At 39.5% G+C, this 115,032-nt stretch overlaps 5 protein-coding genes across 15 annotated transcripts in view; 3 read left to right on the top strand and 2 right to left on the bottom strand.

The window, feature by feature from the left end:
• The window catches only part of arhgef5 (Rho guanine nucleotide exchange factor (GEF) 5), a 17,838-nt gene extending 3,110 nt beyond the window's left edge, over positions 1–14,728 (bottom strand). Inside the window, exons 1-12 of one of the 2 annotated variants that reach the window (XM_057339416.1) lie at positions 14,092–14,728; positions 9,969–13,000; positions 8,503–8,551; positions 7,782–7,834; positions 6,825–7,189; positions 5,127–5,287; positions 3,267–3,419; positions 3,050–3,179; positions 2,720–2,794; positions 2,550–2,639; positions 2,325–2,467; positions 2,059–2,202 (exon numbers count right to left, since the gene is read on the bottom strand). In XM_057339416.1, coding sequence (XP_057195399.1) covers positions 2,059–2,202; positions 2,325–2,467; positions 2,550–2,639; positions 2,720–2,794; positions 3,050–3,179; positions 3,267–3,419; positions 5,127–5,287; positions 6,825–7,189; positions 7,782–7,834; positions 8,503–8,551; positions 9,969–12,825 — 4,220 coding nt within the window. In that variant the 5' untranslated portion in view covers positions 12,826–13,000; positions 14,092–14,728. The remainder of the gene's footprint in view (positions 1–2,058; positions 2,203–2,324; positions 2,468–2,549; positions 2,640–2,719; positions 2,795–3,049; positions 3,180–3,266; positions 3,420–5,126; positions 5,288–6,824; positions 7,190–7,781; positions 7,835–8,502; positions 8,552–9,968; positions 13,001–14,091) is intronic. The other variant, XM_057339417.1, reaches the window with a different exon arrangement.
• Positions 14,729–17,131: 2,403 nt separating this feature from the next.
• On the top strand, positions 17,132–20,735 carry m6pr (mannose-6-phosphate receptor (cation dependent)). The gene is made up of 7 exons (XM_057339420.1): positions 17,132–17,454; positions 17,759–17,912; positions 18,010–18,170; positions 18,367–18,473; positions 18,607–18,737; positions 18,841–18,967; positions 19,073–20,735. The coding sequence occupies exons 2-7, from the start codon at positions 17,764–17,766 to the stop codon at positions 19,196–19,198; spliced, it is 801 nt and encodes a 266-aa protein (XP_057195403.1). The 5' UTR covers positions 17,132–17,454; positions 17,759–17,763; the 3' UTR covers positions 19,199–20,735.
• A 347-nt stretch (positions 20,736–21,082) lies between these two features.
• casp2 (caspase 2, apoptosis-related cysteine peptidase) lies at positions 21,083–32,233 on the top strand. Of its 3 annotated transcripts, none has more exons than XM_057340764.1 (11): positions 21,083–21,369; positions 21,742–21,901; positions 22,435–22,584; positions 23,233–23,308; positions 23,757–23,848; positions 23,940–24,122; positions 24,216–24,344; positions 24,426–24,516; positions 29,253–29,447; positions 29,552–29,661; positions 29,820–32,233. In XM_057340764.1, exons 2-11 carry the CDS (start codon positions 21,749–21,751, stop codon positions 29,952–29,954), a joined length of 1,314 nt encoding a protein of 437 aa, XP_057196747.1. In that variant the 5' UTR covers positions 21,083–21,369; positions 21,742–21,748; the 3' UTR covers positions 29,955–32,233. The 3 variants fall into 3 exon arrangements, with proteins under 3 accessions (XP_057196747.1, XP_057196748.1, XP_057196749.1); XM_057340765.1 differs by having other exon boundaries at positions 29,253–29,441; XM_057340766.1 differs by having other exon boundaries at positions 29,253–29,451; positions 29,820–29,934.
• Positions 32,234–37,667: 5,434 nt separating this feature from the next.
• Positions 37,668–63,555, top strand: clcn1b (chloride channel, voltage-sensitive 1b). 3 transcript variants are annotated; one of them, XM_057340572.1, is made up of 24 exons: positions 37,668–38,297; positions 47,848–48,067; positions 48,245–48,376; positions 50,050–50,178; positions 51,459–51,592; positions 51,969–52,046; positions 52,994–53,072; positions 54,180–54,305; positions 54,394–54,478; positions 55,638–55,739; positions 55,856–55,940; positions 56,038–56,193; positions 56,362–56,431; positions 56,523–56,633; positions 56,739–56,952; positions 57,168–57,301; positions 57,391–57,572; positions 57,670–57,708; positions 57,780–57,861; positions 58,067–58,143; positions 60,974–61,018; positions 61,159–61,263; positions 61,610–61,696; positions 62,015–63,555. In XM_057340572.1, exons 1-24 carry the CDS (start codon positions 38,247–38,249, stop codon positions 62,384–62,386), a joined length of 2,895 nt encoding a protein of 964 aa, XP_057196555.1. In that variant the 5' UTR covers positions 37,668–38,246; the 3' UTR covers positions 62,387–63,555. The 3 variants fall into 3 exon arrangements, with proteins under 3 accessions (XP_057196555.1, XP_057196557.1, XP_057196556.1); XM_057340574.1 differs by lacking the exon at positions 57,670–57,708 and having other exon boundaries at positions 37,670–38,297; XM_057340573.1 differs by lacking the exons at positions 37,668–38,297; positions 57,670–57,708 and adding an exon at positions 47,645–47,778.
• A 736-nt stretch (positions 63,556–64,291) lies between these two features.
• Positions 64,292–107,422, bottom strand: fam131bb (family with sequence similarity 131 member Bb). Of its 6 annotated transcripts, none has more exons than XM_057339733.1 (9): positions 107,270–107,422; positions 79,915–79,949; positions 77,372–77,407; positions 76,885–76,990; positions 75,669–75,893; positions 73,773–73,913; positions 71,653–71,957; positions 69,798–70,052; positions 64,292–69,577 (listed from the first exon to the last, which is right to left on the bottom strand). In XM_057339733.1, the coding sequence occupies exons 1-9, from the start codon at positions 107,295–107,297 to the stop codon at positions 69,350–69,352; spliced, it is 1,359 nt and encodes a 452-aa protein (XP_057195716.1). In that variant the 5' UTR covers positions 107,298–107,422; the 3' UTR covers positions 64,292–69,349. The 6 variants fall into 6 exon arrangements, with proteins under 6 accessions (XP_057195716.1, XP_057195717.1, XP_057195714.1 ...); XM_057339734.1 differs by having other exon boundaries at positions 76,894–76,990; positions 79,915–79,952; XM_057339731.1 differs by having other exon boundaries at positions 79,915–79,952; positions 107,270–107,421.
• Positions 107,423–115,032: the final 7,610 nt, after the last annotated feature.

Here is a 115,032-nt window from a genome sequence, read left to right on the forward strand (position 1 = left end):
CTAAATTCACGAATATCGAAAGTTTAATGTCAAACCAACTTTATGTCAGTGAAACGCAGCATTGAACGCATGCTTTATATGCGCCACGCGCTCGTGTGTAAACACATTAAGACAATTTATAATATAATCTAAAATAAAACAGTATACAATATTCATTAATGTTCCTGTAGGAGCTTGTTCTGTTGACAGACAGAGGCTTCAATTCCGCAAAACTGTTTGCAAAACTGTGCGATCGGATTGTGAAAGCGTGGGCACAGATTATGAATTTGTGGGTACAGATTTCAAAAATTGAGGGGACGGTTTACAAAACCGAGAGCACAGATTGTAAACTCGTGGGTACAGTTTATTAATCCGAGAGCACGGATTTGTAAACCGTGGGAACAGTTTTAGAATCTGTGAGTACGGATTTTTAAACTGAGGGAACGAATTACAAAACTGTGGCCACGGATTTGGGGATCTTGTTTTTTTTTTTTCTCCGAGGGGTGACCAGACGGGCTCCGTAGAAATGTAAACACCAAACCAAACAATTTTGTGAATATTTGTGACTCGGTCTGTGAAAACTCTGTTAAAAATACTGTTTTCGACATTAAATCATCCTACAAATTGCGAAAAACATTCTTTGAAAATGTAACCCTGATATCTATCTAAATTGGTATATTCAAGAGAAGTAGTAAAAAGCAACATCTTCACATGACATCTTCGTTTTTACTTCCATATTTGACGCATTTTCAAATGAAAAGGAATGTCGAATAATAAATATAATGGGAATGGCTTGCGTTTTTCACTGCGATTTGATTGGATGTATAAAAACAGCCGTTGCAATTTAAAATGGAACTGGCAACCGTTGAAGGGGAGGAGTTAACGGATGCTCTGCCCAAGCTGTCTAACTTGTGTCACTTGAGATGGATAGCTAGTAGTCACTAGGGGGCGGAAGTGCATTTTCAGATTTTAATTGAACATTATGAGTGCACATGAATTTTAAAAAGAGAATGACCCACATTGATAAACTATTTACAATAAACACTGCAATATTTAAAGGAAAACATTAATTTCACTAGGACTTTAAGGGTCATCTTTGTTAGTTTGTTAATTTTTCACTGCCTCAGCTATAATAAGACATCCATTTCCATGTGTGTTTGTTATTTTTAGGGCGGAGCCATTGAGTATCGACTTCAAATATCAACAGTGTTTCTCAGAAATCACATATTGCACCGTTACCTCTCTAGTGCATTTGCATAGCATCACTGTCCTTCCAAAATCTAAATTTACTGTTTTTCATGAAAATGTAAAAAAAAAAAAAACACTGTCAAACATTGTCAAAGTTGACAAGCACTTTTTAATACTTTTTATTGGTTAGATTTTTACAAAACCCAGTGAGAAACATAAAGGGTGACTAATGCCAAAGATATAAATATTAACAAGATTCACCACTGCCGTTACAATGAATGGCGAGGAATGCAACGCTCAATATGGCTGCTTTAGCCAAGAAAGTCCCATCTTCCAGTAAAACGAGCCACTCGTCAATCAATAAAGACTGACGATTCTCTGGGGCGGGGCTCCCGTGAGGCGCTTGCCAGCCTGTACGCAGGCGCAGTAGATGAGGCGACATCGAAAAAGGAAATTTTTAGAGCAATTTAAGCTGAGCAAACCAAAGTTATGATACAGTTCATGTAAAGGTGTATTATTGATTTGTTGATTGTGATTTCTGCCAGCGATTTTAGAAATATATGCCTTCCCCCATTCAAGTAGATATGACTGTGGACTTGCTATAACGCAAATCGCTGCCCAGAGGGGAGGCAAATTCAAACATGACTGCGGAGTGGCATGACTTCCGTAAATGGACTTTGCTAAAAATAAAAAAATTTGGCACAAAATAAAAATGACAAAATATGGAGATACACGGTTTCAGAAGGACAGCAGGGATTTACTTCAAATAAAAGTGCTGTGCATTTTAGTTTGTGCTGTGCACTTTTCTGACAGCACTGACCATCACAAGGTTACTGCAGTTGACAACACTGCTTTCTCCTCACAAAGCAACATACACACCAGCACACTTACTGTGTATCAGTACGCAACAGCAGAGCCTGGTTCACCATGTGCAGCCGGAACAGGTTTTTCTGTAAGGAATGCAGTTTGAACCTGCAGTTCTCAACCCGCAGCTCTGAGACGGGAGCATGATCTATAACTGTAAACCTTCCCCCTCTACAAACCAAGAAAGAAACAGAGCACAACAGACCTTTTATGTTACACCAAACATGAGAAACTCACAGTATTAAACGTGAAAGTAGATTTGTAATGTCAATTCAAAGGATAAACAAACATACTCTTTCCTCAACGAAACCAGGAGGTAGTCATTAAAAAGGTGCAAATAAACACTTCTCTCATTTTGCTTCAGAGAGAAGTCCCTCAGTTCAATCGTGGGCCCCTCTCGTACCAGCCTGCGAGACTGGCTGATCAACGGCAGAGTCTACACACAAAGGCAAAAATTACATGTTGCATTATTCATAGTATTTACGATTTTCCTAAAGTTTAATGCGATTTACGCTCACCCTGCACTCAAAATCGACTCTTGCATTGAGGGACACGAGTGACTCAATGTTCTTCATTTGAGAGATGCTGTCATTACTGTCTTGAATCATCTGTAAAGCAACATGAGACAATTGTAGATATGTGGGTGACATCATAACTGCATCACCAGAACATCAGAAAGAGGTCTCACCTTCTCTAACAGTTTCATAACCTTAATGGCCAGAGCCTCGTCTTTAGTTTTAGAAGCCGTTCTCTTGACAATATTCTACAAACATAGAAAAAAGGTCTTGAATGACAGCATCCCATATTATTTCTAGCACAGACAAGATATACAGTAATGGGTCATCTTTGGAAAACATTGTGGACACAAGACTGCATTGTCATGCTCTCTCAATATTACAGATTAAATATTTACAAGAAAGAATTACATAATTTGAGGAAGGGTTGGTATTTCCTTCAATGGTACGATAAATAATATGAAAAATGTGAGAGGCAAATTTCAACATGACTGGGGGGTTACCTGTACTAGCAGTTTGAGGCGTGTGATTCTTTGGAACGGTAGGATGAGGAAAGAGCGTAAAGGCAGTCGCTGACACACAGGGTTACGCTCTAACTTTTCCACAACTCGCCGGAATTCATGATTCCCATCCCTGAGAGACACGAGCAAATGACAATAAGCAAATCATACAGAAACAAACAAGAGAAAATGCACAATTCAGGTGGGCACATATACTCACATTAGCCTTTGATACGTTTTGTCCTGATAGGATTGGTTGGTAAGGTACGGCACGTAAACCTTTCGGAATCGTGGGCAGTGTTTGATGATGATGTCACAGAGGGTAAAGTGCAATACGTCACTCTCCACTCGTTCTTCCAGCTGAGACAGAAAGCTACATATCAAAAAGAAATATATTAGTGGACAGGTAAAGATTCCAGATTTCGAATACACTTTTATTACTGTACATCCAGCTAGAGGTGTAGGACCTGATACACTCAGTTCACAATTCACTACAATACACAATAGGTTCACGATACAATAATAATACATTATTTTGAACAAAATAAAAAACTATACTAAAAATTAAAATAACTTCTTTCCAAAACAATAAAAAATTCATAACATTTAGAGTTTAATGGAACTCTAACGTCGTGAAGATGATAGACAAGGGAACTGGGGTGTAAAGTGGAGATTTAATATAAAAAGGTGAAACAAACAAGGGTCAAAAATTCACAAAAAACAGGTAAATCCAAAAAACAGGGGCAAAAACGGGGAAAACAGGCAAGGGACCGACGGAAGTGTCAGAGGAACCTTCTGTATATAAACTGGTTCAATTAATTAAGAGACATTCAATTACTTGGATTAAATGAATATAATAAAATGTCATTTGATTAAATAGATCAAACACATGTTAACTTAAATAAAAAATCAATTGGGAGAGGTAAATTCTTCTAACATGCACAGGGCCCATATGGGAAGGGTTTATGTTTAGATTTGACTTTTTTTTTGAAGCTGCTAGCATCTGTTTTACATTACAATCCTATGTAGTAAACCGTGTTTTCAAAAAAACTTTTTTAAACGCCGGCATACTTTTCTGCATTGGAGCGTCTTTTTTGAAGTTGAAAAAGGTTTTCAACATTTCTGAAAAAACGTAGTAAGTAGTAAGATCTGTCGTTTCCATAACAACATGCGAGGAAGGTGATTGATCGAGCAGAATCAAGCTCGGAAAAAAAGGCTGAATAAATGTAAGTTTAATTTTCACTTTCAATAACTTTTGATTGCATTTCTAGCGAGAAATGAGTATTGTAGTTTTTAAATATGTGATTGGTTATTGCAAAGACGCTCTCTGTTTATAATTCAAATAGACTTCCGTTATGTTGCCTATGAAGCCTGTCTAAATCTGTTTCTCTGAGCTGCCTTCGTGCACAAACGCTGCCTCCGAAGTCATTGCCAGCTGCTTTTGTAACCACAACGCTGCAAGCTTTTCTTTACTAAAAAATTGCCATTGTCAACTTTTTCTTGTCAAAAAAGAAGTCAAATGTGAACACAGCCTAACACCGTGTCTACACCGGACACAGCGCGAGGCGACGGGACAATAGAACGCATTAGAACCTAATATAATTTGAAATTTTGTCCATACTGGATGTGGCGCACCTGTCGCGTAGACACGGCATTAGCATGTCTGCATTTTTTATTACCTTTGTTTTACATTAATATTCAATCAACTGTCAAAAACTATGCATCATTTGAAAGCTAATACACTCAACATTCATGTTCTGAACTTGTTTTGCAATCAATACAATGCTCAAAAATAGGGCTGCTTGTTAAGAGGCAGTAAAAGTACAAAAACATTACATATATTGAGGCAGGTCACATGTAGGCAGCATAACCAATGGGATTAAACAAACAGTATATTGTAAAATTAAAAAACAGCTCTACAAAAAATATTGTAACTTCTTTTATATTGATATGTTATATTACAATATACACCTTGAATGTGGAGAACTAGAATGAAAAAAATATTTTAACCATCCTTCATCGTCTTCAATCAATATTTGTCAACTAATATGATTCTGTAATGTAAAGATGTGATTCTAACCTGTGACTGATGTCTACAACATCAGTTAGTCTGGAGAAGAGCCAGTTTTTGTCTTGGGAAGACAGGAGGACATTGAGCTGTTTGGACATCACAAAGTTCTCCACGACGATGTCTAAACTATGGCAGTATGATGCCTCAGAGGTCACGACCTCAAACCTCACCTGAAAGAAAATGACAATCATGATGCTCTCCTCACCAAAACAACAACAAAATATTACTTACAAAAAAAAAATGTTTTTAAACAAAAAACACGTGTGTATTTCCCAAGACACATACTGCAGTGATATCTGTTAAGCAGAAACAAATTGTATGTGTCAATAGGGCTGTCACGATTGTGAAATTTGGCTGACGATTAATTGTCTGTTTAGAGCTTTGACTTTTAATTCTCATACATTTTTTTATTCAGCTTTAAAACAACCATATTGTTCTGAATATAAAAACGATGTTCTTTTTCTTGGAAATACATAGGAAACAATTGGGTCATCATACTTAAGGTTTAGGCTTTTCCCTCTCAATAATACAACCGCCAAATACTTGTAAATTAAGTAAATTGATCAGGAGTGAATTTAAGCCAGCTAGAAAAGCTTCTAGTCTGTTTTTCTCACTTGCAAGACTACAATAAAAGTTTACTTCTATGTTAATGAGATTTTGGTAGACTGGTTTTCACACTGAATTAATATTAAATTGTACTACAGGTTATTTTTATGGTATATGCTTTTGTTTTTTTGTGGTGGTACATTTGACAAGTATTACCATGCTTTAGTTACAATATATACAATAAAATATGCAACTGCACTACAGCTCCCCCTAGTGTCTTCTATAGAGATGTGCAATAATTGCGATGATCTGAAACCATCACGATGAGGTCAAACAATCGCGATGAGACGATTATTTAATAATGGTGACAGCCCTATAACGTGTCAATCCATCATCTATGGACAAGTTACATCTCGTTTGACAACCAGAACATGTCTGAATACTTTCACTGTTACTCAGTGTAGATGATACTGTATTTTTACATTATATAACTTTCATAGGATTTAACTTGTATTTTCAGATCTGTATGCTGTTTGCCTTTTTTAAAGCAATTTGAAGAAATTAAATTGTAACAATGTTGCATTTTGGTCATGATGAGGAAGGGATAATGTACAGGTAGCCGGTTGTTATCGCAGAAATAAGCCCTGAAAGTGTGATCAGGACCTGACGTGAGGCCGGGGGGTCTTGTATCACTGTCGGGGCTTATTTCGAGATAACAGCCGGCTGCTTGTTAAACGGCTACTTGCCACATGAGAAAAAAACTGGACATGAAATGTGAATTTGAAATATTTTCTTAGCTCATTCTTACCGAATTCAGACCTTCCGTGAGGACAAGCCGTTTACTTTTTTAAGGTTTTAAGGTAAGAAACAACTTTGGCAATTTGGTTTAATCATTTATAAATATAATGTCAAATGTTATTAAAAGACACCTTGTATCTCCATATTTCGTGATTATTTTGCTATAAATCATTATTATTAGTCACCCTTGATGTTTTTCACTGGGTTTTGCAAATATCTAACCAATAAAAAGTATTAAAAAGTCCTTGTCAACACAGTATTTAATCATTTAAAAACTACAATGTTTTTTCCATTTCCTGAAAAACTGTGAATTTGGACATCCGAGGATTCAGAAGGAGAGCGACGATATAACTGTAATTCTACCTCCTGCAGTCGTCTCTCATCTTCAGCGAGTTTGCTGAACTCCGTGCTGGTCCTCACTCCTGGGAGGTCTTGCCACAGGGTGGGCGAGGAAGGAGAGATGGACAGTCGAGGAGACGGAGGTCTGTTTATGGATTGCTGAGGCACAACGAGACTTTTAAAGGAGTTCTCCTGGGACAGAGTGTATGGGTGTAGGGGGGCTGGCGGCCGAGGTGGGGGTGGCCTACGCGGAAGCTTTGGAGAATGATTGGGAGAGGAAGATGATCGGATAGGGGAAGGATCTCTGCTTCTGGCTATGGAGTCAGAATGAGACAGTTGAATCTCTCTGTTCAGGACCACCTCGCTGTACTCTTGATATAACTGCGAGTCTGCAATGGAGAGAGATTGTAGATGTGATTCACAGTAAGTCACAGAGGCAGAGTACAGAGGTCAAATTAGAATGAACCAAGTAAACAGAGCAGTTAGCAAACAAGTACAACGGGCCAGCAGATCAACAGAAGAAAAAATATCAAAAGAGAGAAATGTGATTCTCCCCATAAATGCTTTTTTGATTACTAAGTGAGCGTTTGCAGCTGTTTATCTGCATGTCTGGGTGATATGCAGGCACAAACTTGCTCTTAGCCTGAAGGAACGACAATGTAGCATAGTTAGGAATGACAAACTTTTTCCTTGGAAAAAAAACTCTTTTGCCTGCTCTGAACTGCAATTACTTATGTATCTGTAACCATGTATTTCGAAGATTTTTCACAATACAGGCAATGCATGTAACCCTTTACAGAATGACATGTGTCAGGGTTTTTGCTGTATCAGCACAGTATCGGTCATGGATACTGAATATGCAACTGTTATTGTAATGAACTTTGAGGCATTCAAATATTTAAGATTTTTATATTTGTAGCTTGTTACAGTTATGCACATAGTGGTCACGTACATGTAAAGATATGCAACACAAAAACTTACTGAAGAATTTGGAATTCCTCTTTCTTGTCCTGCTAAGTGATTCGGTCACTTTTCTGAAAGAAAGAGACAGATAGATGACAACTGTGTTATGACGGACACTTCAAAGGCAAAACAGAACAGCTTCTTAAATATGTCAGTAGTGTTGAAAAACATGGAGTGGAAGATTATACACTCTTTAAAAAAAATTGGTGCTTGACATGGTTCATGGCGATGCCATAAAAGAACCATTTTTGGTTCCCCAAATTTACTCAAAGGTTCTTATTAGAACCATTTCTTTCTTATCTATACTTAGAATCTAAAGAACCCTTTTCCACTACAAAGACACTCTTCTTTATGGAACCCTTCAGTCAAAAATGGTTCTTCTACTGTATGGCATCTTTTTTAAGGCCATACCAATAAAATGTATTGTTATCTGTTATATACAGTATATAGATTTATTCAAATCATTCACTAAAAATGTTGTTTTTTTAACCCAGGGTTGGGTCATAAAGGGACAAACCCAGCTATTGGGTTGTAAATTAACCTTTGCTGGGTTGTTTTAACCCGATGTTGGGTCAAATCCAAATATCCAAATACTCAACGGTATACAAAACAAATATCCAAATACCCTTTTTGACTCAACGCTGGATTGAAAATAACCCAGGAACATTTTCAGGTTGATTGTCATATTTTGGAACAATGGAGAATTTAATGCAGTATTTTGTGTATTCTCCTACTGTACCTCATATCCAGTTCACTCCAGGTGAAGCAAAGTTCATCATCATCCTCATCTATACAACCAAAACACAGAGATGTCAGCTCATGAGACGCAATACACATGCATCACAAGAGTGTGATGCTCAAAATAACGACCTAACCAGGAAATCAACAGGAAATGAAAGCAAAACAGATGGCTTAGAGAACTGCTGTCCTGGCATTGAAAAACAAAAAAAATAGCCTAGACCACAAACCCTCTGGGCAATGAAGCAATGTAGCACCTCTGAAGAAAACATGGCAATAAACTATAACTATAAATAAGCCTAAAACAAGCGCAACAGGAAAAAGTCTTGGGGGAGGACTTCTTAGTAAATGAAGGCGAATGACTTGGTTTGTGAAAAAAGGAATTCTGGCTCTTCCAAGAAATGTTGCTATTTAAGGAGTTGTCAGAGGTCATGACTCCGGCCCCCTCAAGGACCCCGAGGAGCCCACTGGAGCTTCCAGTCTATTAAAATGAGACTACTGAAAAATAACCCAGGGAACATTATTACTTTACATTATTATGAGAACTCAAAATCTTCTGTTTTTGTGTGGTTCCAGATTCTCCTGAGAAGTTTTATTACAAAAATATATAATACAGCATTTCAAAGTGTAAACTACAGTATCAGTTGTCCTATTCAGTTGGCATTAAATCAGTTATTGACTTGAAGGCATAATTCGCCAAAAAAGTTCTATCATCATTTATTCACCCTCGTGTCACATGTATATGTTTCTTTTGTGGAACACAAAAGATCTCAGTGGTTTTGTGTCCATACAATGTAAGTCAATGGGGGTCAATGTTGTTCGGTTACCAACGTTCTTCAAAATATCTTGTTTTGTGTTCTGCTGAAGAAAAAAGTCATGAGCAAGGATGAAGGATTTTTCATTATTGGGTAAACATCTATATCTCTTTAACATTTATTATGGCAGGTCTTATTAATGTGTATCTGAAACGGCAGAAATGAACAACCTCATGAACGTTTTGGTCAAATGTATGCATGTCATGTTTCCCAATGTTCATGCTTATTTTAACAATCTATTTTTACTTGACATCACTGCTTTAGATGTCATTGTATTGAAGTACTACATTTAAGCATTAAACTACTAAGAAATCTTAGACTGCTTCGTTGACACACTAGCCAAAAACATTGAGTACAATTTAAATAAAAGATTACCAAAACAAGCTTTTTTTTAAAGAAAAATCCCTGACAATAAAACCAGGAACACGTTCTGTATAATGGTACTAAAAACAGGTGAATTTTAATTTGGTGTTGTCTTATTAATAGCCATCATTTCATGTTATGCATATTAAAGAACTAAAAGTTTTAGTTTCTCTGCTTGACATTATTAAACAGAAACACTGACAGAAGATCTTCAAAACAAGACCTCTCCTCTAACATCACTGAAGCGAAGAGGTCCGATGCGTCATACTGCTTTTATCTCTCCTCTCACCTGATTCATTGAATATTCTCGTCCTGCGATCCCTTCCAACTCCTTCATCCTCTTCACCTTCTTTGTGTTTCTCTGCTGTCTTTCGGATCCCTCGCCTTCTAATCCGTGCCTCATTCCCCAAATCTCGAAAACTGCTCGAGCTCAGAACCACTTCCTTCATCCTATCTGTCTTCTCAGCCCCAAGTTTCCCTCTCTCACTCTCCGCCTCTCCTTCTGAAGACACTGTGTTTCGGACAGAACTAGGATCTAGCAAATCGTCTTCAGACTCCTCATTCGACTCAGTCTCCATCCCTCCCTGTAGTTCTACTTCTGCCTCTAACAGTTCTTTCTCCTCCCTCCAATCGTCCGTGTCTCCCTTACTCTCTGTTCGTGTGATGGTTTGCGTGTCTACGTGCATCACACTACCTCTCGTGTGCTCTTTCTCTGCCGTTACACCTGGATCCAGGATCTCTTTCACCACGCTCTTGGCCCATGTCAGATGAGGAGCAGTAGAGCATCGCTTTCTTTCCTCTGATGTCTCCCAGGGGTCATCGGAAATATACATCTCCACTGGGTCTCCGGTAGCTTCTTTTTCTCCTTGTAAAGTCTCTGAAGCGTCGGTACCGTTCTCGTCGCATGCCGCTTCTGGTTGTTGGGTGTCTTTTTCTAAACTCTCACTGGGAGGAATCATTTGGTCTTCAAGTGATCTTACATCAAGCGTTGGCTGCTCATTACTTCTCCCTCCCTCCCTTTTGGTGTCACAATCGTCTTTGTCTTGCTTATGGGAAAGAGTGAGATCACCCATGGCTCTTTCGACGTCCTGTTCAGTGTATCCATCCTTCTCTGGTGGTTCCTTAACATGTGTAACATTTGCTTCAACCTGCAAGTCCTGATCTGAATGTTGACCCGTTGCCTCCTCATCCACGTGGTCTGTCAGTTTAGACCTTGGAAGGGTTTGACCAATCACGCAAAAAACTTTCAAAGGTCCTTTTTTCTCCTTATGGTCCTCATTCTCGTTCTCTGTTTGGTTTTTTATTTCGTCCTGCATGCATTTTGACTGTCCACTGAGATCGTCGCCAACTCTACCGTCCCAGAACTCTTTGCAGTCTTCGAAATTGTCTTCCTCCGCATCGTCCCCTCCACTTGAAACGGTTACAAACCCATCATCGGCTGACGTCACTCTGTCTCTCTCTCCCTCCAATTCTCCCTCACTTCCTTCTTCATTCTCTCCGCTGCAATATTTACCCTTCCCTCTCTCTTCCTCTCTGTCAATCTCCTCTGTGTTATCTTTCACATTTTCTCTCTCCATCTGTTCCTCTTTTCCTCGAGTCTCTCTCTCACAAGTTTTTCTTTCCTCCTCGTGTCCCCTCATGAACTCCCCAGCCTTCTCTAATTCTCTATACCTGTCCTCACGACTCATTTTCTCTCTCTCAGGATCTTCTACTTCTTCAGTTGTCTTGCCCGCTCCGTATCTTTGGACATACCTCTCTTTTGCTCTCTCTCTCTCTATATACTCCTCTTCTAAAGAGTTACCTTTTCTCTCGCCTCCCGTTCGTGGTTCCAGCCACATTTTCCTAAATTTGGGTTTAGTCTTTACTGCATTTGTTTCCTTAACCGCAACACTTTCACCGTTCTCTTCTTCTCTCTGTACACTCTTTCCCTCCTGTTCTTTCTCTTTTCTTTCTTCAACTTTCTGTTTGTCAATGTTAGATGTGACTTCTGTCTCTCTGTCTTCGACGTTCTCTTGTATTACCCTGTTTTGTTCATCCTCGACATCACATCCTGTAGTTATTTCTGCACGCGGTCTGTGCTTGCTTCTGTCTGTCTCTCTGTTTTCTCTCCTTCTCCTCTTCTCTCTCTCTTCGATTTCTACTTGCTCTAAACATCTAGTCCTTTCTTTCTCTTTATACCTCCTCTCAGTTGGGTACAAGTATGCATCTCTATCCGAGTAATCTCTTTTATCTCTGGAGTCTCTCATTCTATCTCTCTCGGGATCTCTGTATTGATTTTGATAAACTGTCTCTCGCTCTCTCTGCCGCGGCGTTTCTCGCCATCTCACCACTTCTCTCTCCCTACGCCTGTCTCTCTCTCTCATTCGGTCCATCATTTGTTGTGTGTCACTGTCTCCTTCACTCCTGTAGAGCTTGTGTTTCGAATCGTCTTTTCTCCTCCTTTCCTTTCCCGCATCTCCATCACTGTCTCCTTCGCTTTTCGTGTCTCTTTTTTTATTTCTTTCCACATCTCTGTGTCTCTCAACCCTACATTCCCTATCCGAAAAGCTCTCTGCCTCTCGAGAGTTATACCTGCCCTCTCTGTCTCTTTGTCTGTATCTGTCTCCCTCTCGGCCACTTCTATCTCTCTCTCTGTCCCTGACGGCCAAATGATCATAGATGCCTGGGTAGCTCTCTCTCTTGCTGTCCTTCATTTCTGAGTCAAACTCTTTCTCTTTTCCCCTCTGTGTCTCCCCCTCATGCTTCCCAAGCCTTCTCATGTCCTTTTTTCTCAAGTCTTCCTTGTATCTTGCTCTTTCTCTTTCACTCTGCGTGTCCATGTCCCTGTATCTCCTTCTGTCTTTTTCTCTTTCGGTTTCATACGATAGTTCTTTTGGTGTTCCCATATGGCACCCCCCTTCGTGGATCGGAAGCGGTATCCGTCCTTCTAGATCTTTGCTTGGCCTTGTCATCCTAGGAAAGGTGTCCCCTTTTCTCCTCTCGTACTCTTGGTCTCCATAATCAGCCTGCTCAGACATGGATGCTCTTCCATTTGGACGTCTATCTCCATATCTCCTTTTCTCTCTTTCTCTCCAGTCCACCTCATGGTATGAATCCGGCCCTGCTTCTCTTACTCTGTCTCTTGGTTTTTCCCGAACTCTGTCCATCTCTAAGTCACTTTCGACCAGGTCACGTTTGCAGAATGGTCTTAGGGGTAGGGTGACAATTTATTAATACAGTTGATTGATACAACCTCCCTGGTGCACCTTAAGAGAATGGCATTTTTACAGTGTCCTGAGTGGTCTGATTACTTTGATTGGTTTCCATGGTAACACAGAGAAGCTGTAAAGGATAAAAGATAAGGTATTTATAAAAAAAAGATAAGGTAGTATTTGAGTTAGAATTTTTTTACTTTGGCGTATGCCCTGTTGTAACAAGTCAAGTATATAACTTGGCAGCTAACATGGTAGCCCTTAACTTCAACATGAAAATTTACTTCTTGAGAGTAAAAAGTAAACTTTTAAAAGTAAACCTTTTTAAGGTGAATGTCTATTGTACTAAATAAAAATATTTGGGTAGTTGACAAATAAACCATGTCTTGTGGTGTGACAGCAAAAATTTTGAAAACAAACTTTTATCATATTAAACGTTTTTTTTAAATCATAAAATAGCATAAGGGCGATTTATCTTCATTGTTAGTTTTTTCAATTTTTTTGCTGTGTGACACCAAAGGACACATGTGAGGTTTATTTGTCAACTATCCATTTACATAACATGAATGCATTTGGCCGTTTATCCTGTTGAAATTTGTAAAAAATACAGATAAATTAATGTATATTTTATTTTGTGTTTTTTTTTAGAACTGATACTTTACTTTTGCTAACACTATGCAAGGAACACTGTGTTGCTGTCAAAACACACACACAAAATAGTTTATTCTGTCCAATGTTGCTATTCTATTCTTATTATATCTATATAAAAACACTGTTCATAGTCAACATTTCAACTAATCGAAACTGTCACATGTCTTTCTAATATAAATACGGTTGATACATAAAACACAGTATATCAGCATGGCAGAATTATAATGTGTCAGCGCTTTACAAGGAATGCAGATAAACCAACCACTGCCCTTATTGCTATTCGTATACCTTGTTCAGAAACATTGCAACTAATTCACTCTTAAGTAAGAGCTAAAGGACTATTAAGAAAATTGCAGGAACTTAACATGAACATGGCTGACTCACTCAAAATATGGTGAATCATAAAACGCAAGAAACATTAGCAAATCCAGAAAAAAAATGGCTGTGTCATGACAATGTTTGCTTGCGACGTGGACATATTCGCAAACAAGTACGAGCTCTGTTTGTTATGTCGAAAGCAAACAAAAAAGTAAAGATGGAACAGTTTTGTGAATAATGCAGAGGACTCACCTGAGAGTGTCTTGCGGGACGCTCCTCTCCGTTTCTCTCTCTCTCTCTGTCTCTACCCCCGTTTTCTTCTCTTTCTACACGCTGTGAAGCTTGAAGAAGTTGCACAACTCACAGTCATTCCACATATCAGTGTTTTCCCACCGAGTGAACCAAAGTTGAGTGAGATAAGCTCTATACATGAAACACTGATTTAATTATCTGGCCTCCCTTTTTCTACTTAATCTCATCATCCAAGTTAAAAGAAGTTTTTAACACAGCCAAAAGATTTTTACAGCGATCTCTCACTCCTCTGCTCCCCTCCTCCCTCCCTTCTCAAATTCCCAAACAAGTCTGAACAGATTGACACTTATCTTCCTGCTCTTATTTTTCTCTTTTTCCCTCCTCAACTTTTTTGAGAGAAGTCCTCATGTAAATGTCTGTTTGATCCTGCGTGTCTTCTCATGAAGTCAGTGGAGGCACAGTGATTGCGTTACAGCTTGTTCCAGTAATTCAGCCGTTCATTCACCTCACCCTCACTGGCACTGCATGCTTTTGCCTCATAGAAACAGGAAGTACGCAGCCTGGCCGTCTCTTTGCTGCAATTGGATTGGTGGGTTTGGATATGCGGGTGTGTCTGTTTTCTCAGGTAGGTTAAAAGACATGAGAAAGTGTGAGAACAGAGGGGGAAGGGTGGATAAGTATTACTGGGTCCATACAAAGTAATGTTGTAAGCAGCTTGTAAAATGTAACTGTTATCAAAAGAAGTTGTAAACAGAGCAGGAAGCACAGATACCATGTTTATGTATTATGATGTAATAAGAAGAGACATAAGCAGCAGTGTTGCACATTTTGGAAACAAAGTTTATAATTTGAGTATGTTTAAATTGTGTTTTTGGTAAAACTATGGACTGTTTCGGTAGCAACAACATAAAAAAACGTTATGTGGCCCATGCTTAACTCCCGCTAGACCTCTGCAAAGAATCAATAACTGTTGAGTAGTTTTAATTGAATACAATTAATATACAATAAAGTATTCATATAAATTAAATACAAAATTTATTGTGATATTGTAAGTTAACTTCAGGCCGTGCGTCCGATGAAACCGTCGACAGTTTAAGATAAATATTACAAAATGAGCAAGAGAAACTGGTAAAAAAGCTTTCCAAAATGTGAAGGTGATGGTAAATGCAATGTCAGTAACATTGTACCTGAACATTTACATTAAGTCATTTAGCAGATGCTTTTATCCAAAGCGAGTTCCTTAAAGGAAAATACACACAAATGATTATCGAAATGTCTAGGACAAAGGTTAAAAGAAATAAAATAAAAATAGTAAGTGGCCTGGTTGGTTACATTGGTCTAAAATGTCTGTGCCTGGTTACTTATGCACAAGAATGTAAATTAATTAATAGCAAATTAATTAATAACAAGCCCTCATTTACAAGAATACGCAGAACAAACAAGAAAGCAGATAAAAAACACATGTTTTTCCCTGGATGAGATGTTTATACGCTTAAAGGGATATTTCAGAGGCAAAACAAAATTTCCCCGTGTTTTATTCACCCTCAAGGCATCCTGGTTGAATATGGTTTTCTTCTTGAAGAATAATGCAGTCGAAGTTATAATACCACGTATCATTTTACTTCCAAAAGGTAGAATGGTAGTGAATGGGTGTTGTTATCCCTCTGCTGCACGTGAACCTGAGACTTGTTATTCCGGCAAATGACGCAGACGTGTCTGCGTGTAATTTTCGGGTGCCAAACGCGGCATTTTTCTTTTTATTCCAATATGATTCCGTCTCCTCTTGCTGGAAAAACAAGCCTCAGATTCACGTGCAGCAGAGGGATAACGGAAACTAGACATCAACTTTAACAGCGCTGTCAATATGGATATTTCTCTTAAACAAACGCATTGATTCGCTTCAGAAGACCTTTGTTAAGACCATGATCTTTGGATGCACTTTTAGGAGCTTCAAAAAATCGATGCCCATTCACTCCCATTCTACCGCTTGGAAGTAAAATGATACGTGGTATTATAAATCAGACTGCATTATTTTTCAAGAATGAAACCATATTCAGTTATGATGCCTTGAGGGTGAGTAAAACATGGGGAAATTTGCCTCTGAAATATCCCTTTAAGTTATATGCAAATTCTAATGGCCCTGCTGGAGAAAAACAATAGAAACCCAATAGAAACCATCACAGAAATTTGAATGGTTTCTATTTAAATATCACTATGAACCATGAGCTTTTCCATTGAAACCATTACAAAATTCCTTTTTGCAGTGTATTTTGGGCATTATTCCAGAAGGATTTATTTGCCAGATAATAAAACCATCAGATGTTCACCATCAAAACCAATAAAACTTGTGTCTTGTATTTATGATCTTATTCTTGTATATTTAATGGTGTTCAACTGGTTTTCATCTGATAGATAACTAATGTCCCACCAACAGAATCGAACACATTACCACTAGAGGCACACATTAAAAGCAATACAATTTTCATTATGATCATTAAATCCATTAGAATTTTGTCTTAAGGGTTTTGTTCATCTTTGATACCATATATCCATGTTCAGTCTAGACGTTAAACCAAAGAGCAAACTATGAACCATTACGAAAATAAAAGACAGCCAATTAAGCCATGACAACCATAACAACACATTAACCATGGCTTTGCTAGTTTACCTTTGGTAGCCTACTGTGGTTATACAAAGGGCAAACCACGGTTACTACACTTTTACTACCATAAAACCAGGGTTAACTGTAAAATGTTGAATACTGACCTGGCCATGCTGAAATTTAAATGATCAATATCCCAAGGGGATACAGGAGAGATGATCCCCGTCGCATTCAAACACGGGCCAAAAGAGCACTCTTTTCAAGAGTTGCATGGCATTTAAACTTAAAAATAATTGACATACATGCCCCTTTTCAGATATCAGATTTAGAGACAGTTGTATAAAACTGACTTGCTCATCCATCCTGTAACTGGTTCAAAATCGCCGTCCGTGTGATCGCGCACTCAATCTCCCATAATCCCGTGCAGCAGACCAGCTTCCGTCCGACGCTCAGTCACATGCGGCGCCTGTTTAGTTTCACTTCCGCGTTTGAACAGAAACCATCGAATCCTTTAATTAATGCGATCCGTTTAACGCGAACATACTCAGAATTTTATTTTTTCAACGTCTCAAAGTCGACACCCTGCAGATCTGTTGACGAGATGTTGTTTAGCGTTGTTTAAGGACGCTGGTGTGACAGTTTGACAGGCAGAAACTGACATCCCAAGACTCCGCGGGCACAACTAGGCAACTAGTTTACACGCATTCACTTTTATTTATTTACGGTGAACGCAGTTGTACGGTTTCTGAGCACTTTGAAAGGTATGTCTGTGCTCAACTTTTTGCATTGATTCAATTCCATGCACATTGAGGGATGGCAACTTATGCTAATTAACTAAAGTTAACGTTACTCATTATCTTTTGGCTCATTACTTACACGAACTACGTTAAAACAATTAAAAAAGTGTAGTTGTAATAAGTCATGCTAATATATTTTTAGGCATCCAGAAGTGACCTCAATATTAAGTGGCTTTAAATAAGATCAGGCCTCTGTGTTTTTATGTCTCTCTCTGTGAACATATTGGTTGCTGGTCAGGTTACTTAATGCATTGCCTTTATCCATCAGGTGTCATGTGGCTGTCAATGAGAATAATCACCCCCCTGTTCCTACTACTCGGAGGAGTGCGAGGGAAAGACAACATAGAGAAGTGCAAGCTGGTTTCAGAAAGTGAATCAGCGAAAAAAGCGCTCCGTCTACTAGAGCCTCTCACCCAAGAAAAGTACACCACATTTCTGAGTCATTCTGTCTCATGTGGATGCTGTGCTGATCTTGTTAATGTTGCAGATTGCATAACTCTCTTTATTCACCCTAAACAGCTTTACCGTGGCTGTTGAAGATGAAAAAGAAAAATATTCCTACACTTTCCGGGTGTGTGGTGATGTGGATGGACTGACAAACGCAGGCCTTGTGCAGTTGAAAGACAGTGGAACGAAGGTTCGAATTGGAAACTACAATCAAACACGAGTTATTGGAGGAAGTATGTTACATTGGAGCTTTTTTGGACACTTGGTGTATTTTTCATGTTTGATGTTTGAGTTGGGCTTTTTTCAAGCATTGTGCAACAAAATGTATTTATTAGTCATTCGCAACGGTCTTGCACATCTTACAAAACTACAGAACTTTTTCCAAGTGACAGCTTTCATAACTTATTTTTTATCCTTGGTTCTCCTTAGGTGACTGGATTCTGCTTATCTATGAAGGAGGAGAGAAATATGAGAGTCATTGCTCTAAAGAGGCCAGAAAAGCCATGATTATGATTTCCTGCAACAAAGATACTAAGGTACTAGTGCTAAAGCATTAGCGCTGTGTCAACAAAACATCTTGACCTGTCAACATCACTATAAAACAATACCTTATCATTTCAACTCGCTAACTATTTTCAGCATTGATTCCTTTGTATGTCTGTCTGTTAGGGTAAATTCTCAGTGGTATTGGAAGACAGGGAAAAGCAAGAGGACTGTTATTACTTATTTGAGCTGGACACCAGTGCAGTGTGTCCTGTAATCCCATCCAAACTCAGCGCTGGATCCATATTCCTCATTGTGTGAGTGTCTGAAAACAAAGTTACAGCAGCGTGTTCATCACATTGGTTGACCTTAGACCATTTGAGCATTTAATCACCTTCAATCTTATTTCATTGTTCATAGTGTATTCTGCTGCCTGTCTGTATATATTCTTGGTGGATTCCTCTATCAGCGACTGGTGGTTGGAGCCAAGGGAGTGGACCAGTTCCCCAACTATGCCTTTTGGTCAGAGTTCGGCAACTTGTCTGCTGTAGGTGTAATTACAAATGCACTATACAATCCCTGTTTCGTTCCCTTTGTGAAGTTTTACTGAAGTTTTTCCTGATGTTTACTTAAACTTTGTGTATCCCAACAGGATGGATGTGATTTTGTTTGTCGTTCTCGTGGTAACAGAGAAGAACCACCTACGTATAGAGGTGTGGCGACTGAACCTATTGAAGAGGAGCCGGAGGAAAGGGATGACCATTTACTCCCCATGTGACCAAATTGTAACAACCAATGAAAAATAGCTGGACAGTTATTAAGTCGTGAAACCCAAAGAGGGATGTTCATTTCAGGCGTGTTCGTTTGTGCTTCTGTTTGTTTTCGCTTTTTTTCTTTTTTTTAACCTTCCATTAGCACTTATTCTGTATTTATCCCTCAAATTGCTGATTGTCTAAAGTTGGAAATTAGTTTTCAAAAGTCCAAAGACCAGATATATTTGATGTTTATAACAGAATATCATCACCACGCAACACGGGCCCTGTTTTCATTACAAGCAAGTACTTTTTTTTAGTTTAATTAAAGCCCTTAAGTCCAGTTTTACATATGAACATGAGTTTGACAAAACTGAAAATAAGTTTTTAAGCTTTTGCTCCACCAGCCACTAGAAAAAAACTGAGATATTTGAAAACTTGTTGCTTTGATTTCTAGGTGTTTAGAAAAGTAATTGAAATTTGGTGAAAAATTATTGAACGCTATACATTCACATATGTTTTACTCCGCACATTTTTGCTTTACCATTCCAAAATTCCTGATTGTTGTTTGTTGTGAAATTTTGTGTTTTGTGAAGATACAGTGCGGTCCTCACCAGAGCACAAAACACAAAACACACCTTTCATTCTTTCAGTCTGTTACGCCCTTATTTTGAAATATTATCAGTTAAGTGGTATAAAACATTTAACTAAAATAGCAGCTTTACAGATTATTAAAACGTATGTCCTGACCAGAGAGAATCTATTATGGCACACACTGTTATTTGACAACAGTTAAGAGTTTGCAGTGAAACTAAATGTGACTGTACTTTACATTATAAATGTTATGTTAATATGATTTTTTTGCTGGTGTCAGCTTTTATACAGTATATTTACACTGTAAATCCTTACTGGAAACCACAGGACAAAATTTCAAACTGATAGAGCCGCAGTATATTTTTCTGTTAAAGCTTCATCATTTTTTGTGTGTTTTACTGCACTGAATCTTGGAGCTTGATTGTGATTTTAGTGAAGTTACTTATACACTACACTCTTAAACAAAGGTGTTTCATGATGCCATATAGAAGAACCTACATTTTCCAGAATTGTTCTGTTTTAAGTTACATTAGACTATAAAAAAGTAAGAACCTGAGTGAATGATTCTTCTATGGCATCGCTGTGAAGAACCATTTGTAGCACCTTCCTTTTAAGCATGTATACTGTGAGACTTCATTGTTTATACCTAAACAGCCCTGATTTTAAGGCATAGATTATAGCCTTATTTAAGAAATCAGAAGGATCAGAGCTGAAACGGTTATACATCTAAGCCATACAGGATGCTGTATTTTTGTGTATCATTGGAGAGTTGGTCTACTGTAATGCAAGCACTTCTCAGAGTGGCAATGTTCTGGAATTATGACACCCTGATGACTCCAAACTACTTCATTTTATGAGAGACAGGCCTGTGCAGAAGAATGACTTTCCTGTTTTTACTGCTTGTTCTTTTAAACTTAAGTGTAAAAATAACACTGTAAGTACATATAAATAAAGTTTGGTTACTAATACGTCTTTGAAAACATTTCCAGCACAACGTTTACTAGAGTTGCAAGAGGTAATGCTAATAGAACTCTGGTGAAATAGACACCAGATACATGATTATCACATGAGATAAATGTGTTATCATGTGCACAAATAACAATAATTATATAAATATTTAAATATGATTAAATTATGTCAAATGCAGGGGTTTAATTTTAATATTTTAAGTATAAACGATGTGTGTGTTACAAGTTTCAAATTTCAAATGAAATGGGATGAACATAGATACGCCCCTATTCGTGGGCGGACAATCGTGCGATAGGCTATACATCACGTCAATCATCTTCACACGCGTGTCCATTGGCTGCTGAACTCCACGATCGCCCGCGGAAGTTTGTACAGAGACAGTCGTTGTAGTGTCAGTTATTAAAATACTCTCCATTTTCCAAACGATTTCTCCAGAAGTCCGCGTGTATCCTCACCCACGACGACGACCGAGAATATTTTAAAAGGATAAATTCTGCGATAATGATAACAAAGCTCGCATGAACTGCTAACACATGACAGCTAACAGTGTCGTGTAGCTCGATATTGTTTTTAATTTCTATATTCTTATCGGTTGTCAGCCTCATAACCAGTCTCGGGAAGGAACGAAAACTAGGTATGAGTTGAAGTGTAGTAGCTGACCTGCTTTTAATCATGAATTTGGTTTCGTGAGTGTAAATTATTGACAGGTGTCTCTTTTGTTGTGATTAGCATGCTAAGCTAACAGCAGCGCGAGTTGATGTCACACAGCCCCTCACCTGTAGTTCGCTGTAGTATTGAGGACGATAAGAATGAATAGTCTAAAAACAATTTTATATATAAAACGAATATTAAGTATACTAATAATTGTTGTAATATACCTGTTATATTTTTAATAGTTGATAACTGTCATGTTTTTGAAAAATAATATGCATACAGGGACCTAGTAGGTTTGGTGACTAATATGGCTGTCTTTTCTTTCGTCTTGAACCTGCATGCAAACTCAAAGGTTGATCATGTTGGGAGAGTGTGGAATGAAAGAGAGGGAGAGACTGGCCCTCAGGAGAAACTCGGTCACTCTCTGTAAAGAGATGGTGGTGGATGATCTGCTGGTTCAGTGTCTGCAGAGAGATGAAGTTCTTACAGACAACATGGCAGAGACCATTATGGTATGCAAACCTGTATTATCGAGTTATTTTATAGCACTATGATATATTTATAGTGCAATAATGTTGCTAAATATTAGTAGTTGTTCATTTGTAATGATCCATATTGATTTTGCACATTTGCTGCACTCATTTAAAGTGATAGCTCACCCAAAAATGAAAATCCTGTCATTATTTGCTTACCCTCATGTTGTTCCAAACGTGTATAAATTAGTTTGTTCTGCTGACCACAAAGAAATATATTTAGAAGAATGTAACGAAACAGATCTCCCCCTTCCCATTTACTGTAATCGTAGGGAAAATAAATGCTATGGGAGTCAATGGGGGATGAGATCTGTTTAGTTACTGACATTCTTCCAAATATCTTCCTTTGTGTTAAGCAGAACAAAGAAATTTTAGCAGCCAGCTTACATTAAAGTAAATTAGTACACTTTTAAACGTATTCCAGGTGAATAAAGTGTAAAGTTCTTTGAGGGTGTGTTGTTGGCTACTTTGATGTAACGCAATTATCTATTACTTCCGTTTGTGTCATTCAGGCTCAGACAACATCCCAGAGCAAGAGCTGTCATCTGTTGGCTCTTTTGCCTAAACGTGGCCCTCGGGCATTTCACAGCTTCTGCGCCGCTCTTAGTGAAACAGAGCAACATCACCTCAGCCGATTGCTCATGCAGTTCGCAGAGAAAGATGTGAGTTGGCACTTATACTTAAATCACGATCACACCCAGTTACACTGACTCGACAGGTTTCTTTATGTACAGATTTGTAGGAATCACCTGCCTGGAAGAGGCCAGCTAACGTGTCCTATCACAGTTAAGCACATCTCATGAGAGCAGGAGAACCAGGGCAGAGATACATATAGGCTTTACTGAATCGAGACACTTTGTAGATTCCTTTTCTAAATCTTTATCTTCTAATGCAGCTGTTTATGCTTTATGCACTTACTATAAAAAGAATACATTTGGCTGAAATCAGGCATGTAAGGTAAGTTATTTCTGATGAAACACGCGGGACCTTTAGACAATAAGAGATGAATGGAGGTGTGGGGTGATATGTATGAGCACACAGGACACATGAAATCGACCCACCCACCGAGATCAGAGATGGGTCTGTGAAATAGAGACATAGAGTGGTACTAAAGAGGGAGTTAAAGACCTGTTACGTCCATATAGTGCACCAGATCACCACACCCAAACAGCAGTGATTCTTTTCACCAAAACCAAACAGACAAGTACAGACTCTCCCCTTAAACAATAGAAAACAAACAGACTTCAGCTTTCAGTATGGTGCACATGCAGTAATTTTGTGTATGTGTTTTAATTTTTTTGTTTGCATAGAAAAGGTATTCTGAGCCTTCGCTAAGTCTTCCAACCCAGGAATGTGTGACACCTCCGAAAAGAGCCCGAACTCATGGTGAGGTGTCATTTGTGTACATGTGCAGAAGACTTTTAAAAGGGACATTTCACACAAAAAAGATAATTCTGTCATAATTTACTCATGCTCAAGTTGTTCCAAACCTGTATTAATTTGTTTGTTGTGATGAACACAGAAAGATATTTGGAAGAATGCTTAACCAAACCGTTCTTGGCCACCATTGACTAGCTTAGTAGGCAAAATTACAATGGTAGTCAAAATGGCCCCAGATCGGTTTGCTTTCCTACATTCTTCAAAATGTCTTCTTTTGTGTTCATCATAACAAAGAAATTTAAACAGATTTGGAACAAGTAAATGAAGACAGAATTTTCTTTTTATGGTGAACTGTCCCTTTAATGCCACCTCGAATTACTAAAGTAAAAAAAAACATTGTTAAGCTGTAAATCATTGCAGATCTCAGCAAAATGTGGTTGATTTTGTGTTTCAGAATCCATGGAGATGTGTTTGGATGCAGATTGCCCCATCACCACAGCTGTACTCCCTTGCACACCTGAATTCTATGAATCTCGCAAATCACAGGTACAGGCACACAAACCCTCTTTAAATCGTGTACTTACTTGAATACACACACACTGCGAAACATCTATGCAAATGTATCCTGTTTTCCCAGGCTTACCCGATGCGCTCCAGTCCCCGAGGTCTGGCCCTGGTTCTGAGCAACGTGAGGTTTGACTCACGTTTAAACCCAGATCTGGATGTCCGTAGGGGAGGAGAGGTGGATGAGGAGGTTCTAAGAAGGCTTTTTACAGAGCTGGACTTCACAGTCAGTCTGCGCAAGGACCTCACAGCAGAGGTGAGAAAGATGCATGGAAGCATCAGGTTGTTTCATGAAGCAAATTATATATTTGCTAGGTTAAGAATTTGTTGATTTTCGGTGTTTTTTCAGGCAATGCGCCTGTGCATAGAGCAGTTCGCCCAGCGTCAGGAACATGCAGAGTACGACTGCTGCGTTGTGTGTCTGCTGTCTCACGGTATTGAAGGATCAATCTACGGCACTGACGGACAGCTTCTGATGGTACGCACAGTCTGAGTTTTGAATTCAATCTGTAACGTCTGCTCACTATGAGAGTTTCAACACTTTCTCTGTGTTTCTCAGTTGGACTGGGTGTTTGAGGTATTTGATAACGCCCGGTGCCCTCTGCTACAGAACAAGCCAAAGATGTTTTTCATTCAGGCCTGTCGAGGAGGTGAGAGAAGTTAAATATTTATTAAATGGCTCTCTTGAGTATTTGATTCAGAAGTTTTTTTTCTCCAGGAGCAGATCATAAGTGGTGACTGGTGACACGCATGAATAGAATAATTGATGGTGGACTGTTGAATTCTTGAAAAATAATGAACACCCCGGGGTTATACATTGATGTCTATGAACTCAGTGGTCCAGAGTCAATTCTTCTGCTTATATCTTGGTTGCAAGTATCGCATACTATACAGTGCACATTAAAATAGTAATGCTGGCTTGTGCATTTTACATATTAAGTAACAAGATATTGTTAACAACAAGGCGTCTGTGTGCATGGGTCACTCTCTGCTTTCAAAAGATATTAAACTTAAAGGGCTAGTTCACTCAAAAATGAAATTTCTGTCATCATTTACTCACCCTCAGGTTGTTTCAAACCTATATAAACGTCTTTCTTCTGTTAAACACAAAGAAAGATATTTGTAAGTATGTTAGCCATTTTCAGTTCTGTGACATCATCCACCACCACAGTAGGGAAAAAAATGGTATCTTTTTTGTTCTGTTGAACACAAAGTGAGATATTTTGAAGAATTTAGGAAAACAAACAGTTCTGGGGCACCTTTGACTACCATTTCATTTTTTCCTACTATGGTAGTCAATGATGTCACAGAATTGAAAATTGCTAACATTCTTCCAAATATATTTCGCTGTGTTCATCAGAACAAAGTAATTCATACAGGTATGAAATGACATGAGGCTGAGTGAATGATGACAGAAATTTCATTTTTGGGTGAACTATCCCTTTAATTTAGGATAACATAGAAATATTTGCTTTGGTTGATTATTTTGTTGCTGTGGTTCATTTGTAATATCAGGACGTATGGTTAGGCTAAATAACTAAAGTAATTTGGAAAATAATGTAACATTTTAGCACAACTATCAGTCAACAATTAGAATCAAACATTTAACAGCTAAATAACACCTTTTTCATAAAGATAAAATCTGTGTTATTTAACCCTTATGCGGTCTTCGTTTGGGGTGTACACTCATGGTCTTTGGGGTCGCTAGAGACCCCAGGCAACAAAGTGTAATTTTGTAACAAAATAATTGTTTTTCTTTGAACAAATGTAATTTTACTCTGTTTATTAATGTTTTTACTCCACATTTGTGCAGTAAAAAATACATCTACATACATGTAGAGCAACTTAAAGTGCTTTATAATATATGTAAAAACAGAAATAGAGTATAGTTTAAACAAAGATTTACAAAAGCAAAATATACATGCAAGTAGCAGAATAAAGGGATATAATAATATAATGTTATGTACATATAGAGGTGGGTGGAATGGCCAAAAATCTATTTCATGGAATGAGTAATTTTATTTCACGGTAACGATATATTTCATGAAACAATCTCCCATTATAATTCTATATTTTATACCTCATTTTTCTTAGATTGATTTAACAAATTTATTTATTACAGTTCATTTAAATGCTCACCATAGTTAAAATGTAGGCAAGTTATGAAAATGTACTAAAGATATCAAATTAAGTTCTGATAATCAGATGTATTATTTATTCATATTTATCTTCTGGCTATATCATATGTATACAGTAGGAAGATAGACAACATATATAACAATAAAGTATGAATATGCACAAACAATGAGAGTACAGTATATGACTAGTGTTATAAACTGGTGTTCATGGGGTCTGTACTGTAGGTCTTTATCGCTCTTCACTCTCTATTAGATGAGCAATTTTAGTGTGTTGCGACTCGTCTTTAGGTTTGTTTATTCTCGGGCTTGTTTTTGCACTGCGAGTCTCTGGTGACTCCTCACGCGTCTCCCAAAACGAGGTAGAAGCGCGTCACATCAAAGCGCTCATGCGCTCGCTAGCATCATCGCGCATTTCAACGTAAGTTTCACCTTGGCTCGCCTGAAGTTAAACTTTATAAAACTATTAACAGCTTTTCAAAACAACCTTACTTCTGAAATACGTGTTGAGAATGAACTTTTTTAAATGCTGGTGCAGATCCCTGCACGAGCACTGCGGGTGAGAGAAGCGCCGGACTGGAGCGGATCACTAAACTACAGACTGAAAGAAGGTCAAAAGAATGTTTGATATGTTCATTTGTTACGGGTGGATTAATTCATTAGTTTTTTCCAGAATAGCGCCTAATTTGCAGAGCGCCGAGTTAACCACGCCTACTTATTTACATTCCGCGGAATACACGGAATAGAAAAATCTCTTACGGTTGACATTTTGTTTCGCGGTAACAGAATATTCTGTCATTCCGCCCAGCCCTATGTACATATATTGGAAACATCAGGTCAGGGCAGATTCATTGTTTTCTCTTTTGTTATGACAGGCAGACACATATTGTGCAGCTAACCAGTGTTAATTTTGACAGCAAATTTTGATTTAGTTTTAGTCATAGTCTTTTGATGAAAATGCAATTTAGTTTTAGTCACATTTTAGTCATCCCCATCATTTTAGTTTTAGTCTAGTTTTAGTCGACGAAATATGAAAAACATTTTAGTCGAATAAATATACATTATATTTAGTCTACTAAAATCTAAATGGTTTAAATCATTTACTTGGTGTAATTAAATGTTCCATACAAAGATTCAACTGTTTTGACATAATTTACTTCACCTTAGAATGAAATTAAACCAGGTCATTACCTTTATTTTTCAGAAAAGTTCAGTAACTAGATTTGCATTGTTGGAACACAGAATATTAGACCATTAACGACATGTTCCAGTTCATTCAATCCCATTTGACTCAATTGACTTGTTAAGTAGGGCGTGTTCATTCAACCAATGAAACGCTCTGACAGGGCTCACACTCAAAGGCTATTGGCTCATGGCATGTCTCTTTGAAGAAAGAGCTGCACTGTCTTTGCCTGATACAGCAATGAATGAGAAATAGCTTTCATATAAATTGTATTACATTTCTTTAGTCATGCAAACATGTTACATACTTGGTTCGAATGTACAGTTTGACTCACTTCATCACTTCTATAATCAGTAGAGGACAGCGCTGGTTTCTTTTTGCTGACTTCATGTTGCATTTCACGTTATGCAGCAGCTCGTGTTAAGTTAACATAGGCATATAAAAACACTTGAGCTTCCTTTGTAATGTGTTTTGGGGTAACTCGCCTGCAGTCGCGCTTCAAGTTTGCGGCGTTTTACCGGCGATCGTGAAGGAAAATAAGACGCTTTGTAACCCGCGTGGAGACACAGAATACATGTGTGTGCTTCCCCTTCTCCCAGAGACTTCTCTATACCGTTTATATGAGATAAGCACATGCGCGCAAACTGATGTCCGCCAGGTGGGACAAGAATATTTTCGTCTCGTTTTTATTAGTTGACGAAAATGTCAGTATATTTTTATTACAAATTTAGTTATCATGCATTCATTTTTATTTAGTTATCGTCTCGTTTTCGTCAGTGAAAACATGTCGTTAACGAATACTTTTCATCGTAGTTTTCATCAACGAAATTAACACTGCAGCTAACACACAGCAGTCCTTGTGTTCTCCTAACAGATGCGCCAGTTTCTCATCATTTGACAGACTTTCAAACGTCTGGTGTATGGACTTGATTTTTCCATAAAACATTGTCCGTATGTCCGTGTATTTTGTGCATTCTGTTAGGAAGTGTCCGTATCAATGTTGTTGAGATCACAGTGTGGACACAGTCTCTGGTCATTGTCACTGTGTACAGATAGTCTGCCGTACTGTATTCTCTTTTAAGGGCCAAATAACATTGCTTTTTACTTTGTTGTTTTGTTTGGGTTTCCCAATGAGTGATATAGTTTTGTATCATTTGTGTTGTAATTTGGTTGAGTCTGATTTTGTCAGTATTGTTGTGGTTGAGAGCATCAGTAGATGTTAGGAATGAAACATCAGGACTGAAGCTCTGGACCAGCTGACAGAGAGGATACATTTCTTTGCTCATCTCGTGGTCTTTCAGGGCTTTAGAATGATACGAGTGAGGGTCACTGTGTTTGAGATGCTTCCAGAATTTGATTGCCCTTTTTTCTATCTTTAGGATTAGTGTATATTTGCCTAATTCTGCCCTGCATGCATTGTTTGTTGTGTGCCGGTGCACTTCTAAGAGATTTGTACAGAATTCTGTATGCAGGCTCTCAATTGGATGTTTTTCCAATTTAGTAAAATCTTGATTTGGATTTGTCAGCGGACCCCACTTCACTTCCATAGAGGGCAATCGGTTCAATTATTGATTCTAATATTTTCAGCCAAATTCTAATTGGGATTTGGCTCTCTCTCTTATTGGGATCTCTCTCTCTCTGTGTGCATTTTTTTTGCATTGTTGGAAGTGTGCCACTTAATTTCGGTCTGTGTGTTATGCTTTGTTTCTGATTTTGAGAATGAATTTTGTCCATTTTCTAAGTGGGGTGTCCAGAGACCCCCAAGACCATGAGTGTGACATAAAATCAAGATGATGTTCCATGTTTTTTATTTGTAGATCTTGAAAGTGTTGACCGCTGTACAAAGTCTCATGCCATTCGGACAAAGATAAAACATTTTTTTTTTAACAAACGTCATTTGCGGGTCGAAAAGACCCCGAAGACCACATAAGGGTTAAGAAAAATAATGCATAATACAGTTTGTTGGCAAATAAATTTTAACTTATTTGCTATTAGCTTCCTTATGTTGGTTAAGTGATGGTTATGTAGGTGTCAAATATATAGGTGTGTTATTTTCTTCCTGCTTCAGATGAGATGGACAACGGTGTGGATCAGTTGGATGGCCACGAAAGGACTCAATCGCCAGGCTGTGAACAGAGGGATGCTGGGAGAGAGGAGGAGAGAGATGCCAAAGAGAGAGAGGCGAAAGACAGAGAGAGACTGAGAGTCAAACTGCCCCAGAGATCAGATATGGTCTGCGGCTTTGCCACCCTCAAAGGTTTCAGTGTGTAAATTTTGATGTTTATTCTTCTAAGGAATTTCATTATCAGTCCATCATACGTGACTTGATGAACAGTACAGATTAATGATGATGTGTGTGTGTTTCAGGCACCGCTGCAATGAGAAACACCAAGAAAGGATCCTGGTTCATTCAGGAACTCAACAAAGCCATCAGACAAAGAGCCAATGAGACACACATGTCTGACATACTCGTGCAGGTAAGACACTTTGGTGTTATTAGGGTCAACTGATTACAACTGCTTTGTCTCGAATTTTATTGATGTGCATTCACATGATGCCAGTGGCTCGTCCAATCAGATTTTAGAGCTGGAACTGCGCACATATAACGGGTTAATATGTCTGTTCTTTTCTGTAGGTGAATGGTGAGATTAAATGCAGAGAGGGATACGCACCTGGTTCAGCTCATCACCGCTGTAAAGAGATGTCGGAGTTCACCAGCTCCCTCTGTAAAGACCTCTACCTCTTCCCTAAGTACTGCCCCAACAACTAACACACACACGTACTCCACAAGGAGTCGTCACTTCTGCCTATACAACTGATTATTATGCAGTGGCAGGGAGCCCAGCGGCCACACTTGCACATCCGTCACCCGCCCTGCGCAAACACATAGTGATGTCAATCGAATCAGATTCCATATGGCATTCATGTGCCTCAGCACAATAACAGGCGCATTAGAAGGCCTGTGTTCAGGATGCATTCAGACCGTGCATAAATGCACACGCTCTCCAAATTGGTATTTCTTTGAATGAAATTAGTCGGCAAGTATGTGTGAAAAAATATATCCGTTTTTATTTTTTTATGATTTTAAACTGGGGTTTGGGGTTCATAAGAAATCTTACAACTTTTGTATTCAAGGCATTTTTAAATTCAGCCGCCATAAGCCGACGAGATTTTTATTGATATTCCTTAATTACATAGATTTATTTTTGTCTACTTGTCTGTTTTCTTTGTACAGTTTGTTTTATAAGTGTTCATGTGTTTAGTTATTGTGGAGCCTTTACAGCCAAACCACAACCGTCATAAAGACACCATTTAACAAACACACACATACAGGTCTATGCATTCATGTGCATACTGTCATTGTGCCAGTACCTTACTGAACCCTTCCTCATTTTGTCAGCCATGTGATTTGCCTAGATAATAGGTGCTATCTGAAAGCGTTTGCTTTTTAAACTGAAGCTCACTCACCTTTTTGCCTGGTGTTTTTACTGCAACAGTGACATTACATTTGTAGTATAACAATATTTAGCTCTTATGTTCGTCGTGGCAGCTGTTTTTGACTACTAAGGTTTTCTGAAGCCTTAGTGGAACTATGCTTAACCTTTAACATTCCTTGCTCATCCTCATTGCTTTGCTTGGCTCAAAATAGGTCATTCAGATTGCTATTCATACATGAATACTTTTATTTTGCATAGCAACATATTTAATCATTCTAAAAATATTTGTGCAATTCCAAAAACTTCCAGATTTGCATTCCAAATGCAGTTTCCACTTGGGGACCTTATTCACTCTACTTTCAAAATGTATATATTCTCGTCAGTTTTTGTAGTTATTCCATGTATATATGCAGCAGTTTTTTTTGCATATTTTCTTGCACATTTCTTTTTCACTTTACAGTGAAGTCCCGTTAATGGAGGCTGAAATTATGCTTTGTCTTAAAACACCATCGGGTGGCAGTAGAAAGCTACTCGTCAGTTACCATTTGCCACATAAAGGTTCAAATGTTTGGACATACACAGTCTTCCTGTTCTGCACCGCATTATTCCTCTTGGGCATGCAGACTGTACATTTGTGTATGCTGGTTTTCCTCTGAGTGTTTCTTCCTTATCCAGTTGGCATTTGTTTTAGATCAAAGGTCACAGCCTTTGACCTTTTGACACGGCTATGGCATCTCTCCAGCTCTCTTCTACATTTCACACTTGACACCTTTAACATGAGTTATCGTTCAATGATTGATTTGCTTTGTTGAGGGTGAAATGCTTTCACGTGTTGCTTTTTGATGTTTAAACTAATGTTTTTTGGAAGAATAATACGGGCATGAATTGAATGTTGTTTTGGTCTAACCTTAACATCTTAAGTATGAAAATATGAAGCTGGTGAAAAACCACTTTTAATTGTAAATGTACCTTCTTAACCCAAACTCTGTGCCATGATGATTCCAGATGGTATTTAAAAAGGTATCTAAGGTATTTCAAGAAGGTATTTAAACGAATGACCTGAATATGTTATTTTTTAAATAACCATATTATTTTAAAAGCATAAATGTGGGAAATTAAAATTTGTATACCAGAGAAGTTTATAATTTTAGCCATAGTGTTTTTTATGAGCAGTATTTCTCTTTCCATTTGCGCCAGAGTATATTCTCCAAATCAATAGATTAACACCAGTAAAACAAAGCTGAAATCATAAAACAAAAACAAACTGTATTTATGGATATGTATTTCTCAGGCTATGTGTATCTAGTGTTGAATATGTGTGGTAATGGTAATAAAAATGTAATAATTCTATAAATTCCCTACTTAGTGTTTAAACGCACAATGCACAGAGAAGCATGTTCACCTATGTATTGTACTGTATATAAAAGCTGTACGTCTGGTTTAATGTCTCCAGCCTAATTGTACCCAACTGTAAATGGATTGAGTTGTTATTCACTGCCCAGTCATCTGTACTACTAATCAGCTATGAAGGTGCTTCAATCAACTATAGGGAAACTGCCATTTTTGTATTTTTCTATTTCAAAAGCAGCCATGTAATAAAAAATACTGTTCTGAAGAACTAGTGATTTTGAGTTTTTTTATTATTTTAGTGTTTTTACTGTTAGTATGTTTAAAAAAAAAGTTTAACCAAAGAAATGAAAATCAACTTTAGATATAATTTACACAAATTGAAATATTATTCTTCATCGACGGCCATTATGTATCTCTTTAGTGTAACTAAACAAAATTGACTTTGCTTAGTTATCCTTATTGGTATTTACTAGTGATGCACCGATACTAGATTTCTCCACCGACAGCCGATTATTACAGTTTATACAGATGCTGAAGATTAAATGAATATTTCTTAACTTTCTGAATGTTATTAATTCATATAAGGACTATTAACATTGAACATCAAACTGGTGATGTTTCTTAACATTTTATACATGCATACAGTAGCAAGACAAATTATGTGAAACTTTTGGAATTTCATTGTTTTCTGAATATTTTTGTCATAAAATGTGATCTGATCTTCATCTAAGTCAAGGGTATTGACAAACATAATGTGTCTAAAAATAATAACACAAAAAATCTGATCTTTCATGTCTTTATTGAACACACTCATTCAACATGGCAGTGGAAAAAGTAAGTGAACCCTTAGAATTAATAACTGGTTGACCCCCTTGGCAACAATAACCTCAACCAGGTGCTTCCTGTAGCTGTGGATCAGACCTGCACATCGTTGAGGAGGAATTTTAGCCCATTCTTTCTGGCAGAACTGCTTTAGCTGTCATATTCTTTGGGCGTCTCATGTGTATGGCCTCTTCAAGTCAATCCATAGCATCTCTATTGGGTTGAGGTCTGGGCTCTGACTTGGCCACTCCAAAAGGTGGATTTTGTTTTTCCTGAAGCCATTCTGTTGTGGACTTGCTCCGGTGTTTTGGGTCGTTGTCCTGTTGCATCACCCACAGTTTCAGCTGACGTACAGACATTCTCACATTATCCTGAAGAATTGTCTGATATACTTGGGAATTTATCTTCCCCTCAATGATTCCAAGCTGGCCAGGCCCTGATGCAGCAAAGCAGGCCCAAATCATGATGTTTCCTCCACCATACTTTACAGTTGGGATGATGTTTTCATGATGATATGCCGTGCCCTTTCTACGCCAGATGTAGTGCTGTGTGTTTTTCCAAATAGTTCAATCTTAGCTTCATCAGTCCACCAAACATTTTGCCAATACCGCTGTGGAGTGTCAATGTGCTCTTTTGCAAACTTCAGGCGTGCAGCAATGTTCTTTTTAGTAAGCAGTGGCTTCCTTCGTGGTATCCTGCCGTGGATACCCTGCTTGTTCAGTGTTTTACGTATTGTAGACTCATGAACAGAGATGTTAGCAAGTTCCAATGATGCCTTCAAATCTTTGGCTGTCATTTGGGGTTGTTTCTTTACCTCATTGATGGGTCTTTGTTGTGCTCTTGGTGTCATTTGACTGGGCGCCCACTTCTTGGTAGAGTAGCAACAGTCCCAAAGTGTCTCCATTTGTAGATTGTTTGCCTAACTGTAGACTGGTGAATTTCTAAAGTCTTTGAAATAACTTTGTAACCCTTGAATGTTATGTTCTGTATCCTAGTATTGAGATGTTTAGTATTAGATGTCTGTCACCCTCTCTCTCCCTCTGTTTCTCAGAGTTGTCCTCGGCCTCCGTGGTGATGCATTTTTATCCGAGCGCTCGGGTTTCTCTTTCCCACTGTTGCTCCAGGAACGACTGTCATTGTGGTGATCCCATAACACCTGGCTGCCAACCTGTTAGCGGTTTGTGTTGTAGTCCCCGGTTGTTGCAAATATAAATCTGGGATGATTGCTAGAATCACATTATTTATTTTTATGCTTTTGGTTTCCCATCGAGATTCTCCGAGGATGTTGAGAGAACAATTCATTTTCAGTCCTAGTTGTGGTATAAAAAGAGACCACCTCCACAATCCTTTCCAGAGCCCATATCTCCACGCTAAGCCGTGAGGGATCATATTTATCATATGCGCTCAGTCTCGGTTCTGCAGAGCTTTTGCCCATCCAGCATGTCACATCAGTGACCTCCCTGTGGGTTAATGTCTGTAAACATTTCAGGCAGCACAAGTCATTTAAGATGGAGAGAAAGTTGGCAGAGGCTTTACATATTCATCTGCCTGTTAATCAGACTTGTGGTTGAATTGCAGCAGGAATGTGTTGTATTTTAAGACCGGGGCATCTAGGTTTCCTCGCCGCCGAAGTAAATGCTGTTGTATTGAGTCACGTTGCTCCCATCTACCTCCTTCCAGAACTCCTCTTCGCTCATGTTACAGGGGCGCCCCCCGGGGGTGGGGGGGGTGGGGGGGGTTGTTGCCCTGTCAAAAAAACACCCACGCTGGCCAGAAGGAACAAAAACAAGAAGAGGTGGAAGCAAAACGGAAATCGGGTTGGGAGGGGCTCTGGCTCGGGGAGGCGTGTTGCCGCTAGTGATGGCTGCTAGTGTGGATGTTGCTAATGTGAGATGAGGTGGTATTAGCCGGGTGTCATGGCTAAGAAAAAGCCAACAGATCTGGTCTTGCATTATCTTTTAACACAAAACAGACTTTGCTTGCTTACTCTCATCTGTTTCAGTCAATCTCTTTTGCTTTTTTGTATTTGTGCTCTCCATCAATGGAAAGGTATTACTCCATTTTTATGTGGTTCATGGATTACTCAACACGTATTTGTAGTGATTTTACTACTATTACTTCCCCGCATATCTTGATAGTGTGTGTGTATGTTTTATGTTTAATTTACACGTTTCTGTGGAGACATAACAATGTTGTCTTTATGGGAATGGTAACCGTGCACTATAAAAAATGCAGCGTTATTTTTTTCCCATCGTTGGGTCCAAAATGAATCCAGAAAATGTTCATATTTGACCCAACAAAGTGTGAAAACAACCCAGCATGTTGGACTCAAACTTTTTTCAAGTGTAATCTCGTTTTACATGGACTTTTAAAAATAATTTTCCATTAATAAATGATTGGAAATGTTATAGAAAATGATTGTTCAAAATTGTCAGGAAGCCTTTTTTTGTCTTTTTTTCAGTTACTAATATAACTTATGCCAAGTTCTATTAGTTATGGGGTGGTCGCACTACACCTTTCATCCCATTAACTTCCATTCATACGCATGTGAATACTAAACAATGCAAGCTTGTGTGAAGAAGCATTCCAATTTATTTTCATGTAGAATCAATGATTTAGTGTATATTTAAAATTTTAAATATAGTGTAAATTTTGAGCTTATATCATTAATTACGCTATATCGGTATATTGCAAATGAACAAAAACTGTAGAAATTTTCACACTTTTAAAAATGATTTTCCAATTGTGACTAGAAATTTCTGTAGCACAGGGAAGGTGGGATGAAGCGATGATGGGTGACTACGCCTGGAACTTGTGATTTCTGCGTACGAGTAATAAATACCGAAATGTGTGAAAATATATATATCTTTTTTTGTGAGTACATGTAAAAAAAAATTATGTGATTTTCGTATTCAGCGTGTTAAACTTAATAAAGAAACAGTAAAAATTAAAGCGAAAAAAAAGTTAAAAAGTTTTATTGTGTAATAGCCGTATCACACAATCCCGTTTCGCACAATAGTAACAAAAGCAACAAAGCGAGCATGATGGAATCCGTGACGTGTGGATAAAAACCTTAAAGCCTTGGTACGTGATGTCCCATCCAGTTGCCGCCCATATGAACAGGGGTCTCTGTAAAAATTTTGCATGCTGAAATTCATTCTGTGGCGCCAAGTTTCCACATTTTTTTTGTAGTATTCAGCTATCAAAACTATGATATTTTGATGAGAACCATAGTTACCATTGCCATTTTTCATTAAGGTTATGAATACCGTGCCCGTTTGATCGGCCTGTACGTTTGCGGTGTGTTTTGCACTGTGTACATTCAATTCAATTCAATTTTATTTATATAGCGCTTTTCACAATGTGCATTGTTCCAAAGCAGCTTTACAGGAGCAAATAAGAAAAACACAGAAAGGTAAAACACAGCACAGTGCATGGTGTTTATAGACCAAGCAAGATCATTATAATAAATAATATCTAATAAATAAATGAATAAATAAATAAATAAATGCAGTCTCCCGGTGAGCAAGCCAACACTGCACTGCTCTGCTGTGGCGAGGAACCCAAACTCCAATGATGAATAATGGAGAGAAAAAAAACTCGGGAGAAACCAGGCTCAGCCGGGAGGGCCAGATCTCCTCTGACGTGTCATAGCTGCACTCAGTGACCCCGACCAAAGCCACCGAGCAACGTCCACGAAGAACAGGGAGAGCCCACGAGCCGCGACCCAGGAAGCCCCACCCGCCGAAACCGTGCAGGTCCAACCCGGTCCCATTCCGTGGTCAACAACAGACAACAGAGGGACAACCAGGGAAAAGTAGTAATGGCATAATTAACTTTATTCCTCTGTTGTCCGACATCGACCACAAAACAAGACCAACCAGACCAGACCCACACAGTCCCAACAAATGAAACGCCCCGAACCACAACCAACAAGCCCCCCCACTCCCTACAACACCCACCCAGCTACCTCCAATCAAAGTCACTGAGTGCAGCCATAACTTCAAACTGCTGTCGTGTGATGTAAGTTTAGCATTAAATACCAAGTATTGTAAATTTAGCATTTATGTGACAGGTAGTCCGTCTTTGCTCTCGGTTGGGGATGGAATTGTCTGAGCTGGGCCGGCCAGATGGTCGCCTTTTTCTTGGGTGGTGATGGAATTGCCTTGGATGGAGCTGGATGGTCAGTCAGTCCGCAGGCTCTCGCAGGAGGATGGCACGGGATTTTCAGATGTAGCTGGCGTAATCTCTAGTTGTGGATGGGCATATGACGTTCATCTGGGCCTGGCGGAATCTCTCCCTACCTCGGGATGGGCATCCCGAGGCGAGGGCAGAAACAGAAAGAGAATAATTAGCGTAGCTGCTGTTCATTAGCTATGTATTAGTGAATGCTTGGCTGAAAAGATGTGTCTTTAATCTAGATTTAAATTGGGAGAGTGTGTCTGACCCTCGAATAGTATCGGGGAGGCTATTCCAGAGTTTAGGTGCTACGTATGAGAAAGCTCTACCCCCTTTGGTGGATTTAGTTATTCTAGGTGTTATCAAAAGTCTGGAGTTTTGAGATCTTAGAGAGCGTGATGGGTTGTAGTGTGGTAGAAGCTCTGTTATGTAGGTAGGGGCTAAACCGTTTAAGGCTTTATAAGTAATTAAAAGAACTTTAAAGTCAATACGATACTTAATGGGTAACCAGTGAAGGGTTGATAACATTGGGGTTATGTGATCGTATTTTCTGGACCTGGTTAGAACTCTGGCAGCTGCATTCTGAACTAACTGTAGTTTGTTTATTGATGATGCAGGACAACCACTAAGCAGTGCATTACAGTAGTCAAGTCTTAAGGTCACAAATGCATGAATAAGCTTCTCTGCGTCAGCCACACATAAAATATTTTGTAATTTGGCAATATTTCTAAGGTGGAAGAAGGCTGTTTTTGTGACATTTGAGATGTGATTTTTAAATGACAGGTTGCTGTCTAATATAATGCCTAGGTCTTTAACTATATTTGTTGGAGTAACAGTGCAGCCTTCAATTTGCAGGTCATAATCCGAAATATTCTGCTCACGTGTCTTCGGTCCGATAAGTAATATTTCTGTTTTATTAGAATTTAAAAGAAGGAAATTACAAGTCATCCAATGCTTTATATCGTCGTACATGTTAGTGTAGTCGGTGAACTCTAGTGTATTACAGGTAGGCCGCACATTGAGAGAGTTTGTCTATCGGTGTGCATGTTGCGCATATCTAATTGAAGAATCACGCGTGTCAGCGCTTTGCCTGCATGCGTGTTGCGGGTACTGTAACGTAAGAGAGACACCGTGTGCGTCGCTCGGCTTTAGCGGGTGGTGTGTGTAACTGAATAAACGGGTAAGAGTCTGTGGAGAGTGTATGTGTTTCATATGCTGTAACACAGGAGAGAGACACCGTGTGTGTTTATTTTTGGTTCAGTGCGAGCGTGTCGATGGCTGCCGATGCGTCGCAAAGGAAAGCTCTGAGATATCAGCAGACCCTGGTCAGTCACTGCCTTTATATGCCTCTCTTTCTCTCTCCCGTTGTTTTGTGGTCTTATCTGAGGCGCTCTGCCGTCTGCCTGTTCGTGGCTGGCTTGCTGAGGTGTGTCGTGGTCAATCTGCTCTGTTCTAACCTAGAAACGTTTGTCTTGGCCAAAATACGTCTCTTTAAATAACGGAGTCTTTAACGTCAGTGGCCTTTAATTGATTTTCCGTTCTATTCTTGGTGGCGACACGCATGGAGCATGCAGGGGTGGTGTAGTACGATTCTAGGTATGAGAATTGCAATCTGTGTGAGCGTCCAGCCGATTGGAGACAGTCTGTCTTGTAGTATGTCTTGAAGTAAAGTTTAAACTCAATACTGGAGATTTCGTGGTTGCTTAACACGCGTTTATATTGAGTTTTGCAGTTGTTGAGTTGAGTAATTGAGTTGTGTACTTGGGCGCCTTTGCTTTATTGGTTCTCAGTGATTTTATGATCGCCATAGCTTTTTGCAAAATCTCGAAAGCCTTCAACGCAGTTTTGTGTTTCTGAAAATCTCAAATGCCCTCGAGATCATTTGCAATGTCACAGACGCGCTGAGCTAAGCAGATCCTGAGATCAAACCTCATCGTTTCCGTCAGCTGTAATGAACCTGCAGTTTTTTTTCCGAGGGTGTGCGTATTTGTGCTAACCTACGCTCCACGTCTCTGCTGCTACATTCTCGCAGAAACCTGAGCATGCAGGTTAAATATACGCCTAAACCTCTCCCTGTGCTCTGCTGCTGGTGGTCGCCGCTGCTGTATGGCTGCTATACGGCCTTGAGTCAGCGGATCGGGTACATGAAGTTATTTGTCAGAGTTGCGTCCATTGCGCAGAAGATTATATTATTGCTGAAAGAAATGGATTGTGTGAGAGAAAAAGAAAAGGTCAAGTGTCAGTCGAAAGGAAATGAGAGAATACAGAACGGGTGAAAATGCATGTGTGCGGACGGGGTGAAAAGGTGTCAATTATTTAGCTGTCACAAGTCATTAAGCCTTCACACATAACCTCTCAACCTTCCATTTCTTCACCTGGCCTCTTCTTGCTTTGACTCTTGCCATCCTGAGCTCCACATCGATTTTCCACTCTTGCTGCAAAACATGGGAAGATGCCCAAGGTGCTTTTTTAACCTTTGTAATTTGCATTACTGCGTCTCCTGTTCCATTTCGGCTTGTTTTACACACACGGGAGGTTTCTGAGGAGAAAAGGGTCCAGTCAGAGAAAAACAAAGGTCAAAATGTGAACATCTCTATTATCAGAGGCAAAACTATAGTGGTATATTTGTGCTCACAAAGCAATGTTTTAGTATTGTTTATAAAACGGTCAGTTCTGGTCCTTGATTCTGATTGGCTGGGCGGAGTTCGAAGCCCCGCGAAGCAGTGGGTTACAGTGCATTTTATAGCAGCTACGGGGTTTTAGGCACTCCGCTTCGTGCCACAACGCCCTTAGCTGTTATAAAATGCACTGTAACCCACTGCTTAGCGGGGCTTATTGCTTTAATATGTGATCAGCTCGACAGCTGAAACAAGAGTGTGTGAATAAGATTGCCATGACAAAAATGGTCAATTAACATACAGTATACAGCCACGGGTGAAAAATTAAAGGGGTCATATGACACGGCTAAAACGAATATTATGGTTTCTTTTAGATGTAATGCAATGTGTAAACATGATTTAAGGTTCAAAAACGCTGCATTTTCCACATACCGTGCATGTTTGTATCTCCTCTTCGCCCCGCCTCTCTGAAATGAGCAGATTTTTTACAAAACTCATCGCTCTGAAAAGCGAGGTGTGCTGTGATTGGCCAGTTAAACAGTGCGTATTGATCGAATACTGCAAGCGTGTGACGTAAACGTAACGCCTCTTAACATATTTGGAACATCAGGTTCCAAAGCAATTGTGCTGACAGGTACGCCCACCTTACTTGCGTATACATTTGGGCGGTCTTAGTCAAATCATACCACAATCTGTGGGGGTGTGGTTACACGAGGCGTTTCAGGCAGGTCTGAGCATTCGTTTTTAGATAGAATCATATAGAATCAATTATTACGACACTTTAATTTTTGCAATTTTACGTGTCTAATACATGCATGGGCAACTTATAACACACCAAAGACACAGAAAAATACGTATTGACCCCTTTAAGAGACCATTTTAAAATTATTTGTAGTTTTTCTGAATTTATTATTTATAGGTATGTGTTTAGGCCACATTATTATTTTTATTTTATTCTGTGAACTACAATGTTTATCTCAAATTTCAAATAAAAATATTGTTTCTGTTTGCATTTATTTGCAGAAAATGAAAACAGGAGAAACAGGGTAAAATAACAGAAAAGATGCTCCTTATTTTTTCAGACCTCAAATACTGCAAAGAAAACAAGTTCATATTCACTTTTAAGCAATACAACAGTCATATTTGTACATGTATTTAGGAAAAGTTCAAAAAGTATTTTTACCTGGATTATTATCACAGTTTTCATGTGTCTTGTCATGCTGTCAGTCTTTCACATTGCTGTTGAATGACACTCCTGAGGTTTGATTTTGTTGAAATTCAAGAGACAGGAATGGCCACAATACATTTAGAAATGCTGATTAAATGAAAATTTGGAATGACCTATAATTTTATCAGCAGCTTTATACAGTAGTGTCTTTATTAAAATGTGAAATGCAGAAAGTTGTGTTAGATTTAGGTGAACGATTAGGGGATATAATGTATAATATGCTTGTTGTAAAAACAGTAGAAGTTAATAGGAAGAACCAACATGTTGGTGTGTGTTTGTTCACCGCAGTGTTCACTTAGACATGTTGAACAGCACTGTGTGTTGTTTTAACGGTCACAGTTAAGTGATTTCACTTCCAGGTCACACAGCTGTGAATGACCTCGTCTTTAACAGAGAGACCTCTGGGAATCTGACTGTTGACTGACAGCAATGAACAGACATTGAGACAGAAGGACAGTGAGTGTAGAGGAAGTGTGGAGCACATAAAAGTGAGTTGGATTCAGTGCTTCAGTTCATTATCGTGCAGAAATGCAGATAAAGTTTGGATCACACTTTTTATTTAACATGTTCTTGAGGACCGTTTACACTGCAATATTTAAATCTAAACAGATCTAAAAACATTCTGGGTTATTTTCAACACATTTCCAAGTCATCATTTGCCCTTTTAAATACCGCAATAAATATCGAACAGTGGATTTTATACCTAGGTATTATCGTACAGTGAGATTTTGATATCCCTAGTACAGTAATTTACAAATTCTAGTCAAAATATGCCAAAATATAATATAGTGTTGATTCATTTTAGTCATATAGTTACAGTTGTGTTATTCCATAGTTTAGATGAGTTAACTCTTATTCTAAAATGTGTAAAAACGTAAATAAAGCTAAACCTTTTGATCTGTATGATGACTATGATGTGGGCAGGTTTTGACATCAAATGTGACTATGCGACTACGTGACACTGCACAATTGAGTTGCATATAACAGGAGACATCAATCAAAAACATGGAGGTTTACTTCATAGACAACAACAAATGAATTGACCAAAAAAACTCATTTAACATCAGTTGAAGAAGTTTGCAGGAACCATTCAGAGACCTGCAGTGGACGTCGGTCCAGACAGGATTAGGAAAGACAGCTCTGTGAATTAACAGCTGCTGACAGCCCACACAATCTTTGAATGACGTCCAGTGCATTGTGGGTAATGTGGTTTGCTTCTGTGTTCACCAGCAGGACATCCCCTATAAGGCAGATACAGTTACTAATATTTCAGTATTTTCTGAAGGTGAGAAGGACGAGGAAAGAAAGAAGGAACGTAGATACACAGCATAGGAAAGATAATCATGATAAAGGGACCCATCAACACTTTTGAGACTGTTCTGAATTTTGATCAAATTCTGGTGAGATAAAATCATTGTTATTATTTTCTCAGCAGTGGCTTTGAAAATATGTGCGAGTTGAAATTGCTCAAATATTTTATGGTAATGCTTACAGTTGCCGACAGAAATGAGGAGGGGTTGACCGGTTTGGTGTTGATATTATTTTTATAACCACATTTTTTTCTGCAGGAAGTGAGTTTATGTTCTTTTTGGTTCAGCTTAAATTTATTTGTTCAGAAATTTTCACATATTGTCATGTCACATAATACTATACAGAGTAGCACAACTATAACAACTTTACAGAGTGGTACAGTTTTTCCACACTGAGCCTCTGCATACATTGCTATTAATTTTTGTCCTTTTTTTGTAGATAAATCAATATAAATAAATCAACAATTGATGGAATACTCTGCTACGTATTGTTAATGCAAATCCTATTCAAAATGTTATGTTTTGTTGGGAATTGCCGATTCCAAACTCCTGTCATTCAATGTACAGCTCAGATTTTATTACATTTGCACACACATAGATGTAGACGTTCTGAATGCCATATTTGTGTTTTTAATTAACTTTCAAAGTCACTATGCCCTTCACTGCTTGTGTCTGTTAGCAACATCCACTCTTTTCTTCTCTTTCTTGCTCTCTCTCTCTCACCCTCTTCCTCCCTCTCTGTCTCTCTGACTTTTCACCTTTTGGGGCTTTCTTGCCTCTAATCCCGTAAGGGTCAGCTGATTTTTGCCATGCTAATATCTTGAAATACTCTAGTTTTTCTTGACACTTCTATTTAAAAAGATGAGGTGCGAGATGTGTAAGTGCTACTGTGGAATTATTACCTTCAGAATGTTTCTACACAATCTAATCCTTACAAAGTACCTCTAGTAGAAATACCAAATGTGAGTTGGTTCAGTCAGAGCAAAGAATGTTAAAGAAATGATTTTAATGTTACTTCATGAAACACATTTGTTAAGTGTTGTGATAATTCATTTTGACACACCAGACGTGATGTCACAGTGACAGGGGTCTGTTTGGGTGCATGTCTGGTCTGAGGTAAATGTGATTGTACACTGATCTGAGCTGTGAGCTTCAATACATTTTAAAGTTAGAGTTTTCAAGTTTCATAGGTGTCATAAAATGTGGAACTGTTTGGAACTGGCCCTCTGTGAAAGCACACTGATGAATCAGTTAGAGGAATGAGAAAAACAGGTGCACATGAAGAGCAAAGCGAAAGAGTGTGTTTGAAAGACAGCAAGAGTGATAAAGAGAGAGAGTGAATGTGTTGTTGTTAAGTAAATGTTTCCCTGTCCCGTGTCTCACGCTGTCACTCTAAATCAGTGTCTCGTGTTTAGAAAATTAAAGAGGCAATGATAGACACAGCCTTGGATCCCTGTTACTCTCACACAAACTCTAGTCTTTAACTTGTCATGATAGTGTGTTGGGTGAGAAGAATTCCAAACAGATTTGTCTTGTTCAATACATTTCATTCTTTGTTCTGTGAAATCTCCTTTCACGCGTCTGTGTAAGTGTGCATACAGGTGTGGTGTATAAATAAATGTTGTTGAATACCAGGTTAGCGTTAGATGTTCAGTGGACGAATGTGCATAAGGAAGTCCATAACACAGTATGTCTAAGACCACAGCTGCACATGAGGTAAGTTTGCTTTTGTCTCTATTACGGATGTTATGAATGTAAAGAATACATTGATAAGAAATTCCTTTTATAGGAGTCCAGCTTTTTTGTTGTTTCATTTAATATGGTAGTATACAGTAGTGGTTCTCAAACTGGGGGGGCCCCAAGATGGATCCAGGGGGGCACAGATTTTGTGCCATTTTATGAAATTTAGAAATTTATCATAAATTTTTGACAATCAAACATCGGAAAAATAAGACCACCAACCAAAAGATTTGATGTTCTAGCATTGTATAATGTAACATGTTTTTGGTTTAAGTTTAGGATTATAAGTCTTTATTTGGGGGGGGGGGGCGCAGAGCGATGGACTGTACACAAAGGGGACCTATATTTGTAGCAATAGCCAACATTTTATGATTTTTCTTTTATGACTAAAATCATTAGGATATTAAGTAAGATCATGTTCCATAAGGAAAATTTTGTAAATTTCATACCGTAAATATATCAAAACTTTATTTCTGTGAGTGGATGAGGCAAAATCGTGCTGCCCAGAAACACGCTTACAAACTTCACTCGCTGCTGCCTGCTCTTTGGGAATTACCCACTCAAGTTTGCTATCGATGTAAAGCTTAGATCTTCTTTCACTACTCTTCACAACGTCAATACAGCAATAAGCCAATAAAGAGCGTTAAAACAAACTTGTTTCTTCTTAGCAACGACCTGCTATAGTGCCTCTGATGGACAACTTCAAAGGAGATTTTCTCAATATTAGGATTTTTTGCACCATCAGACTCCAGAGTTTTAAATAGTTGTATTTTCTCTGCCAAATATCGTTCTATCCTAACAAATCATACATCATATTTATTCAGCGTTCAGATGATAGTGATAGTTTATAAATCTTAATAATAAAAAATTATCCTTATGACTGGTTTTGTGGTCCAGGGTCATATATTGAAATATGGTAAGTAATTAATCACCAATTTAAAGTTTTGCCTTAACAGCCGTAATGGTTAAATGAAGTATAGTAAGACTTTCCAAACACGTATTAAATTGTTATAGGTGATTTGTTCTCGTTACTATGATAAATCTGTCTGACCTGTTACAGTGCCCTCCACTAATATTGGCACCCTTGGTAAATATGAGCAAAGAAGGCTGTAAAAATAAACCTGCATTGTTTCTCCTTTTGATCTTTTATACAAACAAATCTACAAAATTCCAACATTTCATTTAAGTAAAACAATTTGAAGTGGGGGGAATACGTTATAAAAAAATGTTTTTCTCTAATACACCCTGGTCAAAATTATTGGCACCCTTCTATTCTAAACTTTTCTAAAGAATACGTTTTTCTGTGTCTTTGGTGTGTTATAAGTTGCCCATGCATGTATTAGACACGTAAAATTGCATAAATTAAAGTGTCGGAACAAAAGATGCATTCTATCTAAAAGCATACAATTGCTTTGGAACCTGATGTTCCAAATATGGTAAGAGGCGTTACATTTCCGTCACATGCTTGCAGTATTCGACCAATCACTACACACTGGTTAACTGGCCAATCATAGCACACCTCGCTTTTCAGAGCGATGAGTTTTGTTAAAAATCTGCACGTTTCAGAGAGGCGGGGAAAAGAGGAGATACAAACATGCACGATATGTGGAAAATACAGCGTTTTTGAACCTTAAATCATGTTTACACATTGCATTACATCTAAAACAAACGATAATATTTGTTTTAGCCGTGTCATATGACCCCTTTAAGATCCTTCAAATGTTGGTGCTCTCTTATCTTCAGTTCATCCCACTCATTTTCTATATGGTTCAGGTCAGGGAACTGGGATGGCTATGGCAGGATCTTGATTTTGCGTCCAGTGATACATTTTTTGTTGATTTTGATGTTTATTTTGAACCAGTGTGCGGATGGAAGGTCTATCTACGACCCATTATAATGTTTCTAGCAGAGCAAGTCAGGTTTTGATTTTTTTATTTGTTGGTATTTGATATAATACATGATGCCATGTATCTAATGATCAAGATGTCCAGAACCTCTGGTATAAAAGTAGGTCCACAACAATGAAGATCTGGTGGTATTTTCATCTGTGGACATGAGGCACTTTTTTATCCCTGTGTGCACCAAACCTATCTTGTGTTATTTCTGCCAAAAAAAAATTCATTTCATATGGCCATAGACCCCAGTCCTGTTTGAAGTTTCAGTATGGCAGATTAATATAGTGGAGTTTATTTTTGGATGAGAGCAGAAGATTTGTTTCTTGAACAGTGTCCCAAACAAATTGTGGTGATGGAGGTGCACAAATGCTTTCTGACCCCAAAATTCAACTGATTACTGCAATTTTCCATCTGTGCTCTTTGAAGAGTCTTTGGCCACTCAAATTCTTCTACTCGCTGTGCATTGAGACAATATACACACACATCCTGTTTCAAGCTGATTTTCAACATCTCCAGTCCATTACAACTTCTTGATCATTGCCCTGATGTTGGAAATTAGATTTTTTTATTGTTTTTACTATTTCCTTAAAGCCATTTTGTATTTTGTGTATAGCTCAACAGAACTATATTGCACATCAGAACTATATTCTTTGGTTTTACCCATTGTGATGAATGATTAAGGGGATTTTGGCTTTGTGTTACTAATATTTATTCTCCTGTGCAACAAGAAGTTCTACTCACCTTGGTGTCCTAAGAAAATGTAAATATCAATGGGATATTTGCCCATATTTACCAAGGGTACCAATATTAGTGGAGGGCACTCTAAATTGTTATAATCTACTAATACAAAGCAACACTGTAAAAAATGTAATTTTACAGAATTTTACTTTTTTCTACGTATTTTTGAATTATGGTTAAAAAATCTAATTACAGAAAAAGACTGCCAATGAGAAGAAAAACATGTCATTTTACGTGACAAAAACAGTTATTTTATGGTATTTTACTGGTGCTCCAGCTGCCGGAAAATTACAGTTTTACAGTTTTCAGGATTTTTTTACAACGGGAATGAAAATGGCAAAGACTTTTTATTAAATCTGTTGCTTTGTTTTGTTTGTCAATCTCCTTCCTTGTTTCTTTTAAAAGCTTTTATGGAAATGAGAATACAAAGCAAATCCAAATATTTATTTACATCCATCTTGTATTTGTTCATTTTTATATCATCTTTATATATTAAAAAAAATCCGAACATTGAAATGAACGAGTGATTATTGTTTTTGAGTGCATGAGCATGCTGAATCTGATCTCCGCAGCACCATGTGGGATCTGTGCCGCTCATGAATGTGTGTGCATGTAGTCGTGTGTATTGCGTGTAATGGAAGGAAGGTGAAGAATGTCCATCTTGGTGGATCACTTCCTCCTCTACTGGCCAATATCCAGAGTGTGATCCGTCCAGGGCTCATGGTGTTTGTGTGTGAAGCTGGACATGAATGGGTTTGGCCTTTTTGTGGTTTGGGCACTATTGCTTTTTAAAATAGTTTTAGGTGTAAATTTAGGGTCGAACCTTGTGTGTGTGTGTGTGTGTGTGTGTGTGTGTGTGTGTGTGTGTGTGTGTGAGAAAAAGCATATGTGTGGTTTGGGAGGTGCTCGGGGGAGATCTTTTTCCATTCTGCCCTGTTACGCATAGCCTGACTATTTCTGTCTGACACATACAAATGACTCAACGTCCCACCACACACACACACACACACACACACACACACACACACACGCACAGTGTTATTGATTCACTGCACATTCTGACTTTCACAAGCACCTACACGCATACAATCGAAGCAATCTTTAGAGTGCTCAAAACACACTGATAAATGTGTTTATCAGCTGTTACGTGTTAGTGAGAATCTGTTTTTTTGTGATATTCCCGCACTGAATCATCGGCAATGATTTTTTGGAGGTTGTTTGCATTGATCGTACTCAGTGCAGATGTCATTAGGTCCTGGTGTTTTTTGCTAAGCATTGTGGGTAATATAATGATGTCAGGGTCTTGTGGATAATTCCTAGTTTCCTGATAATCGTGTCTTTTTCAGCTGTATGGAGAATATAGGGAGCAGGTGGGTAATGTTGCCAGACGGGAGGCTACGCGTCTGCTAACCGAAAGGCAATGGAGGAGACATGCTGGAAATGCCAAAGCAACCCGGAGAAGCCGCGGCCGTGCACATCATGCCGGTCCGGAGGCGGGGGCCATGACTCAAGGATTAAGCCAGTCCTCCTCTATAAAAAAGCCCCGCCCATATTCCAAATGTCAAGGTAAGTGACTACACATTAAGGGGAAAATTTATTCATACACTTATACAAATCGGTATAAACACAATACAAATCGGTTAATCCAACATTTTTAACATCAGTGGTGTTTTTAAACCTGAAGCCTTATATTTATCTGATATATTATAATAGCCTGGAATGGTCGTTGCATTTATATTGCAGATTGCCTGGCCAGAATTCAGAGGTGTATTGTGACAAAGCTCGGGGAGGACTGGATCTTTCTGGTTCTCCTGGGTCTCACTATGGCTCTGGTTAGCTGGAGTATGGACTATGCCAGTGCCAAGAGCCTGCAGGGTATTAAACAACTTTCTCCGTACTCTCATATACTGCAAGACACTCATATACTATCCGAATATAGATCTGCGTGTGTCAATCTGTGTAGCTTTCTCATATTTTATGACCCTAACACTTGAAGCATGTATATAAGCAGAAACGTCTGAGAGGCCTTCAGTGTCATATTTACTATAATAAAAGGTTACTACATAAAATATACGCATTTGCCAGATGCTGCCAATGCAAAGTGACCTGCAGTGCATTTAAGATTTCACCCCAGTTCCTGAGCTTCATGAACACTAAATAAGACATAATAATAAGTCAAATGTTGTCTTTAACAGGATAGTTCATCCAAAAATGAAAATTCTGTCATCATTTACTCACGCTCATGTAATTTCATACCTGTATAAATTACTTTGTTCCGATGAACACAAAGAAAGATATTTGGAAGAATGTTAGTAATTTTCAGTTCCGGGCAGTGGTGTTGTCTAGTTTTTTGTAGTGAGTATACTCTGATTCCCCTCCCTCAGCCTACTCATCCATCCCAGATCGACAACCCATGAGCACCACCACAGTCACGAATGCATAGATTATGTATCTATATGTAATCAAGAGCATTCTGAAAGATTTTTGCAAGCAAGATTTCAATAGCCAATGGTAGCTGGGGGGACTTGCTGGTTTTGTTAATCACTGTCTAAATCAGTCAGTTAAGAGTTACATTTAGCCTTATTTGGTATATGTATACAACCCCCAAAGCACAGGTTTGATCAGCTGGCAATTTTCAATGCACATTTGTGATCCATGTGAAAACCCAGCTACAACGTCATTTATTTGTGATATACTGTTTCTACATAAACCCACCCTACTAAAAAATAGTATTACATAAATTCTGGTGGTTTCCATTAAAATACCATTATGTACTACTATTTTTTCTATTACAAAATGTGAAAAAATGGCATTAATGGGTGTTCTATTGATCCCCACCTGCATCTCTTGATCTTTTCTAGTGGGTATACGGCGTATACCTGCGTATCACGTAGACACACCACTGGTTCCGGGCCACCATTGACTGAAGAATGAAATGGTAGTCAGAGGTGCCTGAGAACTATTTGTTTTCCTAAATTCTTCAAAATATCTCATTATGTGTTCAACAGAACAAAAAATACAATATTTTCCTACTATGGTAGTGGATGATGTCCCAGAAATGAAAATGGCTAACATTTTTCCAAATACCTTTCTCCGTGTTCATTGGAAGAAAGAAATTTATACAGGTTTGAAACAACCTGAGGGTGAGTAAATAATGACAGATTTTTCATTTTTGGATGAACTATCCCTTTAATGTTTTTCTTAAAGTGCCATCTTTCTTCTGAATCTTTCCTGGCCTGTATAGCCTACTAAGGTTAATAGTTTAATAGTTGACCTCTGTGGGTGTTGTGAAATTTACAGTAGGTTTTGCATCATCGCTGTGATTATATTGTATATTTTAACATGTTTTAAACGTTTTAACCGGCTGGAACTATTTATTTTTGTAAAATGCACTTTAAAAGTATTTTAAAATGTTTGTGGCTGTGTATTATGCCTTAACCTAATCAGTTATAATACATGACTGCTCTTGCTATAGTATGTGTGCATTATGAAATACAATAAAAACACACCATCAACATTGTATGATAACCAAGTTCTCTGTCTCTTAGCATATAAGTGGATGTATGGAGAGCTGAAGGGAAATGTGGCTCTGCAGTATCTGGCCTGGATCTCATATCCCATCATCCTTGTTGTATTTGCATCCCTCTTCTGTCATCTGGTATCTCCACAAGCTATAGGTGTGAACATCTTATCTCCATTCATTCTTGCTTTGAATTCGCTGTATTTTGTTCCCTCAACACATATACAACCGCTGAAAAATAAGAGACCACTGTAAAATTATTTTCAGTTTTTTTAATTTATTATTTATAGGTGTGTGTTTACTGTAAGCAAATCGTTTTGTTTCAGTTTGTGAACTAGTGACAGCATTTCTCCCAAATTACAAATGAAAATATTGGTTTTGTTATTTGCATTTAGTTACAGTAAATTGAAGCTTACCAAACTGGTCAAAATAAAAAAAGAGATGCAATGTTTGCAGAGCCTGAATACTGCACACTGTAAAAAAAAAACGTAATTTTACCATTTTATTTTACAGAATGTTAATGTACACTGTAAAAAATCCCGTAAAAAACGGACATTTGTAAAATAACAGTTTTTCATGTAAAATTACATGGTTTCCCCTCTGTTCTTTTGTAAATTTGCGGCCGCCTTCTGCAATTTGACAGTTTTGGACTGCATTTCAAAAATAGACAAAAAAAAAACCTGGTAAAAAATGAAATTTTCCAGCAGCTGGGACACCAGAAGTATACAGCAAAATATGTTTTTCCCGCAAAATTACACGCTTTTCCTGTTTTCTTGTACATTTGGAGTCTTTTTCTGTAATTTGACAGTTTTTGAATTTCAATTTCATCAAAGTAAAATTTAATTATAAAATAAACTGCAAATTTACAAGTGTAAAATGACATAAAAAATGTGTACATTTTTACAGGTATAATGTTACAAGTTAATGTTGATTTTAAACAACACAATACTAATGTTTTTACATGTATTCTAGTATCAGTTCAAAAATGAACATTTGATGGAATAAGCCTGATTTTTTTACAACTTTCAGGCATCTTTGCATTGTCTCAGTCGTTCGCATTGTTGTTCTTAATTTTTCTATGGCTGTAGTATCAATGTCCACATTTGAAAGAGTCCAACAGTTATTTATTTCTGTATTCTGTCATTTTTTATCTTTTGTTATTCCTGCATTTTAATCTTTGAGTGTTTTTTGTCCTCAATCAACCTCAACCACCCACAGCATATTAAATCTCTCATTTCTCTCTCCTCTTTATGTCACAATTGTTTCAATAGTTGTTCTGTGAGTCCTTATCGCACATCAGGATATACGGCAATCTTTTTCTCATCTTCTCTAATCACTGTGACAAGATCTTCAGTGTGTGTAAAATTGTGTTTGTCTTTTTCCGGATTCATTGCTCGCTCATGGTGCTTCTCTCAATCTCATGTCTGTGTGTCTCAGGCTCTGGGATCCCTGAACTCAAGACTATTCTGAGAGGCGTGGTGTTAAAGGAATATCTCACTCTCAAAGCGTTTGTGGCTAAAGTCATTGGTCTTACGGCTGGTCTGGGCAGTGGGATGCCCATCGGAAAGGAGGTGGACCTCTATTGTTTCTTTAATAAACAGTATATTATTGTACCAAATACATAATTTAATATATCATAATATTACTGTATATACAATTTTTTTTGTGTTATTTTATCTATCTATCTATCTATCTATCTATCTATCTATCTATCTATCCATCCATCCATCCATCCATCCATCCATCCATCCATCCATCCATCCATCCATCCATCCATCCATCCATCCATCCATCCATCCATCTATCTATCTATCTATCTATCTATCTATCTATCTATCTATCTATCTATCTATATCTACCTACCTACCTACCTATCCTGTCCATCTGTCTGTCTGTCTGTCTGTCTGTTTGATAACATCACCTGTTTAATGACATCCCAATCCTCAGGGTCCGTTTGTACACATTGCCAGTATCTGTGCGGCAGTGCTGAGCAAGATCATGTCCATCTTCACCGGTGTGTACGAGGTAAAAATCAGCCCCTGTGAGTGAATGTGTATGCGTGTGCGCGCAGGTGGCATGAGTGCTCTCGTGTACTCTTCAGAAGCTGCAGACCTTAATGTCTGATCTAGGATCAGGTTACTCATTGGCACATCATTTCCCACTCTGCAATAGCCATTAGGAGGCTTGTTTTACAGACAGATGCCTGGTCTCAGATCAGCGGTTAAGGGTTACCGCTCTTGAATGTCATACTCAGTTTAATATGCCGCGCTGTGTGTCTATATGTCTTTTTGTTGTGATTAGATTTTGGACTAATTTCATATTTCTCTCCTCCCGTTCCCCATCCCTTCTCATCCTTGCCCTATTGTTTCTTCTCTAACATGATCATTTGTATTAATAGTGATGGTCTGGCATATGTGCATTAACTGCAAACCCATTGAATGCGTGTGTCCTGATGCTTTTATTTGAAACCCACCCAAACCACCCAGAATAGCGCCCATGTTCAGGATCTACTGGTCTGTGCCTGTGCGGTGGGAGTGGCCACCTGTTTCGCCGCCCCAGTGGGAGGCAAGTCACGCCCACTTTTCCCCATGTACATATACACTGGAAAGAAAAACAACACATGGCTGATGTATTTTATGAGCTTTTCTCTTTGCCCCTTGAGTTTCTGCTTTGTTTAAAGCTTTGGTTTGCATTTGGATGAATTCACACTCACAGCTGGCTCTTCTCTAAAGTCACACATTCCCATCACCCTTTTGTTTCTTCTTTGCTTTATCAATCATTCCCTTGATGGTTTCTTTGAGCTCCATCCTTCTCTTTCTTTTCTCTTTCCCACACAACGTACTCACTGACAATGTTAATACTACGCTTCTCCTGACATGCCAACATGTTCCCACTAACATCGTCATCCTCCTCTTTCTCTTCACCTCAATCTCCCTCTCTCTGTCTCTCTCTCTTGTGTCTGGTGTCAGTAGAACCCCTATGGTTACACAGACATTCTGACGGTAGGATGTGCCGTTGGGGTGGGCTGCTGCTTTGGGACTCCCCTTGGAGGTAAACATTTCCTTTTTCTCTCTCTCTGATTAAAGTCGCTCATATCTTTCTCGACGTTTTCAGCTCTATGCCTGTTGAATAATTAACTTCATCAACACTTCACAGTTAAAAGCACCCGAGTGTTATAAATTCATATGCTGTGCGTGTTTTACGTTTATTAAACAGTGTATATACTCGGAGGAGTGTGATAAAGCATCTTTAAAGTATGTGTGTTTGTGTGGATTTTTAAAAATCGTTGGTGCGTGAAAAGTAATTCTCATAAGCATGAATAACTCCGATGTTTCTTTCTCATTCAATTCTGAAAGGCAGTGTGTTTTTAGTTTTTTATGTTTACATGCATAATTTCTTTATCGTAGCTTAAAGGGACAGTTCACCCAAAATCAAAAATGACAATTCATTCATCATTTACTCATCCTCATTCCAAACCTGTATGACTTTCTTCTGCAAAACGCAGAAGATATCTTGAACAACATTTGCCCCCATTGACTTCCATTGTACTGTGTGAACACAAACCCACTTAGACATTTCTCAAAATATCTTCTTTTGAGTTTCATAGAATCATATATATGTTTTGGACAACATTAGGGTGAATAAATGATGAATTTTGGATGAACTATCCCTTTATGCAGAGGAAAATGTAATTAAGCCATTCATACAAGAAGTAAAGTATAAACATTGTGACTTTGTGGCACTATTATAAACAGTCTGTCCTAATCTGTTCATTAGTTTACTAGTTAGTACACTACCCAGGGAGTGCCAGTGTTTGGTGGATGATGACATACTAATTGAGTTAGGACAGTTCGGAGTGGAATGTGACCCATGGATTGCTCCGGTTGTCAGAGTTCCTCGGGTGACACAATACTGGCTCTGTGTTCAGGAAACCTGCTTGAATTTATTATTTTTTTAAATGTGTTTGGTGCTGCTTGTGGCTGAGAAATGAAACCCTTTAACTTCACCAGGAGAGACATTATTCTTTTTTATTCCCGTTTTTGTCTCTATCGCTCATGTTCTCTCGCTCCCTCTGAAGTCTCTCTCTTGTACCCTCATGTGCTTTCGCTAGTGTTATTTAACTCTATTTTTTCTATTTTTGTGCTGGCTCTCTCTCAGGTGTGTTGTTTAGTATTGAGGTCACGTCGACATATTTTGCAGTGAGGAATTACTGGAGAGGATATTTTGCTGCCACGTTCAGTGCCTTCATATTCAGAGTACTTTCAGTGTGGAACAAAGATTCTGGTGGGCCTGAGACACAAACACACAAGCTGATATGATAAATAAAAATAAAAGAAATTATTGCTGAAATGCTCTCATTTGTTTTTCACAGTCACGATAACAGCACTCTTTCGAACAAATTTTCGTATGGACTTCCCCTTTGACCTGCAGGAACTGCCAGCTTTTGCGATTATCGGGTGTGTGAGATTCTCTGAGTATACAGCAGTGGCCAAAAGTGATATCCAGAGGGCAAATTTGTACAACATTTGCTTCTAATGCCCCCCCAGATTGGATAAAACCTTCAAAATATGAGGTGTATGGTATCAAATGGACAAAATGTTTTTGGCAAAAAGGCACACTAGGCACATCAGGGAAAATGTGTTTTATTTGAATATATACAAAAATGCATAGATTATAAAAATAGGAAATAAAGCATACACTGAGCACAGTTTTATCATTTATTCATATTTTGTTGATCCTCTCTTTTAGCAATTTTTTGCAGTCATTCTTCTTGGCCATGACTCAATAAACTTTGTTTATTTGTTGTGTGAGGAACAAATGGCCTAGCCTTCTTACATTTCTTCAAAACTGAGCTTAAGTTTTCACCAAGGCCAACTATGAAACATGCATACAACATTTTAATCTATATTTAATAATACATTTCATATTATATAAATGAAGACCAATCTCTTTTATGCTATTACATTACATTATAAATACAAATTTTTCGAATTAATTTTTTTTTTTAACAGTCTTCTAAATGTTTGCTGTCACACCATAGGACACATGTACGGTACATTTAAGGCAGTGGTTCTCACTTCAGTGGTTCTACAACTTTTTTGTTGTAAGGCCCCCTTTGTGTAGAGTACATTGCTTTGTGGCCCCCCAAATAAAGACTTATAATCTTAAACTTTAATTTTAATTAAACCAAGAAAATATTCAGTTAAACAATGCTAAAACATCAATTCTTTTGGTTGGTGGCATTGTTTTTCTGATGTTTGATTGCACAAAATTTATGATAAATATCTATATTTCTAAAATGCCACAAAATCTGTGGCCCCCCTGGAACCATATTGGGGCCCCCGAGGAGGCCACGGCCCCCAGTTTGAGAACGACTGATTTAAGGTAACTACGCATTTATATATTTCAATTTTCCAAGGCTGGACATCACTTTTAGCCACTACTTTGTGTGTATATCCATTATATCTGTACATTAACATTAACAATATGAATCTTTTCATGTAAAACAGAAGTGGTCAACTAAAATGTTTTATCTAATGTTTGTATATTTTACTAGATCTCTGGCTAAAGATAAAATGTTTCTTAATGTCTGTGTGTATGTTTGTGTGATTGCAGGATTTCATGTGGGTTTTTAGGAGCGTTCTTTGTTTATCTGAACAGACAGGTTGTTCTGATAATGCGGAGACAGACGGCTCTTACGCGATTCCTAACAAAACAGCAAGTCACCAAATACACATTAATAACTAGTTTATAACTAATTTATAGCTCTATTATTACGCCTTATTTTGCAAGGCGTTTAATAATTGCTTGTTTGTGTGTTTGTTTTACTTTAGCCGGTTGCTTTACCCCGGTGTCGTGACACTGATTATAGCCTCTTTTACGTTTCCTCCGGGTTTTGGACAGTTTATGGCAGGAGAGGTGTGTATTTACACAGATGCCAATATAAATAGAGGTCCAGAGGCCATATGTGTACTCAATGTGGAGTTATTTTGAAGGTTTCTCTTTTGTCACACAGCTGATGCCCAGAGAGTGCATTAATTCACTGTTTGATAACTTCACCTGGACAAAGATTTCAGGATCCACCATGCCACCTGGACTGGGCCGATCTGCCGCCTGGCTCCACCCCCAAGTCAGCGTTTTTGTCATCCTTCTCCTTTTCTTCATCATGAAGGTGTCTTTTTATTTTGTGTTCATCTTATTTATAGACTGCTAAACTAATATAATGTATTTATATATATTTTTTGTTGTTGTTAATAAATAATAATTATAGTATTATAATATAAAGGATAATATTTGTAATGAATTAAAGTGTACATTTTGATCTTTCTCTATGACGCAGTTCTGGATGTCTGCGGTCTCTACAACAATGCCTGTCCCGTCTGGAGCTTTCATGCCTGTTTTTATCTTGGGTCAGACATTTTTTGTTAGGAACTTTCATCATAATGATTCATTCATGTGATTTGTAATGTGAGCATAATCATATGTTTCTGAAACAAGCAGGCGCAGCATTCGGACGTTTGGTGGGTGAGATCATGGCCACGCTCTTTCCAAACGGTATTCTGTTCGATGGGATCGTATACCAAATCCTTCCTGGAGGCTACGCAGTAATCGGTCTGAAAACGTTTTCCTCCCTGCCAAACCCTTGACATCCATTAAAGTTCTTCATCTTTTTCCACTCATCTCAAAATTTTCCTCCTTCCGCCTTTTGACCTCTAGGGGCAGCAGCAATGACCGGGGCAGTCACACACACGGTTTCCACAGCGGTGATTTGTTTTGAGCTAACAGGGCAAATTTCACACATCCTGCCCATGATGGTGGCCGTGATCCTCGCCAACATGGTGGCTCAGGGTCTGCAGCCTTCTCTTTATGACTCCATCATTCAGGTGAAGAAACTACCCTATCTCCCTGAGCTTGGGATCGGACACATCAGGTACTACTCCCGGAATGCTTGGATAGGATATTGAAGTTGATAATTGTATCTTCGACCTCATTTTCTTTCAAACAATATCATTTTTTGAGAGTTTTCTCTGATGATTTTGCTCTTTAACGCACCGCACGAAGAAAATGAAGAAATGATGGACAGAAACTACGTTGGTTCTTGACATAAAACATATGTTTCCCTGTCTCTCTTTCTTTGCATGGCAGTAAGTATAATATCTTTGTGGAGGACATCATGGTGAAGAAAATAAAGTTTCTATCACCTCAGTCCACATACCGAGAACTGAACGAGCTCCTCGACTCCACGTCCCTCAAAACCATCCCACTCGTCGACTCCAAAGGTCTGTAATGCGGATTAAAAAATATTCAATGGCCACACTCAGAGGGTGTTTACTGAATTTACTGAATTCAAGAAATCCTTTTCTCGCAGAGTCGATGATTCTGTTGGGCTCCATCGAGAGATGTGAACTTCAGGCTTCCTTTGATTGGTGGCTGTCAGCAGAGAGGCGGGTTTATAACCAGAGCGAGGGCGTGCCCAGCCCCGGGTCACAGGTCAGCTGGGAGTCCTTCCCTTTTGTGGATGAGGAGGTTGGAGAGGAAAATGGAGAGAAGGTGAGAGGGGAAGTATTCTCACACACTGTAGTTCCTGGAAGACCCCCAACGCAATGCTTTTGTTCTCTGTTTGTTTTGCTCTGAGGCGGATCTTCAGTTCTCTGATCTGACATCAATAAGCAACATTTTATGCAAAGTAAATGTTCTTTTCTGAAAACACATTATCATGGTATACTAAGCGTACACTGTAACTGAAATGATTAACAGGCTAACACAGTCTCGGAAGAGCGCAACGGCCCACTTGGGTCCACTAAAATCACAGACATCTCCCCTAATCACACCACAACTGGTGAGTTTACACTGTTGCACGGCAACAAGCTTGTTTTAAACATTCATGCTGATTGGCATCCAACTCTGCATCCAAACATTTCTTTTTATTGTTTATAATACCAATTCAGGCTCAATTATAAGATATTGTAATATGTTTGTTTGTGATTTCAGGACTGACCTCTATAGGAGCTCATTGATAGTAACGTAGTGTTCTTTAAATACAGGTGCCCTACAGGTCATGAGGAGAACTTTGCATCGCCTTTTCTCATCCTCTTCCTCATCGCCACAAAGTGAGCCAGAGGTGTGTATTGTCATATATAAAATCTTCTCTTAGGACAGCACCCGATGAGTCTAATTCTCAAGACTAGAGAAGAATTACCAGTGAATGCTTTAAATAAGAGATTTAGTTTAAGTTTAAAGTGGATGTAATGGTGGATTCACACGGTACGCGGCAGTCACGATTGTCTAGTTCATTTTCAAAGGGAAACATGCGGTAAGGGGCAAAACGCCGGCCGTTTTGTTGGCAAAGCGGAGGCATATGGCGTTATTTTAATGACAAATGTTGCGAGCGCATTATTACAAGGCAAGAGCGCATTCTTATAATACGAGCACACGAATCTGCTCCGCTCGCACACCGATTTCCTTTGCTCATGCACAAAACTGGATGCGCGGTTTCAATTATACGCTGCTCTCTTATGAATTTTCTCTCCTCTCGCTCAGTGAGCGTGTGCGCACTCAAAATGCGTGCCGTGCGTCCACGAATCCTTTGGTACTCTTGCTCTCGAGAGGTCCTCATGTGTGTTCCGGGCATTATATGCTGTCAAAAGTAGTCAACCAATCAGGGATAGGCTTCCACGGCGGGCCAATGAAAACGTGACCTCTTACATGTGGCATCTTATTGGTTGAAAGTGACTTGACGTATTCAACGAAGCAAGATGGATCCACCACGTTCTCAGGTAACAATATTAATATATTTGATGCAACATTATTAATCAAATGTATATTAAAAATGAACGGGGCATTAGGATGCTTTGTAGACTACATATAAACATCCTAGTCAGTTTAACTACCATGTTATTCAGACAAAACAGGCCAACACCCTCAAGTTCATGTGGTCCTCATGCATGTCGTACACTAAACATAGTATTGTCAAAATACTACTAAATTGATTACCGAACAATTTAGATTGGTGTCTTAAGTTAGCTTTATTCTAAAATAATATTTACTACAAGTAACGGTACATATCAAAACAATAATAGCAGTGGAGTGATCCTCCCAAGATGGCAGCGCAACATGCAACATAGGGCATGACGTCAGCTTCACACTCTTTAATTATCATGGTGACGATTTTAGATTATTTAGCATTTTATTTTATAGTAACAGATTTGGAATGCATTTGGAAATATCATATAATATTCTATACCTATTAGGTTATGCATTTAATGCATTTGCAGACAGACACTGTAAATGTTCTGCATTCAGTGTTCCAGAAGTTCAGGGCATAAAACTGAACTTCTATGCAATATACCAAACGCTCCCTTACCGTTCATTTCTAATATACATTTGATTAATAATGTTGCATCAAATATATTAAAATTGTTACGTGCTGGATCCAGAGGCATATTACGACCTCATGGTGCCCCTGGGCAACAGCCCCAGAGGTGCCCCCCATCCACCCACCTACCCACACGCAAGAATCCACTCATTAAAAGATTTATATATTAAAAGATTTTATAAGAATGAAACTCAGCAATTTACAATATACTATTTTACAAGAATTACACATTAACATGACACTTTTGTAGAAAAGAACACAAAAAACAACTCTTTTCATCAAGCATTTTTAACAATTAGGCCTACTGTAGTTATGAGGTCGCATTTTCATTGGCCCGCTGTGGAAGCCTATCCCTGATTGGTTGACTACTTTTGACAGCCTCTAATGCCTAGAACACACAGGAGGACCTCTCGAGAGCAAGAGTACCAAAGGATTCGTGGAGGAGAGAAAATTCATAAGAGAGCAGCGTATAATTGAAACCGCGCGTCCAGTTTTGTGCATGAGCAAAGGAAATCGGCGTGATTCGCGTGTTCGTATTAGATTTACATTTAGATTCAATTTATTGTCATTGCACATGTACAAGTACAAGGCAACGAAATGTGACCTCTGCTTTTAACCCATCCAGAGAGTAGTGAACACACGCACAGCAAGTGGTGAACCCCCGGAGCAGTGGGCAGCTATCACTGCAGCGCCCGGGGAGCAAGTAGGGGTAAGGTGCCTTGCTCAAGGGCACCTCAGTTGTTACCCGCCGGCCCTGGGAATCGAACCGGCAACCTTCTGGTCATGAGTCCGACTCTCTAATAATGCGCTCGCGACATTTGTCATTAAAATAACGCCATAGCGGTGCTCGTGCATCCAAAATCCTGCAACTTCCACGGGCACGGCTCTTTTCTGCAGGCGAATTACAGCACGAGTATACATCATTGCATTATCCCTGCATAACTGTTGATTCACTTTTCACAGTTTGTGTTGTTTACATAATGCACGTACCAACAAAACACAGACGTTTGAAGCAGTTTCACTTACCGTGTGCGGTTCATGACCGGCACCGCTCCATCTATCAGTTTCAAACGATATCCAAATCCAGCGCTATATCCACCGTTTATATAACGTTCCTCACCGAAATGCAGTGACCTAACAAACACAGATGAACTGCAGTACAACGAACAAAGCGCATTGATGGGCGTGCTCTATTTTCAAAATTAGATGTAGAAGTGATTTACGCAGTGGCTTGCCTTTGTTTATTACCACCCCATCACAAATTATCTGTTTCATGTAGCTGGCATAATTCATCTGTAGATGGAGACAAATCTCCCATTTAATATCTGTCATTTTGAAAGCGGTTTGAGCTACATTTTGTCCTTTCATGCGAGCACAGTTTCCCAGAGTTAGCAGCTCTCATCAGCAGATGGCTTCAAGCGTGCTGTGTGGAGTGTTTAGAGTTCAAAAACAGGATGAAAAATGTAAAGGGTTATTTTAGTGTGAATTAAGATGCTATTCTCCAAACGTTCGCGCACTTCACCCTCTATTGGTCTGCCTCTCATTGCTCCGTATTTCCTCTATATTCTCTCTCTAGAGCCCGCCGGCCCCTCCTGTAGCCGAAAACATGACTCCTGAAGAGGTACTGTGTTGAATTGATTTATTTCCACTGCCGTTCAGACAGGCGACAGCAATTAGCACGGCAATTCCCGGGCTATCTGTGTGCTGTCAGTCACACTCTGTTGCATCACGACTCAGATTTTGTGTGATTGGGTTGTTCAGATCAAAGCCTGGGAGGAGGAAGAGCAGGATAAGCCGATCGACATCGATCAGATCCGTGTTGACCCCTCACCTTTTCAGCTGGTGGAGAGAACATCTTTGCATAAGGTCATCGGCAATCCGATTTAAATCACATCCAAAATACTGTTATATTGGGCTTTTTTATGCATAATAAGCGAATTGCGAATTAGGCTTTTATCTGTGAAGGACTGTCAGTCTAAAACTCTCATTATTTCATGCCCTCTGGGAAGTACACACTTTCTCCATAGGAAACAACAGCATTGTATTCTGCGTCTCAAGCTTTATACATACAGTGACTCCGAAAAGTATTTGGAAACTTAAGCCGCTTAAAAATGTTGAAATGTAATTGCATTGGATGCTAAAATGGCATTTATTTTTAAGAAAATGACCAATGTGACACACATGCATATAATTATTTGATTGTTTTTTTCAGACTCACACTTTGTTTTCTCTGCTGGGTCTCAGTTATGCCTATGTAACCAGTATTGGTAGACTGGTTGGGGTGGTGGCACTAAAAGAGGTAAGGATGACTACTTAGTCCGATTCTACTCCCCTTTTATCAAGTTTTCCAAATTGGCACAAACATTTTATCAGTAAAAGTAAAAATACAAACTAAAGATTTTTATTTAAATTTTTGCATTTTTACAACATTTTTTGAACATAAATATATGTTCAAAAAAATATATGAAATGATTCTCAAAAGAAAAGAAAGGTAAAGAAAAAGAGAGGAGGTGAGGGTTCAATTATTGCTGTTATTAAAATAATTAATAAAAGGTTCCTTTTTTTACCGTATTCCATCGTGTTTGAGTAAATGATGCTCCTCACTTTCCACTTCCAGCTCCAGAAAGCGATCGAAGGTTCGACCCGCAGCGGAGTGCGACTACGTCCCCCTCTGGCCAGTTTCAGAGACGCAAGGCGCAAGGCCAAAAGACCCTCCCATTCCCCCTCCATCCCGTCCTCTCCCACACGAGACAGAGAGTTATGGAGCGAAGGAGTGATACGAGAAACTAAAGACGAGTCCGTTAACAGTTGTGTCCAGACGACAGGGACAGAGTGTAATATCGCCATAGGCAACAGCAGCAGAAGTTCCACCAATACATCTCATGAGGAACTGTCTTCACCTTCATCCACGATCCCTCTCTCTTCTCTTCATTCCGTGCCTGAAGGAAAACCGAATGGTGATAGAGAGAGCGACGAGGAACCTTTATAGTCTATTGTTTTTAATTTTCCTCTAATTCAGCCTTCCAGGGGGAGATAAACCTTATTATGGTGCCGCCTTCAGGCCCAGGATGGGCCGCACAAGAGATGCACCATGGGACACATTGTTTTTTTAAAGGGTTTCTTCGCTCTCCAGACCGGACTCTCTTAGAGGTTCTTATTTAGTTATGTGCATCTATAAATTTGTACATATGGACACGTCTCACTGAATCTCATTGCTACGGCTCCTCGTGTTTGTCATTTTTCACAGTCAATCACTTTTTAAATGCTTTAACCTTAAAGTTCACCAAAAAAATAAAAATTCTGTCATTATTTACTCACTTCCTTGCATGGAAATCTATAGGAGATTTTAGGTAGAAATCACATTTATAGTGACCAAAAGAAACAGAAAACATCAAAAAGCCACCATGATTTTGGCATTAAATGAATATATGTGATTTTTACGTTGTGTTTCAAGACCTACTGTAAAAACCCTCGTAATTTTACAGAATTTTACTGTTATTTTTGAAATACGGTCAAAAACCCTCAAATTACAAAAAGACTGCAAATTTACAAAAAAACAGAGAAAGTCATGTCATTTTACAGAGGAAAAACTTATTTTACGTAATATTCCTGGCGCCCCAGCTGCCAGAAAATTTCCATTTTTTTACAGATTTTCTTTACAGTGATATGCTTTGTGCAAGAAACAGTCAAAAGTATATTGATTTATTAGACTTATTGGGATTATTTCAAACGGTGATAGTGTGAATTTAAGAGCTTTTTGTTTTAAGGATTTTTTTTTATTTTTGAAGCTTGATGGCCACTGTTCAATATTATTATTGCTACTATTTAAAAGAACATGAGGGTAAATAATTACAGAATCTTGTGACCCTAAAACATGACTTGTGTTGGTTAAACATAATTTAGTCAGGTTAATTTAGCCATTTTCTTATATTTTTGATGAAACTAGTTCATTTAGATTTTAGCACATGAAGCACATTTTTAGACAGATCATTTTTTACAGCGAGCGAAATAGGTGTGTAATTTAATCGCTTAAAAAGCTGATTTTTCAAAATTTTCATCATTTTAAATCATTATCATTAAATATTTGTTTGTTATAACAATTGATGCATATCATGTGTCTATACTTACAGTATGTCGTTTTATTGGTCTCATTAGCATGCAGACGTTTTGTTGAATAAAGGGCACCGAAAGAAATACATTTCGACATACATGTCTTAAAGGTCCAGTGTATGAAATTTAGCTACATCTAGCGGTGAGTAGGGCTGTGCAATTAATCGAAAATGAATCGTAATCGGCAATTTTGGCCTTCAACAATTACAAAAACAAAATAATCGAGGTAAACGATTATTGTGCCGCATTCCATTTTGCAAGGATCCTCTCCTTTCTTGTGGTATAAAACCACAGCGCACAGTTTTAGTTTATAGTGGTTCAACTGTGCTATTTTCTTTACATTTATTTTTCAGTTGATTTCACATATTAAAAGGCAAGCTTTTACATTTTTCCATGTTGTTTCAAACGTTAAGGAGTAATCGTGTTAAATAATCGGGATCTCAATATTGGGCAAAATAATCGTGATTATGATTTTTGTCATAATCGAGCAGCCCTAGCGGTGAGGTTGTGAATTTCAACCAACGACTCACGCCACTGCTCCCCCCTCCCTTTCAAAGCACTACAGCTGACACAGGACTAACACATCACTTTTTCGCTTCTTTGCCGAAGGAGATAACGTATTTACGAAACGCGTACTGTAGAGCAGTTTGTCTGTTTAGGGCTACTGTAGAAACAACATTGCGACATGGCTACAACATTCCATGCAATGGGACCCGCGGTGTACGTATAGAAATAGCTCGTTCTAAGGTAATAAAAACACAACGCTTGATTATGTAAGGTCTTTATACACCTATAGACATTTCTGTCAATAGATCCTCCAAGCAATGACACACAGCACCTTTAAGAATACACAAAGTGCGCAGTTATGCTTTGTTTGTCTCATTTATTTCGTTATTCTTCATAATTGGTTGGGAAAATGAGGAATATCAATATTCTTGAGGATCAGGAAGGTGTTTTCTGCGTGCAGGAAAAAGAAAATTGATAAAAACGAGAGAAAGTGATAGAGAGAGAGAGAATTAAATGGAGTAAGAGGAAGAACGGATTGGAAGAACCATTGTAACCTTCAGTAAAGCATGCATAGATATACAGTACGTATCACAGAGCCTTTCTTATTTCACATCTCGATAAACTCAGTCAGTCATTTCTTGACTAGATATAGCTCACATTTGTAACATGTAAAAACAGTCTGAACCCTTTACAAGTAATTCTAAACAAATTGACAGCTTTTCTTTTCCAAAGTATTACTTTATCTGAATGCGATTCTTCCACCAAGAGGAGACAACACTGGGTTAGAGTTACAGACAGATTACATTGGAAGGGATGAGAGAGGAAGAGAGAAAGTCAAGTACACTAGTTCACAGAAAGAGAGAGAGGTAGAACAATGGAGCGTTTCAGTGTCATGCTAACAGACAGTTTTGTAGTGAAAGACGGCAGTAGAATCGTACAAAAAATCATCTGTCAACACAAATGATAAGCCACTACATCCAAAGAAATACATTTGGCTTTTTCGTATTATTTATTCATTCTTATATTTCTTATCTTACATAAAAAGCAATAAAACAGGAAATGACATCACTCCTTTGGTTGCAGTAGTATGACCTGGCAACTTGTTATTGGCATGTAGGTTTGATAAGACAGTTGAAATCTTTGAGGCATTTTTATGGCTGAATATCTTTATATATTTCATAATGAATATTGATAGAATGAAATGATTACAGTCACACTGTGTAAAAATAAGAAAAGTGGTACTTTAAAAATGCACTTTCCACTTCAAACAGATGCACGTGTGAGAAAATGTGTCTTTTAATGATCATCTTATTTTGCCTTTCAGAATTGTAGCTTTACTAAATGCGCCATTAGGGAAACGTTGACCAAAATACAGCACAAACATCGATCCGTTCCTCAGAATGTTTGAAGTATGCTTTCATCCAGAGCAGCAGTGTTCGAGCATCTCTGGGTTAAGTGCTTTTGCTCGGAAACACATTCATGATCTTGTTAACTCTAGTTTGGCGTGTATTTGTGATTGCCGTGACAAACTTAAGAGGTCAAGAACCTCAACCATCAGTCCACAACCTCTATAGAGAACACCATGTCAGCTCATTCATTAACATACTGTAAATCTCTTACTATGAAAGGAAAGCTTTTATGTTTGACTATCATTTCGCTTTATGAGTAAAAAATAAAAACCCTGAGGATGGATGACTGTTGGCATGACATATACTCACCGAAACCGGAGAGAGTGCGTGAGTGACACCATTACAACCAAAGGGTTTTATATCGCGATATAACAAATAGGTTTTATACAGGCTGCAAAGGTAAATGCCTCCGCTATATAATTCTTAATAAATAAATGGGTACATATTATGTACTGTGAGCAACCAAGATTAGTAAATGGACGCCATCTTTAAACTTTACGTGATGACATTGACCTCCATATGAATAATGAAGTAGTTGCTACATGTAATGATAATGTATGGTAATATAAAACATTGTAATTACAGAACGCAATGTTCAAATCATTTTTTCATGAGAAAAAGACTTTCCACAATCCACCCTTATCAGAAGCTCAGCAGTAAATTAATATGTACCCCAACATATATACTAGGAGGGAGTGCTCACGATTCTGTAGAAAAATAAACATTGTCCCAACATTGCATAAATAATTAGTCAATAAATAAATTCATTCAAGTCAACACTTCATATCAACGCTATTTCATTTCGCCCTCGAGTTTTTCTTCCGCACACAATCGTCAAGGTGAACTGCGTCCTCCACGAAAACGGTTTAGTAGACGCCGTTGTCTTTTTTAAATCCGTAGTGAATCATGCATGACAATCATAATGCAGAATGATGTAATCACTGTACATCCGTTTTTCTGAACCGGACGTCTGCTCCTGCTTCAGGATGCATATGTTTCACATCTGTTCACGCACAAACACTCAGTCAACACAGAGTTTGTATCGTCACGGCAACCGTAATAATCAGCGACCGTGACAAACAGGAAGACGCTGTGCAGTTTCGAAATTCCAAACGGCCTGAGTTGTTCATGAGGTCACTTTCAAGTCACACGGATCAAAGTTCATTCCCGTTCTCATTGCGTAGGGACAAATGTTCTTGATTCTTTGATGAAGGATATTTACAGGGTGTGGGTTCTTATTCTCCACTTTATACAACGAAAAGAACTGTAGGCAATGGAATACATATTTTTTTTCTAAAGAAAAACAGTGACATGCTTTATTTATAAAAATAAAAAATAACCAGAGGTTTTCCTGCAGATGTGACAAATGGGAGTGAATTTGGTTGAGACAAAATTTTGCATGGTATACTGCTTTACTGCTTATTTCTTATCAATTTCATGTCATGAGGCTTGCCGTGTAATGACGCTAAAGAGACAGTTCACCCAAAAATGAAAATTCTGTCATCATTTACTCACCCTTGAGTTCCAAATCTGTATAAATGTCTTTGTTCTGATGAACACAGAGAAAGATATTTGGTAGAATGCTTGTAACCAAACAGTTCTTGGTCACCATTGACTATCATAGCAGGAAAAATGACAATGGTGGTCAAAAGTGCCGCAGAACTGTTTGCTTTCCTACATTCTTGGAAATATCTTCTTTTGTGTTTAACAGAACAAAGACATTTATGAAGCAATTTTTCCTACTATGGTAGTCAATGGTGGCCAAGAACTGTTTGGTTACAAGCATTCTTCCAAATATCTTTCTGTGTTTATCTGAACAAAGAAATGTATACAGATTTGGAACAACTTGAGGGTGAGTAAATGAAGACAGAATTTTAATTTTGGGCGAACTGTTTCTTTAAGTAATCTGTGTAATTTGATCATTTGCTCAAGTGTTTCTAAAAATGTTGTTTTCAATGCACAGGTCATGGGTTCAAACCCAGAAAACACATTTATTCACGTGTTTCTTGAATGCACAAGTTGAGTTGAATCTGCCAAGATTTGGCCTTGTAAAATAACATTTCCTGATTTTTCCAGAATATTATAAATACATGATGTCCATATTTATGAACATTTGGCTAATATGGTTGAACAGAACAATGGGAAGTGTAGCTTTTCTCTCATATTCTTCTTATGATTTCCATCTCCAAAAGACATCTGTTCTTCACCCAGCTAACCGTTGCAAGTGCAATAAGTTTTTTTTCCAATGGTGCAATTGTGGCCCCTTACCACAACCAACTCAAACCGTTAAACACACACAGTTCACAGAATCAGCCTGAGGCTCAGCTCAGAGTACTGAGGCCCAGTGCAAATAACTATACAGTGTTGTATAGGACACCAGAGTACACATACAAACCACATGCATGCCAAAGGACACACAGAGAAGCACACTATGAACCAATCCAGGGGCCTCATTTATAAATGGTGCGGACGCACAGATTTGATCGTAAAGTGTGCAGAAGTCCACGGCAACGTTCATATTTATAAAAACGGTCTTTGACGTGGAAAAGTGCGTAGCGCCACGTCAGCATCTGAGCAGACGTACGCACTTTTGCTTGTCCGAGTGCTGCAGGTTTTTGGAAATATAAGTCATTCTTGCCGCTCGTAAAGGATTTGGATGGTGACAGGTGCTCTTTCATATACTGTATCAATGACATTAATTAGACATCATTAAAAAGCGTAGATCTGAAACTGTATGCTGCGCTTAATTTCACGATCGTTTGCTATTTATAGACTTCACATCCGATAGAATACCTTCGTTCTTTGAATCACACGTATGCACTTTGAGAAATGATCTTAAAATCAAATTTAGGACGATTTCTACGCAACACTATAAATGAGGCCCCTGGACAGTACAGGGCTATGTGCGACTGTGTCAATATGCTTGTTTCCCTATAGTTGGGAGGGGCAAAACATCAACCAACCAAACAAAACTCTTAAATGTGCATGTCTGTGTGTGTATTCCGTTGTACAGGTCTGTGGGGTATTAAATACCGTATATATGAAATACACCGTATTTTGCAGTGGATTGTTTCAATTGACCGACTTCCCACAAACACTACACAGTAACCTGTGTGTCTAATAGCAGCGTAATAAAACTGCAATTTTCTGTTTTTTCAAGATGTTGTTATCGGCTAATTTTACTCTGCTTTTAGGTCACTGTTGTCCTGTACTGACTTTATAGAAGAGTTTCCGGGTCGCTTTTTCGCCCTCATCTGCAACGTGATTTAATTTAGTTATAGAGGACAACACCAAATCTGAACGTGCTCTATTGCAGATAGAGAAGTGTGTGTGTATGTGTGGTGAAGCACTGAAGAGTAAGAGAGAGAGAATCGATATAGTCAAATCACACTGGGCACGTTTGTTTCTTCCGGTAAGTGTTTTCTATGGAAAGTTGCAGACACAAAATATGTGCAGGTCTGAGGGGTGTGGGTTGAAAATGCTTGTTTCACTGGCTATTTTACAACGATATATTTTGTTTTTGTTGTTTTATTGGAAAATAACCGTATTTGTATCATTATGTTGTTTTATTACTATAGTTCACTGTCTTTATTTTGAGTTTAGCACTCCTTGTAAAAGCATGCACACATTTAACTGAATGTTCTTCATATACCATCTCTATCACTCCATTCCTTCCAGATCTTCTAATATTTCCATCTCCCTTTCACGAATTTCCCAAATCCCGTTCTCTGCCTTCCTCTTTCAAACATCCAGAATATAAGGCTTACAAAACATAACAGTGTTCACGTAAGCTGTGCGGTAACCTTTTCTTCTGCGTCTCCATTTTGAGTTCGAGCAGTCCCTTAAAATCCATCCAATAGTGTTTGATTCCTCAGCAAAGAACTGATCCTGCTTCATTATGCTGATCTAAATGTCACTCCTGCCATTTAGTTGGTTGCCGCCACGTCCGCCGGTGACGATTCTGACTCTTTCTTCTCTTCCAGCTCTTCAATGAAAGACGGTGAGACATCAGAAGGCTTTCGCTCTGTGATTGGTTCTCCGGGAGCTTGGCCCGGACTGCTTCCTCCTGTCGAGGTCACTTCCTCTTTCTGCATTACAGGTAATGGAATTAATGTCACTGGTTCTGGTTTCATATATAACGTTACATCTTCCTCCTGGAAAAGAGAGGCTGGGTGTTATTTTGAGTACATATGCAGATGCCACATGGTTTGACATTTTGTCATTCATTGCAATGTTCTATATAAATCCTTTAAGTGATCCTATAATCCTTCTGTCATCATTAACATCATTCACATTCCTTTTTGGGTAACTATCACTTTAAGTTTCCAAACATTTGGGGGTCATTGTACCATTGCACATGACCTTTTACCTCACCTTGATCTCATCCTCCTGGGCTTCCAGTAAAGGTGAGTGGTCTGTCGTCACCTCCTCTGTAGGGGGAATAGTTACAAATCCGTCTGCTACCGGCATCCCCATGTAGCCAACCATGTCTGCCTGATAGGTCTCTGTCTGCCCCGCCCCCCACAGATCCACCAATGGGGGATGAATAATGGGAGGCAGACTGTGGATGGTGCTGTTGGGTGTAGCTTGTAAAGAATGACTGGTACTCTCTAGTCTTTGCTCCAAAAGCTGCATAGGAAGAGAAAATACAGCTTTCGATTGCAGTACTTTTGCAATGGCTGATGGGATTTGTTGAGTCCTCATTTGCACTGGTGAGACCTCAATTACAGTGGCGATCAATGGCTTCTGGTTAACGACTAGATGATGAAACGGGATTAATTAAGTTTTTAATGCTCTTGTAGCTGATACCGAGGACGTTGCTGGAATGACCGCAGGGAATTGTAGTATTTCAAGTCTAACCTGATGCTGTAGCTATGAGCTGTTGCCAGGTATGCGAAGGGGCTTCTGGAGAGATGTTAATTGGAATGGTGGTTTTGTTGCTCACCTGTTTTTGATATTAATATGAGATCTGTTGTAGCAGGGCTTTATGGGAGTCTTATGGTGATGGATCAAGAGCTGTTGTTGCAAAAGTACATGGAGGATGCGGTTTTACATTAGTAATACAACTGGCGATGCGTGAGCGGCACTGCAGTGGCAGTATTTCTGTTGCGTATACACAAAATAAAGATTACTACATTGAGTCCTTTAATAAAAGGAATACGTATAAAAAATGTCTGCTGGGTGACTCAACCATGTAATTTTTTTTTGCCGCCCATTAATTCTGTATACACAACTAACTTGATCGCAATGAAATCTAATTTACACGAGGATGGAAAATCACATTTACATCCAAATGGCAATTAAGGAAAAGAAACCCCAAAGTGTAGCTATAAAGTATGGAAGCATATTGGTAGCTATTTTCAATTTGAAATGCATGACAATACGCAAAATGTACAAAAATATACATTTTACATAACATATGTGCAACATAGCTGTACACACAGCGCGTTGGGTGTTGCAAAATTCATTGTGGTTGACGCTGTATGTGGGGATTGGCTTAGCGTGGCCAGCTCAAAATGCATTTTCAAGTCCACATTGAATTTTGCAACACCCAACGTGTGTAAATGAAAATGCAATCCCAAATGTTCAACCTGTTAATGTGAATGCATTTAGGGAAAATAACATTTGAATTTTCATTTTGCTACCGTTTTGCTTGACTATCTTAAACATATATAATCAATCCGGGGAATGCATTTTAATTTTGCAACTTAAAGAGAGTTATAAATATCCATTTAAATAACATATTAAAACTAGTGTAGGAACTGACAAATGTAATTGATGTAATTGACATTTTATTTTCATTTTGCACTTAATGTTGCATATATGTTATTTAAAATGTATATTTAAATACACAATTGCATTGTCATTTTACATACTGCATTGACATTTTGCGTATTGCTTTTCAATTTAAAAATAGCAACCAATATGCTTCCATAATAAAGTGCTTAAACCGTCTGGTTTATTGAATAGAAAGTGCTGTTTGTGTAGCTGTCATGCTCGTGGAGCCCGCGCCAAACCCTCACTCCAGCCTACATTGCAAAAGATTTAGCTGATAAGAAGGTTTACGATGCATTTTAAGACGTTTTCTTCTGAATGCTGCATGGTACACATGGCACAACCGACTCTGCCAGAATGCCGTATTACTACTGATGCAGAAAAAACATGCACCACTCACGCACTATTGCAATCGTAGTTTTATGACTAGATACAGCTGGTGCGTGTCTCTCACCTGTTGTTGCTGTTGATACTGCAGCATCTGTTGCTGCTGGTATTGCTGGATCTGCTGCAGGTGCTGGATCTGGCTCTGATACTGCTGCTGTTGCTGCTGCTGGGACAAGAAGTGAGCCGCCGCACTGGCATCGTATCCGCCCTCGCTGCCCACCGCCATGACGTATGAGCCTGTGACGGGAGAGGCCACGCCCGACTGCTCATTGCTGATTGGCTCCCAAGCATCAGAGGAGGAAAGGCAGTACATACCCTGGGAGATGTAACTGTGGGGCCACACCTCGGCAGAGGAATGATGCACCATTTGGTCTGTGTGTGAAGGATAAGAGACACATTAGAAAATTGTTTAAATAAAAAATGAACAATTGTAGATTACAGACGCAATACAGATGCTTATTTATAATCATTATTGCAAAAATCGAATTGACCAATAAAAGTATTCTCAGAGGCATACTCTGAGAATAAAAATCATTATTATTAATCCAAATCTTAGCTAATGAAGGCAAATAGATTAGTCATTAAAACCTCTTTAACTAAAAATTCTCTGCTTGCAAAGCTGCAGACATTCGTGAATATAGATCTTACCACACAACAACAAAGAGAAAATACAACAGACATGCTATAAACTTTAAATGCTTCATTAGTTATGGTTATTCTGTAGTTAAAGCTCTTTATAATACCTTTGTGCCCAGACTAAAAGCACTTTTTAGGACTAAAAGGGAGCAGATGTTTAATATATTCTGCCCAAATTCATAACAAAGTAGCTGGAAATTCAATTTGGTTATTTTCTTTTAGGCACATTGTGTGACTTCAACGTTTTTATTCAAACGCAAGATATTTTCTAAATTACAGCGATTATGAGAAACTGTTGAATAATAACTGCACAATCTATTTCTGATATTCAAATCCCCTTCTTCAGCATCCCCAGCGGCCATCATTGTGAAATTAAAATGCGTGGTCTCTCATTGCACCCGAACTCAGGCGGGGCAGAAATGAAATTCTTTATTTACTGAGGTAAATGGCTTCTGTAATGTAGCATAGCAACACTCACAGACTGCCCACTGAGCTGAGTATTTCTCCTCATCTGTTGCTGTCTTTATCACATAATGATGTACTGGAATTTAGTTGTGGCACATACACTGTAGATGTTAGCAAATTTTAATATATTTTATAGGTGCTATGTGTAATTTTTTGGAGGATCTATTGACAGAAATGCAATATAATATACCTAACTATGTCTTCAGAGGTGTATAAAGAGCTTACATAATGAAGCGTTATGTTTTTATTACCTTAGAATGAGCTACTTCAATCTACATACACAGCAGGTCCCTTTGCATGGAATTTACCATGCAAACTGTTAGGGCTACTGTTTAGGGCTACTGTTTCTACAGTAGCCCTAAACGGACAAACTGCTCTAAATAGCGCGTTTCATAAATAAATAATCTCTTTCAGCAAAGAAGCGAAAACGTGACGACATCTTAGTTCTGTGTCAGCCACCGTAGTGCTTTGGGAGAGGTAGAGTGAGCCGTTGGTTGCAATTTGAAACCTCACCACTAGCTGCTAAATTTCATACACTGGAGCTTTTAAATAGCAGTATATTTAGTATATTTTTTCCACTGTAAAATACTCTCTCTCCAAGACTAATTTGCATAATTATCATGTTTTCATGTCTGTAACATGTTGTCACTTGGCATGCAGATGGTTTTTGTTGTCCTGAGCTCTCATCCGAGTCTGTAAGGCTGTAGTGAACTGTTCAGTGGATTAGTTTTCATTCTCCCGAGAATCACGGGTCCCTGACCTTTACTTATTCATTTATTCAAAACCCAATGTGCGCTGAATTCAAAATCAACTGGATATAGCAATTTCAGCCTCACCGCAGGGGGCTTTCAATGAACAGGGATATTTAAGAAACCGTTTGGCTTAATACAACAAAAATACAAGAATTCTTATTTTGTTTCCTGTCAATGAATTAGTCAAGGATATAAATACTTTTAATTAACACTCAACAGGGTTCACACAGCTGGCTGGAAGATCAGATGCTTTGTTATTTCATTGCTTTTATTTGTTATTTGGGTAGTGCTGCTGTGCTTTAGATCTTGCAGTGCATGCTGGGAAATGTATTACCTCGGCTGGTGATGCTCTCCTGGTTAGTCTCGCTTAGGTGGGCTACGCTCCCTTGGTTAGACCCGACGCTTGTGCTCTCTCCATCCATTGAGCTCCAGGCCAGCAGCGTTGCTTCAGAAATCGCAAACTGCTGAAGCACACCTGAGAGGATTTAAGATGATTGCAGGCTGTTATTAGTAGATATTAAAGTTACCAGCATTTTATTAAATGAGGTGGAACAGGATTGTCAAATATATAAATACATGAATTAGATAATGTTATTACTAATAATGACTGTTATTTGTGACCCAGTCTGCAAATCCAGGCTAAAGTCTTATAATCTCATTAGGAGCATTAAAGTTTGATTTCAACCATTTCGTTTCAATTTTCGACATGAGCAAACTTAGACAATGTTAAAGATGATATTGTTACAGAATGTTCTTTACGTTATGTAGGATAAATAATTACAAAACATGACTTTAAGGGACAGATTTACTAAACAGATTTACTAAATAGCACAAGAGCGCTATTTCTCATTCCGGTAAGGCCCAACGCAATCTACCAAGAGCAGCGAAGGGTTTGAGACATGCTTTTTTACCAGTACAATGACGCAAACCTTAGTAAATCCCGTTGCGGGATTCTTTTAAATACTCTACTCCCATAAAGTTTGCGTCTGAAGAGGAAACTCCAACAAATGCAGTTGCAATAAGGTCAGTCGCAAAAACTGCTGTCCACGCCTTTCCAGCGCTATTTTCACTGCGTGTCTTTAGTAAATACAGACAGTAGTTTTTTTACGCCAAAAGAGGCATTTGTGCTGCCGCAAACTGTTAGTAAATTTGCGTCACATTTATTTAATTTCTCTGTTTGCATGCATTGTGTTTCCAACTGCTTCTCTCTCACTGACATATCCACAACTTTACCAGCCATTCATTTAGAAAACATCAACATTTATTTGCTGAATTTGTTAAAGCCCCCATGAAATAAAGATTCAAATGTTTTTGGCTTATAGTATGAATATGTAAGCCTTAAGAAAATATATATACTACTGTGATCGAAAACACTGACAAAACACACATTTGGAAGATAAATGCATTCAAAACGTTAAGTTTCTGGCTTTAGCCAAAACAGATGAATGATTTTTACTGCATCATTCTGCATCTCAGTTTCTCATCAAATACCCTTTTTTAAGTAGACTCTTAAGTACATTAAACGCGTTTGGCTAGTTTTAAAGGGGGTGGGGCCATGCAATATGTACCGCCCTAACTTCCTGTGTCAGTGAAAATTGTCAATGCATCGAAACAAAGTTGCGCATTTCAAGGCACTTTAGTGGGTCTTTAACATTTATAATAATTTGACAGACTTCCTTTATCTAAAAATTTAGCTTGTTTTGTCCCAGTACTCAATAATGAGTGCTCTGCTCTAAACAGATATCAAGGATTTTACGTCACCATTAGTCAGTTTCTCAAAGCCAGACATTTTGAACACCTTAGAGGATTAATGTCTTTAATTCAAGGACACAAAACGTTTTCACTTAAATTCAATCAATTTTTCTAGTATATGAACCTTAATCTCTGTCACCATGTTGTGGAAATGCTATAAGGAAGACTCATCATTTCAAATAGGCTATCATGAACAAGAGATGGCCGCAAACATCCCAGACACATTCGCACCACCCCCACAGTCATAAATAAGATATGATGATGCATTCAGGCTGATTTACTGCCTTCAGACGGGAGTGTGGTAAGTGAAATTTTTCGCACCGGATGCCACACAATGAACTGCCTGTGAAATGCTGCATGCTAATATTGCAATGTCAAACAAAACATGTAACCTCACAACAGAACATTAACTTATTTATCAACTAAAGGTACAGATATAAATTCCTTTAAAAAATTTAAAACATAAGTTACGACTCACCTGCAGCAAAGCGGGCCTCTTTCTCTCCATCGCTGAGGTCGCTGTAAGCATCGTTCTCCAGCTTGCGCTCCTGTTGGAGGTGCAGGCTGGAGGTGCGTCCTGCTACCCTGCCCCCCGCGCCCACCGTCTGCATCCCCCAGTTCTGCCACTCAATCATGTGAGCCACTCGCCCCTGAGCCATCGCTGTCGGCTTCGTCACCTTGTCCTTCATAGACCGACTCACTCCTGCAGAGGATGGACAGTCAGAGGGGTGGATGGAAAGGACATTAATGGAGGAAAGGGAGTTTTTAAGAGAGGAAATTAGGGGAGGTAGCTTTGCAGTGTGAGATCAGGTGGATGCAACATAAGTAAATGAAAAGAAACAGGTGTAACCTGCTCATGTGTAGGATTTTGTCTGAGGTCAGGAAATGTTTGCGACTATAAATGGGAATAAATACAGTATATGTAGATGATGATGTTAAAAGACAAATCTGATTGGAGAATGGAATGAGGTTTGGCTCGCTGGAAAGATATTTCTCCACACAAATGAATATCTACACAGAAAACCAGACCGTCTCCAACATTAAAGTGCTTTTCTCTTATATTCAGCCGTACTCAGTGCATCAACTGCGGGTCTCTGTAACTGGCTGAATGCCGGCTGTAATGTTCTGTTTGATAACCATAGTCAATTCTGTTTGGAGCCCTTATAAGATACTGAGGAAAAAAATCAATGCTACTCAAGTAAGGTCTATATATTTCATACCATAGCATTAGTGCAAACACACAGTGCTAATCTCGCAAGATTTCACATCATATCTAATGAAATGATGAACATGAATTATTAAAGTTCATAAAGAGGCTCTTTAGATTACAGAGAAAGCTACACGCTGACTGGACTTCACTGCGCTCCACCGCACATTACAGTAATACAAAAACACAGATACAGGAGTCTCAGAAACAACAATATAACAAGACGTCACACTGACTGATCTCCACACTTCACTCCACAAACCTACATCTCCCCTCAACCACCACTTAGGATAAAATGATACTGCACGGTAGGAAGTGTTTCGCTTTTAGGGATCTATTCCTATCGGGATCTTTCACCAATGGCGTGAGCCATTGGAGAGTAAATGGAAACGGGTGGTGAAAAGGGAAACCCACAAGGGTCCATGTTGGCTCCATCTCAATCTGGAGCCAACATGTCAATTTACCATTTCACAGGACAGACACACACCTGACACACCTGTCAGAGACGACTTAGCCAGAGCACCGATTCCATAGGCGTCGGAGTTCCGCTTCTTCAGTCGAGGAAGGATGGAGGTTGTGTCCTCCATGGACAGCTGAAATGAAGGACAAGAATGGGGCAGAAAAAAGGAAAGAAGATAAAGAAAGAAGGTTTTGATGGAGCAGAAGGCGCCTCAGAGCAGAGGTGAAATGCAATGGTGATGAAAGAAATTAGACAGAACGTTAGCACAGTGGAGCAGAGGTTGTGAAACACTACACTTCCCAGCAGACCGCCTGGTAATATCTGTGCAATTGCATGATGGGAAGTGTAGTTCTTTTTTGTCATGAACAGATGCAATAGTATCTAACTACTATGGCAAATCAACGAATCATTGCAAGAGAGACAGATCCAAAGAAGGAATGGGATGTGAGATAGGAGACATCTACTGTGAATCGAAAGTAAAGTAAAATGGAGGAATGATATTCACAACACTTACATTGATTCCATCCCATGAAAAGTCTGTTCGGCCATGCTGAGAGAAAGAGAGGAAGGAGGGATGGGCAAGAGAGACGGCCACAGAGAAAGGAGGAGAGAGAGGGATTGTGACAGAACAAGGTATTTTAAAAAACATGTGACGTAGAAGGAGAAATAGAGAAATAAAAAAACAGAGAGAAAATCAAATTCTGAAAAGCAGAATTATTGGCCAGACTAAGTGGGAGGTGGAATAGAGGATGATTCATTTTGTTTGTTTGGTTGTTTGTTTGTTGTTATATATTGCAGGGGTGAAAGCAAAGCAAAGCTTTAAGGAAGAAGCTTTAACTGGGTGAGTTAAATAAGATATTCTGCTCCCTAGATATAAGCCCCTTCCCTCATGGAAATTAATGAAATTTATTGTCTGTTTTGTAGTCTAAATATGAAATTCAAATCATTTGAAACATACATAGGGGACACCTACTTCTTCCCATTCTTTTAAGGATTTTAAAAAATGAATAGAGTACCAACTGTGAACCAAATCAACCATCAAATAAATGACAATAAAGTAAATCGAATTAAAATAAAATGTGATCAAAATGAATGAGAAATGAATGGGCAACAGGAAAAAAATATTGTCTATTGATTTGAAAAGTCTATAGTCCTAAAAAAGTCAAAATTTTAATCTGCCATAGAAAATTATAATGGGAATAAGAAAATATTATATTATACTAATATTATATTCAATGGAAAAAGCATCGAAAAATGTTGCATAAATATTACATAAAAACATACACTTCCTTACAATCTGGATTCTGAAATATTAAAGATGGATTTAATTGATTTCACTGAAAAAATTAGATTGTAGGTATTCTGTCACTTTTTACTAAGAGTGAGTGTGTCCTCTAAACATAGCAAAAACATAAATAAAGCTTTGGAGAAACGTGTTTGAAAATTGGAGAAAAAAATATGTTTTTAAGAGTCAAAGAACTATTTATTTCATGAAACGTTGTGAACATAATCAAAGAAAAATTACATATTTTAGACTTTTAGCATGAAGCACAATAAATTTTAAGGTTCATGCAAAATCTTGAAATATATAATATATATATATATATATATATATATATATAAAACTTACATAAATAAGTTTTTGCGAGTGTAAAGAACTGATTACATCATTCACAATGCTTTATGAAAGCATAAGAGTTTACTGCTGAGCTGATCTCATTTCTGGCTAAACATATCATTGCAGAGGAGTGGTTAAAGTATTGAATTTGATGGTTGAAGTTTGTGTTGTCACAGTTGGAAGAGGATGTAGTGTACGCAATAGAAACAGTGTTTTTCCGCAGCAGGAGCCACTAATGAAAAGCCTTTAAGGTTTTGGCAGACAGACACAGAAACCCTCTAGGAAGCTATTTCTATATCTACTGTAAAACTATGCCTTCACACCCATGGCACACACAGTCTAATGGATATATACGTAAAAGCTGTGAGGAAAGCTCGTGTTATTTCTACTTATAAAAAGAGATTGTGTGTGGTTGTTATACAATCTGATATAACAACAACACTGAGTCATAAATCAAACAAATGCAGTCTGCAGACATGATCTATGCAGAGAGTGAATGTATTAATGTGACTATCCATGGTATACACTGGAGTTCAAGGAAAGCCGTCAGAGAGACGTGTTTACTTGCCATTACAGAGATGTTTTGTAGTGAAAAGGCATGTGGTTGTTTTGTCTGAAGCATATTTAGGGTTGGTTGAGGGGTTTGGGTTGCCGGGGGTGATTAGCTCTCAGTGCTGTCATGGCAATTGTGGCTTGAATCGGATGCTGACTACTATTGTCAAAACAACATTAAAGTTTTTTTTCTGAAGAGCCACAATCTTTGAAAATAGGGACACATTTCTTGGTGTTTATGGGGAGCTTTGGATAAATATTTGAATTTTGAATATTTGAATTATTTTCAGTGCTTGATGCTTTTGTACATCACAGAGGGTTATTATCCATTATATCCATAAATAGAGAAAAATAAATGCGCTTGCTCATTCTAGATTAGTAACGGTATGTATAATGGCAGAAAAAAGAACAGAAGGAGAAATAGAAGCCGATTGTGTGATGTATCAATGGTAATGCTAATTCCATTTTGAGCTACAGTGCTAGCAAAATCACCATCTTAAGCACAGACCCGGAATCAGTCACCAATGTCACTGTATGTAAGTCTGTTTTCTGTGTCTATTCTTAATAGGCATCGGCACTGCACAATCTTAAATAATAAAACAAAATGAAATGCTAATGACTATAACAGCAAAATCACAAGCCATTTCTGAGAAGCACTAAACCGCATGCTGTTCGCTAGGTTAATGTGCTAACTGCGTCTTTCTGGGGGAGAGCTAGAGCGTTTGCCTGAAACGGAAATAATCTCTTGTTTTAGACATCTTGGCCTGTGTCTTGCTGTTCTGTTTTAACAAGAGTTTGGGGTGGAGTGTCAGAGAGCTTAGTTTGCGGCTCTGTTGAGAGATGTGGCTAGTTTACCTTGGATGTTGGTGTCATAGGGGGTTTCTTACCTGTTCCCCATCCTTCTGCACGGGAACTCCATCTGCTGCTGGAAAGTGAGGAAAAGGAGGAAATTCTAACAGCATGCTTTGAGACTTAAATAACACAACAATAGATGAATAGAAAATAACGTTTCAGCATTGTACAAGATTAAACAGCTAATAGAGTGATTTTACACTCTAAAACGTTGGGTTCTTTTTGTAACCCAATAGTTGGGTCTTCCTTATTGCGGAAAGCAGGATGCTGGAGGAAGATCTGTTGATACCTGTTGTTTATTTACATTTTGGAGTATGCCAAGCGTGGTGGTGCTGCTGTTTGGTAGCTTTTGCTTAGGTAGTTTATAATTGTATAAACTAGACTAGCCTCTGTTCTGTTTATTTATTTATTTGATTCTTGTAAATTGATACTTAATTGCTAGTAACTTTATGATAAAGTACATTAATAAAACAACTGCAACCAAAACTTATTGTATTGTAAATAATTAATTATAAAGGTATTTCTATGTTGTGCATTATTTGTTTACACGGCAATAAAATAATAATAAATAGGATGGCCAAAAATAATAAACAACAAATATAGCAATAGTAATAAAATAATAAATAACATGTTGGCAAAAATAACCCAACAAATTAGGTATTTCATAACCCAACAGTTGGGTTAAACTTGTAACCCAATTTATTGGGTTAAAACAACCCAACAATGGGTCGGTGCTATAGTAACCCAGCATTGGGTTATTTGTTGGATCAATTTTAACCCAACTGTTTTTAGTAAGTAGTTTAATGGTGCAAAGCAATTGTTTTCTGGTGATGTCAATGACGTGTGCTTTGAAATCAACACAATTATTCTACAACCCTATTCTCCACTCTAGGAGCACCCTTTAAGGTTAGCAAAACAAAGCGTAACGCATTGATACACTGGCAATCACACAAGAGATATTTTTGTCAATAGAGTTGATGCTTCAATATGTAAAAAAAATATTTTTGTATGAAAGTTTATTACTTACTTACTTAAAATTGAATCTCTTTTTCATACCAAATATCTCTTCAGATTAAATCTCAATGGAGATTATGACAAAAAGTAGATGTTAATAAGGCTTTCCTGTGGCTCAGTGGTTAGAGCATGGCGCTAGCAATGCCAAGGTCATGGGTTCGATCCCAGGGGATTGCTCAGAATCAGAAACAAATGTATAGTACAATGCAACATAAATCGCTTTGGATAAAAACGTCTGCCAAATGTGAAATGTAAAAAGAGTAATCACCAGGGTTGCCAAGTCTGCATTTTCCATCGGTGTTGGCTACTTATATAGCCGTGAGTTGTTTATGTTCATCATTATTCAACTTTATTACTTAACGAATTTAATCTATTTTTCATACCAAATATCTCTTTAGATTATATCTCAATGGAGATTACGACAAAAAGTACATGTTAATAAGAAGAGTCACCAGGGTTGCCAAGACTGCATTTTCCATCGGCGTTGGCTACTTATATAGCCGTGAGTTGCTTATGTTCATCATTACTCATTTTGTTATGAAATTATGGAGGGAACTGTTTGTTGATGAAATTATGGAGGGACCGTCGAACAGCGTCTCTTAGGGACGTAATGACGTATGCCATTAATCGAACTATGTAGTGTAACATGTAAAACGGGAACATGAAAGGTACATTCTTAAATCAACTCATGTAAACACCTTAATCGTAATCAGTGTTGGGTGTAACTAGTTACTAAGTAATTAGTTACTGTAATTTAATTACTTTTCCCTTGAAAAAGTAAAGTAAAGGATTACTCTTATTTTTCCTGTAATTTAATTACAGTTACTTCTGATGTAATTAAACTAAATACTTTGTGTAATATGTGTGTGTGCAGAAGAGGAATTTACATCAAAATTCAAAGTCTAACTTTAAAATCCATGCTTTAATGTATAATTCTCACATTTGTAATTAATAATAATACTTTATGTAGTTTAAAATAATTTATTTGAATGAATTAAAAGAGCCGTTTCATGTCTATCCATGAATCACTAAACTAATCAAGGTTGATATAGGATATAGAAAGTAATTAGTAATAAGTAATTAAATACTTTTTGAAGAGAGTAACTTGTACAGTAATCTAATTACATTATCGAATGTGTAATTAGTAACTAGTAATTTATTACTTTTTCAGAGTAACTTACCCAACACTGATCGTAATATTAGCTTACTCAGAATAAGGCAAATAATTCGATCACTGACGTCCATGTAAATGTGGTCACTTTTATTTCATAATAATAGGAAGTTATTCTTACCTTACTTCTTGACTGACTCTCAAATTATTCGTTACATGATTCATCTGTCTTATCCCCTCCTTTCCGCTAGCCTAATCTGATGTGATTGGTCAGATAGTCTAGTTTGCTATGATTGGTCTACCGTGAATGAAGCTCACGAGCTACAGTGTTTGGGGGAGAAGAGTGAAGTTTTCGCGGTCAGTCCCAGCAAAACGTAGGCGAGGACTATATGTAGTGACGTAAATCCGTGGCGGTTCGCGACTAGGGACGACTCGTTTGCGTGATTCAGAGTCGACTCCCTCCCCGACAACTTGGCAGACTGCTTACTTTCAAACACGGCAACATTACACACATGAAATGTAATTTTCATGATCTCATGTTATGCACTCTTTAATATTTATTATGGAATCCAAAGGTACAAGCTTAATGTGTGCAGTTAGAGGTTGCCATAATAGCCGGTACAAACACAAAAAATGTCTACAAAAAAATTGTTTTTACCTTAATCCACGCACCAGAGCTAAATCTGGATGTCCTGCATCCTATGATCTGCATCCATTATTCATTATTTTAGCCTACTGAATGCCCTTTCTCCTGGACAATTCACCTTCTTGACTACAATAGCTAATGAACATCTTTCAAAGGCAGGCATTTATGGTGAAAGTGACACTAAATGTAGAAAAATATCATTATTATATATCATAGATTATATATAAACAAAACATATTTAGCACAACTAAATAAACAGTATGCAAATAGTGGTATAATAATATTAGCAGCAGTTCAAATTTAGCTGTTAGCATTTTTTTATGTATTTAGCAGTCATACATAGACATAGACATAAAAACAGACAGTTATTGGTTAGTGTGTTTTGAGTTGTTCTTAGAAAGTTGTGATGGAAGCTGCAGCTCAGTGGAGACCTGCGATACAAGAGCAACCAGCCGTCTCCATTCTTCCATTATTAGTTGTAAGGATCCAGGAATGTTTGCTACACTTTGACTGGGATTCACATCTGCTTTTAAAAACACAAATTCGTGGACTATGTCATATACAAATTTCGACCGACTTTCCCACTGTGCATGTAAGTTACTGGTAACTTAACGTTACGTCTCTGTACTTTTATAGTTGCGCACCGAAGACCCGTCAACTCCGAGAGAAAATACGAAATAATTGAATATATCTTCATATGATACAGTATATCATCCCACTTGATCCCCCCACTGTGTAATACATCGTGGGTGTGAAAAATATTCTTTGAATGGTGTTTTGAGCGTGCTCCTGCGACACCACTTCCATTGTTTTCCACCGGCCGGCTAATAAAACGGAAGTCTCAAGACAAAAATGAAGTACGTCACATCGTTTACTTCCGCATTCAAAAATAAGGTAGATAAGAGAAGCAAATTTTGAGTTTTGGTATTTCGTTTAGGGCCACTGGCTTAGTTTTGGGCTAGTGTAGATTGGCCATCGTGCTGGTTCCCTATCAATACTTCACTCGTACTGCGTAGCAGGACGCTATGGGGAAAACTCCTTTTTCTCCGATGACTGAAGCTTTACAATAACGCAGTGAATACTGCACGGCCATTGGTGCTTGCAAAGTAAAACTTTGAGCCAATGGCAGCGAAGCTGCACGGACCTATGGCGATGGTGCCCGCCAAAATGGGCGGGGCTTATGGCTATATAAGCAGACACATCACCGTAGGGTCCTCAGATTTCTTCTCCTTCAGCGACGACTTCTACCTCGCTACTCGGACTGATAGCTTCGCCGTCGGAAAAAGCACTGCAGCGGACTGGACCTCTCTGCTCAGCGATTCGCTGGTCTCAGCAGCGCCGGTTCCTGTTCTCTGCCGCCATCCGGCGAACTCTAAAAGAGCAATTTTTCTATGAGCAAATTTCCTGCGGCGTTGTTGCAAATGCCGCGCCGTCACTGTCATTCGTGTGGGATATCCCTGCACGCCGCTGATGGTCACGGCGAGTGCGTCTCATGCTTGGGAGTTTCCCATGCTCAAGACGCACTCAGAGAGACGGAATGCCCTCATTGCGAGAACATGAGTCTCTCCTCTCTGCGCTCGCGGATAGCTTTCTTCTCAGAGAGCGAATCCGCTTCTCGATCCCTCCCGCTTCACTCTACGGAGACGAAGCAGCGGGGTAGAGGAACTAAGCGCTCGGGGAAGCGCGAGCTCACGTCCCCTCGGCGTGCCTCGCCTTCTCCACAGAGAGAAAATTCGCCGGTTCGTTTCTCCCAAGCCGACCAGCGTCCGCCGGCATCTGCCGGCGGCATGGTCTCGTTTGGCGGAAGCGAATTCGAAGAAGACGACAGCATGTCGTTAGCGGCTTCAGACGGGGAGGAGCTGTCGGGCTCGGCTTTCGACCCCGCCCCCCTGCCGTCTATAGAGCACAGCGAACCCGCGCCGGGTCTGGATTCCGAGCTTTTCCAGGTCCTTACTAAGGCTGTGGAGGAGCTGGGCTTAGAGTGGTCCTCTCCGGAGGAACCCGCTCGCAGCCGCCTGGACGAATGGTTCCTGCCGGGGCGCCGCCAAGCCCCTCGTCAACGAACTTCACCGTTCTTCCCGGAGGTTCATGATGAACTCACCAGGTCATGGCGCGCTCCCTACTCAGCCCGTCTACGACCCTCTTCTTCCTCCGCTCTCACCTCGGTTGACGGCGCGGAAGAAAAAGGATATCAGAAGCTACCTCCCCTGGATGAGTCGGTGGCCGCACATCTGTGTCCGCCCTCGGCCATCGGTTGGACGGCAAAAGCGACCCATCCCTCCAAGCCATGCAAAACCACCTCGGCCCTCGCTGGACGCGCATTCTCGTCCGCCGGCCAGGCGGCTTCAGCACTACATTCCATGGCAGTGCTTCAAGTGTACCAGGCCAAACTCCTCCAGGGCATGGACGGGTCCGGTACAGATATCGCGCCCTTCAAAGAGCTGCGGAGCGCGACGGATCTCGCCCTACGCGCCACCAAGGCCACGGCCCAGGCGATAGGCAGATCGATGGCCAGTCTCGTGGTGCTCGAGCGCCATCTGTGGCTGACGCTTACAGAGATCAAGGAAGCAGACAAGGTCCCCTTCCTCGATGCTCCAATATCCGCTGCCGGCCTCTTCGGACCAGCAGTGGAGGGTTTTGCGGAACGCTTCACCGCAGCGCAGAAATCTTCGCAGGCCATGAAGCACTTCCTGCCCAAGAGACCCGGGTCCAGACCTGCGTCGGCTCGCCCCAAGCCAGCACCAACTCAGCAGCCGGTGAAGGCCACGCCCCCCGCTGCCCAGAAGGTAACAGGAGCTGAGACGCGTCAACGATCTCGCTCCGGGAGACGTTTCCCCCACCCTCAGCGTCAGGGACCCCGGCCAAAGATCACGCTGGACCCTGCGCCTCAGGCACCATCCTGAGACCGAGGAAAGGAAGAGGAAGGGACCGTGTCTCGCTGCGGCTGGACCTCCTTCAAAGAAGGCTCTTTTGTTCGCCCAAACACCCCGTTCTGTTCCAGGTGCCGGCGAAAATGTGTTTTTGTTTCAAAATGTGAATACCGGGTCTGTTCTAACGCCCGCACAACCCACCGCTGTTATAGCGGGCACTTATATAAAACACAAACATTGTCAGAAAAAGAGCAACCTTCCTCTTCCACTCTCCACAGGAGTCAAGCCCCCGAAAGGCGGCATACCTCCCCAATGCATTCAACCCCTTGCCATACGGGCCGAGGCCTGGCGGGCCATCCCCGGGATATCGGATTGGGTAATGGGAATAATATCTCAAGGATATTCACTCCAGTTCGCTCGCAGACCCCCGCGTTTCCGCGGGATGATCACCACCCGAGTCCAGAGCGCGAGTTCACACGTTCTGCGCACGGAGTTGGTGAACTTACTGGACAAAGGAGCCATAGAACCGGTTCCTCCAGACCAAACCGAGTCGGGCTTTTACAGCCGCTACTTCCTCGTACCCAAAAAGGATGGCGGTCTCCGCCCCATCCTCGATCTCAGACATCTGAACCGCGCCCTTATGAAACGGCGTTTCAGAATGATTACACTGAAACAGATCCTCTCGCAGATATACCCAGGGGACTGGTTCTTCTCCCTGGATCTGAAAGACGCATACTTCCACATCCAGATAGCCCCCCATCACAGACGATTCTTGAGATTCGCCTACGAAGGGGTTGCATATCAATACATGGTCCTTCCATTTGGACTGTCTCTAGCTCCCCGCACTTTCACGAAGTGCATGGACGCGGCTCTATCCCCTCTCAGGCAGACGGGAATCCGCATTCTGAACTACCTCGACGACTGGCTTGTTCTAGCACAGTCAGAGGAAGAGCTAAGGTCCCACAGGTCCCTCCTCCTCAGTCACCTGGAATGCCTGGGACTCAGAATCAACCTCGCCAAAAGCGCTCTGTCCCCCAGCCAACGGATTTCGTTCCTGGGGGCGGTTTTCGATTCGAACCGTCTGACGGCCAGAATCACGCCAGACCGTGCCCTAGCCATTCAGCAGCTCGCGGCCTCTTTTACGCCCGGAGCGTCACGCCCCCTCAAGGCGTTTCAGAAGATGCTGGGTCTCATGGCCTCCGCATCTCAAGTACTGCAGTTGGGTGTTCTTCGGATGCGTCCTCTGCAGTACTGGCTGAAACCGAGAGTTCCGCCTCACGCTTGGCGTCTCGGACGCCTACGCATCTGGGTGGATCAGGTCTGTGTAACAGCTCTAGCCCCATGGAGGGATCCTCTTTGGTTGGAGCAGGGTGTGCCCCTGGGCACCACATGCAGACGAAAGGTGGTCACAACAGACGCCTCCAAAACGGGTTGGGGGGCTCTGTGCGATGGCACACCGGCCTTCGGCCACTGGTCGATTCAGGAAAGGGGCCTGCACATCAACTGCCTAGAAATGCAGGCAGTATGGCTGGCTCTTCGCCACTTCCTGCCGGTCTTACGGGACCGCCACGTCTTAGTCCGATCAGACAGCATGACAGTGGTGTCCTACATAAATCACCAGGGAGGCCTCTCCTCAAGACGCCTTTTCTCCCTGGTACTTTGCCTCTTGGAATGGGCTCAGTGCAATCTGCGCTCACTAAGGGCAACTCATGTGCCAGGCAGACTGAACCAGGGAGCAGATATGCTATCTCGGAACAACGTCCCTTCAGAGGAATGGACGCTCCACCCCAAGTCGGTTCAGAAAATTTGGGAAGTCTTCGGCAAGGCAGAAATCGACCTTTTTGCCTCCAAAGACAACACTCATTGCCCAACCTATTTTTCGAAGGACAGGGATGCCTTGGCCCACAACTGGCCCAACCGGCTCCTCTATGCCTTCCCCCCGATCGCTCTCATACCACAGACGATCAGGAGGATCAGAGAACAGGCGCACAAGGTGCTGTTCGTAGCCCCACTCTGGAAGAACCAGCCCTGGGTTGCGCAACTGTCTCAGCTGCTCGTAGCAGCCCCGTGGCCTATTCCCCTGAGACGGGACCTCCTCTCTCAGGCAGGCAACACGATTTGGCACCCCCAGCCAGAGCTGTGGGCTCTGCACCTTTGGCCTCTCGACGGGAGCCTACGGTCCTCCCCGAGAGTGTCATGAACACAATATCACAGGCTAGAGCTCCGTCTACTAGACGACTCTATAACCTCAAGTGGTCTGTCTTCTCCACCTGGTGTACAACCCGCGGCGCAGACCCAGAATCCTGTGACATATCACTAATTCTGTCCTTCCTGCAAGAGCTGTTGGATAAGGGCCGCTCCCCTTCCACGCTCAAGGTCTATGTGGCAGCAATTGCAGCCTCTCATGCCCCCATAGCGGGCCAAGGAGTGGGAAAGAATGACTTGGTCATTCGTTTCTTGAAGGGTTCCAGGCGGCTACGCCCCCCTCGCCCCCTCACCGTTCCCATATGGGATCTGCCCACGGTGTTGAGAGCTCTGAAGGGCCCTTCCTTCGAGCCTCTACAGTCTGCGGACCTCCGTCCCTTAACACTTAAAACCGCTCTGCTGCTAGCATTAGCATCGGTAAAACGTGTGGGCGATCTACAGGCGCTCTCTGTGAGCCCCTCCTGTCTTGAGTTTGGGCCTGACAACTCTAAGGTAGTCCTCAAACCTAGACATGGTTACGTACCTAAGGTGCTCTCTACTCCATTTAGAGCACAGGTAGTGACACTTTCCGCGCTCCCCTCCTCCGAGCAGGACCCGGAGCTGAATCTGCTCTGTCCAGTCAGAGCGCTTAAGATCTACATTGAGCGTTCCGCCCCATTCAGGCAGTCGGAACAGCTTTTTGTCTGCTTTGGCAACCGCACCAGAGGGTCTCCGGTCACGAAGCATAGACTATCTAAATGGATAATTGAGGCTATCGCGCTGGCATACTCTTCCTTGGGCCTTCTATGCCCCACGGGAGTTAGAGCCCATTCTACTAGAGGTGTCGCCTCTTCCTGGGCATGGTCTAGCGGAGTCTCCATAGCGGATATTTGTGCGGCGGCCTGCTGGGCTTCGCCTTCCACATTTACCAGATTCTACAGTCTGGACGTTCCGGCCTTACAGGCCCGGGTCCTTTCTGCTTAAGACTACTGCTGGGCTGGGGTTGCCCTCAACCACACCAGCACCTAGCACACTACTGGGACGATTAACCGGATTAGGCCACCTATTAGCTTGGCTTTTCCGCCTTCCACAGGATTCCCTGCCTCATACCTATCCTCGAGCCACGGCTTCGGGATTATATGATGTTTTCGTTCCACTTGTAGCACGGCGGGATTATACTGGTTCCCCATAGCGTCCTGCTACGCAGTACGAGTGAAGTATCGATAGGGAACGTACTCGGTTACTAACGTAACCTCGGTTCCCTGAGATACGGGAACGAGTACTGCGTTCCTGGCCGTGCTTACAAGCTGCATATGGTCGTCGCTTCAGTCGAAGTAACCTGAGGACCCTACGGTGATGTGTCTGCTTATATAGCCATAAGCCCCGCCCATTTTGGCGGGCACCATCGCCATAGGTCCGTGCAGCTTCGCTGCCATTGGCTCAAAGTTTTACTTTGCAAGCACCAATGGCCGTGCAGTATTCACTGCGTTATTGTAAAGCTTCAGTCATCGGAGAAAAAGGAGTTTTCCCCATAGCGTCCTGCTACGTAGTACTCGTTCCCGTATCTCAGGGAACCGAGGTTACGTTAGTAACCGAGTACGTTTTCTGGCAACACACAGGTTTGCAGCAGGTACATTCATTTTATGCTCAATTATGTCCAGTCATTATATAGCTTATGCTTGTGATCCAAGTTAATGGTTATGCTTTCCCCAATGATACAGATACAGAGGTCTCTTCATATAAAATGACACTGCTACAATACAAAAACACAATTCCCTTTCTACAGTGAAATACAGAATCCCTTTGCAATGAGAGTTAAGGGTTAGACAGGTTAACAACACTAATGACTGTGTTTCCAAAGTGTGATTGAATCAGATACCAACAACTTTCACCTGCCCACATGCATGCTGTTCTTTCATTATAAGCACAGCGTGTCCTACTGATAAAAACTGCAACAATAGAGAAATAGAGCGAGAGAGAAAGAGAGAGGAGTACACAGGGAGGTGGCAAGAGGGAGTGCTAAGAATTCGAGCGCAGTGACAAACTCATTTTTCTATCGCCCAACCAGTGTAGCAGAACAATGTTATAGACTCCATTAGTCCTCATTCACTGGCCCACTTCATAAGCACCCTTATAACGTAATTAAATAATTATGCAGTCCATCACCTGAAAAATGGACGTGATAAAACAGATACATGGAAAAAAAACAGGTCACCTGTACTTAGGTCTATCCCTAAGTGATTAACGAATGATATCCTTTAATTTATTTATTTCCTCTTTCTTCTCTACAGAGTCTGGTCCTGCTTTTGTGAAAATGTAATTACAGAAGGCCCTGTGCTAATGAAGCTTAAATACAGCTGTGCTCTCAGGGTGATACATTCTAACATTATTAAATGAGTTGTTTCTTTCAGAGTCAACCACAACATGTGTTCGCGTCTTTGACCTTACACTGCTAATTAAGTGCAATTAAATCCCAATGCATATCAAAGATGGAAATAAATGGATTTTAGTCCATGTCCTGTATTAAGGCCTCAGGTATCACTAAGACTCATGCACTGACAGAATATTTATTCAACTGATGGATGTATTTTATAAATATCAGTGCAGTTATATATCTAAATTTGTAGTTTATTTATGTGCTCGAGTGACGGCTGCTCTCTGTCTCTGGAGTGATGGCTAATGTTTTGACACACTGACCTACTGATACACTAACATCAGCCATTTTGTTCTTCTGCTTTAGAGACCACTCACTGCCTATGTCAAGATCAGAAGAAAGACAAACAAAAGACAGTATCTAATAGGGATGCACCGATACCATTTTTTAAAGACAGAGTACGAGTACCGATATTTTTTCTGGTACTCGCCGATACCGATACCTATAACTGATGCCTGTATAATGTACAATAATGTTAATAAACCAGTATTTTACTGGTACATTTTCTTTTTTAGGGCCCGAGCACGGAGGAGCAAGCCACTGGCTTGCACCGCAGTGCAGAGCCCTATTGTTTTTGTGTTCTTCTCCCTCTTTGATCGCTAATTTGAAGGCCTAAACATGCTCAAAAACTCACAATAACTTGCACACGCATCAGACGTGGCGAAAATTTACGTCTGATAGGGGTTTAAAAATTAGGCGTGGCAAAATGGCTCGCTAGCGCCACCTAGAACTGCCCAGACCGCTACGCAAAACCAAATACACATGCACCAAATTTGGTGGGCTCATAGAACACCCCGAATCATTAAGAAAAGTCTCTTGGAGCATATCTCTAAACCCAACAGGAAGTCCGTTATTTTTGATTTCCTGTGCAATTTTGTAATTTGTTTCAATTTCCAGTCGTCGTACTTTAACGAACTCCTCCTAGAGTTTTAATCCGATCAACATGATCTTCATGTCATTCTCATCTTAAGGCCTTTGCGAAGCTAAATTGCGGAGATCCTGACTTTTCGTGGCGGAACGTGACCCTGGCGGCCTGCCAAAGTTTGGCGTTTCGCCATGAACAGGAAGTTGTTGTAACTCAGGCATACAATGTCCAACAGGCCCCAGACTTCACCCAGACTTCACACATTTGATAAAAGTCATGGCCTGAAGACATCTACATGGTAATTTTCAGATACAGTTATAGCGCCACCTGCAGGAAACAGGAAGTGACATGTTTTAAACTGTGATTAACTCCTCGTAGAGATTTGAACAGATCAGCATCATATTTGAAGAGTACAGCCAGTATGATCTTCAGACCTATGTGAGGATACATTGCAAGATCCTAACTTTTCGTTGAGAGGCGTGTCCGTGGCGGCCTGACAAAGTATGATGTTTCGCCATGAAACAGGAACCTATAGTAACTCAGGTACACAATGTCTGACCAGCCCCAAACTTCACATGTTTGATAAGAGACCTGGCCTGAAGACATCTACATGGTAATTTTCAGATACAGTTATAGCACCACCTGCAGGAAACCGGAAGTGACATGTTTCAAACTGTGATTGACTCCTCATAGAGATTCGAACAAGTCAGCATCATATTTGGCCAGTATGATCTTCAGACCTTTGTGATGATACATTGAAAGATCCTAACTTTTCGCCGAGGGGCGTGTCCGTGGCGGCCTGACACAGTTTGATGTTTCGCCATGAAACAGGAAGCTATAGTAACTCAGGCACACAATGTCTGACCGGCCTCACACTTCACATGTTTGATAAGAGTCCTGGCCTGAACACATATCCATGTCAGTGTTCACTTATAGCAATAGCGCCACCAGCTGGCAAAAGGGAATGTGACGCATTTAAATAAATAACAAATCGTACTATAATTCGCCTGCATTAATTTTATCGCCTATGATTACACATATCGATGTCAGTGTTCACTTATAGCAATAGCGCCACCAGCTGGCAAAAGGGAATGTGTCACATTTAAATAAATAACAGGAAACCTGGTAAATGTAAATAAATTAAAGTCTTTCTATAATATAACTTCCTATATGCTCATTGTCCACTGTTCGCTCTTCCTGAGGCCGACGGCTGGTGGTTGCACCGGGTTGCGGTGGCACTTTCCGCCAGGGCCCAATCATCGCTGCTTGCAGCTTTAATTTCTTTTGTTTTTAGGTCTACTTAAATTTAAGTACTATTTTTTTAATCAAGTTCTATTTTTTATGATAAGTAGCACAATTTTACTAGCACATTTAGATTTAGATTTTAGAATAAACTTTATTGTCATTGCACATGTACAAGTACAAGGCAACGAAATGTGACCTCTGCATTTAACCCATCCAGAGAGTAGTGAACACAGCAAGTGGTGAACACACGTACCCCCGGAGCAGTGGGCAGCTATCACTGCACCGCCCGGGGAGCAAGTAGGGGTAAGGTGCCTTGCTCAAGTCACCTCACCTCAGTTGTTACCCGCCGGCCCTGGGAATCGAACCGGCAACCTTCTGGTCACGAGTCCGACTCTCTAACCATTAGGCCACAACTGCCCCACAACTATAATAACTATTATAACTTGTTCAAGTCAACCAGACTTTTATTTTGACGATCGCCACAAATGGTGTTTGTTTATGTGTTCGTGTCCTCGTGCAGTGAAACGCTGGCATTGGAAGCTCCACAAGCACAGTGCGTTCAGTACACACAACCGCACCACTCTTTCACACACGGTAACGCAAAACAAGCAGAATACATATTTAAACAGTATCTGAATATTTCGTTAACTGTTACGTTAGCTGTTCAGCGCTAATTTCTTGTTAGGAAATGCTTGGATTCCTCGATTCCGTCCGCGTTTTCCGCATTGCGGAAATCATAGGGCTCTATGTATGTCCGGTCTTTGGTATCGGTGTGTCATTACGAGTACGAGTACACGAGCTTGGTATCGTATCGGTGCATCCCTAGTACCTAACTCACTATTTGACCCAATTAAAGATGCTGTTTAAAGGGGTCATGTGGCGCGAATACGTGTTTTTATGTATCTTTGGTGTGTTAAGTTGCCCATGCACGGTATTAGACACGTAAAATTGCATAAATTAAAGTGTCAGAACAAAAGATGCATTCTATCTAAAAGCGAATGCTCACCCAGACCTGCCTGAAACGCCTCGTGTAACCACACCCCCACAGATCTACGTCAGTTCGTGGTATGATTTGACTAAGTTCACCCAAATGTATACGCAAGTAAGGTGGGCGTACCTGTCAGTACAATTGCTTTGGAACCTGATGTTCCAAATATATTAAGAGGCATTACATTTACGTCACACGCTTGCAGTATTTGACCAATCACTAAGCACTGGTTAGTGGCCAATCATAGCACACCTGGCTTTTCAGAGCGATGAGCTTTGTAAAAAATCTGCACGTTTCAGAGAGGCGGGGCAAAGAGGAGATACAAACATGCACGGTATGTGGAAAATACAGCACTTTTAAACCTTAAATGGTTTATACACATTGCATTACATCTAAAACAAACGATAATATTTGTTTTAGCCGTGTCATATGACCCCTTTAAAGAAGGAAAGTTTAAATGAAAATGTAATATGCTGTATACTGTGGCATTAAAATATACAACTCAATTACAATGAGAAGCATGCATCATATCATTGAAGGTTTGAATCAATGATATCAATATTGATATTAATGAATGCTACTCGAAAATAAAATGCTGAACATTCTCTGCATCATTTGTCTGTAATCTGTTCCACTCTCTAATTTTAGTTTTCGAATACAATGCTACTAAAGATTCAGAAATGATGCTGCAGCAGCTATAGTCTCCATGCTTTAAGCATCTGCTCACAACCTTAAAAACACTTCGCGGAAATACATCCCAGCGTACAGCAGCCAATTTCATTAAAGCTGTGAATGTCGCACTCATCAGTTTATGGCGTAGCCCATCCAGCTGGCAGATGCCCTTATTGACCTTGAACAAAGTAGCTGCAGTCAACCACAATCCAGTATCTCTTTGTTGTGTTGTTTTAATACCTGGTTGTCTCATGGAAAATAAATCCAATTGTACAGACGATCTTATAAACCATTTGCAATTCACTAAAACCAGAAAGACTGTGTACAGGGCTAAAGTAGCTCTCTTCCATCATCATTCATCTCTTGCTCTGTACAGACGGTTTCTCTATGGCTTTTGACATTTGACCTTTAGACCTGTCGATTGAATAACTCGCCTCCTCCACATGAAACATTTTCTTGATGTAAAACCTAAGTTGCTCAAGGCAACGTGTGCCCTAGATAACAATACAAACACACACACATACACACATAACACCTTGGGGATTCATTTAACCAGGATTAACACTTTATACACACACGTCTCTCTCTCTCTCTCTCTCTCTCTCTCTCTCTCTCTCTCTCTCTCTCTCTCTCTCTCTCTCTCTCTCCACCTAATGGATCTAAAGCTTAGCTAACTAGATAAAAACTAAACAAAAGTGACTGCACACCTCATAGTGTCGCCCAGCATCCATTCTGTTTTTTGTATTCGTGAACATTGCTTACAGGGATTTAAATTTCTCATAATAATGCCAATCGTGTGTCACTTACTTGTGGTTTCAAATTGCTGCAGGATCACATTCATGTGTTGGAGAAAACACTCTTTTATGTATTCACGGTGAGATTTTGTAACTCTTTCTAAGCTTCAGTGTTAGATTTTTGAATCAGGTAGAACGCTGTTGGAACAGTGTTGGAACATTCAGATTTCCTGGCATAAAACGTTTTTCAGTAAAGCTGCTTTATGAATGTCAGAGCTGAACATGAAGCGCAGGCAGAGGATAACAATGGTCAAATTCATACAAGTCAAATAAACAGTACTGCAGAGAGAAACATCTCAATGCTATTTTATTTATATGTATACAAATGACTAACATCAACAGTTGACATCATCCAACTGTTTACGGAAATTAACCCTCCAGTGGTAAAGACTATTGAACAAATTCATTGATCTATGATGGACTAAAGCTGTCTGTCACCAACATCAACACTGAATAAGAGTTTTATGCTTTAAATGTGTGGTGCTTTCTTGAACAAAAGTTGCAACAATCATTGCCACCATGGTGCTATTTTTTTACTAAGGCATTATATTTTAAGCCGTGACTCCTCTTCCGAGGAAGCAGTAATGAGGCGCGTCATGTCAAAATACGTGCCTGATGCAGACGCATTGAAAGGGTTTTTAATAAAAGAGACGCTCGCGTTTGCTAGATACTCGCTTAGTCTCGTGTGTAATCAGAGTTAAGTGTTAACGCAGTGTCTTCTGAACGCGAGCGTCATAAACCCTTTCCACATGTCTGCACCAGGCACGTATTTTGACATGATGCGTGATGCACATAGGTTCACTTGAAGCGCTGAACACGTATTTTGAATTCCTGCTTCCCCGGCACCGATCGCCACTGATTTTAAGTAATCTATATATCTATCATAGGTGTAATTTATACATTTATTATAAGTGTTCTGAGCACCTGCTTAAGGTTACAGACCCAAGTCAAACAATTGATATACAGCCACAGAATAAAATTATATACCACCTTCCGTTTTTCGGAATTTAAACACTTTAAGGTAAAATTATGATTTTTGTTTAATTCTGTGAACTAGTAACAACCTTTCTCCTAAATTCCAAATAAAGATATTTATAAGATTGGTATTTTTTCGCAGAAAATTCAAACAGGACAAACTGGTAAAAATAAAAATGTTTGCACAACTTGAATACTGCAAAGAAAACAAGCTCGTATTCATGTGTAAACAACACAATACATTAAAAGGAGTATACATTTAAAGAAGTAGTTCACTATCAAATTAAAATTTCTATAAAATTAAAATAAACCTCGTGGACGGGGATCCTGGAGGACCTCAGAGGCAGAGCAAGCCATATATTTATGTTTAAAAAGTATATAATTTTTCGTTTTCTTGAAAATACCCAATTGTTTCGCTACACAACACCCTTATTCGTTGGCTGGTGTCGTTTAGAGCCTTTTGAAGCTGTGATGACAAACAGCACCCAGGTTAAATTCTGTTATATGGAAAAGAACCCTGGAAAACTTTCCTCAAAAGCCTCAATTTGTTTTCGACAGAAGAAATAAACACACGGTATGACATGTGGGTGAGTGAATTATCAGGAAATTCAATTTTATAGTAAACTACTCTTTTAAAGTGAAGTGGAATACAGTGAGAAATAATTAATAAAATGGATAAATTATATAAAATTGAACAAAAGTTCAATAATTATCAATAAGACTGAACTTGAAACTGCAATCTGCTCTTTATATTCTCAATAAGCTTTCTCCAGTGGTATTTCCTGTACATTAATAAAACCCTTGCTTGAGGATTTGCTAATACTATTCCTAAAACATTCCCCTGAATCTACTTCAACAATTTCCCAGCTAATGACATGCCAAAACGTTCTTTTCCTTTATGTATTTCTTTCCCTTTGCTTTTGGTGCACTTTAATCCTTGCCTAAACTAAATTTGGAATTACTTGTTTAAATCTTTATGTGAAAATCGGACAATGAACGGTCTACGATATTCAGTAGCTGTTGCAGTAATAACAGGCTCAGCACATGATCAAGCGCTGAACATGCTCGATTCCCCCAGCGCTTCTCTGCTCTCTGATATCCCATGCGGCCAAGCCACGGCGCAGCTCTGCTAGTAACGACGCAAAGCTGAGAAGAGGATGAGAGAAAAAAGAAGGGGGGAGAGAGAGAGAGAGAGAGAGAGAGAGAGAGAGAGAGAGAGAAGCGCGGCCGTGCGGAACGAAGGACCCGCATCAGCCACATCGCGGTTTCTGCAGCAGCAGTTATGATGACAACCGCCGCAAAACTAGGACGCGCGAAAAGACGCTGTCCCTCTCTTCCTATCTAAGCATATCCGTTAACGCAACACTGACTTGGAGATCCACAGAGTGGGATCCGTTTGAACGAAACAGTGGGACGATATGCGTGCCTAAAGAGAGATGAGAGAGGAGTGACGGGTCTGCGGTCGAGCACGGGACGCCGCTCACGATACGCAACACGCCTCCTCTCTCAGCTCGCAGGGTGTGATCCTGTCTAATTAATGGCCATCCGTATCTCTGCAGAACACTCCCTCAACCATTAATCTATCTCTTATACAACATATTGCGATCATTCACGCGATGTATGGGATCTAATGAATGCAGAAGAGCACTGCAGTGTTGAGTGATGTGCGTGTGTGTGTGCGTTCACGGTTTTTCTTTCTGAAACTTTTGAGTTCATTCTTGTGATCGCATCATTTTTCACAGAGGATCAGAGTTTTAGTCCAATCTCTTTTGCAAGGGCATTGTTATTCAGCGCTGCCAACAATAGAGCAGATGGGTTTGTGTGTGTGTGTGTGTGTGTGCGTGTGTGTGTGTGTGTGTGTGTGTGTGTGTGTGTCCTGTGCGTGCGTGTGTGTGTGTGCGTGTTTGCGCGTGTGAGAGAGAGGTCTTAGTAATCAAGTATCATTAAGTGAGTGTCTCTTAGTAACATAATATTATAGATGCAATACAATCATACAAAACAGAAGTGAGTGACGTGTTAAAGCGTTCACAGCCATTTATTACTAGTTTGCTCAGCCCAGCTTTATTTCAAACAGGTGTAAAATGGTGAAAATTAAATATTGCGTAAATATTTTCAAAAGAAATGTTAGAATCTAAAAATAAATAAAAAATATATGATAAGATATTATATTGTGCCCGAACCATGTTATCCATCTCTTGCTATACTGTATACTATAATCAAGCATCAAGTGTCATGTTACAGTTCATTACTTGATTTTATATGACAGTGAGGGCATTTACATGCACAAAATAAGCGGTTATCTATCAAAAACCAGAAACAAACCTGGTTTGAGGTGTTTACACAGGCAGTGAAATCATCACCATCTACAGTCTGTCTATAATTTAAAATGCCAGTGGGAAACCTGTCAGACTTTTCTTTCTCTTCTCACATCTGCAGTATCGGTGCAGATGCAATTAAAGTTTTTTATTTTAGAAGTTTCAACATAAACGACATACGCCAAGAGCAGACTTACGCAGTGCCTTACTTTTACAAGCATTTGTGACATTAACACGGTTGGACATGCGCACATGAACAAAACTGTGAGCCAGTTAAGGTGTTGACTTGCAATGCAAAATCGGGGTAATGGGCTAAAATACCGGTGCCAATTAAATGTTACTTAAGTTGTTTATGGCCTTTCCCTGATTAAAGAAAAGCATTTACATGCCCTTACATGTCAGGGCTCTAGAGTGCGACCAATTTAGTCGCACATGCGACCTTATTTCTCAATGGTGCGACTAAGAAAAATCTGAGGTCGCACCGGTGCGACCAGCCGTTCGAGGGAGAAAAAAAGTCTCCGCGACTCTTAAAGTCTCCCTGTGATTCAACAACAGACACACATTATGCCCATATCGTGGTCTAAACCAATCAGAGATAGTGAATGGCGGACCCCCACTGATTGGCCGTGGTCCAGATTTTCCTGTACGTGTGTGTACAAGAGGTCCCGTTAACCGAAAATTCTCTGTCATTGACAAAAAATGTTTACCAATGACGGAAAAACCTGAAGGCCGTCCGTCCGTCATTTTAACGGATTACAATGAGGACCATTTGTAACTCCCCGTTTCCCTTCATTAGAGCGTGATAGGCTCACGAAGGGACGTGCGTCACATGTCATTGTTACTGACTAGACATATATGTGATGCGATCTGGGAAAACCAGTCGGATGTCGCGCTGGGACGCGGGAAAGACAGTTCACCTATCAAAGTAAACCACATAACATGAAGAATGAAGGAGTATCAATGCACATTTCCCGCCAGTCCTGTGTAAACTACGGCATGCAAAGTTTTTTCATACAATATTTTCGTGAGATGACAGAGCTCCCCGTCTGCAGCACCGGGAGTTATCCGATCGCAAAGCATACAAGGGATGATAAAAAGTCCAGACACTATGCACATGATAAACAACGTAAAACTTGCTTGCTTATTAGTTGTTGTCCATAATGTTTGCTAGTTTCCTTGTGTAGTGATAATGGCAGAGCTCTCGTTCTTTAAGTGTGCCCGCACCATTTTCCTTACTTTCGTTTTATTCAAACGGTTTTGTAGCCTACAGTATTTTTATAGACTTAACACTGGGAAATGTTTTTTTATTAAATTGTTATTAGAGTAAGTCTTTTACCACTGTAAAGTGACTTTTACTTGTGATACTGGACTGTTGTGCTTTTATTTTCATCACTTAACTTTAAACCCGTTTTCCTCCAAATTCCGTTCCTGAAAATCATAGCGCTTCAGCCGACCTTGGAAAGGGCTTGAATATGGTATCAAAAACTGTAATATATAAATTTGCACCATGTGTTGGGTTTTCCCAGATCGAATCACATATGAACATAAACATTAAATATATAGATGAATATAAACAACAACGGCTTTATTGGGCATTCAGTTGTATTAAAATACAACAAGTTCCGAGACGCAAGTACAGTGTGATGACGTCACGAACATACTAATTACCACGTAAAGCCACCTTGCACCATAGAGATTATGGCGGATTTTTTACGAGCCTGTCAGTCAAAATGACGGACAATAAAAAAAGTGTAGTGCAACCTCTGGTGTGTACGTGTGAAGATGCGTGTGCTGCAGTCAGACAGAGAGGGGAGGAGCCTATAGGCCCATCAGTTAAACAGAGTGGATGTAGCCGCGGATGATGAGAGAAGATGAAAAGAACGATTGACAACTTTTTCGTGAGTAATGTTAAGTTAAGGCCTGATCGGTCCGAAAATCATAAGCAATGCTCTGACACGGAGCCATCAACCTCCCAGGTTATGTCCGTTTATCTTGAGATGTTTTAAGTTTAAGTTTCAGTTCAGTGAAGCACTTTAAGCACCAACACTTCTTCAGTAAGTTACCTTTATTGTAGAATTGTGCTTCAAATAAAGAACTCTATGTTGAGCAGATTGTTAGTTAATCATTTACAAGTCAATTTTGCCTATATGGACAGCAATTTAAAAAAAAGTGAACTTGTAAAACTGCGGTGTTAAATGCGATGCGGTTGAAAATTTGGGTGCACCTAACTTTTGTGCTGGTGCACCTAAGAAAAAAAGTTAGGCGCACCAGTGCAAAAAGTTAGTCTAGAGCCCTGCATGTTATCAGCTTACCAAACATAATCGGAGTAAGACTGTGTCTGTAGAGATGCAAAGTAAAACTGCAAAAGTGTCCAATCTTGGTTATAAAAGGCACCTGTCCGGAGTTTAGCATGAACTCAAGATGCACAGGTACTTAAAAAGAAATAAGTGACACAACATGTTGCATTTATTGACAATTAAGCAATTAAGTGCTTGTTTACAATGCCTGCTATTGTATATCAGTGAATAGCTCTAAAGACTTGCTTTGTGAACAGCCAAATGACAAAAATGGGAGCCTCAAAGTGTTCAGACCTTGACCCACAGTCACATTTTTGTTTGCAGTTTACAGAATAACACAGAGGCAAGTGTTCCTGATAAAGAGTCATATCTTATTTAAGCAATGTTAATGTTAATATGAGGGTTGAGCCAGTGGTGTTGTCTAGTTTTTTGTAGTGAGTATACTCTGATCCCCCCAGCCTACTTACCCATGACAGGTCGACAACCCATACATAAGCACCACCACACTCACCAATGCATAGAGTATGCATCTATATGTAATCAAGAGAATTTTGAAAGATTTTTCAAGCAAGATTTCAATAGCCAATGATAGCTGGGGGGACTTGCTGGTTTTGTTAATCACTGTCTAAATCAGTCAGTTAAGAGTTACATTTAGCCTTATTTGGTATATGTATACAACCCCCAAAGCACAGGTTTGATCAGCTGGCAATTTTCAATGCACATTTGTGATCCATGTGAAAACCCAGCTACAACGTCATTTATTTGTGATATACTGTTTCTACATAAACCCACCCTGCTAAAAAATAATATTACATAAATTCTATTGGTTTACTATTACTATTATGAACCACAATTTTTTCTTTTAAAAATTTTGAAAAAATGTCTTTAATAAATGGCGTTAATGGGTGTTCTATTGATCCCCACCTGCATCTCTTGTGTTTTGGGCAGGGTTCTATTATTTTTTCAGCAGGGCAACCAACATAATGTAAAGGATATCCTGTGAAAGCATAATCTTTAGATTTTGATATAGTTTTGACTGACTAAGGCCATGTCAAAGACTTAAAGTAAATCATATTGAAATAAAACGGCTGATGCTTGTCACTAATAACTAGATTTTTAGCCTAGTTTTTCACACACTGGGTCACACTTAGGAGTGCAAGTTACGCCTGTTATTGACATCGATAGTTAACTATAATAATCAACAATGAACATTTATGCAGTTTTATCAAGCACCCGTTGCACTTATGGATTGCTGGCAGTGTCTATAGCCTGACTTTCACAAGGCTGGCCAGGAGTTCTCATCTCTTATCATCTAAAACAATTATGAACATTGTAGTATAAGTTATCTCTACCTTTCTCCCTCATGTATTGATTCACCACACAAACTAACGTTTGTGAAGTTGGCAAGTTAGATACAATTTAATATGCCAACAATCCCCTTACAGTTAAGTTAATGATAACAAATTTCCTCATTTGGTTCGCAATTTAAAAGTGGTGAGTTATATAGTATAAAAAAAAGTAATATAGTATAATACACCGGTGAACAGAGTACGCGATTGCGACACCGGGACGCTATCGTGATGAAGGGGGACCCCACATACAGCACAGCATGAGCCTCGTTGGGCACATTTTCTGTAACACCTGCTGCCGTGTCACCCAACCACCAGCTTCAGGGGCAAGCTTACGAAAACACTGAAATATTGTAGTTTAAATGCTTGCCTTTCATTATCTCATTTTGTTTCATGTCTCCTGGTTGCACCGATGGTCAAAAGTGAGTGCGTCATACTTTTCTGACTCAAAACGATGTTGTTACGCATCCTCGCGCATTTTTAAGCGGAAATTCTTGATCTTTTCTAGTGGGTATACGGCGTATACCTGCGTATCACGTAGACTACACCACTGGGTTGAGCTGAGGTAATTTACTGATGTGTCTGCATTCCTTTTATTTTTGAATAACCCTTTTCACTCTGAAACATAATATATCAGAGTACAAAAGTAAAATGGGCTGTGAACATTTCAGCGTTAAATTGCTGCATCAGGCCATGACAAGGAATGCTTTGAGCTCTCCCTCAATTATCACAGCAGTTTGAAAGGTGAAAGTCTCTTCTAGCAAGTACACGGGGTGCAATCACCAAGAGAAAGCATTTCAAGCTAAAGAGCGGAAGGAACCTAGCAGTCACAAAAACTCAACACAAAAAATGTCATTACTGGCTCAGTAAGCTCCCATAACTTGATACACATAACAAACACATAAATAGAAACCCAGTCAGGAGTTAAAACACAGTATTGGAATCCCTGAGAAATAATAACACTCATGCAAACAGTTTCGTTCCTGGGAATGGACAACATTCTGCGTGTCAAGTGAAATAACATTAATATATGACCAGTAGCACTTTGCCCCAGCCTCATTCACTTACTATAGTGGGCATGATAATAAAAAGCATATTCCCCATCTGGGATGTGTCTATGTATGTGTGTTATTTGCTTTAATATTTGCTGAGTCAGGCAGCGGGAGACGTGGCACCGTAGGGATCATTACAAAAGTCTCACTGCGGACTCATGCTAAAGCCAACAGCATGCGTAACGGAGTATACAGAAACTGCTGAGCGTATGAGCCAGATCCACAGCATGACTAACCTGCAGCCCCATTCATCCATACATTAAAGTCTCTAGAATTTTGTAAACCTTTGTAGTCTAGTCCTGTGTACACTGTGTATTATTAAACTACACAAAATGCTGTGTTATTTTCAACCCACGATGGGGCAAAAAGGGGACAAACCCAGCTGTTGGGTTATAAATTAACCCACACTGGGTTGTTTCAACCCAACATGCTGGGTTGTGTTTTACCCGTTGTCGGGTCAAAAATGAAGATTTTCTTGGTTAATTTAACCCAGCGGGTGGGTTTTGTGCCAACGCATTTTTTTGTATGTAGCTTATACAGTGGCACTCCATCCCATTTAGAAATGTATGAATTAGATTGCATTAGACAATAAAATATTAAAGGGATACTTCACCCAAAAATGAAAATTGTGTGATCATTTACTCACCTTCGAGTTGTTCCAAATCTGTATAAATCTGTTTGTTCTGATGAACACAAAGAAAGAAATTGGGAAGAATGCTTATAACCAAACAGATCTTGCCCCTAATTGACTCCCGTAGTAGAACACAAAAGAAGACATTTTGAAGAATGTATAGGACAGCAAACAGTTCTGGGGCACTTTTGACTACCGTTGAATTTTTTCCTACTATGGTAGTCAGGGGGGGCAGAAGTCTGGTTATAAAGCATTCTTCCAAATCTTCCACATCTTTCTCTGTTTTCATCAGAACAAAGACATTTATACAGATTTGGAACAACTCGAAGGTGAGTAAATGATGACAGAATTTTCATTTTTGGGTGAAGTATCCCTTTAAATTAAAGAGCATTTCAAAAAAGCATTTCATATTTTACTTCTTGGGTCTTTTTTAAATTTTAAGTTTTGGCCACTGGATGTGTAGAGCTTTGTGTTAAAAGCGAACAGAGACCAAGGAAAGAATTCTCAAGCTTTTGAATCAAGATGAAGTGAGACGCACGTTTGGCATGCAATGTGATAGCATTGTGTCTGTGTATCTGTCTGGCTTTACTTAAAATGGTCTCACAAAGGTTTTTTTCAACTTGATTTGGTTGTTTTGTAAAGCACCTTTCCTGTCTGATGCCAGCCTGACATATGGATGAGAACTGAATGTGTGAAGAATGCTTTAGCAGATACTATCAGAGAAAGTAAAAGCAAGCACAAAAAGGAACTAACTCTAAAGTGCCGTTCACATTATAACGATAACTATAAAGATAAATGTAACTATAACTATATTTGCGTCCACACCAGCGGACGATAACAATAATGTTATGTTTATTTTAAGCCTGCGCGCTGCAGTGTTCTCAATCACTAAAATGAATGTAGATGACCTGCTCATGCTTTCGTTTTCATTCCCGAAGTCTTTTCTCCAAAATATGCCAGCAAAGGCTGGATGCTCTGACTGAAGGCTGTGCACTCATGTCCGGGATGTAAAGCATATATTTTGCCAGCTTGCTGACTCATAAGCGTTACATATATAATATCCCGCCGTAAACACACCGCTTTCTGACCACTAGTCTTTAATTCTGACATAAAAGAAGCGTTGCGATCACCAATAGTCAAACATTATCTGCCAGACAGTATGTTTTATCGTTCATCAGCTGGAAAAAAATCGTTCTGAAAGTGATCCCAACAATATCGTTCTCTGTATCTTTATTGTTATAGTTATGGTGTGGACCCCGCTATTCTCCTGAATTAGAAACGATTTTTAAAACGTTATTTTAGTTATCGTTACAGTTATCGTTATAATGTTAACGGCCCTTAAAAATGAGACATTTTACTAGAGCTAGAGATCAAGAAAATACAGAATGCAACAAAAAGAAACACTGAATACGTTTTTAAAGCAATGAAAACTTTAAACTCTCCTTGCAAGCATAAGAACATGTTTGACATGCCGCTATATATTTAAATGACAGAATCAATAATTTGTGCAATGAAAAGTAAAGATTGTTGCTCTCGAGACTTTGCTGTGACACTCAAAAATCCATTTCTGTTCAAGGATATTTGTAAGCACAAACATGTTTGTACTGCATCTGGTACTGTAATGTGCGTGTTTGCATTATTGCAGTGCTAAGCTGTATTTGCTTGTTTGTTTTGAATCTGTTACTACTGTGAGCTAGGCCGCATAAAAGCGCGTCCAGTCTTTGTGACGTCCACTGGCTTCACATCACAAGGCTTCACTTTACAAATCGATATTAGACTAGAGAGCAGAGCAGAGTGAGAGAGGTACCCAAACACACACGCACGCACAGATACTATGTCTGTAATGCTTTACTTTACAACACACAGTACGTGCAGATATACATCATCCCTTACTTTGTTTAATCTTATTCTTGTCATATCTGGACTGGAGTCTAAATACATTTGCTTGAAGGTCCTATCTTGTGCTAAAGGACATAGCTAAGAAATATTATATCAATAACTCAAATATTGCATATAGTCATGTTATACAGTTTTCAGTATTTTGATGCATTTTATTTGAAAATGTAGCATTAAATGGCATATTTATAAATGTCTTCAAAACACAAAAATATAAGTGTGATTGGATATTAGTGACGGACCAGCAAGTAACACTGAATCTTGACCTCAAAGTGAAGCAATAACCATCAGAAATCTTATTGCTTTAGTTAATACACCGGTTAGTACATAAACTATAAGATTGTTAAAGCGTTCATTTCCCTAGTAAAATTAACCCCTTATTTGCTTTCAATCATTTGATTAAATGTAGTGTGTTTTCCTATAGATTATATTTCTTATCTTTTACTTATAAAGCTCTGAAGCAGTGATGGTTGGAAGGTTAAAGTATTGCTCTCAAATACTGATTCATGTTCTCAGTAAAATCTAGAAATGCTACTTGCGCATATATTTATTTACGATGAGTAGGCGAGCGTGGTAATGAAAACCACCATACTTGACACATCAGGTGACTTACAAGGAAGGCTCACCGTTTATGCTTGTGGAAATGTGCCAGAGAATTTTTATCTCATACAGACACATATTGGAATGAGGGTCACAGTGTGTCATAAGTAGTTCAACAAAACTGATCGCAGCTCTCCGTTATATTCCTTGAAACGGAACGTCTACCAATCCTGCACAGCGTGTTGACCTCCATTTTAGTGCAGCGCTATGTTATAAACACTATTTATCAAACCCTCCTCCTTATTCCTCCTCTCTCCATTACATTCTGCCTCTCTCTCTCTATCTGTTCCCTCCTTTTAATGTGGATGTGTGGCAGGTGGCCCAGCAAGAGAAGTTTGACACAGTTTCTTGGTCTGATGTTTATGTGCTGTATATGATGATGTTGAACGGTGTGTGAATGATGAGAGTCGGTTATTTATGCACCGCTTCTGGTGGTACAATGGCTGACAAATCATAAATATGTAGAAAAACCCATTCAAAGATTAAACTTTGGAACAAATTACAGACTAACTTAGCATACCAATATGAATACATTACAGGAACAGAAGCATATTAAATGGACGTCATAAGCATTGCTGTTGACATACACTTTGTCTGCTACCACAACGTTTTAAGTCAAGACAACAAATCAATTCTTTAAAAAATAGTTTACTGCAGGTTGTACTACTTTGTGGAAAATAAATACACATTAATGTCTAGCCTACATTTGTCTACAGTATTTTTGAAGTAATTTCCTAACATATCAAATTATGTTTGACCCGAACATGTATTGAATGTGCCACTGACCCAGCTGGACACATTTAAACTAATTTAATGTCCAGACTCAACAGTGTCAGATTCAGGATAGTCCCAGCCTGAATCCCCCCTCTCCCTCTCACAGAGACAAACGCACAAATTTTCTCAATTCTCCTGCATGTGTTACCCCTCCCTCCACCTCTTCTCACCGCAATGAAATTCGGCATGTTCCCCCTCTTTCACTTCCTATCCGCGCGTGCGGATTATTATGGACAACTCGATACCACGAGAGCATCTCCAACAATAGAATGCTAATAGTCCTCTCGCGCTCCTCCTATCTCCCCCCCAATCTCCGTAAACAACCTCTGCCACTGTATTTCATCAGTCCATCATCTCTGCCTCCCACACACAGGAGGCACCATGCAGTAGCATAAATCAAGCGATGTGGGTTGGAATATACACACGGAACGCGCGCAAGCACACGTGCACATGCGGGCAAACGTACAGTGTGACCGTTCTCATGTTTAACTCAACGTTTCCCACGTTTCGCGCTGCCAGTCGAATTCACACATCTCAGTTGTGTGACGAAAATCGATAGCCCAGTGTTTCCTCAAACACCAGCAACCCCCCTTTCCAACACTGTAATTACCCCCACTCAACACATAAACGCTCACGTGCACGCTTGCCAGAAAACGGAAGAAATTAAAGGGGTCTTACTGAGGGTTCGGGAGCCGATACATCCCATGGTTTATTCATAAAGGCCCTGGATACAAGCGATGAAGCGCAAGCCTTTCTCCACACATTCTCTCTCCTCCTCTCCTCCTTTCTCTTCTCTAGCTGCTGATCCAATGGTCTCATGCTGCTCGCTCGCTCCCTCCCCTCTCTCTCTCTCTCCCTCTGTGTGTGTGTGTGTGTGTGTGTGTGCGCGCAGGCTATTTTACCTCAGAGCCTGCGAGTGTCTAAATGGCACGATGTGTTCACTTATTTTGAAAGTGACGTGATTACGATCATAGATTAGTATCATAATCATGTTTTAATTTTCGGATCTATTATTTGCGTGTTTGAACACAGAGAAACATTAAATTGTAATGCATTTGTTAAATTAATGTTGCGGCTGAAGCTTAAATTTCTCCTGTGAGTGTGCGTGCGACACTCAGGTCTCCAGTGTTATCTGCATCTGTGCACTGCTGTGTGGCGACGGAGCAGACACGCTGGGATTCGCTCGCCCCGTCCTATCAGAAGACTCAAAGACTTATCACAATGCGGTACAAATGTCTTTGTATCTTTCTCTGGACCCCTGAACACTAGTGACACAAACACACGGTCATTATCACAACACCAGAAAATCATGAGCTCACGCCACACGGTATTCCTGTAGGGCTCTCAAAACTTCAAAGCTCTCTCTCTTTCGTCGCTGTCTTCATTCTGGTCCATCCTTCAGCAAAAACACACCCAGGAGGAGTGGCTTTGTTATCTGGAGATCCCGGCCACCCACTCTCACTCTTTCTCAATCTCTCTCTCTGCTTTTTCCTTCCATTCTGTCTCTCTCTATTCATCCTTTTGTGTATTTGTTTATTTTTCATTAGGTGATGTGCACATGCATGCGGGCGGTGTCTATATGCATTTTCATAAAGGCACTGATGCAGACTGGTTATAAAAGCATGAGGGTCACTCATATTTCCTTGAGGTTACCCAATAGAGAGACAAAGAGAAAGAAGAAGAAGAGGAGATGAGAGGTAGGGGAGGGAGAAACAAAGAATGAGTAAATTTGGCCAGAGAAGGAGAGAGAGAGATGAGCAAGGGGGTGATTAATTCTGTATGTACACAAAAAGAAGGCTAGACCCAGCAGTCCAGGTGTAATACAATCCTGAGGAGTCATTGTGTTTGCATGTGTGTTTTCTGTAATTTGATGCAGTATGTGTTTGTAAATTTGTTTTGAGAGCCCCATTGTTTATTCTAATGAATTTGTCATGATCAAATAAATGTTTTTGATCTGTGGAGAATAATATATGATCATTGAAAGACTGTAAAGGTAGGTAAATCTATTCCTTTCTCTTTCTGTGTGTGTTGTGTGTGCATGCATAACAGATGTGTTATGCACAGTTTTTCACTTGATCTGCATCAAATAACACTGATAAATCCCTGGCCCCCAGACCAGCCTGCGCCTCCCTGGCCTCCAGACGGCCACCACAGTCCAGGTCCGCCTCTGCACCAAGGCCTTAGACTTGTTCCCCTACACGGGCCTGGCCCTCCGTCCCTCCCTCTGTTCTGCCTCCGCTACACCGCCCTCCGGGACTGTTATTTTGAGGGCGGCTGGAATCTGCCCTGAAGGGGGGGCTATGTCACGCCCTGTTGCTGGCGCCTCATTTCGCCACCTGAGGGCGCTATGCTACTCTGTGTACTGCCTGTGTTTTTGTAAGGACTCCAGTTCCCAACATGCTTTGTCTCGTTATCCTGTATTGGTCTCACCTGTCTCAAATTTCAGATCAAGTGATATAACCAATGGAAGCATATGGGCCCCTAGTGGATTTTGGTGGTAGAGTGGCTAAAAAAACTCACAGACATCTCAAAATTTGGTGCATCATGACCAAACTTGATATGACACTTGGTGACCCTTAATTGGGACTTTGACTAATGAAATTTTGGAGCTGATCTGTAATTTTTTTAATGTACTTTCTTATAAAAGAAAAACATAAACCTTTTATATTTTTTATTACGATAAACATACCAAAATACTTTTTTTCTTAGCAATAATCTGCTAATCTTCTTCTTTCAAACGAGACCAAAGAATCTCTGTATGCCAAAGAATTCATGAGTTACAGCCATTTTAGATCCAACAGTGCGTTTTCATTGGCTCAAAAAGGGCTCTGACAGTTAAGGGGATATATAAGGGGATGGCACAGGCACAGTGATGTCATAACACCTTGCAGACCCAAGTTGGAGTTCCATTCCCTCTCTCACCCCTGCTTTCTGATCTACACAAAATTATGGTTCTTAAAAGGTTCTTTAATGATGGTAAAGGTTCTATTTACAACCACGTCTTCTCAAGATTTTATGGGAATCCGCTTTACAAATTATTTAGGATAGTTAAAATGTATATACTCTATTTAATATTTAAAACAAATATTATATTAACAATATTATCCTAGCATCAATCATTATTTACTTCTACTGGTTGAACTTCCATAAACCATTTTTGTAAAATATTTTCATGCACATTATCTTGATGTTTCTTCAACAGTATGTTGTACAACTTGTATTTAGGTTTATTTATTGATATTTCAGAGTTTCGTATATGACTTTGTGCTGGGAGTGAACTTGGAAGAGACGGGTATTTCTCGCGGTGCTAACCAAGTATCAGTTCAGCTCAGAAGTCTGACAAGTCTGTGTCATACTTAATATTTTAAAGGTGATATATTCATGTTTCTTTTAAAGTTGATATCCTTTCCACATTAAAATGATAGCAATTTACAGTTCACAAAATTTATGAATGAATCTTTAGCCAAACATTATCTTCATTACCAAAAACATGTTTATACTGCAGGAGTCAGCTCAACCAAACTTCTGCCATGACATAATTTTTACATATGAGAGTGACCTCTACACTAACATCAACTTGTTTTGTCTCCATGTCTCATCTTCAGGCTCCTGAAAACACCTGAGACTGACAGACACACCTCTGGTTCGGCCTGATGCTCAAGGATGATGACCACAGCCATAGATGGAAAGTGGTGGGAATCTGCGATGATCATGGCCTGCAAATTTGAGCCCCATGCCAGACCCTACTTTTGTTTGGCCAGAAACTCAAAAACAATAAATAAAAATAATGGATGTAGTTATCTGCCACTTAACACAGAAAACAATATAAGATTAAATCATTGTATTGCCTGTCTGACTTGTTGGCTGCACTGCTTGCTGTATAATCTTGCTGACCAGTTAACTCTAAATAGTAATCATGTATTTTTATAATTTTCCTGGTTATATATACATATACGTTTATTTCTATACATTTTTGTACTCACATTTCTACTGCTTTTGTGCTAAAATGGGCTAAAACTTATTTCTTTACTTTTTCCTATGTCTCTGTTTAGGGCTAATATGTTTTTTTTTCTGTAAAGCTGCTTTGCAACAATGCAAAATTGTGAAAGGTATTAATATGTACAAATATATTGAATGTTGCATGACATTTAATGATGTGACCAGTAGGAAATAAAAGTATTACTTGATTTACATGTCTTGCTTATTGTTTTTATAAGGTAAAACGGAAATAGAAAATCATAAAATCTATAAAGAATGAATGAATTAATAAAAATACCTAAATTAAAACCCCTCATGTTTTCTGATAAAGATAGGGTTCTTTGTAGCACCACTGAGGTTCTATATAGCACTTTTCAAGGCAGGGTTCTTTATGGAACCTCATAAAAAGGGTTCTATATAGCACCAAAAGGGGTTCTGCTATATTGTTACAAGCCGAAGAACCCTTTTGTGGTACTATTTAGAACCATTTTTCTTAAGAGTGTAGCTTATCCTGTCCAAAAAGAAAACAAGTACATCTGCACCCAAAAAAAAAACATGCATCATTTTTGCAATGCATGTTTTTCCTGTCTGTGGCAGCGACCCCCTATATGTAATGCACCCTCCTCTTTAAATCTCCCAGGCAGACCTGTCCAGATCTCAACATTCACAGCACGCTTGATTATTACCAGACTCACATGACAAGCATGTATAACAAAGTGAACATCTCTTAATTAGGGCAGGTTGCAGAATACACATGGGGTGGTCATTACCTCAATGTGGAGTGAATGATTCCTGTGAACTATATTGTGCCTGGATCTTTGCACAAATGTGGTTGGGTAATGAGACTGGGATTATTATGACCACCTGACATCTCCCTCACAGACACTCGTGCAGGTATACAGACACATCCGCACTCCTCAGTGAGCAACAATTCAAGGCTCTGAACCCTATATCCCCAATTCTGTTGTTCTTTCTGGCACACATGTACATGCACCGAGAAATGCTAAAGGAAATAAGCAGCCGGATCGATTCGAGTTTGTTATTTTGTTGTCTTATTGAGGGCTCTCTCCAACAGTGCTCATTCAATTCTAATTATGGTTTGATATACACGCCAGGGCAGTGATTTATGCCTAGTGGTGGGCTCTTGGATCCACACAAGCACACAGCTGTGTGGATTACATACCCTCCTGAAGCATGAGCTGTATGTTTGACCTGACAGCTGTGATTAGCAATGTATACGTCATTTATCTGAGTCATGCACATGTAAACATGCATGCACATAGAAAGGCAATTACTGTCAATATGCACACACATGGGTAGCTAAAATTAACATCAAAGCTACGTGTTTATATGGGTTCAAGACTCTTAATTTTATACGTTATTTACTCTTGTCATTTGGACAATAAATTACAAGTCTCTCTATCTTGTCATGTTTTTAAACCTTTAAAATTTGTGTCTCGATGTCACTTAATTGGAATTCCTAAGGAGCTCCCATCTCTCCTCTATAATTTAAATGTTTCCTCAGTCTTAACGTTAACCTACATTTCCCTTCCTTCTTGACTTGACTCCAGTTTATCATCTTTGCTCTCCTGTATCCATTTAAAATACTCCACGCAGGAGAAAGTTTAACCGCCTATGTAGTTGAAATAAATTCACACCAACCAACCCACAAAAAAACACATATTTTTTACTTTCTTGCCCTAGATGTAAACGTTTAACTTTATGCAGAAACTGTGTGCTGGCATCTAGTGGATGACGGTGGAATCACAATCTTGACTGCAAAGCAATATTCAGGAGAGCATTTTTTTTTTAGAAAAAAGTGTAAGAGGTGCTTGCCAGTGCACAATGCGATGGTAAGATGTCTTTTCAACACATTGATTGCATATTCTGGCAGTGGCTAACATTCTTCCAAATATCTTTCTTTGTGTTCAACAGAACAAATACATTTATACAGGTTTGGAGCAACTAGAGGGTGAGTAATTCATGACAGAATTTTCATTTCTGGGTGACCTATCCCTTTAAGATGAAAAATGTTTTTACCAAAGGTTTTCACCATCCATACGGATAGGTCAGACTTTTTTATTTTTTTATTATCGTTTTCCATAGTCAAGTGAATTGTCATACCCATGACAGAATTCTCACATGCATAATAATCCACTTAACCCCATAAAAATGAAAATAAAAGTACTATTGTGTGGTGAAGAGCCATCGCTTCTCCATTTGTTGACTATAATTGCTTCTGGTTTGCACATTTTAATTCACAGAAGTACTGTGAGTAAATAAGTGTTGCTTTTTCTTTGTGAGGAGAGTGTGTGCATGTGTTCATGCATGTTTGGTTATATGCACATTTCTTGGAGAGAACGCAAATTTCATTCTCCTGACACAAGAGAAAAAGTTAGAAGGAAAAGGAGAACGGGTAATACGACCCTCTCTCTGGGTCCAGTAAATTGAGCCGACTTTGTCACTGAATGTGCATGTTAAAGCTGAGCTTGCTGAGAAGTACAGTACAACGCACACTATGAGTCATAGCTCCATGCTAATTGTTCCATGCCATGGACTGTTCCGTGCTAAGTCTTGGCAGAGCTCCAGGTTCCACTTTGATGCCAGAGGGTCTCCTCCTGTGCAAAGTCATCTACAAACTGACTTAAGTGTCCAAGTGCTATTGCCCAGTGAAATTACCTCTCCAAACCTCATAAACTACAGTTATTATGCATGTCCGCTAAGGAAATATTCAGCTTTTTGTGAGAGGGACATGACCCACTAAGCAACCACACAGAATGTTTGGTTGGGATCTGAATGCGCATCGAAGGATCAAAACAAGTACTGTGTTTAATGATAGCTTTTTCCATAGTAACACAATTGCGTTGTTGTTTTGGAGTGCTCATTTTGAATGACGGCCATATGCTCCCCTGATAGTTCGCTTAGCGTGTATGCTAAATGAAAGACTGCGACGGAGAGTCGCGGAGACGGAATGAACAGCAGATATTTTCCAGGCCACTGTGTGAAAAAAGAAAAAACATAATGCACCTGAATCATTAATAGGCCTCTGGAGGATAAAGACTGTTAGAGCGAGGGAGAGGACAGGGGAGAGAGAGGCAGTTTAAAACAGATGTGCAGGATGGGTGGAATTACCTTCCTGCATGATGGTAAAAGTACAGCCACCACATCCTTTTTATTTTATTAAGAACATCACCAGCATCAGGAGCATATATGTTTTGGATGCTGGTGGTGACCCCACTAGGCTTCCTAAGGAGTAGGCACTCAAAAATCAAAACAAACCTTCATGTTATTGTAGGGCTGATGTCATGAGATTTGGTTACAAGACACTTGAGAACCAATGACTTTTGATGACAATGACCTGCACCATAAGTCATATTTTACAGCTGCTGTGGAGGTGAAGTTTCTCGGTAAATGCTGACTACATTTTTGTACTTTTATGGAGCTTAAAGTCCCCGTGAACTGGAAATTGCGTTCGTTTTTTTCTTCCGTATTCTGACACATTTCCGAGTGAAAAGGAATTTCAAAGGAGAAAAATAGTGGGCGTGGCTTATGTTTTTCACTGCGAATTGATTGGATGTATAAAAACAGCTGTTGCATTGATTTTGAGTTGAAACTGGCAGCAGACTGACAGTTGAAGGGAAGGAGTTAACGGATGCTCCTGCCAAGCCATCTAATTTGTGTCATTTGAGATGGATAGTCATTTCAGGGCGGAAGTGCATTTTCAAGTTTTAAATGAAGATTATGAGGGTACATGAATTTTAAAAAGAAAATGACCCACATTGATAAGCTTTTTACTATAAACACTGCAATATTTCATGACAAAATAAGAGTTGTCATGTTTAACTTCACTGGGACTTTAAAAGCACATGGTAAAATGAGTGATGAGATTTTTGGAATTCTGTTTTGCGTTTCACAGAAAAAATATGACAAATGTGAAAGAATATTATTTTTAGGTTAGCGATTCAAAAACTTCTGCAACCAGCTTCATCAGAAAGACCTTCTTCCTCTCAAGTTACGAAAACATTTATGACTGTTTGAAAAGTTCAGCTAATATAAGAATAATATAAGAATGTTCTTTTTTACTTTGAGAACAGAATGTTAGTGTGACTGGCATTTTTGTGGGTAAACAGCATGGCTGTGCTGGTCCACCAGCAAGACCAGCACCAAACTTTTAAATTCTTATTGGGTCATGTTGGATTTTTTTACCAAGGTTAAAACAGCTCTTGTGTTGTTTGTTGAACCCTGTCAGAAATAAAATTGTTTTTGCCTATTGTGTGACCCTGTTGCTTTCACATTAAGTTGCTTTTCACATTAAGTAAGAACCGGCAGTGGAAAATAGTATGGATAGCAAAATTAAAGCTAACCACAACTATTAAAACAAATTTTGAAGTGTTGTTTTTGAGCGAGATGCTAAGTTTGGTGTATTTTTGATTGCCATACAGAGCACTGTGTGTTCCTCTTCT

This window comes from Triplophysa rosa, linkage group LG8, assembly GCF_024868665.1.
Source record: "Triplophysa rosa linkage group LG8, Trosa_1v2, whole genome shotgun sequence".
Lineage (NCBI taxonomy): Eukaryota > Metazoa > Chordata > Actinopteri > Cypriniformes > Nemacheilidae > Triplophysa > Triplophysa rosa.

Excerpts from the sequence above, each read along its gene's own strand:
- clcn1b (XM_057340572.1), top strand. The coding sequence starts at position 38,247 with ATGGCTGCCGATGCGTCGCAAAGGAAAGCTCTGAGATATCAGCAGACC. Across the intron at positions 48,068-48,244 it reads CCCATATTCCAAATGTCAAG|ATTGCCTGGCCAGAATTCAG; the intron begins GTAAGTGACTAC and ends TTTATATTGCAG. Across the intron at positions 55,740-55,855 it reads ACGCGATTCCTAACAAAACA|CCGGTTGCTTTACCCCGGTG; the intron begins GCAAGTCACCAA and ends GTTTTACTTTAG.
- fam131bb (XM_057339731.1), bottom strand. The coding sequence starts at position 107,297 with ATGGGATGTATCGGCTCCCGAACCCTCA. Across the intron at positions 73,914-75,668 it reads AGAGGCCCGCTTTGCTGCAG|GTGTGCTTCAGCAGTTTGCG; the intron begins GTGAGTCGTAAC and ends AAATCCTCTCAG. Across the intron at positions 70,053-71,652 it reads AGTATCAACAGCAACAACAG|CTTTTGGAGCAAAGACTAGA; the intron begins GTGAGAGACACG and ends CTTCCTATGCAG.
- casp2 (XM_057340764.1), top strand. The coding sequence starts at position 21,749 with ATGTTGGGAGAGTGTGGAATGAAAGAGAGGGAGAGACTGGCCCTCAGG. Across the intron at positions 21,902-22,434 it reads ACATGGCAGAGACCATTATG|GCTCAGACAACATCCCAGAG; the intron begins GTATGCAAACCT and ends TGTGTCATTCAG. Across the intron at positions 24,345-24,425 it reads CTGACGGACAGCTTCTGATG|TTGGACTGGGTGTTTGAGGT; the intron begins GTACGCACAGTC and ends TGTGTTTCTCAG.
- m6pr (XM_057339420.1), top strand. The coding sequence starts at position 17,764 with ATGTGGCTGTCAATGAGAATAATCACCCCCCTGTTCCTACTACTCGGA. Across the intron at positions 18,171-18,366 it reads AACACGAGTTATTGGAGGAA|GTGACTGGATTCTGCTTATC; the intron begins GTATGTTACATT and ends GGTTCTCCTTAG. Across the intron at positions 18,968-19,072 it reads AGTTCGGCAACTTGTCTGCT|GATGGATGTGATTTTGTTTG; the intron begins GTAGGTGTAATT and ends GTATCCCAACAG.